Below are 142,730 nucleotides of genomic sequence, written 5' to 3'. Positions count from 1 at the left end.
AGAAATTATCCCTAATATCCAACATAAACCTCCCAGCAGCTGTGCCTTCCAACCTCAGTTGTCTCCAGCACTTTTGGATACCTTTTTCCCTAGAAAAACAACATTACAATGAATCTATAGGAACTCATCTGCTTCAGAAACCAGACCCCTCCAGAACTCACAGCCTGTGGATTGAAAACCAGCTCTTTAAAGAAAATACTCCTTGAAATCCCTCCCTGCGCCCGGGGCTCTGCAAACCTCCCCTTCCTCCTGGCATCCTTCTCCAGATTGTGTCACTCCCCAGCTCAGCTAAGAAGTTGATTTGAATATTGTTTTATCACACTGTGCCTTGCAGACAGCATTGAGTCAGCTTAAAACCAGCGCAGTGTGTACTGGCTCCCAGTTAATTATAGGCATAAAACATCATTTACTCTGCTGAAAGGAAATACTTGGAATCCAGAGGGCTCTTTGCTGCAGACACTGGGTTTTGTTTCCTCTATGTTATCTCAGGGACAGTTCTGTGGTTGAGGATTGCAAATCTTTGAGGGTTGTGTTCAGATTTCCCTCAGTGCAGGGGTGAGGGTGTTTTGCTGACAATATTTTTTTCCAAATAGTTTAATGCAGCCCTTGGGGAAAAAAAAGAGGAAATTGCACCCTTGGTAAATAATTGCCTGTGTCTCACTTGGGGTTTCTTCTGTCCTTCCTTCAGCAGGGTCTGGCTTGGTCCCTGAAGAATTCCTTCACTGGGTTCATGTTTCCTCCTGTTCCAGCTCCCCAAGCAGCAGACAGTCACGGTGTTCATGCCCTAAATGAGGATTTATTTTCCTAAAAGTTGTGTGTTTGCACTGTGCCCCCTTCTCAAACCATTCACAAGAGCTGCATCCTGGTCCTTGTTGCCTGAACATTGCAGGAAAGGGAAATTTCCATCACCTCTTAAACCTGTGTAATAAACTCATCTCATTAAATAAATCCATCTCATTAAATAAATCCATCTCATTAAATCCCCTGAGAGCTGAAGGGAGGCAAGGGCTGCTCGGGGCTGTCCTCACCATGGTTGTAGCTCACGGAGAGGGTCCAAGAGCAAGCTCTGAGTTATTCTAGGAGAGTTTGCATGTGTGGAAGTTTCTAGAGAAACTCTGGAGAGGCTTTGTGGCCACTGAGCAGCCCTGAAGGGTTGCCCAGGAGGTTCAGGGCTGCCTTGGATGGTGTCAGGCCATGGGGAAGGAGCGTGGCTGGGGCACACAGTGGAGCTGCAGCATCCCAGCCTCTCCCTCCAGCTGTCAGGAGCTTCAGACTGCTGGAGAAGAGCAGGCACAGCTGGAATATCTCAGGAAGCTCCAAAGGTAGCAGCAGTTGCTGGTGAGCACTGGGAGGGCTGATCTTGGAGGGGGACACTGTTCCCAGCAGCGTTTGAAGGGCAGGAGTGAAGGGGAAAATGTTTTGCTCGTGTGTCTTGGGCTGTAATTCAGGATGTGCCAGCAATGTGTGTTCTGTCCCATCTGCTGACCCGGCTGGGGCAGTGCCCCTGATCTCCTGGCACATATTCTCTGCTAATGGGCCATCTTTAAACCAGCTGGGCAATCATCTTTATCTTCCCACAGCCCATCCTCCCTCCAGCAGATATCTCCTGTTCATGGCCACTGAGTCCCAGGGCATGGCTGATAAAATTCCATCATCCCACTGGGAGATGCTCCAGCCAGGGCAGGAGCCAAGCCTTTCCTACCCAGAGAAAATCTGAGATTTGGAACACCAGAGCAGCCTTTCCACTGGATTCCAGAGGAAAGCCAGACCCTTCCACATCATCCCTGGAGCTTCAGAGGAAACTGCACCTTCTCCAGGAGCACTGCTCCAGCTGAACCACATCTGCCCCTGCAGGAGGATGCAGCACCATGGAATGGGACTGTGCCACCACCCTGACTGACTGACTGTGCCAGCTTGGATTCTGACTCTGGCAGGGTTGGGATTGTTCTGTGTAATACTGAATTCCTATTTTAATTTTCCTGGTAAAGAACTGTTATTCCTAATTCCCATATCTTTGCCAGAAAGCCCCTTAATTTCAAAATTATAATAATTTGGAGGGAGGGGGTTTACATTCTCCATTTCCAAGAGAAGCTTCTGCCTTTATTTGCAGACATCTGTCCTGCAAACCAGGACATTGTGGAGGGGCACTTATCAAATTCTCTGCCCCCAGCTCCTGGTCCTCGCTGCTGAATGAAAAATCAGCTTGTCCATGTGTTCCTTTAGCAGATCTGCTGTGGAATTTAAACATTTTCAGGTTTCTTCCAACCAGAGCATCTGCAGGGAGAGAGGCAAGGGAATGATGTTTTAACTTGTCTGACCCAATGCTCTCCTTGAGATTGGTGAACTCAATCCTGTCTAAACATTTCTCTGGATTTCCTCTCTGGTTTTGCTCCAGCACTGATGCAGAGGGAGAACCAAGCTGATTAGAGGGATGGAGCAGCTCTGCTGGGAGGAAAAGCTGAGACAATTGGCATTGCTCAGCCTGGAAAAGGCTTTGGGGTGAGCTGATTGTGGTCTGCCAGTACCTGAAGGGAGCTACAAAAAAGATGGAGAGAGATTGGAGAATGAGGAATGGCTTCCAGCTGAAGGAGAGTAGGGTTAGGTGAAATACTGGGGGAAAAATTCTTTACTGTGAGGGTGGTGAAGCACTGGAAGGGCATCCAGAGAAGCTGTGGCTGCTCCTGGGTGTCTGGAAGTGTCCAAGGCCAGGTTGGATGAGGCTTGGAGCACCATGGGCTAGTGGAAGATGTGGAATGAGATGATCTTTAAGGTTCCTTCCAAGCCAGGCCATCCCATGATTTTGTGATTCTATAAATAGAACGGCCCAAATCTGGTAAAGGTCAAACTTCCTGGGGAAACTGAGGCACTGGGTGCACAGGGGACATGACCTCAAATCCCAGCAAACCTTTAAGCAGTTCCATAGATAAACCAGCCAAGCATTGCCAGCCACAAACCCTGGATTTATTTGGGATTTATTTAAGTGATGACCAAGCAGAAATAGGGTCCTCTTATTCCTCACCATCTCATCCTGAATCCCACACCATCTCTCAGAGGAATTATCCTGTTCCAGCACTGCTGGAATGTTTTCTGGGTGTTCCCCATCAGCCTGACTGGGGACATGAGCTACAGGACCAGCAGGGAAATAAAAACTCTTAGAAGATCCCATCACATTCTTTATTTTGTCATGATTCCACTTCTCTTTCTTAATGTGCTCTGAGGAGATGGGAAGAAAAAATCCCAAAGGGAAAGAGAAGTTACCCACAAGTCTTGTGAACCAGGGAAAAAAAAAGGCAGAAATAAAGAAACAAACAGAGAAAAAAAATCAAAAACACCCTTAAAATGTTGTTTTGTTTCTCTTGTTTTGCTGCAGAGGAGTTTGAAGTTCTCCATTTCCTGGGTGTGCTACAGGAGCAGCAGAGTTGAGACACTCAGGCTTTTAATGAAGTTTATGTAAATTTGGTGATGTTTATACTTAGCAGAACAGATTTAGGAGTACTAATAAAGCAGCAGATGAGGCGTAGAAAAGAGCTGGTGAAGTTTTCCACCACTGATATTTTTTACCTTCCTCCCACCATTCCCAACAAAAAGAGTCTGTTTCTGTTGCCAGTTTCTCTTCACAACAAGAGCTTCTGAAATGCTGTTTATCCCTCAGATGCTGCTGAAGCCTCTCCCAGTTCAGTTTTGTCCCATTGCTTTTCTCCAGGAGCAACCAAGAGCAACCCAGGCCATGTTTGCTTTCCCTAATTTTTCCCAACTCCACTTTGGCATCTTTGTTCACTGCCAGGATTTTCCCTAGGCTGGAGTTGAAGGAGCTTTTTCCTTTGGGAGGAGGTTTGGAGTTGAGGATGAGCAGGATGAGTTTCATCCCAGAGGAAGAGGAGGCAGAGCTGGCCCTGCCCAGTGTGGGTGGTGATTTCAGATTATTGTGGCTCCAAGGAGAAAAGGAGGGGTGAGCAAAAGAGAAAAGTGACCCAGAAAATCCTCAGAAGAAGGTGCTTGGCAGCCCCACCCCTCCTGCCACACCTCCACAACCTCTTTCACATATTTCCTGGAGTTTTTCTGGGAAGGAATGAAGCAGATTTGGGTCTTGTCAGCATTTCTCCAATGCAGTTCACTCAGGACAATCCCCACTAATTGCCCCCTTGGGATGGGGTTTCCAGGGAGGGTTGGGTGCATCTCAGTGTCCCTTTTGAGCAAACCTGTCTTTATCTGAACAGGGCACAAATCCTTTGCACACTTGAGTTCCCATAGAATAAAACACCCAGGAACACACCCTGGACACAATCCTGAGCCATGTGGAGCAGGGAGGTGGCACCAGGTGACCCCACTGTGTTGGGTTGGTGTGTCCAGCAATGTGTGTTCTGTCCCATCTGCTGACCCAGGTGGGGCAGTGCCCCTGATCTCCTGGCACATATTCTCTGCTAATGGGCCATCTTTAAACCAGCTGGGCAATCATCTTTATCTTTCCACAGCCCATCCTCCCTCCAGGAGATATCTCCTGTTACTGGGTCAGGTGTTGAAAGCCAGCTGGGGCAGTCATCTTTACCTTTCCATGACCCACCCTTCACCCAGCAGGTATCACCTGTTAATGGGCCATTGTTAAAAACTGGGTGTGGCAGTGAATCTTATCACTGTGGGGATATCTCCTGTTCATGGGCCATTGTTAAAAACCAGCTGGGCAATCATCTTTATCTCCCCACAGCCCATCCTCCCTCCAGCAGATATCTCCTGTTCATGGCCACTGAGTCCCAGGGCATGGCTGATAAAATTCCATCATCCCACTGGGAGATGCTCCAGCCAGGGCAGGAGCCAAGCCTTTCCTACCCAGAGAAAAACTGAGATTTGGAACACCAGAGCAGCCTTTCCACTGGATTCCAGAGGAAAGCCAGACCCTTCCACATCATCCCTGCACCTTCAGAGGAAACTGCACCTTCTCCAGGAGCACTGCTCCAGCTGAGCCACATCTGCCCCTGCAGGAGGATGCAGCACCATGGAATGGGACTGTGCCACCACCCTGACTGACTGACTGTGTCAGCTTGGATTCTGACTCTGGCAGGGCTGGGATTGTTCTGTGTAATACTGCATTTCTATTTGAATTTTCCTAGTAAAGAACTGTTATTCCTAATTCCCATATCTTTGCCTGAGAGCCCCATAATTTCAAATTTATATAATAATTTGGAGGGAGAGGGTTTACATTCTCCATTTCAAAGAGAAGCTCCTGCCTTTATTGGCAGACACCTGTCCTTCAAATCAAGACACCCACCCTGGGATTCTGAGATTTACATTGGCTGAATGATGGATCCTGGGGTGATCCAATTTTACCCATCCCTCTTGGTTCTCCTCCTGCCCCTGGCATCCCACAAAACTGCTCCATCTGCTGCAGGAGAGGAATTTTTCATACCAGAGATATTTTGATTCATCAGAGGCCAACATGAAATGGAAAGTTGTGCTAATTATTAAAAGCTACCAGGCACTGCTGCAGAAATAACAAGAAATTTTCCTATTTATGGCACCTTCATGCTTTGCTTTTCATTAAGAAAAGGGACAAGGTCTAAATTTAGGACTGGCATGGTTAAGGCTTAGCTTTGAGATGAAGTTTTACCACACCTTTTCCTATAATAGAAGGAGAGTTCTGAGGAACATGAAACCCCCCTATATTAGCAAGAAATCATGATATTTAATTTCTTTTTATGAGAACTGATAATCTGGTTTTTTTCAACATCCCCCAGTGCTTTGATGCCCCCCAGGGAGAAATCTTGCAGAGGTTTCATGGCAGTAAATCAACACCAGCTGAGCTGAATCATACCTAGATTTTCATGGAATCACAGAATTCCAGGTTGGAAGGGACCTCAAGGAACATCTGGTCCAACCTTTCTTGACAAAAGCCCTGTCCAGACAAGATGGTCCAGCACCATGTCCTGCTGAATATTTTAAGTTGGAAAATCCCCCACTTCCCTGGTAAGATTATTCCAGGGGCTGATTGTTCTGCTTGTGGAATTTTTTCCTGTTTTATCCAATCAGAACCTCCCCAGGAGTGACTTTTGCATTATTTGTCATCTTTTCCATGTGATTCCTCATAAAAGGAAAGTCTCCATCTCCTTTGCAGCCACTCTTTAAGAGTGGAACATGGAGATGAGGTTCCCCAAACCCAATTCTCAGCTTTTCCTCACCTGGCAGCTTCCCAGTCCTTTGATAGTCCTTCTCCAGCCTGTCCACATCTCCTTGGAATATCAGGGACCAAACCTGGAATGCTGCAGGTGTGGTCAGCCAAGTGCTGGGAGGGGTGGAATAATGAATTTCTCATCTCTGCTGGGTCTTTTTTTTGGCACAAAGAGCAAGGAATTGTGATCCACCAAGATCCCTGAATTAGGCAGAGGTGCTGATCAGGGAGTTCTGTTCCTGGCAGGGTTTTTGTAGCTGTTGGGGACATCTGACACCATTCCCTGTAAGGCAGGACTCCAGAGTCCCAGCTCAAAGATGCAGAAGTGGCCCATTCATGGTTTTCCTCCAGCTCATCTGGGAGAAACCAGTAATCCACTGAATCAGCCACTGACATCCAGAAACCTCCATGAGCATCTTCAGGGCATCCTCCTTCCATGGGCACGAACTCGTGGAATTTTCAGGCATCCCAGAATTTCCCTGGGGAAAAAGGGGCAGCACAAAGGGGTTGGGTGGTGAGATCCTTGAAATGGGGATGCTTCTCACACAATCAAAGATTTATTTGGAAAAGATGAGCTTTTCCACATTAGAAGGTGCCTGAGTGATCCTGTTCCATGCAGTGACACAGGGATGGGGAAGGAGAAACCACTGAGGAATGATGGATTCACAGAATTTTCACTGAGTGCTGAACCTCACTTGAATTTTCAGCTGCAGCTTTTTGGCTCTGTTATGATTCTGAGCATCCCTGACTTAAGGTGCTGAAGGAAGAGGACACTTCTAGAAAAACAAAAAAGTGTTCAGTCCAGAAACCAGCAGTGATTGCTAAATCAGGAGATTGAAACACAAGGGGGAAAAAAATTTAAAAAGCAAAATGACTGAAAAGTTAAAAATACAGTCTGAAATGTGGAGCTGCATTTCACCCTGCTTTACTACCAGATCCTGTAAACCAGGGGAAAAGGGGACAGAGCAGGGTTAAAACCTACAGGAGAAATAGGACAGGAGAAGATAAATCAGTCCAAAATTCTCCCTTAATTATCACACAAAAGATTTTACAGAAATACAAATGTGATTTAATCACATGTGGGACAGGTGGTGCTTCCCAGAAAAGAGATGTTTTCCTGCTCTGTTGGTCATCAATTTCAGGAAAAGTTGATGATCCCACTAATTGCTGACCAGATACCAGTGGTGGTGCTGAGCTCCCCAAATTCCTGAAGGTTTTTCCTACAGAAATCCCAGCTGGAATCCTCTTCCAGCCACTTGTGGTGGTCCAGGGGGCAACTGGTGAGCAGGGGATGTGCAGAGGACAGAGCCAGCTCCTGACACGTGGGTGAGTCTCCTTAATCCAAGTTTCCATTTTAAAGGGAAAATAGGAACTTCCAGGCAGGAGGATTTATAGGCAAGGGCTTAACAGTTAAATTTATTCATGGCTAAACTGAGGAGCCCAGAGTCATTAAAGCATGAAATTGTGCCAGTCAATTAAAGTGTCAATCATAGCCAGCCTCATTTAGGAGAGCTGCTTTAATCCCAGCAAAAGAACAATTTTTTTTTTGGCCTGGTGAGAGAGCAGAGAGACTTGAAGTTAGTTTTAGGGAAATAACAGCTCCTCAGTTACTGTTCAGACATTTGCCAGTGGTTGTTTTCTTTTTATGTACACAGATTATTTTCTGCTCTGCTCCCTCCAAGGTGACTCGTGTTTGTGCTCAAGTAGAAACACAGATGCAATTTGAGCTGGAGATGGAGTGACTCGAGTGGGCTACACAGCAAACAAACAAGAGAGCTCATCAAAGAGACATTTAAACCAACAAACAGCAGAATTCTGGGACATCTCTTGCTTTTCTGCAGATGATGGATTTTCCTTTTGTTTTAAAACTCGAGCAATTAGATTATTCTGCCTGCCACTTCACGCAACATGTGTTTATTTTATTGGCTTTTAAAGTGTTTTTTCCTCCCACTCTGGGTGGAATTCCTGGAATATCCATTGGTGGTATTTAATGATGATTGAACAGGTCAGACACCTCATTGTAAGGAAGGAGGAACATCTCAGAGGGTTTTTACTGGGGGCTGACTGGAAGTTTTGGTGTTGGACATGACCTTTTCTTCCTTATCCACCAAAAAATCAGAGAAAAGAAAATCAGAGAGCTGAGGGGACCTTCCCACTCCTTAGCATGGGGGTTTCACCTGCTGCAGGTGTCTGGAGGGATTTTGGAGCTGGGAGCAGCTTTGGGTCTCTCTCCAGCAGTGCAGCTGTGCTGGGAGAGGCAGCAGGGCTGGGCAGGGGAGGAGATGCTGCCTCAGCTGCCTTTGCCCTCTCAGCTCCTTTCCTGCAGAGCTGCACGTCCAGGGACAGCCCTGGCTGTGGTGGGAGCCAGGAGAAAGCTTTGGGTGATTTTTGGGGGAAGTTCAGGCTGCAGGGCAGCTCCAGACCCTTCTCTGGCTGCAGTGGGGCACACAAGCTGTGCTCCAGCACAGCTTCCCCTGGTGAAAGCTCTGCTTGTGGGGGCCCTCTGAACCAAAACCCTCTTTAAAAACCCTAAGGTGTGTGGCTGGCACACTCCTCTCCTGAATTTCTCAGAGTCTGCAGCATTATTTTGTGATTCTGTGCTTTGTGCAGGAAAGAAGGGGGATATTTTATATATTTTTTAAAAATCTCCTGTGGGCTTTGGGAAGTTTTCCTTTTGGAATCTCCCCTGTGCTGGAAGGCAGCATCAACAGCATCTAGGACTAGACACACACACTAAATTCAGGTAGCTTGGCTTGAAATTTGAATTTTTGAGGCCAAGGAGGTGGAGGAAGTTGCTTTGGGATCTGTTGGAGGAGGAGGGTCTGTGGGTGCACCAGTCCCACCCTCCTCCCTTTCCAGTTTGTTCAGTGCCATGGACACCAGTTGCCCACATTAATGTGTCTCACAGGATGGTTTGGGTTTAAAGTGACCTCAAAAATCATCCAGTTCCACCCCTGGAGCAGGGACACCTCTCACCACCCCAGGCTGCTCCAAACCCCAATATCCAGCCTGGCCCTGGACACTGCCAGGGGCAGCCACAGCAAATGTGGGAAATCCATTCCAGGGCTTCACCACCCTCAGAGGGAAAAATTCCTTCCCAATATCCCATCCAACCCTGCCCTCTGGAAGTTTAAAGCCATTCCCCCCTATTCCATCACTACATACCCTTGTAGTGTATTATCACACTAAAGATTTTGCAGAATTACAAATGTGACTTAATCACCTGTAGGACAGGTGGTGCTTCCCAGAAAGGAGATGTTTTCCTGCTCTGCTGGTCACCAATTTCAGGACAAGTTGATGATCCCACTAATTGCTGACCAGATCCCAGTGGTGGTGCTGAGCTCCCCAAATTCCTGAGGGTTTCTCCTAAAGAAATCCCAGCTGGAATCCTCTTCCACCCACCTCTGACCTCATGGGATGACAGCACTCACTTGTGTCCCTGCTCTCCTGTCACCTGTGTCCAGCCAATGGATCCAAACTGCAGCAGCTGAACAGCAGAGAAGCAAAAATTTTTTTCTTGCAAGTAGAGACAAAAAGATTTTTTGCCTCATGCTGCCTTGTCAGTGAAATGTAAGACGTTGTATGATTGCTCTCTATAAATATCCTGAGCAGGGAGTGAAGGAAATCAGTGCTAGAAACAAAAAGCCACCTCATGGAAAGGTCTTGCTGCCAAGCTGGAAACTGCCCAGATTTCACCTCGTGATGAGACAGCCCAGGCTGGGATGGAGAGGGGGCTGAAAAGCTCCTGGAAGGAGAAAAAAAACCAGAGAGGGAGCTGGTTCTTGGTATGCCCAGAAAGGTGTTTTGTAACCAGGTGTCTGTGGGATCCCCCCAGTCCTCCCCCTCCTTTTCCTTCCCCTGGAATGCAGAAAATGGCACTGATAATGCAGATTTCCTGGCAGGGGGAGAGGGACTGGGCACATCAGCGAGGTGTGACAGTGATTGGAGCATTAGCAGCACCTGAGACAGTCACATCTCGCTGTAATTTGTGGAGTTCAAACCAAACCTAGTTAATTACCAGGCTCCAGACTATTTTTTTCTCCTTCCCACCTGCTGTGAGATATTGTGAGGTGGGAAAAAATAGCACAAGTGCAAAGAAAAGCCTTAATAAAAGCTTTGGAGGGATGTAAGTGGGTCTCATCTCTGTAGGTATCAAGGTAACTTTTGTCAGTGCTCAGAAGAAGTTTCCCAAGGTTGGCTGTTTGATTTATTGTCCAGATCCTAAGCTGGAACATTTTTGCCTTGTTCTGGCAGTAAGGAACAGAAGTGCTAAGTGTGAGGTGTCCACATTGTGTTTCATTTTGCTGATGGATGTTTTGACAGCCAAGAGATTTCTCACTATGCTTTCTTCTTTTTTTTTTTTTCTGTTTTTTTCTCTATCACTTATTTTTATAGGACGCTGGGGGGGTGGGGAGAGAACTGAACTTCCCATCAGCTGGTGGCATTGTGTCAGTCAGAGAGATGTTTTCTGGTTAAATCCCAAATAATGTCTTCTCAGCTTTCCAAAAGCTGTGATATTTTTGAAGTGTCACTGGCTCAGTCCTGGTGGCGTGCGAGATCTTGCGAGTGTGTATTTTTATTTTAATCCCTGAATTAAAACAAAGATCTCTCCTCATGACCTTGTTTGAGGTTCTTGGGCCCTCCTAGGTCAGCCTTGACCTTGATCTGTCACATGAGTGAGGCTGAGCAAACTCAATTTGCCAGTAATGAGCCTGAAAGATGAGGAGATGTTTCTTGGGGTCAGTTGAAGGAAGGCTGAGGCTCCCCCAGCCCCTCTGGGGACTTTTCCACGTCCCCATTTGTGCTCTTGTCACACTCAATACCAGGAGAATGCTCTAAAGGCCACTTCAGCCCAAGGAGGAGGGCAGAGGAGTGGAAAACCAAGTGCTGGACAAGTTTATATCCTGCCATGGCCAGACTTTTCTGTGTCAGGAATTGCAAGGTTTCTAACCCATTTTGGGGTCTGATTTTAATGGTGTCACTTACACAGATGACAGCAGTCCTTATCAGTGTGGGATTTGTAGGTTAAAGGCCTTGGCAATCATGCCAAATGTTTGGATTCAGCTTTCCAAGACACATCTCCAGGTGTGGCAGAGATTTGCACAGGAGAGGATCCAGATCAAATTCAGGTACCTCCAGCACTGCCATCTCCCCTAAGCAAATCCCCCAGGACTCCCTTTATTGTGCCTGGAAAGAAACGACTTGTTTAGGGTGAAATTAATCTCATCCCTATCAGACATCTCTGTTTGCTGAAGGAAATATCTTCCCAACTTTATTTTCCCCCAGCAACTGCAATGGGAGCATTGTGCTGTTTCCCTAAGCATCAGCAGAAATCTAAAATTAAACATTTACACCTGTTCCTGTGGTCCATGGAGAATTGTGAATTCCAGTGAAGTTTTTTGGTGACACTGGAAATGAAGTGAGTGGAGATAAGCTGTGTGTCCAACTACTGCAAGAATTTGGGAATGCATAGCTGGCAGGGGCTATGAAAGACAAAAGAAGCTCATTATCTAACCAGTCAGGTCCAAATCCTTTTGAGGTGTTCCCTGAAAGAAACTCAAGGAAACATCTGGCCTTTGATATTGTCCTGATTTGAAGGACAGGTGTCTGCTAAGAAAGGCAGAAACTTCTCTTGGAAATGGAGAATGTAAACCTCCTCCCTCCAAATTATTATTATAATTTTGAAATTAAGGGGCTCTCAGGCAAAGATATGGGAATTAGGAATAACAGTTCTTTACTAGGAAAATTAAAATAGAAATGCAGTATTACACAGAACAATCCCAACCCTGCCAGAGTCAGAATCCAAGCTGGCACAGTCAGTCAGTCAGGGTGGTGGCACAGTCCCATTCCATGGTGCTGCATCCTCCTGCAGGGGCAGATGTGGCTCAGCTGGAGCAGTGCTCCTGGAGAAGGTGCAGTTTCCTCTGAAGCTCCAGGGATGATGTGGAAGGGTCTGGCTTTCCTCTGGAATCCAGTGGAAAGGCTGCTCTGGTGTTCCAAATCTCAGTTTTTCTCTGGGTAGGAAAGGCTTGGCTCCTGCCCTGGCTGGAGCATCTCCCAGTGGGATGATGGAATTTTATCAGTCATGCCCTGGGACTCAGTGGCCATGAACAGGAGATATCTGCTGGAGGGAGGATGGGCTGTGGGAAGATAAAGATGATTGCCCAGCTGGTTTAAAGATGGCCCATTAGCAGAGAATATGTGCCAGGAGATCAGGGGCACTGCCCCAGCCGGGTCAGCAGATGGGACAGAACACACATTGCTGACACATCCTGAATTGCAACCCAAGACAGATGTGCAGACACCATCCCTGTTCAGATGCCAAAGTTCTCCCCTGGCCATGGGCTGTGGTGGAAACAGCTCTGCCGTGCTGTGATGTGACCCAGAGGAAGAAAAGGACTGTGGCCACTCCCCAGGACAGCTGCTGAGTGTTTCAGCTCCTTTTCACTCCCCAAATCCCTGCTGCTGGGCTGACAGAGCCCATTGGGATGGCCTGAACCCCATTCCCAAATTCCTCAATCCAGGGGCTGATCTCTGAGTTGTGGCAGGAGAAAAGTTAATTTTCACCAATTAACACCAATTCCTGTGTGGGGAGGCTGCCAGAATAATATTTCTTCAGGCCTGACATGCTCAAAATATCCCCTGCTTTGGGAATATTTATTCCCAAATATATAAATTTTCCCTGTCTTCAGTGGCAACCACGTACAGCAGTGGCCGTGCCCAAGATTTGCTCACCTCTAGGTCTGACCTTTTCATTCATTGCAAAATACTATTGGAGTTTCTGCTCAAATTGCAGCTCTTTTTGAGGATTTAGGACACTGGATAATAGAATTTAAACCTAAAAATGGGATGGTGTTGATGTATTGGTTTGCTGATGGTCGAAGGGATTTATTCTTTTCTAGGCTCTGGTAGCTCATATTTGCTGATATATTTTCCTTAAGGCTTTTAAAAGAAAATATATCAGTGATTTTGATAAGAAGGATTTGCTGTATTAAAAAAAAAAAAAAAAAAAAGCAGCAGAGGTGGAAACTCTGATTTCAAAAATACATCTGGAATTGCTGGAATTTTCTTCCCCTGATATTTGGTTCTGGTAGCTTTTTCTCACAGGGATATTTTTGCTTTCTCTGTTACATCTCTATTACTCCTGCCATCATTTTTCTAACCACAGACACAGCCCTAGATCCTTTCTCAGAAATATATTGTGGGGTGTTTGCCTGTTAGAAAACAACCTTGCATTGTGAACCAGTGGGAAATAACTGTTGAAGGGTTTGGGGGCTAAAATCTGATGCTGACAGATTTTCTGGTTAGGACTAGTTTTTAGAACTGTATTGGGTGCCCAAGAGAAAAATGCTTTTTTATTATTAAATTACATATTTCTATTACTTCTGTGCAGATTCTAGAGCCCTGGCTTTGTGTTGGCAAGACCTTGAAGCCTCAAAGGCTCTTTCCACCCTTCTCCCAACACTTTCCACCACACCAGGAGGATGCTGTGTCCTGATCTGGCTCTGAGAGCCAAGACTGCTCCTGATTTTAACCCAAGAGCTGATTGAGGTGTTTCCCCATGAGTTGTTTGCCAGGGAGGCCATGCCCGGGTCAGGGGGCAGGGCTGGGTGAGCCTGGGTGGTCCCCAGGGTGCTGAGCCCTGGGGCTGCATCCCAGGAACAAGATTTCTGAGAAACACCCCTCTGTTTCCAGGCAGGATCTGTTCTTGCTCGGGGCTGTTGGCATTTTGATGTATCTTGAAGATACAGCAGAGAAGTGGCTCTTGAGAAGTGACAGCACAAAACTCTGATTAATGTCTCCAAGGAGAGTCAACCAGAACAGTTTCCTTTGAGCTGCCTCCATTTCCATATGTAGCCCAGACTTTGCCTGACAATGCTATAGAAATGTGATGCTTGGAAACAGCACGGCTCGTTATCAGGAATATTTCCCCTCCAGCCTTTAAGGAGAGATGAAAAAAACCCTCCCAAAATTTTCTATAAAATACCCTGGAATGTTAATTCCCTAATTAACAGGGCCAACACTCTCCCATGCTGTCCCTACCTGAGTGTTTAAATTCTCATTTAGGAAGGAGCATGAAAATATGAAGTTAAAAGAGTGGTGGAAAGCACAGGTGATCCTAGGACCACACTCATGACCTTTTATTGCTTCTAATTAACCACAGAATGTCCTGAGCTGGAAGGGACCCACCAGGATCATTGATCCAGCTCCTGTCCCTGCACAGACACCCCAACAATTCCACCCTGAGCATCCCTGGTGTCCAAACCCTCCTGCAGCTCTGGCAGCCTCAGGGCTGTGCCCATTCCCTGGGGAGCCTGGGCAATGCCCAGCACCTCTGGATGAGGAACCTTCCCCTGATATCCAAAATAAACCTCCCCTGACCCAGCTCCAGGTGCTGTCCCTGTCCCAGAGCAGAGACAGAGCTGCCCCTGGGGAGGAGCTGCAGACCCCAATGAGTGTTCCTTGTCTTCTCTTCTCCAGGCTAAACCAACCAAGAGACCTCAACCACTCCTGGGGCCTCCACTTTAAACCTTCCACCATTTCCCAGCCCTCCTTTGGTCACTCTCATACCTTTGCATCCTCCTTTGGTGTGGCACCAGCTCCCAAGAGGCAGCTGCAGTTTTTCTGGCCGCACTCACCCCATGGCAGCAGCTGCTGCCCAAAGCTGTGTCCTGGGAGCAGGATAACCAAGGCATTCCAGAGTCTGGGAGTGCACAAAGACATTCAGATTGTCTGCCCTGAGCAGACAAACCCCAGGCTCTGAGCAGAGCCCCCAGCCACGCTCACCATTTACGAGCTCGCGCCGCGTTGTCACACACTGTCACCAATGTCTGTCACTTGGCCACTCTCTGCCTCCCTCTTCTCCTGATTGCTGTGCTAACAGACCTCTGGTCATGCTCAAAGGGTCAGAAATCTGAAGGAAAAAAGCTGGAAAAGTGGTTCTAAATGAGGATCTCAAATTTTCTCCTCACCCTGAAGGAGTTAATTTTCATTGTCTTGAGCAAGTGCTGGGAGTTTCCAGCTGCCCCCTAGCACAGCACACGCTGCAGCCTGTAAAAATTCTGCTTTTTTTAATTGCTAGAGCAGCTCTTTGCCAAGTGGTGCAGCAGCAAAGTCCTGATGCTGCTGTCCAAGGTGCTTGTGATTGGTGGGAGGAGCAGGAAAACACCGAGCCTGGAAATAGTCTGGGATTAATGGTGGGAAAATGTTGGGAGAAGGGTGAAAAGACCTTTTGAGACTTCAAGACTTTGTCAGCATAAAACCAGAATCTGCACAGCGGCAATAGAAATAAAATATGTCATTTAAATTAAGAGCGATTAGCATGGAGCTTGGGCAACAAAAAAAAAAAAAAATTAAAAATAATAAATAAATAATCTGCCCTACTTGGAGAGGCAGGCTCAGGGTTTGGATTCATCAAATCCAAAAGGTGCTGGAACACAACATCTAGGATCCAGCACAGAAATCCTGGGAGCTTCTCCAGGTATGGTGGTGTGAACATCTCCTGACTCTGACAGGGACCAGCTCCAGGATGGGTTTTCCTGCCCACCCAGGGTGTAGGAAACTCAGAAGCTGTGTGAAAGCAAAACTTAGAATAGAAGAATGCAAGAATACAGATATGCAAGGCCAAGGAACAGTAAGGCTGTGTTTTTAAACTGTCTAGAGATAGGCCTTAGAAAAATATGTTAAGCAAGATAACAGAAAGATGCAAGTTTAATAATGAAGTTTTATCAATTAGTTTTAAACTAACAAGCATTGCTACAAGCAGGGTGTACATGTAATTTTAGTAATTGGCTGAAGCAAATGCCTGTAGGCATTTAACAATACCCTATTGGCTAAAAATCTTTTAAAAAGGACCTTGTAACAAAGAAAATTTTGGGTGTTGTTATGGTGAGAGTTTCACCATCTCCCTGTAATGAGGCTGATGCCCTGAAATAAAAGCTCTTAGATCACCACACCTGCAGCCCCATCCTGTAGAAAAAATCTGATACCAGGTGATGTTTTTGTCCAGCATTCACAGGATGTGGAGCTCACCTGTATATTTTTCATCCTCCCTCAGGCTGGATGTAGAATCCCAGAATGGTTTGGGTGGGAAGGGACCTTAAAGTTCCACACTTGTTTGTGTGGGAGCTCCAGATTAAAGCATTTCTATAATGTAATATTTCAACTCCTGCTTTCTTCTGAAATTGTGTTCTACATGTAAGATTTTGTCATAAAAAAAAAAAAAAAAAAAAAAAAGAAAAAAAAAAAAAAAAAAGAAAAAAAAAAAAAGTGGAATTTCCAGAGCTTCTCTCTGCTTCCTTCCCTGGGTGCCAGTGCTGAGAAGGGCTGGAAAAATTCCTTGGAAGTCCTCAAGGCCAGGTTGGAATAATAATGGAAGGTGTCCCTGCCTGTGGCAGGGATTGGAACTGGGTGATCTTTAAGGTTGTTCCAACCTAAATAATTCTCTAATTTTATAAAATATCCACTTTTTGCCTTAATATAATGATTTAAAGTGGTGACTTGCCCATTCATCTGGTGGTGTAGGGGTTTTGCTTAAACCATCTCAGATTAAAATAGCCAGGCTGCTAAAGATCTGGCATTGAAAACATGAAACATTTCCAGATTAAAATGGCAATAAAATAAAGAATAAGACCAATTTCTTACCTAAGGACCCAGGTGGGAAGTATCTTGTGGCTGCCTTTCAGTTTTATTGACAGGAGACTCAAAATAGCAGGAGCTTTTCCATGTGGCAGGTCAGAGATCTGTAAATCATCTTGCCAAAACAATCTGGATGATAAATCGAGTGGGAAATTAGACAAATCATCCAAATCCTAAAATACTGGAGCTGGAAGGGGAGCCTGGAGGCTTCTGAATCTGTGCCATGCTCAAAGTCAGGTTCAGAAGCAGGTCAGGCTCCTGAAGCTGAGGTTTGAATTTGGCCAAAATCCCCCTCAGTTGCCACCATCAGCCTTCTGCTTGCCAAGCTCAGCAGTGCCCTGGGCACCAGGTCCTGCTCATCCAGGGCTCTAATTTGGGGTTATCCAATCCCAGATGAAAGACTGGACATTCCTTGTGGAAAACCACGGGGTTACATTGAGCCTTGCACAGAAATCATGGATAAACAGGGAATTTCCTGAATTAAATATGGCTTGATACCTTGAACATAAGGAAGGCACATGATCCAGGCTGTCCTTGCCTTAATATTTTTCCCAAAGTATCTCCTACTGTTGAAAAAGGAGCCATGGATTGAACAGATTTTTATTTCAAAAGGAGGAACTTGGAAAAGGGCTGCAAGATCATGACTGGGTGGAGAGGGGGAACAGGGGTGATCACTCCTTCTCCTTCTTGAAGGATCAGCCAGAGCATCAAGAGCTCAGCAGGTGGTTTAAAATAGGGAAGGGAGATACTTCTTCACCTAAAAGTGATTAAATTGTGGAACTCGTTATCTCAGGATGACAGAATGGGGGAAAAAAATTAAATAGAGGGGAAGGAGAGCAGGTGTTGGAGGTTAATAAACATTCCAGGAGTGCTCCTGGCTCAGCAAGCTGCTGAATTTTTAATTGGTGGCACAGGGAAGGATTCCACAAGGTTTTTGTGGGTCTGGCTCTGTCAGAATCCAGCTCTGGTCTGTGTTCCAGGCTGGATCATTTTCCAGGCTGATCTGGTTGAAATTCCTTGTCCCCAGGAGATGGAGGAGGTGGCAGGAGTCCTGTGGAGATGAGGAACAGGGGGATTTGCTGAGCTGCTCCTGCAAATCTCTGTTAGATCCCAAAAACCTGGGATTTTTGAGCTTTCTGTGATTTCTGACACTGACCCCCAGGAGAACACTGCTTTTAGCCCGAGGCCTTGGAGAATAATTCCAAATTTGAGTTAAAATCACAGGTGTGCAGTTAAAAAGAAGTCTGTGATTCCACATCTGAAGAATTAAAAATTTAAGATTTTTATAATAGAGTGATAGGTATGGGACAAGATGGAGGATTCTTGGTGTTATCTCTTTTCAGCAGTAGTTTTTGGTTGGACAGTCAGTGCTGCACTGAGGGTCACAGGAATTATTGGGTTAAAAGTATAAATAATGCAGGTGTTAATTGTCTGTTGGACTGTTTAGCTTTAAGAGACCGTGTAGCAGCTGGATTCATCTCCATTTTACTCACTTTTAGCTGGTAGCTAGAAGTGCTACTGAACTTTCTATACTTTAAATAAGATCTAATAAACAACCAAGCCAGAACATGAGAAAATTATTTTCCTTCATGTCTTTTTTAATCCTAGCTCTAAATAAAGACAAAAAACCCTCCAAACAAACCATTAATTAAGTGGTACAAAACATCACCCCCTTACAATCCCCAGCTCTGCCTGTCAGTCCAAAGAGCTGAGTTCAAACCAGGGAGATTCAGGATTTTTGGGGAGAAACACTGGATTTTACTCCTTGGGCTTTACATCTCTTGCCTGGCTTTGCTCAGTCATTATCAAAACCCTGCAAACCCCCGTGGAGGATTTCTCAAAAAATGCCTTTTCTCCCCAGATCTCCCTTGCTGCTTTCCTGTATTTCCCCTGCACAGGAATGGAATAAAAAGCTGACTGGAGACCTATTCATTTAATGCCTGAATTAGTTCAATTTTCTCTGCCTCAGGCTCCTCATTCTTTTCCACTGTCTTGCTGTTGGCCTGCTGGGAATCTCTCATTGTCCACAAAACTTTCTCTCATCCTCCTAAATTGGTGATTTTCTCCCTGAGCTCACATTTTTGCCTAAATATGGATTCTTTCAGAGCTAATTTCTCTCCATAGTTTGCTTAGGCACACGTGTGTGTGCTAAAATCAGTTTCAAAATGGCTCAGATTTATTTTTAAGCCAGGTTGTTTTTTGGGTTTTTTTTTTACAGATGCCAAAAGCATTGATTCCTGTCTGATTAAAAAAAACCCTACAAAACCCACGGAGTATTTTCAGCATGATTTAGTGGCTCATCTGCAAGGATCTTGACTGGCTTAACTAAATGCTTGGTGCTCATTCGTGTGTGGAAAAGGCCCTGGTGGCTTTGGATGCACATTATTTTATTTAACCCAAACACAATTTAATCTTGGGGAGTTAAAAAAACAGAGTTTAGACTGATATCTCAAAGCTTGAGTCAATAACTATTGAGAAAAACAACCTATTTCATTTTTTGAAACAAAATGCTTTGTTTTGGAGCTGTCATTTTTAAATATTTTTGGATGCAGACGTCCAGAATTGTTTCTGTGAAGAGAGCTTTCTTTTTCAATTTTTTCCTTCATGTTTTTATTTTAAGCTGTAGAAGCATTTATCAGGTAATTATCGAGTGCAACAAAACATTCAATTCCAAGTCAAGGCAAACACTGATTTTTGGGGGTTTTTTTGAGACAAATAAACTGATTTGCTCGATCCTGGGCTTAGAAGAAGTTTAGGGTTTGGATCATATAGAATTCTATTCTTTCCTTTGCTCTTTTAATTCTGGAGGAGCCCTCAAACCAGGAAAAAAACCAGTTATTTATATGATTTCATTTAAAAGGTGAAACACTCATAGCTCTGTTGCAGAATGCTTTCAGAGAGTGTCAGAAATGCAAACAGAATAAGAGTGTTAGGGGGAATTAAACAAAATAATGATTTTTCAAGACTGTTTAAACACAGAAATGAATAAAACTGTGACCTTAGGCGCAGCAATAAATACACTGCAGCAGCAGAAGCAGATCCTGTGAGTGCTGGATGTGGGCTGGGCTGTCTTGGGGCTCTCCAGGCTGCCTGAGCCAGCAGCTGGTCAGTTGGGATGCTGACAGCTCTGTCAGAGGGGCAGGCAAGGAGCTGGAGCAGCGAGGGAGGGAATGGGAGCCTGCAGGAGCTTCGTGTCCTCTGGCAGGACAGGAGCAGTGACAGCTGCTGCTGAGATGTTGTGGCAGAGGAGATGCTGGCCTGGAGTGTTTTCTGGGGGAAAAAGGGGTTGGTTTTGTGAAGCAGGTCCTGAGATGGGCAGTCAGAGCGTGCCTGGCAGACATGGTGTGTGGGACTCCAGTTAAATCCTTTAGGATCATTCCTGATTAGGCTCTCCTTCAAATCTCTGCTCTGTTTTAAAGCATTTCCCTCTGGAGACAGCAGCTACAACCTCACCTGCTCTTCTGTGCAATTCTGACTCCATCTGTGGGGAATATGATCTTGGAGAACATTTGGGCACATCGCTGTGTCCATCCTCACAATTCCTGGGGACATTCCCAGTGGGCTTGAGCTGCTTCCCCAGCTGTGACCCACCAGTCCAAACTGGAAATTGCATTTCTCTAATAAAAGGGCAGGTCTGAAATGAGACAGGATAGAAATGGCTGCTGAGAAGAGGCCAAATGAGAACACAGAACACATCACAGGAGAAATATTGATGGCTAAGCCAAACTCTGCCAGGACATCCTTCACCCAGCTCAGATATGGATGAAGGCCTTGGAGTTCCTGGTGGTGCCAGAGCTGGGACTACACCACTCACACCAGATAAAGCAAATCTGGAGTAAAAAGAGCACTACAAACAACTTTCCCTGAGCCTCTGAGCAGTCTGGCTTTGACAAAAAACCCCAGAGATTTTCAACAAGCTACCCTGGAAGTGTCCCAGGCCTGGTTGGATGGGGCTGGAGCAACCTGGGATAGTGCAAGGTGTCCCTGCCCATGGTTTTTAAGATAATTTTTTAAGGTTCCTTCCAACCCACACTATGCTGGGCTTTTATGATTCTGTGATCAAATGGGCAAAGGTTTGTGGTGCTGCAAGTTTGATACTACAATGCTGATCATGAGAAAAGACAGGAAAACAAGTCCCACCACCACAAAAAAGAGTTAAGAGACGCTTTGAGGTCGGAGAGATCAAAGATTCTACACCAAAATAAGGAAGCCAAACCTTTTTTTTGGTTTTTTTTTGGGTTTTTTTTAGAAAAAGATAACATCATTCAGTGTATTTTTTCAAGCTTGCTGGACATCATACCGAAACACCGTAAAGCTGTCAGGGAAATTATATGTTTTTTCCTGTTGTCAACCAAAGCGTGCTTTTATGGAGTCAATTAGCCACAAATGATGAGCACACGTCACTTGTCTGGGAATGAATTACAGTACAACCCAATAAACACAACTGGCTTCTCTCTCTGATCATTGCCCTGACGAGGAGGAGGAGGCACCGAACTTCCCTATCCAACCATGAAGGAAACTCCGTGTGGGTTTGTGTTTCATCCTGCAAATTCCTCTCCTTCAAGTGCTGCAGTGCTACAGTGTGGGGGGAAACGGGGTCATTGGTATTTCTGCTCTGACGTGCAAACCTGGACATGAGCTCAGGGTGTGAAATGCAATTACATTGAAAAGGGTTCGGATAAGCTGGGGGGGCACGGGGGCTTGGATGTACAACGGAGCTGCTGTCGGATTCCACAGAGAAGTGCAGCCAATGTTGTCTTTACACAGAATTTTGTGTGCCCTCCACAGACCTTAGAGCCCTTTTTGAAGGTGGAGAGCCACAGTTTTATCAAGTTTTTAGGGTTTTTTTTTTTGTTTGGTTGGTTGGCTGGGTGGGTTTCTTTTCCTCTTTTTTTTTTTTAATTTTTTTAATTTTTAAACTTTAATAACAGATGGGTAAACTGAGGCACAGAAAGGTGGTGTGACTTGCCCACAGCCATTGGTACCCCCCAGGTCTTGCTCCCACCTGGAGCAGAGTGAGAAGGAAGGGCTGCTCCCCAAGTTCCCCCCGCTTGCTCCCAGGGTGAGGAGAACAGCAGCTCCTCACGGGGCGTCACTCCCAATGTCTGGACGGTTCCTGGGAGCGAGGGAAGCGAGGAGGAGAGGCAGGAGCCGGGCTCAGGCACTACAGGATGCACTCGTGCCTCTCCGTGGCTTTCAGCGCCTCGTGCATGCTGGCGGCCGAGAGCCTCCTGTTGATGTTCCTGTACCTGCAGCGCAGCAGGTTCCAGAAGGTAGTCCTCAAATCCCGGTTGAAGAAGGCGTAGATGAGGGGGTTGATGAGGGAATTGGTGTAGCCCAGCCAGAGCAGAGTCCTCTCCAGCCTCAGCGGCATGCAGCTGCAGCGGATGCCGCAGATGAACGGCCGCGCCGTGGACATCAGGAAGAAAGGCAGCCAGCAAAACGTGAAGGCCCCCACGATGATCCCGAGGGTCCTGGCTGCCTTCTGCTCCCTCTTGAAGATGGAAATGTTCTTGCGGTCCTGGCGGAGCAGCTTGGAGAGCGTGGCGCACTCCTCGGCGGCCTTGGCGCGCCGGGCGCTGTGGTGGCCGCGGGCCGAGGAGGCCTCGAGGCAGTAGACGCCCTCCTCCTCCTCGTAGTGCTTGGGCAGGTTCATGAAGCGGTGCTTCTCGGCGCTCACCTTGGCCGCCTTGTAGATGCGGCTGTACATCACCAGCATGACGGCCATGGGGATGTAGAAGGCCACGCCGGTGGAGTAGACGGTGTAGCCGAAGTCCTGGCTGATGAGGCACACGCGCTGCACCGTCACGTTCTGGGCCCAGCCGAAGAGAGGCGGCAGCGTGATGGAGGCCGACAGGAGCCACACGATGAAAACCATCTTGGCCATCAGCTTCCCGTTCTGCCTCACCGGGTAGGTGAGCGGCCGCGTGATGCCCAGGTACCTGCGGGGAGGAGAGTTGGCAGGGTTAGGAGCCGGGTGGTTTTCTTCCTTAATCAGCTGTGAGAGGATTTTGGCCCTCAGAGGGGGCAGGAAATTGATTTGCCGAATCAAAGTCTCCCCATGTGTGTGATCTCTTGAGTAAACACCACAATTGATTCCTCACTTTCTTGCAATCACAGAATGATTTGGGTTGCAAAGATCTTAAATCCCATCCCATTCCACCTCTGCCATGAGCAGGGACTCCTTCCACCATCCCAAATTGCTCCAAGCCCTGACCAGCCTGGCCTTGGACATTCCAGGGACAGGGAGTACAGAACACCAAGTGTCATTGAAGTGCTGAGTGCAGTCCAAACACTGCATGTTCTCCTGGGGAATAAAAATGCTTTAAAAAACTTAGTCTTCAGGAATAAAAAATGCTTTAAGGATTTAATTTTTCCACCATAACTATACTATATAGAGAACAGGCAACAGCTTCCTACCATGGCACATAAGTCACTCCAGAGTGTCACCCTGCCCAAGCAGACACCCAGGAGTGGGGTGGGTCATGCTCACCCCTGTGCCACAAGACTGATTCCAGATGAAGGGAATAACTCCCAGCAGTGTTTAATGGGAAGCACAACAGCCTTATCTTATTTGTTGGTGAAGAAACAACCTGCAGCTAAGATAGCCCTGGGAGACCAAGAAATCATCTTGCCTTTGGGAAGACCTGAAGATGTGTCTGGATGAGCCCTGCAAGCAAAGCTGGAGAGTGCATGATGCTGTCTGGGGGCAGTTTTTGAGCCCTTCATGACAAGAAAGCCATTGAGGAGCTGAGGAGTGTCCAGGGAATGGGACTGGAGCCCCAGGAGCAGCTGAGGGAGCTGGAAAGGGGCTCAGCCTGGAGAAAAGGGGGATCAAGGGGAAACCTTGTGGCTCTGAAACTCCCTGAAAGCTGTTGACCTCTGGAAACTCAAACAGGAATGACCCAAGCAGCTGGAACCATCTGTTCACTTGCACAGCCAGTAGCTGCTGAAGTGATGCAGTCCAGCTCTCCCTCAAGAGGAAAATGAGTGGAGTTTGGAGAAAGAGATCCCAAAAACACCTGGTGACCCACAGATTTCCCAGTCCTGATCCCTGGGGTTAGGAGTTACCTTGTTATTTGGCCTGAAAGGAGCTGGAGGCTGCAGCCACCATCAGCTCCTGGTTGTGTAAACATGAACCATCCTGTCTTTTATTGGAGGGGTTTGTGTGATAAAGAAATCATGTCAACTGTTGGTAAATTAGAATTGTAAAGCAATAAATTGGGGGGGAAGCTGGCTGCTGTCAGCCAACATTCCCCCTGGAAAACATCTGCCTGCTACTCAGATCCAATCAATCCAGCAAAAACATCAAGCTGCTCATATGGATTTCTGTTCTGTTACAGATTTTTTGATTCCAGTCTCCTGCTGCCAAGAATTTTTAGGCAGGAACACATCACCTCTTAATTGTTCTTGGATAAGTGGTGTCACTCCAGAGGGGCAGTGAGAACAGCAGTTCTATGAGTACTTTCTGCTGAAAGCTGAACAAAAAAAAGAAAATTTCTGTGGAGAATTTTACCTCTGCTGTATAATTTTTTTTTATTTTTTCTGACAGTCTTACTGTGTTAGGAGATTTTCTCTTCCCTGATTATTTCACTTTTCCAGATCATCCCTCAAGATTAGAAGATGGAAATAAAATATGGAAAAAATTTAATTTCTCCTCCCCTCCTGACTGCTAAATCAATTGAGGCACTAAAGTTTTCTCTCCTGCCTCCCTGATAAAATGGGTTTGAATTAATTCACCAAGTTATTCTTTCCTTATTTTCCTCTATATTCTTTTTTTTTTTTTTTTTTTTTTGAGCTGGCCTTCATCACAAGAACCATTCTGTGTGGCCATCTATGTTTAGAGAATTCCAGGATGGTTTGGGTTGGAATCTTCAAGATTGTCCATTTCCAACCCCTTCCCATATGCAGGGACACCTTCTGCTATCCCAGGTGGCTCCAAGCCCATCCAACCTGGACATTTGCAGGGATGGAGCACCCACAGCTTCTCTGGGCAACTCAATCCCTCCTGATGGCCCTTGGTGAGGCCAGGCTGGGAGAAAACCCTGCTCTGCTGTTGCAATTCCCAAATTAACACCCCAAATATCACCCCTCTATATCCAAACCAAGAACTTTGCCAACAAATCCATGCTGTGCTGTGTGCCCTCCTCTCCTACTTTCTCACTTCCTTTGGAAGCTGATCCACCCAGGATTTGCTGAAACCTCAAGGAATTTATGTGCTAACCAAGGAAAACACTCGGTGACAAGGTTTAACAAGCAGAAAAAGCTGACACATTTCATTGTGCAGCTGCTGGAGGAAATGGGGCCGTTTTGAGGTTTTTGTAATAATTTTGAAGCAAGCAGCAAACCCTCAAAATAGGGCAGCATTTACAGGAGGTGAGATGCCACTGACAGGCAATGCAATTCCAGGGCAATTCTCTCCCTTTGATTTTTTTTTTCAGTTTTTCTCTGTATGTGTGTGTGTGTCAGTGCTGCTAATCAAGTTTAAGGGTAATCAGGTAACAAAGACAATTCCCAGGATTTACAGGCACTTGGTGTGGATTTGCAGGGACTGATGGTGAAGCCACTCATCCCAATAAATTCCTGCCACATCCCTGATCCTGCAGATCCTGGGAGATCTGCCTAGGGGAGATTTGCACCAGCAAAGCTCATGGATGGGCAAATTCAGAGCATTTATTCTACACTCAATGGAAATAATGGAATGGGTTGGGTTGAGTTGGGTTGGGTTGGGTTGGTTGGGTTGGGTTGGGTTGAGTTGGGTTGGTTGGGTTGGGTTGGGTTGGGTTGGGTTGGGTTGGTTGGGTTGGGTTGGATTGGGTTGAGTTGGGTTGAGTTGAGTTGGGTTGGGTTGAGTTGGGAGGGATTTAAATCCCATCCAGTTCCACTCCTGGGGCAGGGACAGCTTCCACTGTCCCAAGTTGCTCCAGCCTGGCCTTGGACACTTTCAGGGATCCAGGGACAGCCACAGCTTCTCTGGACACCCTGTGCCAGGACTCACCATCCTCACATGGAAGAATTCCTTCCAAATATCCCATCTAACCCTGCCCTTGTCCTGTCTTTATATTTCCTGATGAAAAGTCCCTCTCTGGCTTCCTTACATGCCCCCTTCAATTATTGGATAATTATGCCAGGGATTAAATAATAAAAACAACCCAGATCTCTCTGAGGTGCCCCTTTCTCCATCCTGCAGCTCCAAAGATGAATCCCCACTCACACAGGAAGACAAATGAGCCCAGAATTAGGGTTTCCTTCACTCCACAGTTTTACCACAATTCCATCTGCAGCCAAAATAAGCTCTTTCCTTGATTTCCAAGCTGCTGCCATTCCTGCCTCATCCTGCTGAAGGAGAGGAGGGAACAAAAGGCAGCTGGAGGCTGCTACACCTCTGCTAAGTCAGAGTATGGAGCATCCCAGAGATCCATCCCAGATACAGAACAGGGATCTACCCAGCCTGGGAAACATTTGGATGAAGGACACAGGAAAGACAATCCAGCAAAATGCTGTGCAGTTTTCATCCCACTGACTTTTGGGAGGCATCCTTTTACTGAAGGTGACCCTAATTTGAGGCATATAATCTGATTTTGGGTGGAAAATACTTACCAGGGAAAGGGGAGAGCCCCAGCAGAGCTGCCTGGGAAATGGATGGAGAGTTTTTTTCTCCACCAGGAATGGCAGAAGTGATGTGTGGGCTTTGGGGAGCTCCTTTTGTCAGTTCCTTGGCATTTTCATGGAGAGTTTCATCAAAGCTGAGCAGCCAAAAGTGGGGATTTTTTTTTTTTTTTTTTTTTTTTTTTTTTTTTTTTGAGGGGAGGGTTTGTTTTTGGTTTGTGACATTAAAAAATCTGCAACATTGGCAGGCTTTTACATAAGGAAAATATAAGAGGAAGATGGATGTTTCTAGCATTTTTCTTTTCTGATTTCAAAGGAAATCAATCAAATCTCGCTTCAGACAAGATTAGTTCTACCAGCTTCAATCGAGAGGCTTTTAGGAAGCGCTCGGCATTAATAATCAATAACTGCAGCCTACATTTTAATAGTCCTCAACATCCTGGGCAAACCAAGCAGCTTTTCCATCTAAGCTAAGCAAAATATTGAGGACACTTCAGCCATCAATAAAAACAGGGCCTCCTCCTTGGCAGGAACAGGTCTGACAGTGCTGACCAAGTTGGATTTGGGACAGAAGCAGAGGAAATATTTCTATTTCCAGGAAGCACCAGGGATTTTCCTCTTCTTCCTCACAGGGCAGGAGGAAGAGCTGGTCCCCATCACTGGGGGAGGTTTGGGTTGGTGCCTCACTGAGATAATAATTTAATCTCTTTTGGAGCAGGTTTTTTCAGGGACTCTGCAAGCTCAGCTCTCTTTGTGCTTCTGTTTTTCGGTTGTATTAAAAAAAATTGAGAAATTGAGAATTGTGCTTTTGGAGATGTTTCCATCAAGAGTCAAACCAAAAATCCTGCCCATCCCAGGCTGAGGGGGGAAGTGGAGATCCAGGCATGATCCTGGATCCTCAATCCACCTCCACTCACTGCCTGGGAGTGCTGGGTGGATGTGGAGCAGTGATGCTTGAGACTCTGCCCTGGGATGATTCACACAACTCCCAGCCCCTTCCTGGGGATCCTTGAAGGGGAAAGCAGCAGGACTGCACCCCAGTCACCTCCTCCTCTAATGTGCACCAGGGGACATCCCAATCATTCCCATTCCCTCCTAAGCTCCAGCACAGACTGACCCCACAAACCCACTGCATTTGCAGGTTGTCCTTCCTCCCACCCAGAGCTGGGTGGGCACCACTGGAGGAACTGTCCAAGTTCTTCCCTCTGCTCGGTCCTTGCTGTTATTTCTCCTTTCCCAGCTGGAAATATATTCCAGTCAACTTCCATGCAACCACCCACCTTCCCCATCAGGCCTGTGGTGAGGGGAGGACGAAGTTCTGGGAGCAAACTGATCACAGTGCAGTTCCTGTGCCAACACATGAGGGAACAGCCCATGCCAGAAAATTTGGGCTCTTTGACAACCTCCTGGGACACAGCTTTTCCCTCCTTCCTTCCCAGGAAAGACAAAGTGACACCAAACTGCACTGTGTCCTTGGATGTGGATCTGCTCCCCAGAGTGGGGATGGGAGGGATGTGATAGAGGAGTGGAATCCATGGCAAGGATTTTTTGGGAAAGATCTCTCCTATTTGTGTGTGTTTGGAAAAATCCTGCTCCAAGGAGTGGGATGAAATGGGGTGGGATTGGTTGGTTGGGAAAGGAGGGGAAGGAAATAGGAAGAAAAGGGGAAGAGGAAGGAAAGGGGAAGAGGAAAGGAAAGGAAAGGAAAGGAAAGGAAAGGAAAGGAAAGGAAAGGAAAGGAAGGAAAGGAAAGGAAAGGAAAGGAAAGGAAAGGAAAGGAAAGGAAAGGAAAGGAAAGGAAAGGAAAGGAAAGGAAAGGAAAGGAAAGGAAAGGAAAGGAAAAGAAAAGAAAAGAAAAGAAAAGAAAAGAAAAGAAAAGAAAGGAAAGGAAAGGAAAGGAAAGGAAAATAGAAAAAAAAAACCAAGAAAAAAGAAAAGGAAAAGGAAAAGGAAAAGGAAAAGGAAAAGGAAAAGGAAAAGGAAAAGGAAAAGGAAAAGGAAAAGGAAAAGAAAAGGAAAAGGAAAAAGGAAAAAGGAAAAGGAAAAGGAAATTCTCAAGCAAAGCCTCTCTGGTTAGTGTGCAGCCACTTCCCTGCTCCTCACCCACAGGAGGAAGCACTGACACTTTTCATTCCTGCATTTCTTCCCTTCCCTCTCACAGAGTCAGGCTCCTGCCAGCTCTGAGCACACCTGCTTTTTTTCTTCCCCAAACAGGAAAATTATTAAAATAAAGCAAGTTCAGCAGAAGAGCTGAACCTTGCCTGTGCCCTGGCAGGGGTTTTTCTCTCTGCCAGCAGCTCTGAGCTGCCCAGGGCTGTGGATCTGCAGCTGCCAGGGCAGCAGTGGCTGCTGGGGGTGAAGGTTTCAGAGCAGGACTCGCTGCTGGCGTGCCCTGAGGAGGATGTCAAGCAGCACAGCAGGATTTTCTCAGTCCTTTCTGCCTTGTCACCTGCTGTCACACCTGCAGAGGTGACCAGGGAGGTGGCACAGCTGACAGGGCACATCTCAGATGTGTTTTGTGTCCCTTCCCTGAGCTGCTGCTCCCAGCCCAGCCCAGCAGTGCTGGCTCAGCCCAAAGTGACCCCCCGAGATGCCAGCACACGTCAGCCCCGGCCACCAGCTCGGCCCCGATGACGCAGCTGCTAAAATTAGAGACACCAAGGTGCTGACTTGTCCAAGCCTGGACACTTTGCCAGGCAGGCTTAGCCTTTCCCTGCCAGCCCCAGGTGTGGGAGGTGAAGCCAGCAAATCCTCACAAATGTGTTCACTGAGCTAAACCCGTGGGGATGGGATCTTGGGATGGGGTGTGGGGCGCTGCTGACGTCCCTAGCCAGGGAACAGCAGAGAATCCCACAGGATAGGCTCCAGAAGCCCTGGAATGTGAATTTCCAAAGTGCATTTGGGTTTGTTTTTTTTATTTCTTGAATAGTTTCATCTTTCTATGGAGAAGTCAGGTGCTGCTTCTCAGGAACAACCTGAAGCAGCTGCCAAAAGGGGTAAGACTAAGGAAGTGACTTAGGGAAGTTACTTGAGAAAACACCCTGAGCCCCCAGCTCTTCCAAAGGGAGGCACTGAACTCCCACAGAAAACCTTCATCACCTGGAAAAAAACACCTCCAGAAGCACACACACCCCTATGTGCCCCCAACCTCCCAGAGCACCCCGAATATCAGAACCCACCCGAGCTCGGGGCAGCAGCCCAGCCCTGCCTTACCTGTCCACGCTGATGATGCACAAGGTCATGATGGAGGCAGTGCAGCACATCACATCCATGGCGATGAACACGTTGCAGAACACCTTCCCAAAGAGCCACTCGCCCCCCACCAGGTCCGTGATGGTGACAAAGGGCATGACAGCAAAGGCCACCGACAGGTCAGCGGCGGCCAGGGACACCACCAGGTAGTTGGAGGGCTGCCGGAGCTTCTTGACGATGCACACGGAGATGATGACCAGCCCGTTGCCGGCGATGGTGGTGAGGATGATGATGGAGAGCACGGCCCCGATGACGACCTTCTCGGTGTCCCCATAGAGCAGGATCTCCTCGCCGCAGTCCGTGGCGTTGGTCAGGTTGGAGGGCGGCAGCTCGGGCTCGGCTGGGGCGGCGGGTTCCTCAGTCATGAATGGGCTGGGGAGCGCTGCTTCCCGAGCCGGCCGCTGCTGCTCTGTGCTGTCCACCAGCAGAAGGTGCTGCTCCAGAAGCCTCCTGGGTTTCAGCAGCATGCTCCGAGCTCGCCACCAGCGCTCCCCCAGCAGTGACACCTCCAGCGACAAACCAGAGCATCTTGTCACAAACAGGGCGAGGAAAATCCAATATCCTCTCATCCTCTCCCCCGCCGTCACCACTCCCCCTCCACCCCTCTCAGCTCTTGCCTCCCCAAAACTGCGGCTGCATCTCACGTGCTCTTCCCAAGTCTCCTTAAGGACACGCGTTTTGCCGGGGGATGCTTGGAGGGAGCCGCTCTCCACTTGGGAAGGAGCACGGGCTGCCCGCAACAATCTCCCTGCCCGTCCATGTGCTTTTCCAGGAGACAGAACGGGTTGTGGATCGCGTTTCCCTGCCTGACGACTGTGCCTGCGCTGTTGCACTTCTCCTCTGCATCCATACATTTAATCCCTTGCAGAGCCTCCTCTGTGGATGTGGGAGAGGATGCGACAACACGAGCCACAGCACCAGCGCGGGCACAGCCCCCGCCGCCCGCATCCCTGCCCGTGGCGCACGCAAACTTCAAAGCCGGGACCGCAAATCCCTGCTCCTGGCAAGCAGTGGCCACCCACGGGCTGTCGGTAGCCACGGGGCGCGGATCCATGGCATGCAGCAGCCCGGGGTACCACGCACAGCCCGGGCATCCCAGCTGGTTCCCGGAGCCTGAGCATCACCAGCAGCACGGCAGAGATGCTCCCACCCGCGGGATTCCACCCCTGCGAGTATTCCCGGCCATCCACAAGGCAACGTCAGGGCAGGGCTGCATCCCCTGGATGCTCCCAGCATCCCGCACAAACCCATTTCTTTTTTGTTGCTGCCGTTTTGTTTCAACCCCCCATTTTCCCCTTGAAGTTTTGTTGCAATCCAAGCCGGATCGCGGTCCCTTCCTCCCCTCCTGCGGCGATGGGGGTCCCGGAGTTACCTGTGCCGAGGGGGTGAGACATCCTCCAGGCGAGCCCCTGCGAGCTCCGGGCGGGCGAGGAAGCAAAGAGCCACCCCCGGAGCATCCTTCTCCCCTCCCCGCCCGGCCGGTCCCTCCTACCGCCCTCCCCTCGCCTCTGCCGGGCACGGACCCAGATGGTCCCTCGGAGCCCCAGGGAGGGGCAAGAGCGGGTCCGGGCTGGATCCTGCAGCGATGGGAGGCTCTGGAGGGAAAGGCTGGAAGTTGAGGAGATGCTGAGAAACCCGGCAAGTAGGGCAGGCACAGGGAAAGGCGCCCTCACCCTTGATTTTTTTAAAGGATTTTTTTACAGGAGAGGGTTTCTTTTCTGGGTCCGTGCATTTTTTTCCAGCCTTCCTGGCTTGTAGCGGGTCCCGTGTTCCTTCAGCTCCACGCTGAGGAGCAGCGAAAAGCCAGGGTGAGGCAGATCCCTAACGATGAGCCTTTCCTAATCCTGGGAAAACCGAAACGGAGACTATTAAAAAAAAAACGAAAACGAAAAACCTGGGAAAGAACCTGGAGAGATTCACATCTACTTCCCTCCCCACCAAACATTCCATGGGGATTTTGGAGCTGGGATCACTGCGATATTTCAACCCAGACGTCAGTCACAGTTCGCTGGGGTGGAAGATGCGGGGCAGAGGCATCTCCTACACGGGTTGTTCCCAAGGTCATTCCCTCGGGAGTTCAGCGCCTCTGCTGCTTTTCGGGGGATGGACAGTCCTGCATCCCTCGGGATGGGCAGCTCAGAGTGCGGGAATGTGACTGGGGAGTTTTCCCGACCCTGCCCCGAGCTCAGCGCTTCGGGAGCGAGGTGAGAATGTGACCTCAGAACACACAGGGGACAGAATCTGTGAAAAACACCTTGCGATCTCAGAGGTGACAAGCGCCGCATTACCTCCGGGCAGAGCCGGCACACCGATCCCCAGGGATTTTTGGGGGGCAGATGTTCCCGAAAAAAAAAAAAAAAAAAAAAAAAAAAAAAAAAAATTACAAAAAAAAAGCGCCTCTGCAAGGAAAGCGCCGGTGAGCCAAAGCGGGGCTGTTAAAGCTGTACTTAACGCTGGGGTTCCTCCTTTGCTGCTCGAGCATCGCAGCGTGTGTGGGAGGATGGTGAAAATAGCTTCCTCACCAGGCCAGGACGTGCTGGAGGAGCTCCGGGATTTTTTTTCGGTTTTTTCTTTTTTTTCCTGTGACAGGTGGAGTTTTTTTCCCAGAGCAGTGATGAGCCAGAGTGGGATGGGGCTGATGCACAAACCCTGCACGGCCTGGGGAGTGGGAGCCCACTGAGATTTGCCAAATACCCCAGGAATTTCCAAGGAGGAAAAGGGGATCTGCAACACTCCCAGATTCTATTCTGCAGTCTCCAAACCCAGACAAATTCAGCCAAGGATGAAAACACCCCCTGAGGACCAGCTCAGGCAGACTTTGGCCAGATGCTTGGAGAATTTCAGGAAAACAATCTGATGCCCTGGGAGAGGGGTGAGAGGAAGGATAAGGGGTGGGGGAGAGGCTGGAGGGGTTTTTCCAGCCTGGAGGATTTTTTCCAGTTTCCCTGGAGGGTTTTTCCAGTTTCCCTGGAGCTTCCTTTGGGAGAACACCATGGCCAAGAGCTCCTGTACACTAAGGAGAGACGGGGAAGGATTTTTTCCTCTCCCTGGTTCATGAACAGAGGTTAAGTACAGAGAGAAGAAAAAAAAAAAAAAAAAGGTGATTTTAGAAATGAGGAGCTTCCTGGGCTCTTTGCTCTGGCCTTCCAGGACTTTTGGCAGAGCCTCAAAATCCTTCAAGAGCTGCAGGGAGCAGAATTTACCCCACTCTGTCTCATCCCAGCCCCATTCCTGGAGGATACAACCTGCAGCTTTTCCCTTTCAGACCTCATGCAGGTCTGGGAACTCCACAGGGGAGTTTCCCCCCATTTTTCCAGGGGGTTGAGCTGCTCTCATAACTTGGGGAGCAACAAAATTCCTGTAAAAACAGGACCAGAAAGTCACTCCCAGCAGCCAGAGGGGACATTCTTTGCTTGGCTTGATTTTGGGGAGGACAGAAGGGAAGATGCTGATTTTCATGTGAAGAAATAATTAAAATAATTATTCTTCTTCTGGCTAAAACTCTCAGTGCAGCATTTCTCCAGCCCCAGGCCACAGTGACCTTGCTGAGACACTGCTTCTGGGGCGAGCTGGGAAGCACTAATTGCATTTAATGGCAATTAGGGGAGGAAATGGCCAGTGTGCCTCAGCTCAGCACTCACTGGAGCTTTCTGCCTTTAGCTGAGAGGACAGCACAGGTTTGGAGGAGCAGGGATGGTGCTGGAGCTTTGGGGATGAACCCCAAGGAAGATTAAAAAGCTGGGAAGAAGAAAACACAAAATAAAAAAAAAAAAAAGTTTCCCTGATGACCAAAATCCTCCCAGCACTTCAGGAAGGCACTGCCCAGATCTATTATTCCATTTTCCTGTACAAATGGCCATGAAAGGGCAGTTTTATTAACAATTAATGGTGAATATTACACCCTATTAAGTCTAACAGAGAGGTAACAGGCACACTTATTAATATGCAAATTTGGAGAAATCTCATTAACTCCAAGGTCCTCAACCTGGACCAGCAGCCCGAGGAAATCTTCCCTGCAGCACAGATGTTGACATTTCTCCCTCCTAGCAGGCAGAGCCTGCCCAGATGGATAAAATTCATCCCTTGGGACTCTCAGTTTTGAAGGAGCATCTCTAAGGGTGAATTTTACCTCCAAGGAAATTTGGGATGAGCTGGTTTGGGGTATCCAAACTTTCTCTGCAGCTGCCACGGTGCTGCTGCCATGGCTGTGATCCAGAATAATAAAAATTGAGGTTTTAGTGGCTCTGATCCCATCCCCTTCTCTCCATGGGCATCTCCTGAGCCTCCAAAAACAGCCACAGAATCACCCAGCAAACAAACAAAAAAAAAGTGGTGGGAATGTGGTACCCAAGAGAAGGTTGGATCTCCCAGAAATTGGGATGTAATTTAATGATTTACCTGTGATTTCAAACTCCTAGATAGGATTTTGGGGTGGTTTTTTCTTATAAGTCCTGCCTAAAATGTGAAAAAAAAATTAAAAGGAAACTTTTCAATTGTTTTTAAAGGCTCCCAATGCATTTTTGCTGTTTGAGCACATGGGGAATAATTGGAAATGTCACTGGAAAACGCCATCCAAAGGAGACATCCTAATAATTCATCTCCAAAAGGTGAATTTGCTGAAGAGAGGAGAGTTTTATTCCTGTTCATGCAGCACACTCCCTCTGCTGGAGCCTGCCCAGACAACAGGCAGCTTTCAGTCACCAAATTTACAGATTCTGGTCACCTGGAGGGCTCCCAGGAGCTGTCCCTGTTCTCCATCAGATGTGGCCACAGCTGGGGCTGCCCTGGCAGATGGGGATGAGTGGGAGGGACATTTGGGGATGAGGTGGTGGAAGAAAAGCCCCTGACTGCAAAGTTTTGGCTGCAGCCCCTCCTGTCCACCCTGAAGCTGCTCGTGGTGGGTGCCAAAAGGATTTCCAGGGGGGTTGGTGAAGTTAGGGAAAACCCCAAGAACCTGAAATAGGAGAAAGAGAAATAAAAAAGTGATTTATGAAGACTCCAACAGCCCTGCAGCTCTGGCTCGAGGCTGTACTTACCCATTTGTCAGATTCTTATTGGGGATTTTATTTATCCTCCTTAGTGCTGATGATTTATTCAGAGTGATGGGAGTTCAGTTTTTCCACTACTCTCCCATCCACCTTTTCCAAAGGTTTGGGAAGAGTCTGGTTTTGGGTGTGTGCAGTAAGATGAGAGATTTGTTTGGGGAGCTCAGACAGAGTTATCCAGAAGAGAGAGAACCCCCTTTGGTGCCAGGGGAAAAACCTGGAGAAAAGGGGGATCAGGGGGGACCTTGTGGCTCTGCACAAGTCCCTGACAGGAGGGGACAGCAGAGGGGATTTGGGATCTTATTCTAGGGAACAGGGACAGGAGAAGAGGGAACAGCTTCAGGCTGGGCCAGGGGAGGGTTAGATTGGATATTTGGGAAAAATTCTTAATGGAAAGGGGTGTCCAGCCCTGGCACAGCTGCCCAGGGTGAGTCCCCATCCCTGGAGGGATTTAAAAGCTGTGTGGATGTGGAATTTGGGGACATGGGTCAGTGCTGGGGAATGGTTGGACTGGATGATCTTAGAGGGGTTTTTTCCACCCTAAATCATTCAGTGATCCTGTCTGGGCCCTCCCCAAGCTCCTGGGCAAACCTTTCCTGCAGGACAGTCCCTGTGGAGAGCACAGGAGGAGGGAGGGAATTCACAGGGCTCTGTCCCCCTTGGAGCAAACCACCCCATAAAACCCTCTCTGCCAGCATTTTTGGGGGATCCCTGCTTTGGTCAGAAGGTGCTGCTCGAAGGGAACACCCTGGAAATGTCCAAGGCCAGGCTGGACAGGGCTTGGAGCAACCTGGGCCAGTGGAAAATGTCCCTGCCTGTGGCATCAGAGAGCTCAAGCTCCTTCCAAACCAAAACCATTCCATGATTTCTGCTTTCCACGCAGGATTTGGGGCTGGTTGAGCTTGAGTCCAGCACTAAATTCCCATTCTGAGGCTCTGCAGAGGTTGGAGCAGATTTTGGAGGTTTGGGAGTGAGACCCATCCCGATGCTCTGCTCGCTGTCCCTGTTCTCTCTGTCCCCTAGGTGGCACCGGCTCTCAGCACATCTCACCCCGCTGAAAACCAGCACGTTGTGGTGCCCGGGAAGGCTCAGAAATAAACACAAAATCCACCACGAACATTTAAAAGGAAAAAAAAAAAAACAAAACCCCTACAATTAATTGCTTTGTTGGCTCATACACTGAAAAAATGAGATTTTTGACCCTTGGGTGGCTGCAGGGTTTCTGCTGCTCTCTCTTCTGGTCCATCTCTGGGTTCTGCATCTCCCCAAAATTCAGGGGACAGGGCAGAACTGGGTCCCTCTCCCCAGCTTTGCTGTAGTGGCTCGTGGGTATCTGAGGGCTGGGACAGACCCTGTCCCACCTGGATCACTCCAGGAGGAGATTTCAGTTCTTTATAGGGCTGGGAAGTGCAGGGAGAAATATTCCAGCTCCCTTTTTAGTTTAAAGCAAAGCAGGAGTTTGAGGAGGGACAATTGCTGACAAAATCATCAATTTGAAGATGCAGCCACCCTAAATAATCCCTTTTTCCATGCCCTCCAGGCACAGGGCAATCCCACACATCACACCCCTGGGGCCTGGCTCTTCCTTGGACACTTTATCCATGAAATTTTTGTTCATCTCACATTCCAAGCCTCCTGCAAAGCTGCAGGCAGAGCAGCAGGTGTGTCCTGGTGGGGAGGGAAGGGCAAAGTGAGGGAAACACATCCCCACCTGACCCTGACCATCCCCAGCTCTGCACCAACATTTTAACCAAAATAATTATAAAATCTGCTCTGAACAGGGGCTCATCCAAAAGAAATTCACACAGTGACATCCAGAAGGAGCCAAACACGTCCCTCCCCTCTCCCTCCTGCTGCTCAGCATCCTTCCCCAGGGATCTGCAGGATCCCCACATCTCCCAGAGGGCTCTGTCTGGGCACAAACACTTCTCACCAATTTTTCTGTCCTGTTTTGGGGCTTTCCAGGCTGTGCAGGAAGGAGGGAGCAGCCCTGGGCTGGGACAGGTTCAGTGCTCTGCTCCTGGCACATCCCAACAGCCCCCAGGGCAGAGCAGGGAGCTTCTCCCATCCCAAAATCAGAGGCAGCTCCTCAAATTAACACCATCCAAACTGTTCCCCCCTTTTTCTGGGATTGTGTCCATTTATAAATTGGGATTTACATATATATATATTTATATATATATTTATCTGATGGTCACCAGCCTGGAGACCAGGGATGAATTCACTCTGGATTGTCCCAGATCCTGCTCTGAGCCATTCCCAGCCTCACCTCAATCTCCTCGAGTTAAAGGAAGTTGGAGGATGTTGATCCAAGCCTGGGTCCTGTGGCAGATAATAAATTCACTCCTTGGAGAGGTGGCTCATTCCCAGGCTCCTCAGTGACAATATTCACCAGGATTTGAGTTCATCTCTGGTTTGGGTGATACCAAGGAAGTCAAAGCCACCTCAGATGCCCCCAGTGCACCAAATCAAGTAAAAGGTGCAGTTATTCCCCATTAAATGAGGAAATAATCCAATTTTGGCTCCCCAGACTCTCATGTGTCAGACAAGTGTTCTCAGTCACAGCTGAGATGCTCCAATCCTCAATGTGCTGGGATTGCACAAATATCCCCAGAGAAACACCCTCAGCACTGGGGGAGAAACCCAGACTGTGCCAGGAACTTCAGATTAAATAAAAAACAGGGATTGGGCAAAAAGTAGAAATATATAAACAGCGTATTTCCTTTTTTTGTTTCCATTTTAAATACAGAGCTTCCTTATACAACCAAGGAATTCCCTCTCCCTCTCCTCCCCTAGTAACTCTTACCAAAAGAAATCCTTCAGTGGAAAATCAACACCAGGTCAGGCTGGGAGAGCAAGTGCAATGTTTATGGGGCAGAAATCCCTGAACAGGGATTAAAATCCTTCCTCAGAATCCTGGGACAAACCTCCTGGTCTCCCAGTGGAGAGATTTAACCAGTTCACATCATGGGGGAAACAAACCCAGAACTGCTCCAGATCAGTGGAAAGGGAAAGGGGAATGAGCTGGATCTGCCCCTGGAAGGTTTCTCCTCTTGTCCTGCATTTACACTGCCTCCAAAGAAAACAGAAGGGGAAAATTTAAGATATTGATGTGTTTAGGATATGCCTTTCTCAGGTGGGATCATGGGGAAGGGGTTGCATTAATTTGTGGGTGCACTTTGGATAAAGTTTGGGGGGTTTTAGCAGCTGAGTTGCTGAAGTTTTTAGTAAGAGAATTTCTGTTTTGTGGGGTGACATCTCATAGGATCATGGAATGTCCTGACTTTGAAGGGACCCCCGAGGATCATTGAGTGCAAACACCAACAGAGAGAACAGGGGAAGGAGGGGATAGACAGCCCCAAAAATCAGAGCCCTCAGTCACTGACTGAGCCCGTGTGGCCCCAGCAGACACCACAGGCTAAACCCTGCCAGGGTCAACCAGCAGCTCCTGCCTCCCTCCCCAGAGGCTGCTGTGCTCTGCAGCTGGAACATTCCTTCTCCCATGGGAACAGACCCACTGGGACCTGCTGGGCACCCCAGGGCTCAGCCCAGCTCCACATGGACACATCCAGCACATCCCAGGGGCTGCAGCTGCCAGACTCACCCACTAAATGCCAGAGTCACAATTACTCATTAATATCAGAACTGGTGGAGATGGGAGGGAGCTGCCAATACCTGGGCAGGCAAGGGAAGCTCTGCAGTGGAATGCTGGAGGGACAGGACACAGGGAATGGCTTTAATCTGCCAGAGGGCAGCAATAGGTGGGATATTGGGGGGGGGAATCCTTCCCTGGGAGGGTGGGGAGCCCCAGAGCAGCTGTGGCTGCTCCTGGATCCCTGGAAATGTCTGAGGCCAGGTTGGATTGGGGTTGGAGCAGCCTGGGGAAGTGGAAGGTGTTCCTGCCCTGAAGGGGGTGGAATGAGATGAGCTTTAGGGTCCCTTCCAACCCAACCCATTCCTGAATCCCATAAATCCTGCTCAAGCAGGCTGGCACTCCCCTGGAGGTGCAGCTTGAAATCAGTGGCACTGGTCCCAAATTTGAGAAATGGGAAGCTTTGAACACCAGAGGTGCCAGCAGAACTCCCAGGAGAAGCAGCTCCAGCCTGAGCTCTGTCACTGCCACCAAAAACTCACCCCCAGCTCTGGGGATGCTCAGGGCACCCAGGGCTGCACCTTCTGCTCCAGCCACCTCTGCTCTCCCTCCCAAACTCTGCAGAACCACCCAGCTCATCCACTCATGGAAAACTCACTAAAACAAACACTCCAAGACACCAATCATTGCTGCTGGGCAGATAATTGCTCCCAGCCCTCCCAAAAGCCTCCCCAGCATTGAAATCAACTCCCCAATGTTGAATTTGATAAGAGGATTCCCTGATCACATCACAAACACCTCCCTGCTGCACAGCTCCTGGTTCTCCCCACCTGCATCACTCAGATCAGGAGGGACAGACTTTATTTCAAGCAGTTTTCCCCAACTCTTTGCATTTTGCTGCCCTTCTGTGGCTGAGGAAGGGGCACTGCTCGTGCAGCAGCAGGGATTTGTCTGATGACTCTCCAAGTGAGCAGCTCCTTGCAGGAGAGGCAGATGGGGAGCAGAAGGCAGCAGCTCCCCCAGGACAGGCTCTTCAATATTTAATGTGACATCAGAGCAGAGCCAAGCAACCCGAGCTCGTGCAGGGTTGTGTACAAGGCAAAGACAGACACAGCCAGGGAAGTGTGAAAGGAAAACACCCAAAAGCCAAAGAGGAAAGTGCTAATTTGTGATTTTGAAGCTTGTACTGCAGCAACTCCCTGTTGATGGTTTGCTCTTTGTAGCCATGAGTGGAAGGGTCAGGGTTTGGTCCTTCAGTGCTTTAATTAGACAGGAAAACAATTAGAGATTATTCTCTTCTAACATTCACAGGGCTCAAGAGAGAAAACAACCCAACTCCATCCTGTTCTGTCTATTTAGGTTGTTTTGGAAGCTTGGCAGATGAAAGGAACAGGGGTAAAAAAGGAGATTTCTGAAGGGATGGGGAAGTGCAGCTGCTGGACAGTTATAAACCCTTTATCACTGCTTATGTGGGGAAGGAGCCCCAAGGAGCAGCCACTGCCAGACACAGGCACAGGGTCTCCAGGAAAAATTCCCTCTCAGCATTTCCACAGTGGAAATTCCAGAGGCAGCTTCCAGAACAGGCTGGGGAAGCAGAGAGCTGGGTGAGGAGATGCCAGCAAACATCTTGCACTGAGTTTTGGGGGAACAGACACAACAGAAATGTTTGAGTCACCTCTGGCTCTGCCCATCAGCGTTCTAGACAGGTAAAAACCTGCAAAGGGAAGATTCAGAATGCAAGAAACAATAAAAAAGGTTGGAAAGGAGCAACATGAACGTGTGACAGTGATGGTGTCAATGCCTGGTGGGACACACTGGGAAACAGGAGCTGCTTTTGGGGATGTGACATCTCAGGTCCCTTTCTTGTTGCACAAAAAAAAAACCCCAAACCAACCCCTTCCCTCCCACTCCAAACATTCCCCAGCTCTGTCCAACCCTGGGGGAGGTTCCTGTTCCTGCCAGGAGTGTCCACAGGGCACAGTCCAGCAGCAGCTCCTGCAGCAGCCAAAATCCACGAGCAGAATTTGCAAAGTCTCAGTGTCTGGGTGCAGCTGGGGATGTGGAATTTTGGGGAAGAACCTACAACAAAAGGAGTGTGAGCATCTACCCTGTTTCCTTCCAGAGCATCCCAGCTCCCTGGGCCATCAGGAAGCTCGTGCTGTGTCCCACAGTCCTGGGCTCATCTTGGACACTCCCCAGCAGCAGCTCTGAGCCAAACAGCTGAACCCCTTTGCTCCATCCCCATCCTTTCACAGCACTGATGCAGAGCTTGACATTCATTAAATAACTTCAGATGTTGGTGCCAGGGACTTTGGGGTTGTTGCAGTGCAGTTCTCAGCTGCATTTCCTAAGCAATCCCAAAAGTTCTGCACTGCTTTTTCAGCAAGCTCCACCTTTTCACCAGCTTCCCTTCATTTGCATGGACAAACACATCAAATCCCACACACAGCACATCAAGGACATCTTCAAAAGCAACAAAATAAAACCTCAGACCAACAAAACCAGTCAGGTACAAATCCAATTTTAATTGTCAAGCTCACTTCTAGCTCCTACATTCAACACAAGGATCAAAAACCACGAGTTTGAGAGTAGAATTTTATTCTATCCCCAGTTTCTGATCGTTGTGGCAGCTGTCAAACAGGAACTTCCAAAATCCACTGGTTTCAGAAGCTTCTCCCTGCCTTGCAATGCCAGGTGAACCCCAGGGACTCTCCCAACAGCTCTTGACACCTTTCAGACTCAGTTCTTTGGCAACAGTTATACAGAGCATTGTGCGTATATAAAGAGCTTATAATAAAACTTCTTTTACATTCTAATTGTCTTAAACCTTCACAGAAGTATTAAAGTGCTCAATCAACTCTGAACAAACTCTCCTTCCCTAGTCAGCTACTTCCTGGAAACGCCTGCACTTAAGTCAGCAAAACCAGAAGCAAACAAGAAGAGAAAAGGCATGGAAAAATAAAATAATAAATCCTCTGCAGGATCATGAAAACCCCTTTTGAGACAAGAGGCCTCGAGTCTCACATCTCCCTCCTACCCAAATATTGAGACATTGTCCAAATGTTCAACCAGTCCAAGCCAGCACAGCCTTTTTTCCCCCCCATCAAGCTGTGCTGATTTCCCATCAGTTTATTCTCTGGCCCCTGTAAGAACAAAAACCCTGCAGAACAGAATCCTACTGATGCTACAAAGAAAATACAAACACTGAAGTCACACCAGTGAAAGAAAATAAAAGATACAAACAAGAGATGTGGTGGATATTTAACCCTCCCTGCTGCCTGGATTTTAAATTCTCCCTGCAACATCTGACACTATCTGAAGATTGATCATTCAAAAAGGATTTAAATGGGGACATTTTTGGCCCTTCTAAGTGAGGGGTGGAGGGTGCATCTCAAAACTTTTTTGCCTGGCAAGACCTGCAGGCCAGTCCACCCCACTACAGCTGTGTGCCTGAGGAAATCCCACCCAGAGCCTCAAAGAGGACCAAAGCCACGTTCCCTTGGCCACATCCTGTCCTTCCTGCAGCCACAGCACCCAAAACACCGCTTAAACCACCCCCACAAGGTGACTTTTCCCTGTGGAAACACCAGGAATTCACCCACAGGACACGTGTGTGTTACAGCTTCACTCAGCCAGAGGATGACAGCTCTGATTGCAGCTTTGCTTAAATCTTTTGACATCTGTGGGAAAAACATGTTATTTCAGCCTCAGCAGCCCTCTGCACTCCCTGGCTTCCAGCAGGTCCTGAACTGCTGCCTGTCACCTGCCCTTTTGCTGTTGACTGAAGATCAGACAGAGCTGGGCCACCTCTGAAATCCTGCCTGCCCTGCTCCTTGCTAAGAGCTCCGAGTGATCCTGGCCCAGAAATTACTCAAAAACCAGGAAAAGTGCCCAGAAACCAGGCTCAGGTTTGGAGCTGCTCTTGTCAGACAGGGCCCTGCTGCTCCTGGGGCTGCTGAAATCCCAATTCCCTGTCCTGATGCTCTGGGGTGGTCACCCTGACCCTGAGCCTCCTCAGACCAGCTTGGTGCCATGTGAAGGTTGTGGTTTTGCTATCTGGGACATTGTTTTGCTGTCTGTGACATTATTCTGCTATCTGGGACACTGTTTTCTATCTGAGACACTGTTTTGTCTGCTAAGCTGAGTGAGGGGTTTCCCCTCCAGTTCCCTCAGGGATATAAAACCATGGCTAGAGGAACTCTGGCTGCTCTCCTCCCTCGAGTCTCAGTACAAAGGGTTTGGTAAGAAAATGAAAAAAATCAGTTCTGCACACGTGTTTGAGAGCCATGGGCAGCTCCACAAGGATTAAATACCCTCTGATCTTTAGTGCAAATACACCAAATCTGCAGTGGCTTGAGCCTGGCTTAGCATCAGCACAGGAGCTTTGCACCCAAAGCCTTCCTCCCTCATGGCTGGGCTGGTCTCCCTCACCAAGCTGGGGTGGGAGGAAAAATCTCTGCACCATTTACTGGGCAAGCAACTGGTAAGAAACACTTCTCTGTGCTGATAAATTCATCTTTTATATTCCTCTTCTTCCCTCATTTCTACTCTTTTGAAAGTTCATCACCAGGGTTCACAATTTTTCTGAACATTTTTCAGCTGTGACCTGTGATGTGCCAAGCACTGAACTAAAGGGCAGCTTGTTTCACAGTACTCCAAATAAGAAAACTGACCATAGTACAAGCAAAATTAAATAAACTGAAATATAAAAGACAGCAGAAGTTAAGATTCATCCAGAAATATAATATAACATCTGGGAGTGGGGGGGGAAACTGGAAATCAGCTACACAACAGAAACAATGAAATGACCAACAAGTATTGATTAGGCAAAAAGAGGAAAATTTTCATTGCATTCTGTACATCAAAATTAAATGGAAAATTCACATGTTGGAGCCTCGAGACAGAATGATGAAGGTCTCAAGCCACAGGAAGGAGAAAGCAAAGAAAACACCTTGAATAAAGCAACACGTGAACAAAACCAGTAACTGAGCAGCTTCCAAAGGAATAAAAGTGACCATATCTCAAATGAGAAAAAGCAGCACTGAAGCAGAGAACAAGTATATGATCAGGACATGGTGGGTAACACTGACTGCACAGAACACTTGTGAATTTGGAAAGAACCAGGCCTATTTGTATATCTATGCAAAATATATACACAACTCCATATGTATATATGTACACATAGGCACTACTGTACATATGTATATGCAACCTCGACACAACTGCCCTCTGGGAGCAAGCAAAAAATGCTGCAGTTGTGCAAAACCTACAATTCTGTGTTTGATTACCCAGGAGAAATGGGAGAAAGATCCAAACTAATGCCCAAACAGCTCAAACCCAGAAGGGGTTTCACCCACAGGGCTGTGTGAGCCCAGCCTCTGAATGTTCCCAGCTCGTTTGCAGAAATTCACAATTCATCCAAAGCTGTGGGTTGTAGCAGTGCACACTGCAAGTGTTTCCAAACCCATTAATATGAGACAACAGCCACCCTCTCTCCTGACATCAGTGGTTCAGTACGAGGCCATCCCATCCAGAACACCAATTTGGGAATACTGAGTGCAAAGGGAATTGGATTCAAAGGCCAGGACAGGGCTGTCATTCTATAAAACAAAGGTCAGTTGCTGTTCTTAGTGTTGGGGAAAGAGAAGGATGTGGTGCATTACAAAAGCTCCCCCCACCCTCCAAGAAGGGAACACAGGACAACTCTGGATGCTCCAACCGTGCAGGCAGGCTGGTCTTTGGGGTTTGTGGGGTGGGGATGTGGAAAGGAGCATTTCCCATAAAGCCTGTTTGCCTCACAGCTCCAGAGAGCATCGTCCTCTCAATCCAGGGCTCCCTTGGTCTGGCACAGGCCCCGTGGAGCTGTGCCAGGAGTGCATTGCCAACGTCAGAGCACAAAGCAAGTGGTGAAAGAAATCTGCAGGAGATGGTCCCAGGCCTTCTGTGGCCCCAGAGGAGCTGTCCCTGCTGTCTTCAGTAGTACTCTGCATCCATGGCATCCAGGTACTTGGCCTCGATGATCCTGGGGAGCAGGTTGTACCTAAGGCACAGCAGAGAGGGGAGTCAGCCCTGGATTAAACCATGAACCAGTCCTGGATTAAACCACAAACCAGCCCTGGATTAAACCACAAACCAGTCCTGGATTAAACCACAAACCAGTCCTGGATTAAACCACAAACCAGTCCTGGATTAAACCACAAACCAGTCCTGGCTTCTGCAGCATTTTTCTCTCTGCCCCAAAGCTCCCAGGTGAGTTTGGCCAAGCTGAGGGGGGACAGCAAAACCAACCAATCCTGCAAGCAAAGAGTGTTTAAAGGAACAGCAGTGCCAGGCTCCCTCTGGAAGAGTTTTCTTTCAGCTGGAAAAGAGAGAGAACATCCTCATCCTCACAGGAGGAACATCACCTTCCTGAAGCTCTGCCACCACAAGACCATCCCAACCTGGTGTCTGGTTGTTCACGTGGAGACAGAGATTCCCTTACTTAAAAAAAATATAATAATTTGATTTTCTATAAGAACATCCTCACAAATTAATGTATTTGGGTTAGAAAGGCACTGGGAAGTTGCTCTTGTAAATCCCAGTGCACATTCACGTGGCATTTTCCCTTGTTTAACAAGGGAGAGACTCTTCAGCTGTTCAAATAACTCATAAAGCACCAAAAAATCAGTTTCAGGTTTCAACAGCTGTGCAGGAGAGCCCAAACATCACTTATTAATGAGAAATAGCAGGATCTCCTTAAATAGACTCAGCATAGAAGAAAATGCTTGAGAGTCACAGAAGGCACATAAGAGACAACTTGGAGAGAAGATTCTTCTTCAACCAAAAACTCACCATCCCAAAGCTCTGAATCTAAGCCAGGAGCTGGGAATACCCAAAGAGATCAAGTTTTCTTCCAGCAGGCTGCTTTCCACTGCAGTAATGGATTTCAGTGGCTTCTCAGTATCTGTCTGAGACCACAGCAGTGATCCCTCACTAATGACAACACAAATCATGTTTCTAAAGCTGTTGGATGGATGGAAATGTGGTTTTGGGACCTGGCTGGTGCTCTGGATGGGACACCAAGCCATGCCTCACTCATCTGTGTTCCATTCTTGAATTTGCCCCTTGGCTACTGTCCCATCTCCTCTTTCTCCCTTCACTTCTTAAAAAAAAAAATAGGGAGAAAATATATTAAATTTCTTCAACTGCCTCACCTATTTAGAGTGCCAAATCTTTGGGAAAAAATCATTAACTACAGGGCTCATGGATCATGGTGCTGCCTTCTTGGCTGGAGGCCACAGAAACTACATGAAGGCAAAAGAAATCAGAGGAAGGAAAGCCAAGGGCAGATTTCCATGCTGTGCCAGGCAGCAGCATCTTCCCCTTGGCAGCAGGGCTGATTCTCCAGCTGCTGGGAAAAAACTGCCCTGGAAAGAGAAATGAGTGAGCAACACAGAAGGTATAAAGTGACAGCACCTTATTTACTGAAAAGAAGATATATTTGCATATTAGTATCTAGCTCTTAGTACAAGATCAGGTTTTTGGACTGCATTCTCTCCACACTAATTGAGTTTTCTGTACCATGCCCAGCACCTCAATTTGGCTGAGTGCACTGAGCTGTGATTCCTGCAAGAGCCACTCATGCAGCACAGCTCAGAGTTGGAATATTTACCAGCCACTCATCCAGGCACCCCAAGTGCCACCAGTGTGAAGGGCAGGTGAGGCATTACTGCCACAGGAACAATAATTTCTGTGTTTTCCAAACCTGTTTATCTTGTGAAATCCAGTCCAAATGGCTCTGACATGATCCTGTTGAAAGCCACAGTAGCTCTGACATTTGCTTTTGTTTCAGGAAGGACCCATCTTTATCAGCCAAATAAAACACCAGAGCAGGTGATGCAGATTAGCAAATTGGCAGTTCTGAATTTTGGGATCAGAGGGAAAAGCTCTGGGACTGCAAGCTCAAAGTCAAGCAGATATCACTGGTACCATGCTGGCCTAAAAATAATCAAGTGGACTGGAAATTTGATTTGCTCCTTCCAAGATCTTATTATGGCCTCTCATTATATCCCAAGCACTCAGAGCATGAATGATTTAACTGGAGAATGATGGGTAGTGGCTGCTAATGAACCCCAAGGAAGAAATTAGCTGAATTTCTTAACGATTCCCTCTCAAGACTGTAGGATATTTTGAGGTCCTCCCAGCTTTAAACATATATTTTAAGTGTAAATGTGGCCAGTTTCACCCAAGTGATCATTGACAGGGGCACCCAGCAGTGCAGGAGGTGTGAGTTCACCACAGCATAGGCTAAGAGACAAGAATTCCTCTTAGGAAAAGTTTCCAGCTCTGCTGTGAGCACTGGCCTGAGGAAATCAAATTGCAAAGTGTTAAGGAATATTAACAAATATCACCTAGAGGTTTGGACTATCAAGGAAGAAACATCAGGCATCTCACAGGAACTAAAAAACAAGAGTTTTTGCCTCCTGGGAAGCTGGAAGAAGAGCACTTGCCAGCCCAGAACCCTCTGCACAACTCCCAGCAGCAGTGAAATAAGTTCTTCTTCATGTTGAGGTGAAACTTAATGTATTTTAGTTTGTGGGCATTAGTCCTTGTCCTGTTGTTGGGCACCACTGGAAAGAGTCTGGCACTATCCTGAGATATTTATATGGATTGGTGAGATCTCCTCTCCTCCTTTTCCTCTTTTCTCCAGACTAAACCAGACCAGCTCCCAGTTTCTCCTCTTCTCTGACTTCCAGTAACCCAAGCCTGATGGATTGGATTACAAAAAAAACCCAAAAAACCAAAAAAACAAAGCATGGGAGACAGGCAAAAAAAGACAGCCAAGCTTCCTACCTGATGGGGATCATCCCTATCATGATGAGGGGAAAGATCATCTTCATGTAAGGCAGGGGTGACATGCCAAAGCCACAGAGGATGAGGAGCTGCAGCACCTGCAGGCCAGTGAAATAGTGGATCTTCCTCTGGGGAACTCTGCGGATGTAATGGGTCGGAGGATAAGCAGTCTGGGAAGAGAAGAAGCAGAGTTAGACATGCAGGGACCTGTGACAGCAGAATGGGGCTGTGGGACACCAGGGTTTGAGGGAAGTCATCAATTTGGACAAGCAATGCAGCAACATCAGGGTCTTTAAAAGGTTCAGCAGCTGAACGTGGGATTTGTAGGGTTCATTCCAGTGCCTGAAACCACAGCACTGGCAGTGAGACCCAGAGGATGAGGGGCACTGGGAGCTGGGGAGAAGCCAGGACACCCCTCAGGGCCAGGAGTGCCTCTGGGAACATCTGGAGAGCAATGTAAGATCTTGGGAAGTGCAGTAATGAGACTCCCTGAGGAGCACTGGGATTGTCAGGGCTCCACAGCCAGAGGTGCCTGTGGGGGTGTGCAGGGGGAAGGGCAGCAGATGCATCCAGATGTTGTTCCTGTTGATGCTTCCTCCACCTGACACCCAGCTCCTCATTATTTTAGAGCCTTCCAAGGCTCCAGCCTGGCCCTGCTGCTCCCAGGTCCTGGCTGAATCCCATTAGGGGAAGACCAGGAGATGAGGGAAGTGCAGGAAGAGGCTGTGCTCAGACTGCAGGGATTTTCTCAGCTCTTATCAGCCACCCATTTTTGAGAAATAAGGTGGAAAAAAATGACATTAATAGGCTAAATATGGTGGTTTCTTTTGACAGTTCCTTGCTCATGTCTGAGCACAGGCTTTGACTCACTGTCTATACATCAATGAAGAGGATGAGCGACTGTCTGCTGGCACCAGCACAGCCTCAGTGGCTTTCAGATTGTGCCATGACTCATTAAAAGGCTTCCACAAAAGGGAGTTTTCCATATTTGAGAATACTTTTTAATTTTCCACACCAAAACCTGGAAAATTCCACAGATAATTCCTACTGAAACCAGAAATAATAAGCCACATAGATGAGTAGCTCTTCAACCCTCATTCAAAAATTGACATGACAAATGTAATCTTTACCCAAATTTCAGTTTTAACCTCTGGGATGTAATAGTGGAGATCAAGACAGATTAGCAGAGATGCAGAGCCAAATGCTGGGCTTATTAAACCCTTGTTACATAAGAGAAGGTGAGCTGGAGATTGCTCCAGGTACCACCTACACTGCCAAAAAACACCTTTTTAGCACCTCTGAAGAGAAACAGATTAAAAAAAAACATCTCCCAAGTTTATTTTCAGCCCACATCACAGAGGTTTCAATAACACAAGTAATTTCATTTTGAGTTTAAAATCCCATCTTGTGGGTATTTCACACAGAATGAAAGTACAAAACAGCACCAAAACAAACAAACAAACAAAAAAACCCCTGCCTGATTATTACTTTTTAAAATGTGTGTGCTCTGCAGATGACACGACAGTGCGGGGTGGGCGGGCGGGTGGGGGGGGGCGTGTTAAAACTTCGGGGGGGAAAAAAAAAAAAAATCTCACAAAAAAAAAAAGTGAAAGTTTGAAGAGTGCAGTACCTGCTCCTTGAGCAGCAGAGCCACCCTCTCAAAGAGCTGGTTGCCATCGATGGAGGTGAGGGCGATGTAGAGGAAGAGGCCGAAGAGCACCGGCTTGGGGATCCACTGCAGGGGGAAGGGCAGCAGCAGCAGCGACAGCCCCACCAGGAAATTCGCCACCAGACTCGTCAGCCGGGTCTCCTTGACACTCACAATCCTGCAAGCAGGGAAAGAAGGGTTAGGAGATGAGGTAACAGCCCCGAATCCATCATTTATCCCAGTGGCTTTTCCACAGGGAAAGGGAAACTCATCCCCAGCGCTGCAATCAGCACTGGCTGCAGGAGGCAGAGCCTGGCTGGAGCCAGGCCAGGCACTTAATCCAACAAAACAGCTGGAAAAGTGCCAGATTCCCCTTCTGCAGAACTCTACAGATCCTATCCTGAACTAAATTGCCCTCAAAACTCATTCTGTTTAGCACTATGCAGAAAAAAACCAAACAAACAAAAAAAACAAACCAGCCAAGAATCCTCCTTCTGGAGAGTAATCCTTCCCTTGATTTACCCTGGGCACATGCAACTGGCTTCTGTCCCAAAAACTCATTGCCTTCTCCAGGAACTAAGGAACCTCTTGAAAAAACAAAAAAACAAAAAAACAAAAAAACAAAAAAACAAAAAACACAACAGCAAGTCAGCAGTCTGACAGAGTCAGCATTTCTGATGGATATGAGGATCTCCCTGTTTACATGGAAGGGAATGCTGAGAGCACCACACAGGGATTCAGTCCTGCTGTGGGCAATTGCCTATTACCATGCAAAACATGTCATTAATTAATGCAAATTTTCCAGAGCTGACAGGCCACAAATTGAGCTTTTTTAAGGGAAGACTGACAGGAAAGCAGGCAGCAGCTTTAGCAACCTACTTGAGGGGAGGCTGCTGTGTTTTCTTTGCACTGCAGCTAAACCTGTGAGCATCTCCTCCCAGTCTGAAAAAAATCACCAGAAACAATGGGAGGAAAGAAAATCCACATCTGTCAAGACTACTTACAAAGAGAGAAAAAGAGTGTTCCTAATTTTTTTTTTTTTTTTTTTTTTTTTTTGCAAGATAAGTCCAACAATTGAGTGGATAAGCCAGTGAATAAATCCTCCTATTATGAGGGAAAATTTTTGTCCATAGGCTGTTTTGGTATCATGTAGTGAGTGACCTCATTCCCTGGATGAGACCCCTCAAATTCTGAATTAACCCTAGACACAAATTTCTCTAAGGATTAACATCAAAGATCTATCAAAACACACTTCCCTCCTTTGCACATGCACTGCTGGGATTCCCCAACTCCTTCTGCCCTAAAGAAGACTGAATTATTGCAATATTAAGTTGGAGTGTTTTTCTTAGAAGTAAGGTCAGGATGAACTTCAAATCTGTTTATCCCCTCAAGGAGCAAAATGAAGCTGAGGGAATGAAGGAACCTTCCACACCTGCATTTGGAGAGGGAGGGAAAGGGTGCCAGCCCAAAACTTGCTCTGAGAATTTGGACAACAAGGCAGAATTAACACCAGCAGTCATGAGGAATAACAGGTACCACTAACAGCACCAGGATTACCAGGACAGGATGCACAGAAGTGTTAACCTTTAAGTAACCTTCCAACAGTTTAACCCACAGCTTTCCTCCTTCCAAACAGATTTTGTTGGATCCTCTTGCAAGTCTCCTACATCCAAGGGGTCCCTGCCAGTGCCTAGAGAAGTTGAGGGAGGGCAGAACTCTTCACTCTTGCCAGTTCTGGTAGAACTGGGACATCTAAATGGGTCTGGATCACCACAGAAATCCTGGAGATGAACAGAGCCAAGCAGCTTCAAGTGCAACTGGAAGTGCTGGGCAAGAATAAATCCAAAGTCTGGCCACTCCAGAGCTGCCAGAACCATGATGAGCCTCTGTGGTGGCTCAGAGAAGCAGGAGTTTAATGATTTAACCTCACCCAGGTACAGCAAGAGCTGCTCCAGCACCAGGTCAGCACAGAGGAAGAATTTCTGCTATTTCAGACAGAAATCTCCCCTCCTGCTGGGGAGGCTCCTGCCCTGCAAGCACACACAAGTCTGCAAGGGAAGTCATGCAAATGGAACAGCTCAGGACAAAAACCCACGAATTTCAATCAAATTTTCATAACCACATTTCAGTCAGATGCAAGGCTGCAAGTACAAGCTCAGAGTGGCAGCCCTTTGCAAAGAGATTTCTGAAGTTTCATGGAATTTTCTACAGCCATCTCCTAGGGATGCAGCAATCCCAGCACTGTGTTTGATCACACACAAGATGTACTGCAACTGCTGCCAGCTCCTGCAAATGCCACTTATTAGTTTGGAATATTTTATCAGAACATAGCTAAAATTATTTCATAATTGGCCAAACATGGTGTTTTTAAAACTGATGTTCCCAGCTTTAGATTGGTCTTCTGCTAATTCTAGCACCTCATTTCCAGAATAAGAACATCACAGTCACAGTAAATCAAGAGAGGAATCCTTGATTTCAGTGTGTTCAGAATCTGGTTTGGCATTGAGGATACAGCTCCAGAAAGTCTGTACTGTGATGGAAATAAAGTAATTAATGGAGATTAAAGAGCATAATCCAGGCTCATTTTCCCAAAATCCTCTAAATATGGCTAGCATGGGATTAGCCATTCCTGAACTTCTCCAAGTAAGCAACAAGAGCCTGTTTGCAGATTGCCACAGGAAACTTAAATTATTTCTCTACAGGGGAGAAGAAAATTTTGCTTTCACTGTGACAGATCTTTATCCTTGTTTATATCATCATCCTGTGGGAGCTTTGATTTGAGTGCAGGGAAGGAGCCTGCCAAGGGAGACAGAGCTGATTTTCTAATTGAGCTTCATTTCTTTTTCAGCAGAGCTGGCTAAGAGGGAAAAAAAGAAAAAAAAAAAAAAAAAAAAAAAAAAAAAAAAAAAAAAAAAAAAAAAGATGACTATTGCTTGGAGCCTCCTGTTCTAGCCTCAGTGCTTTGCAGAGAACAAAAAGCTTTGGTCTCAAAGGGAGTTCAAAGCTCTAGAAAACCCTCATTCCCTTTTTCACTCCCAATATCCAGTTCCCAGCACCAATTTGCTTCCAGCAGAGCAGAGCTTTGCTGTGAAGGAACAAACTCAGGGAGACCAGGGCAGCCCCCAGCCCTTCCAGGATAATCACTGGAGCTGTCTCTAGGACAGAGTGGCCAAAAAGGCCTCTCTGGTGCTTTTTTTGGGGGGCAGCTGGGTGAAGGAGGAGAGGACAAGTGCAGGAATTAGTCCTTAGTTCAGGCAGGGGAGTTGACTTTGTCAAGGCAAAGCCAGAATACAGAATCATGACAGTGGAAAAGCAGGAAAAAGAGGCACTTGGATATTAGAAGTGACAACAGGAGACACAGGAGGGAGGTTTGGCACGTGGGTTTCAAAGTGTGAGTTCATGTCTCAAGGAAACAGAGTGGAGGCATCCCAGAGCACATCATGGACACGAGGAGCAAGTCATGGATTAAAACCCTACAGAACTCAAATTTCAAAGCTGATTTTTTCTTTAAATAGGGTTTAGTGTTTATTCAAGAGAGATATAGCTGTGGAAACAACTGATGGCAACATATCCTAATGGGAATACAAACCCAAGGGACTGATCTCCCAGGAAAGGATCCACAGAAGAGTTACAGGGAGCAGCAGAACTCAGCAATTCCCAGATGTGGAAGGGGAAATCTGTCCATCCCTGACCCAAAAATCAGCTGTGCCTGGCTGGGCTGGGCCATCTGGCACTAAAACAAGCCTGAAGACAGATTCACTCCATCCCCCAAAGTCAATGATCACTTAGCCTCACTTTTGATAAGTGGCAACTCAGAAAATGGAAACCAAGGCAGGATAATTAAAACTAATGGTGAGTGGAAATTACCACTTCTGTGGTAAAAGCACTCAGCTGCAAGAGACTGAGATCCAATGGGCCAGATCTGCTCTAGAGTAGAGATTATTTCATGAGAAAAAGGTTTCTAATTTTTTTTTAATAGATCTGTGATGAGAATGTGTTGCTTAACTCAGAGCAGCAGAAGAGTTGGTCTTAAATAGAAACCCCTGACCCAGCCATGGCTTCACACTTATTTCTGTTTAAAACCCAGAAAATTGAAGCATCTCCTTCCCAAAATGTGGTGGGAGATGTTATGGGAGCTCTGAAATAATGGTGCATTTTTCCTCTCCTTAGTAATAGCCACCAGACAGGTTTCAGGCAGTGAATCAGCTTTGGATTCTTTCTGGGGAAAGCATCCGGAGAGATCCAGCCAAAGCATCTCTTCAGCTTCCCACAAGGCTGAAACTGAGAATGGCCTTGGCTGACTCTTCCAGAGAATTTGCAATGGGGTGGGTGGGATCCCTGCAGGATGCTGCCACTGGCCAGAGCATGAGTTTGATGCTTGAGTGAAGCCAAATCAAGGCTCACCAGGTGCATCTTTCCAACACTTGCAGATCTGGACTACAACAGCCAACACCCCAACCACACAACCCACGGCTCCCAAAGGGTTGGGAAGGCCCAGAGGAATGCAGAGGGATCCACTCACGTCTCGTAGATGTGTCCACTCTCCACCCTCTCCTCCACGTAGGCCAGGGCCCGGACGTGCATGGGGGAGTGCGGGAAGGCAGCGTGGATCCAGGGCAGCCCGAACACCGACAGCCCCGTGTTGATGAGAGCCACCAGCAGCAGGTCCCAGTGATAGGCTGTGCCCTTCACCAGCCTGGAAAAGGGTTGGGGACAGCAGTTACAGCTGGTGCAAACCATGCAGGCTGCCTTTGTTGAATACTCAAGTGATTTCATACACACACACACACACAGATTTCACACCTCTGGATTTATTGTCGGCATGGTGTGGACACTAAAGGTGGGAAATGTGATGGTTTGCTCCCAAAGCTGTTGTCATCTGCAAAGAACAACTCTGAGCAGAAAGGCAGCCCACCAAAGTGACATTTTATCAGTGAACATTTATCACAGAGCCTACAAAAAATTCATGTGTGTGTTTGCTCACAGAGTCTACACAGAGAGCTGATAAAATCCTGAGCATCTGCTGTCAAAGCACTGACTCTGAAGTTTCTTGTTTGTAACCCTGATCTCTCTCCTTCCCCACGAGCAGAACATGTGCTTGGTATGCTGCAGTAATCCCCTAATTATATAATTGCTACTGCATGATAAGAAAATGGGACAGGAATTCATTAAACTTCAGCTCCTCCTTGGTAGTCACAGAATCATGGAATGGATCACAGAATGGTTTGGGTTGGAAGGAACCATAAAGATCATCCAGTTCCAACCCCCTGCCATGGGCAGGGACACCTTTCACTATGCCAGGTTTCTCCAAACCTCATCCTACCCTTGGACACTTCCAGGAATGGGACAGCCACAGCTTCTCTGAGCACACATTGCAAAAGGTTGGTAGCCAGCCAAGGAGATTTGCTCCTAAGCTCATCAAATGCTGCAGAGCCTCCCTGTTTTGATTTTTAGAGGATGGGAAAGCTAACAGCCTTCACTGAGGAATCTGAGCACACTCACTTTGCCAGGACTGTGCAGAAACCAGCACCAAGAACTCACCTCTATCTACTTCAACCTTGCCATTTTTTCCCAGGTCTGCCCCTTTCTTGACTATTCCCATCTTGTACCAACTGCTGAGCTAATATGAGGAAAGTTTAGAAAACAGGCTGGGGAAGGATTCAGCTCTCAGACTTTAAACCATCACTGAAAGGTCCAGGGCTGCCACTGTAGTACCTGACATCCTCACACAATGCAGGGATCAGCTGAATTCTCTCTGGGCACCACCAGAAAGGGAAGCATCATTTAGATGTGTCAATGCCACCCAAACAGGCTCCACTGAACACCTCAGCACAGACTTGGAACCATCCAAGATATTCCTGGACACGAGGCACATGGAGCTGGTGGAGTTGACCCAGCACACGAAGATCAAAGCCATTGTTTGGGCAGCAGAAATCTTGGGTGGGGCTCACTTTTGGGACAAAAGCCTGGTCCCACTGGGAGTGTCCCCTTCCACTGACTGAGGAGGCTGTGGGGTGAGTGGGTCAGGTAGGTGTCTACCCTGCAAAGCCTCTGGAAGGTGCTGGCAGGAAGGGTGGGATTGCAAACGCGTTTCCTGCGTTGGCTCACGCTTTGGAAACACAGCCCCTGCTCACGTGCTGCTTTCTCTGAGCAAAGGCACCTTCAGCACCCTCAGGGTCATTGTTTGTTGTCCCCCCCATTCTTTTCAGAAGGCTTTAAGGATATCAACCTGTTGGAATGAATCCAGAGGAGGCCACCAAGATTATCAGAGGGATGAAGCACCTCTGCCGTGAGACAATCGGGATTGTTCTGCCTGGATAAAAAGGGTCTGGGGTGACCTAATTCCGGCCTTCCAGGACCTGAATGATGGGGAGGGACTCTGCAAGGGCCTGGAGTGACAGGACAAGAAAGAATGGACTCAAATGGACAAAGATTTAAATGAGATATTAGAAAATATTCCTTCCCTATGAGGGTGGGGAGGCCCTGAAACAGCGTGCCCAGAGAAGCTGTGGCTGCCCCTGGATCCCTGGAAGTGTCCAAGGCCAGGCTGGATGGGACTTGGAGCAACCTGGAATAGTGTAAGGTGTCTGTGATGGCACCACAAACAGATGGTGTCAAGTCCTAGTTTTTCCATCTCTAAAAATCCCTGCCCCAACACCTGATCAGCATCAGCTCAGCCCTGTACCCAAGAACTCTGAAAAACTCCAAAGAACATTTTACATTCCTTAAAGATATTCTAGTGGAAAATACCAAAAGTTTAAAAGAAATTCATATTAGCCAAGAGATGACCCACTTACATACAGATTTATGCAACACTTAAAGGGATATAATAGAGATAAGAGGTGGTCAAAGGAAACTAAATTAGTGGAGCTGAATTTGAGCTTGTCTCCTCTCTCCTAATTCTGTGTCACTCCAGCTACAACATGGAGAATGCTAATGGGTATTATGCAAGGAGAGAACCCTCCCACGCATCACATTAGCAAAAAATCCTCGGAGACGTGGTAGTTTCCCTGGAAAAATGTATCCATGTTCATTCTTGACATCCTATCTGATTGCAGTTGGCACAAAAACATCAGAGGGAATATTTTAATAGTGCAAAATATCGAGTTTGCACTTAAGTGAGACTTATCAGACATTGCACATATTGTTTTATTGCACTTTCACCTTTCTTTAGTTGGAATTTACCAGCTCCAAATGCTCCTGATGCTCAGCTGCAGCACTTTGTGCTACAACATTTATGTAGGTCATTGACTTCTCATTTTCAACAAATTCTCTGTACTGCAAGAGCAGTGCAAGTGTCCACATGTGCCAGACACTCCCTAAATATCTTGAGGTGCATCCAAAGACCTCAAACTGTACAAAATATCCACTTCACATTCACTATACCACCTCTTGGTTCCCAAAACTCTTCCTGAAAAATGCCTTGAGAGTTTTAAGGGTCAAACAATGATGTTGAGCAGAGAGAGAAGAAGGAACAGGTTGAGGTGATGATATTGTTGAGGATTTGAGGTTTTGGCTCACTGCCACAACACTGGGCTCTGGGGATGGTGAGGAGCTAAGCAGCAGAGTTACTTTCACCTGTGACAACAGGAATTCTTAAAAACACATCCTGAACACATTTTCTGATGCCCAGCCAAGCTCTGGGCTTGGTGGTGGTGGCAGAGCAGCACGGAAGGCATTACCTGTTCTCCGGGGCGTTGGCGAGGGACGCGACGATGTTCTGCTCGATGAAGAAGAGCATGGAGAGGAGAAATCCCAGACCCATGGCACTCATCACTGACCCTATGGACAGGGACTGCACAGGGGCCAGCACAAACAAGCTGTCAGAGGCGTTGTAGTTAAATTTGGACACTGCAAAGAGGAGGGGAAGGATGTTAGGAGGAACCTTCTTGTCCAACCATCAGTGTTTTACCCACACCAAGAAGCACTGGGAAGCAAGCAGGAAAGCAGGAGTGATGCTCTGGCATGTGGGAGCCTGGAGGCCATGGGAGATGGGTCCATCTGGCTGGTTTGGTTTATTTTTTATCTCCATCCACTCAGGACTTGGCTGCCATCCTGATGGGAAGACTACTGCTAGTCCTAGCAGGCATTACAGATATTGGAGCAAAACAAAAGAGGGGAACTTGTTTTGATGCAAGGTGTTTTTAGAAGAGGAAGCCTTATTTCTAATCAGCACCATAATGCTCAGCTCATCTACCCACAGAGGCATTTGGAAACTTCCTCATCTCCAAAAAGCTGTGCAAGGCATTTTAGTATAAAATCTAAATCAAAACTCTGCTGCCATTGGAAGCAATCCATGGCTAGGGACAAATCACACATGGCCACTCATCATTTTGCAATCCAACTGGATGGAATGGCCATCATAATAAAAAAAAAATAAAAAAAAAATAAAAAAAAAAGCCATTTCTTATTTGTTTCCATACATTTCCTCACATCACCCACTCACGTCACTGCAGGACAATGCAATTCCTGTCCCCATTATCACTTCCTGATATGGAAAAGTTGATCTATCTGGCCAATGAATGGTGTCTCATTTTTAGATTTCCTTATGTAACTTAGGGCTGCCCAGATGCTCTGCACCATTTCACCTAAATTAGGAAAACAAACTGGACACAAAGAGGACAAACTGGGATGACCAACTCCATGTTGATATGACTGGCAACAACCCTTCCTGCCTGCTGATTACTCTGCCCTTTGTTCTTTGCCAGAATTGTTCATCTCCCTTATTGTGACACGCACCTCAAACTCATTGGAAGGACTTCTGGATAATTTTTCTTGCCCCAACCTCATTTAATCAGGGTTTTGAATGACATAAATCTAATGGTGAGGAAATCTGAGCTCTTGGTGGGAGGTACACACAGTATTTGTGAAATTATATGGAAGAACTTTATTTTTTAGCTGAACTTTTCTAGGATTTCACTTCTCTCTTTCATAAACCCCCACTATTTCTGAGATCAAAATCAGAACTTACTTTCAATTTCCTTGAAGATGTAGGAACCCACAATAGAGAAGGTCAGGACTGAAATGGGTAAGGCACAGTCGGACAGAATTTCACGTACCCTCGCGTGCAAATATGGGCTGCAAAAGAGACAAAGAATTCCCATCAACACCCCACTGTCAGGACAATCACTCAATCCAGACAACATTTAATGCTTTAGAAGTGAAAATTCAGTCCCATCTTACAATTCTGAAGAGATACTTGGAGTGGCCAATTTGTCTTTCACTCAGCCCTAAATCTTCTGGAAACTACAGCCTTTGAAGGTTGATGAATGCAGAAGCAAAACACAAAGAATCAACAAAATAAGATGCAAGCTAGGGAAAAAAAAAGGCCTTCAAGCACAAATTTGTGTCTCATTTCCACTTTACTTTAATTGCTTCCTGCATTTCAAATAAAGAGTTTTAAGAGCAATAGGAGCAAACCCCAAATTAGAGCTGGTGTTTGGACTCCCAAGAGCACGCTGAAGGTACATTCCCAGCAGACTTTCTTGCACCATCAGGAATTTTTGCCCAGCAAAATGGTTCAATGTCTGTTTAGAGGGAGATACAGGGATCCCAATGTGAATTGGGAACCCAAATCTTTTTTAGAGACTAATTTGTGAGGCAAAACTGAAGACAGAAGGACATCATCCACTGAGCGAACATTTCCTTGCGCTGGGAATATTTTCCAGGTGTCCCTGCCAAATCCATCTCTGCCTTTGGCTTCCACCTGATTTTCCTGGGTTGCAGAATTAAGATCTAAGCTGTAAATGACTCTCTCAGAGAGAACATGAAATAATCAGCACCATGAGCTCTGAATGACTCACCTTTTCTTGAACTGATAGAGCGTGTGGCCGAGCCAAAGGGTTCCCAACATGAGCATGAGGCTGAGCACGGCGGTCTCGCGCCCGTAGTGCCCATCCTGAGTGCAGGTCTGGTTCTCACTCACTGACGAGTTCATCAAGAAGGTGGTGTTGATGCCCAGGTCTGGGATGGCATCAGCCCGTGGCTTTACACCTCCTGTGTGCCCGTGGTGGTAATATTTCTTAAAAACTGCACAAACAGCCAACAGAAAAGCATTAGAAGAGTAGTGTGACAATCAAAGTAAAATAAAGTGATTTTCTAGCTTGATCATGAACTATTAATGTTTTGCTTCACCAGCTCTGCCTCTCTCAAGCAGAAAGAAATCAGAGTTGCTGCTCTTAGGAAGCCAGTGCTTCACTAATTGATTTTTTCACTTCTTTTAACAGGTAAGAGTTAAATTAATCCATAAAGCAACTCTGTAAGGACTTCCAGTGGTAATTATGTGGCTTTGTTCCCAATATTGGAAGCACTGCTGTTAGATATACATATAAATATTTCTATCTAGACACCTGCTTTCAGCAGTCTGGCAAACAAATCCCATTGGGATTCTCTGGAGACACCAAGAGCAGCCAGGCTGCACAGATCCTTAAGTGGATTACACAGTGTACAGCAATTACTTTTCTTCCCAGGCTAGTCCAGATTGTAGAGATAAGGTTGATGATATGCAAAACCTGGGAGAACATCTAAATTTACAATGCACATTAGAGCTACAGGGCACCTGAAGTAAACCTGCACAAACAGAACACCCAGTAAAGCCCCTGGAACTGTCCATAAATGTTTTAAACCAACTCAAAGTCATTTATATAAGGAATGGACAGATCCTCTTGCTCTTCAACATTCACTGTGTTCCCATTTCTATGTCACTGGCTGGCTCCAAATGTATAAATATGGGATCATTCAACCTCTTTGGGGAAGAAGAGCCTGAAGGAGCAAGTGAAACAAGAAGATGGGAATTGAGTTTTGCAGCCTCAGAGTTCCCACAATATCTGCTCAAATGGCAACATGCAGCATCCACTCTTCTTGTGCCCATAGGAAATACAGGAGCATGGAAACCACTGTGCCAGAGCTTTGCAGTCCCACTACCTTTATTCATTCTAGTCAAACACCCCTTCAAACTTTGCCCAGAGAACTTCAGGGCAAGACCATCCTCTCTAGGCAAAAACACAACCACCTGAAGCTTAGGCTAAAATGCACCTCCTAACATTTCCCTCACCCTCAAATTATAATCCAGGTTCTGAAAGCCCCAAACATTTCAGCTTTTCCGTCTGCAGCAGCAACAGGGAAAGCAGAGAAAACAAACTAATTCTGAATATTTGAAAAGAAACTTTGAACGTTCTTGTGCAGCACAACCAATATTTGCAACCACCTTGAATCTGGCTGAAACCCAGGTTATGTTACTGCTGGTTTGAAGCTCACCCCAGTGTAAAATGCCCTGAGTTCAGCCAAGGAGCCATTTGAAATGCAGCAATGATCTTTCTTGTACCATCTTTAGTAGGATTTAAAGGTGTTTTAAAAGAAGTCTGGCATTCACAAGGGGATGAGGTCAGCGCAGCTCGTAGGCCATGAGAGACAAGACTGCTTCACATTTAATACATCTGTACATAAATTTAAACATCACAGAAGGTTTACAGTTCAAAATTCAACCTCTCAAACTGCACCAAGAGCAGCCAGGAGAGAGAAGATGACCTTAAAGCTGCAGAAAGGTTCCCCCAGTGAGGAGCAGTCCCATCCCAACCTGGTCAGTGCAGCGCATTTCCCATCGCGTGCTATGGATGATCTGCTCTCCTTTTTTTCCTTCCTCCACACTCCAGCTGCCTCAGCCCTGGCAGGACACACACACACACACCTGTCCTCTGCAAACAGGTAAAACTGGGGCCCAGGGAACTGTCATGATCCACAGCCTGGCACAGAACAGGTCATTAGAAGATTTGCACTTTCACACCAAAGGATGCTTTTGGCCCGACAAAAATGATTCTGGCAGCATTTCCTGGGAATGCACAGCTGGCAGGGAGAAAAGCCTGCTCACCCCAAGTGCTCCTGAGTCCTAGAGACACATCTGAGCATCAGAGAAACCAGCAGCACAAACAACCCAGCAACTACAGAGAATGTATTTGAATTCCCCTGGATTAAGATTTGGACTGGAATGAGTAACAAACAAGTGATTGTTTTGGGTCCTGGAGATTTTCTCCAGCTCCCACAAATGGCTATATTGCAATAATATGTTTGGGGCTGATCTTTGGTGCCCTGTGCTCAGCTTGACTACATCACTCCATGCTCCATCTCTGAAACTAAAATTCAATTTCTATGCACCAACCCAGGCAGGATTGCTCCAGTCCCTCCTGGATAGAGAAAAAAAAACTTGCTTTACTCTTGTATTTTAATTAATGCAACAAGAACACACCAAGATAGAGAGTGGAGGCTTTCATCCTGTACCCCCTTGCTAGGAAGGATTTGATTCCTGAGCATTTTTAGTTTGTTTCCACAGCGGAGCTCAGTGAACCTCGCTGCCAACATCCAGGGAGAGCAGCGGTGCCCTGGCTGAGGCTGAGCCCTTCTCCAGCCTCCAACAACACGAGCTGGCTTTGTTTTCCTCTGCCTGCTCACCACCATTTCCTGCCCAGTGCAGATGTCAAGATCAAACAAACACAGCCTCGGTGGCTGGGCCAGGCAGCAAAAACAAAGTGTCACCGGCACCGCGTGAGCGCTCAGGGCTTTGGCTCCTCTGCCCTTCCCCTCCTTTCCTGCAGGTGTACCTTGCAAAATAGCAAGGCTATGAAAACATCTGGGAAGAGGTGGCATTGTCCCCTGGCACTCAGGAAGCCCAGAGTTGATGCCAGCTGGGTAAGGTACTACCAGGACATGTTTAAACAGCATGGGGAAAACAACAGCTTTCACTTCCTACTGAACTGCTCAACCAAAATTCTGAGTGGGAGGAGGAGGTGGCAGCAGTGAACCATCACCTCCTCGAAAACAGGAGGGGAAGAACAAAGATGAGTCTGTAGCCATGAGGTGCACTGGTGTCCTGCTGGTATTCTGTTTTTAATTCTGGGCTTTAAGAGGGTTAAGGACACAGTGTGTGCCTGCCACAGCTGGTGCCCTTCATGTCTGGAAACAGCTCTGCTCCCACTTGTGGGTGCCCCAAACACTCCCAGGTGCAGCTGAAGCCAACATGAGCTGGCAAAGATTGGTGTGACTTTATTACCATCATTCCTATAAATCCATTCCTTCACAAGTACAAAGAGAATTCAACAGGGTCACCAATCACACATAAAATCACAGAATGTGTTGGGTTGGAAAGAACTTTTCAAATCATCTTGTTCCATCTCCTGCCATGGACAGGGACACTTTCCACTATCCCAGTTTGCTCCAAACCCTGTCCAATTTTGGACACTCCCAGGGATCCAGGGGCAGCCACAGCTTCTCTGGGCACCCTGTGCCAGGGAGTCAGCATCCTCACAGGGAAGAATTTCTCTCCAACACCCAATCTAAACCTGGTTTCTGTCAGTAAGGCCACTGCCCCTTGTCTTACATGATCTTCTCCTGCTCCTACTGCAATACTCCAAGGATTTACTTGAATATTCCTCAAAGTCTGGCAGACAAGACCAGTGGATGTTCCTGCACTATTAACCACCACTCCACACCTCTGCTATGGGAGATCAGCTCTGGGCTACAGAAACTTTGTGAATATTTGCTGATTTTTAGAGAGCAACAGAATGTTCCATTGAGGACCACCTGGAGACTGTCCCAAGCCTCCAGGACAGGGCACTGACAGCACACACTCAGCAGAGCTCACAGAGTCAACAACTATCCCAGAAAAATTTCTCCCTCACCACCTCTAAGCAGGATATTTAAAAGATGCAGGTGTTCTGTAGAGAAAAAAAAAACAAAACAACAAACCTCTGATTGCACAATCAAAGCACACAAGGCAAATTAAGGATTCCCAGTGAAGCGAGAAAGTATCTCACTTCAAATTGCTCTGCAGTGTCAAATCTCTTGGAAAGCACTGCAAGCCTGGGTGTCTTAAAAACAAGGAGTGTGCTTGGGTGTATCCTGAAGGATAGCCCAAAGTGTGGGATGTTGGACAACAGGTCATAAAAATCAAGGGATGGGGCATTGTCCAGTTCCTCACTGGGATGAACAGAAATGCTGCCACTCCCAAGGGATTTCTGCTAGTGTGATTCATCTTCTCAAATACCCATGGGGAGGGAGAGGAGTGTGAGAGGAATCTGTTGAACCCCAAAGCTCTCCATGGAGACTCAGAATTTAACCCAGAAATGGGAAGAGCAAGAGGCTGGGAAGGGCAGAGAGCTTCAGAACGTGCTGGAGGCACTGCAGTCCTTGTGCTGCCATTAAAAAAGGGTCTCAGAGCTCAGGGAAAACCAGGAAATCTCAACCCATCTTTCAACTCTCCTCCACAGAGTCTGAACAGTGTATTAAGGAATAAGGACTCCATACATTGCATTTAAATTGGACCTTTTTTTTTTTTTTTTTTTTTTTTTTGCCAGGACCATTCAAAACAAATCTGGAATCAGGAGAAGGCTCTCACATCAATAACATCACGGTTTCTCCATTTGGTGAAAGTTTAGAAACCAATTCTGTCTCAACCAACTGAAATTAGAGCTGCTAAAAATTCTGCACACCCAGCTAAACTGCTGACAAAAGGCTGCTTCCATCTCACACACTCTGATTTTCTTTTTCTCCCTGAAGACTTTGAATGAACACAGAACAAGCAAACATGACACGTTTTTGCAGCCTTGTGCTTGCCTTTGACAAGGTAGCAAAGCAGATATCTGCTCTGAAAAACACTGTTGCAAGACTTACCTTTAACAATGCCTTTGATGGCATCAAGCACGAATGTGATGGATATAAAAAGTGCAATTATTTCTTCTGTTGACCTGTGGAAAAATCCCAGGAATTAATAAAACTGCATTCAACTCTGTTCAAAGAAAAATTAGCATATTCATCAATTTACATGAAAATATACCAATTTGAGTTAGGCTCCAACTTAGAAACAAACCCCAGTAAATTAGAGAACTTCTTTCAAGCTGGAACAATAAGCCAAAATGATACTTTCCTCATCTGACAAAATACATTTTGCAGCGGCTTCATAATTAAGGAGCTCGTGGAATGTGTAATTTTTCCATTTGAAGAATAATCTGATCAAAATATGACTTCTTGAAAAGAGCTACCTTTTAAAGAGCTTCATCAGGAGGCTGACATTAAAGAGGGAGTAGATCACAAGGAAAAAGCTGTTCCAGAGTCCAATCCAGGCATAGAAAGCGCTGAAATCCAACTGATAATCGTCACAGATTCCTCGGATGACTGCAAAAGTGAAGCATTCTTGTGTCACAATCAACTCCTGTCACTGCCACCCAGTGATTCCCATCTGCTCTAGGCCAAAAAGAATTAATTTCAGACTTCACCCCAATGCATTTATTACAGACACCATTAAATTCATATTCCTGCACTTCCAAAGGGACACTGGATCAACACAAACTGTTCTCCCCTTCCATCACGAGAAATTGGGGAAATATTGGCAAAATATTTCCCCTTCCCCAACTGCTCAAAGCAGGAATTGAGGGCACAAAAGCAGTTGGAATTTGCTCTCACTGACATTTTGGGATGCTATTGAGCAAGGGGTCTTCCCAGCTGGTCATAGCCCATCCTCTGATTATCCCCACAGATACTGAGCTTCTTCCTTTGGTTAATCTCTGGTTCATTGAGATCAGCTTGCAGTACCTGGAATGCTCCTAATCATACTTTGAAACATTATTAAATAAAAACAAAAACAAAAACTCAACAAACCCAAAAAACTTTGTCTCAAGCTGGTAAAAGTAGCCACAGGAGAAAACCATTGCTGAAACAGATTTCCTCACTGAAACTAAAGAAATGCTTATTTTAATGAAGCTTTTTCTCTGCAAAATGATTTCTATAAAGAGAAAAACAATTTGAACTAAACCAGGAGTTGGTCTTGATGATCCCTGTGGGTCCCTTCCAACTTAGGATATTCTGATTCTGATGGTGATGGAAAGGGGAGGAATTTCATTCAGGTTTCGCAGAATCCCAGAACATCCTGAGCTGGAAAGGTCCACCACCCAGGAACATCAATCCAACTCCTGGCATGACACAGGACACCCCAAAAATCCCATGAAGTGCCTGAGAGCCTTGTCCAAGCAAGACTTTGTGCCCTGTAACTTCCCAGGAGAGTTTGTTCCTGTGCCCCATAACCTTCTGGGGGAGAACCTTTCTCTGATAACAGTCATTAAACATCAATTTATCAAACACAACTCAAGCTCTGCAGAGCCCTCAGCCAAAGTTCCAGCCCCTCAATCCCCTGGTGCAGACCTGGAGCAGACTCACCATTGATGTAGAGGGCCAAGGGGGCTGTGGTCAGCAGCACAACCAGGGGCTGCCCTGAGAACAGGGCGTAGAGCAGCCCTCCAATGCACTGCCCGAAAATTGTCTTCCGCACATCTGGAATTGGGGAGGATGGAATCAAAAACAGGGATTTGGGTCAGTCCTTCTGTGTTGGGTTGTTGTGTCCAGCAATGTGTGTTCTGTCCCCATCTGCTGACCCGGCTGGGGCAGTGCCCCTGATCTCCTGGCACATATTCTCTGCTCATGGGCCATCTTTAAACCAGCTGGGCAATCATCTTTATCTCCCCACAGCCCATCCTCCCTCCAGCAGATATCTCCTGTTCATGGCCACTCAGTCCCAGGGTATGGCTGATAAAATTCCATCATCCCACTGGGAGATGCTCCAGCCAGGGCAGGAGCCAAGCCTTTCCTACCCAGAGAAAAACTGAGATTTGGAACACCAGAGCAGCCTTTCCACTGGATCCCAGAGGAAAGCCAGACCCTTCCACATCATCCCTGGAGCTTCAGAGGAAACTGCACCTTCTCCAGGAGCACTGCTCCAGCTGAGCCACATCTGCCCCTGCAGGAGGATGCAGCACCATGGAATGGGACTGTGCCACCACCCTGACTGACTGACTGTGCCAGCTTGGATTCTGACTCTGGCAGGGTTGGGATTGTTCTGTGTAATACTGCATTTCTATTTTAATTTTCCTAGTGAAGAACTGTTATTCCTAATTCCCATATCTTTGCCTGAGAGCCCCTTAATTTCAAAATTATAATAGTATTTTGGAGGGAGGGGCTTTACATTCTCCATTTCAAAGAGAAACTTCTGCCTTTATTGGTAGACACCTGTCCTGCAAATCAAGACACCTTCCCTCATGCTCCCTCAGGAGCATTCACAGGGCAGAGAAACCAACCACTAGCCAGCAGAAGAAATGTTCAGAGTGCAGAGGTAACACACTCATGAATCAAGAAGTGACACTTTCTTCATGCCCAGAATTTAGGCTTCCAGATGTTCAGCTAATTGCTGGACTCTGTGATTTTTTCTGTGTACTGTTGCATTTTATATATACTTTTTGAATATAATTATTTTAACACTATAAAACATAACCAGTGCCTGTTTGAACTGTGACTGCAGCACGAACTGCTTCTACAGCTGGGATAAAGGATGATGTTTAGCTCTGTCCTAGGGATTTTAATAATGGCAATCAAATGCACAGGAGCTTGTACCAAGAACAATGTGCAAATAATTACATTAAGTCAGTATAATTCAAAAATATAGCAGCACACATGCATCAGACCAAGTCAGATGATAACACCCAAAGCAGTGTTCAATTTCTCTAGTTTTCTACAAAAGTCATTAACTTAATTAGGAAAAAATCCTTCAGTTGTGGCTTTGAGTTTGTTTTCCTCCTGTCAATAAAAACTATCAGAACATTCTGTAACCAGAATGACATTTTGAGTACATGGAACTAATGCACAAAAGTGATTAATTTAAGAAATACAAAACTGATGAACTCACCAATAGCTCCTCGGGTATTTTCATCATTGAGGGACCCAAAAGCAATGGCTGGAAGGAGGCAAGCAAAGTACAGAAAGATCATGGTGGTGATGTATTTTCCAATAGCTTTGTTGTTCCCAATAATACCTGAGGCAAACCACAAGAAAATCATATTGGTAAAGCACTGAAAACCTCACATCATCCACAGGCACCATTAATGCATCTTGAGAAGCAGAAATTGAAACATGTAACCAAATTGTTAATATGTGATTCTGCACAACCCACACTTTTCTGTTCATCTGGGACCAGAAGTAGCACCAAAATTGCCACCACATATTTGACATCATCAAAACAGGAAAACCAAGAAGCCTTTTGCTCAGTTTTGCCAGTCCCCGAAGCCTGGAAGAGGATCAAGGCAGAAACTCTAAGTTTAGGGATCATAAACTAGCACCCCCTGCTTTTTAATTCAAATGTTTCAGGCATTCTGGACTCTGTCCCTAATGAGCTTCATGACAATCTCTTCTCTTCCCTACTCTTGTCTTGGGCAGGAAAATATGAAGCATTTCATTTTTCCCTAGACAGAAGTCTAAGGCTGTAGGTTTGAATCAATAATATGTTACCCTGAGCCAAAAAAGTGACAGCAGGACACAAAACCAAACAGCCCCAGAGGTCAGGAGTGGCTACACTGAGATCTGCTTTAACAGGCCCTGCTGAAAGAACAGCCTCCCTCTTTTCCATCCGCTCATCCCTCTCATCTCCATCGGAAAAAACACACCAGGCCAAAACACAAAGCAGCCAGAAAGAGAATTAAAGTGTCAGAATATGAATTTAAGAGCCTCTGAAGTAGCTTCCCTTCCCCTTCCTGTTTTCAGGCTGATGTTGATATGAGCTCACTGGGGATGCACAGGAGAAAGGATGAGATGACAGCAGCTGATATTGCTCCAGGAGAACACAAGATTTTCCATAGAATAGAGAGGATGCACTGCAGAAAGTTTCCTCAGCCTCCAGCCTGCCTGTGCCAACATCCTTGATGGGGCTCCTCCTCTGAGACAGCTGGAAGAGCTTGGAGCTGCCCAATTCCCCTTTCTGGAAAGCTCCAGAGCAGAGGATTCCCACACAGGAACCTGCCCTGAGCTCCCAAATGCTCACCTAAGCTTTTGCAGCATCAATTCCTTGCTAAGAGAGGTAAAATCCAATTAGTTGGATCAGATAAAGGAAGGCTTGGCTTTAGAGGTTATTGGTGCCACTCTGAAAATCTTTATCACCAGAATTAAAAGAACAAAAATGTCTCAATGACTCTGGGATCTTATCTAACATCTGCTTTCTGCACCATTTGCAGGGCAGAGATAAGGATGGGAGGAGGATGTAAAAACCCAAAAATCATATGTGATGTGTAATGAGCAGGCAGCCACAGGAATAAAGGACACCTTGTGAGGTGCCTGCTTGCAGGCAGGGGAGGAACAGACACAAACAGCACTTCTGATGCTCAGCATCCCCAAATTCCAGGCTAAAACTTGAGAGGAGACACCTCAAGCATGCAAATATGAGCTTGACCTTTTGGGAGTCATCAGACCAGCTGCTCCCAGGCAAATTCTTTTCCATTTATTGGGAAGATCCAGAAACCACAGGTCACATTCCTGACCACTCCTGGCAATCCAAAGGGCCTGGAATTCAATTCTCACAGATGGAGACTTCCCATGGTCCTGAGTCCAGCAGCTGCAGGCTCCACCTCACACTCCAAACTGCTCGAGATTTTCAGAGGAAAGGAAGGATTTGGCAAGACAAACAGGACTGAGGGGTGGTTCCATGAGTAGACACGGTCACACCCTGGTTCAGAGGATTCTCTGCCACTCCAAAATATTGCTTTTTGGACAAGGGAGTCTTTCCAATATGAAAGGGGGCAACAATGCCTGGAAGCTTTGAAATAATTTCTGAAAGGACAACCAGGTTCAGAGAAGTAAGTTATAACTTTTTTAAAAGATTCAGGTAGTTAAATCCTACTATGAGAGGGCAGAAGGAAGAAACCTTGAAGAAAAGGCTCATTTTCAGTTTCAATCCTGGCAAAGGAGCCCTTGCTGGTCATGGAGGTCCTTATGCATAAGGACATGGCCTCCAGCTGCACCAAGGGAGGTTCAGGAGGAATTCAGGAGTAATTTCCTGGTGGAAAGGGTTAAACACTGGAATGGGCTGTCCAGGGAGGCACTGAGTGCCCATCCCTGGGGCTGCCCAAGGAAGGACTGGAGGTGGCACTCAGTGCTCTGGGCTGGTGCCAAGGTGGGGATTGGGCACAGCTTGGACTCAACCTTGGAGGCTTTTTTCCAACTTCTTTGATTCATCCTGGCTGGATCAAAGACTTCCAGCACTTTCTTTAATTCATAATCAGCCAGATAAGATTCCAGGATCAAGAATCCTTCTGGTGGGTAGCAAAATTCACTTTGTAATGCAGACAATAACTCCACCAGATTAAACAAACTCCTCCCCAAAACTGATTGCTCACTCTGTAATTGCAGTCACAACCAAACATTGCCTCTCCTTGTACAGATCCAGCTGCCACAGGCACTGAAATCCAGAATTAACCACAATTTACCAACATTTGGTGAAACATTTTCAGGATGTTCTGCAGCCCATGGGCTGCCATGGCTTATGATGGCATTTCATCAATGACAGGCTCATAAAGCCACTGAAAAAGTGTCACTCCACCTGCACCATGGAAATCTAGAGCAGAAAAATCAACTCCTGGTCCAGCTGTGGAATTTGAGTAGTTGATTATCACAGGAGCTTTCCCCTGAAATTAAGGTACAGCTACACACTGCAATGGGGAGAAATTATGTTCATCAACGTGACAGTTCCATTTTACCTGCCTGGGTTTCTGAAATGTCACACTTTGTGGAGACAAGGTTACAATTTCAGGGGAAACTGCAGCAATTCTGGCATCTCTTTGCTTGGGATTCCACAGCAGTAAGTGACCAGCAGTCCTAAAAACTGAGTTTTACAGCTCCTGAAGATTGTACATTTACTAAATCAAAATCACAACTGATGGACATTCTCTTAACTATAAAAGTTTCTTCCCAATTCTCTGAAATATCCCATGCAAAGAAAGTTTAATTACAGTGATCTGCAGCACAGCAGTAAGGATGTGTTTATTAAAGCTCTATTTTTTTTTTTAATGGCTTTTTAATATTAAAAATCCTGTAAAAATTCAGAATTAAAAACTTCTTCCAATGCCCTCAGGCTGGGCTTTCATTTATTTGATAACTGCTGGACTCTGCCCCATGTTGTGAAGATGAATCTTCCCTGAAGATTCTGTGAAGAGTAAATCACAGAACAAGTGGGACTAAGAACTCAACTGGAAAAGGAAATCCACTCAGGGAGTTTGGAGCAGAAGCCAAGCACATGCTGAGAGCAGAGAGCCATGAAAAATCAGATCAAGGCTCAGACCTTTCCCTTTCCAGCTCACTTCCTCCAGCCCATTTTCCAGGAAGTCTCCTGGAAGGAAACATCCATAGACCAAACATGAGGAGTTTAAGCATCTTTAGAACATTTCCATCCACTACTGACACAGAGACTCCAGAGCAATCCAGGTTGGATGTTTTGGGGAATGATGCCAAGTTCAGGATGTTAAACTTTGGTACCCAGGTGATGTTTAGGGTTGAAGAGCTGCAGAGTGATGCAGGAGCTCCCTCGTGTCTGATCTAGGACAGGAGAAGAATGGATGAGGAGAAAAACCTCTCTGCAATCCTTTTATTTCCCCTCCTTCCTCAAGAATGGAATCCTGACAGACAAGCTGGCCAAGGCAGGAAAGTTGATGAGGATTTAGCAAATGTCATAGCCAGTGCATGGTCAACATTTCAGTTCTGGATTCAGATCAAGGTTTAAGTTCTGAGCTACTTCAGACAGCAGCAAAACAAAAATTCTCTTTCAAATCTCATTTCTCCAATGTTTTCAAGCTTTTCATCTAAGCAGGCTCACATTTCAGGGAGCTTTGGAGATTTCCCTCTTGTAAAACACCACAGCAAATCCCAAGGATGCTGCCAGCACACCCCAGGAGCTGGTTAGGGACCTTCTGCAGGACCAAGGACAGGGAGAAATCCACATTTCCAGCAAAACTCTCCACCCATCACAGCCAGGTATCAAAGACACAGGCCCAGAAAAAAAATTGAGAGAAAGAGAATAAACCTCAATTCTCCTCTTCTTCCTTCATTTTCCCTCCCCAGGAAGTGAAGGGATAGGGATATGCAAGAACAGAGAATCAAAGCTCACCATAAAAACCTCAGGCACCTCAAATTTCCCACTGGGCACTTCAGGCACTGCAATTGTGTTTGTTCCTCTGTGGTGCACCAGAAAATAACACTGAAGAATGAGGACAGCAGCTTTCAGGAGTTTCAGAAATCTTGTATCCGAGTCCAGGCACAATCCCCTTTCACTCAAACCAGCCTCAATCTAAAGAAATTTCTGGAAGCTCCTACAGTTTGAGGCTTAAAGAGTAATAAAATTGATACACAGGTGCTTTGGGCCAATTTACCAGGATCAGGATGAAGTTCAGTCACACACAATCCTACACACAAAGGTTCCAGGCATATACCAAATGGAGTAAATTCCAGTTTAAAGGAAAACTACAGCAGTTTCAGGTTCAGCTGAACCCAATTGTTCATTTTCAGATGCTCCTGCTGGAAGACATCTATTACAAGCCATCTTTATCACCAAAATCCTGCAGCAAAAGTTTAGAAAACTCTTCCTTGATCCTTTGACCCATTTCAGTAAAATGCACAAGGCTTTGCCACAAAAGAAAATTGATGAGTTCCTAATCTGGAGTAAAAGGGGAAAAAAAAAAAAGACTTTTCCTTTAAGAATAATTTGTGCAGTGTGTGAAAAGGACCAGTCCCACAAAACTCCAACTGGCCAAAGATTTGCTAGTCTTACAAAAACCTCATTATTTATCACCCTGCCCCTGATAGATTTATCTGTCTAACCCCAAACCCCAGATGCTTCTCAGATTGAGGATTTAGAGTCTCCAACCACTCAAAACCAGCATCTTTGTAATTCAGAGCTCTTTGATGGTGCACATGTGGCTGTCTGAAGTGCAGATACTTGGACAGTTCAAATCCCTGATGTTCTGATGCACCACTGCTCTGAGATGCTCCAGGAATTCCACATTCCTGATCACCTTCAGTCTCAGTGGTTTATGGCAGATGCTTCATGCTCCATCTGCTTTTCATTTCAAGCAGTTCCTTAAAGAATTCATCCTAATTTCTGGTTTCTGGGAAGAAATGACCATACTAATACCCAGAGAGTTTTAGAAAATCCCCTTTTCCCCAATTCCTATTGAAAGGGCACAACTGCTCCTAAGGTGAGAACTTCTCATTTGAGCTGAAGCAGTTCTGGAGTTTCACTGGGCTCTTTTCCACTCTCTGGAAGTTAAATAACAAAACACTGATACTTTTTAACCTGTGTTGTATTTTATCCCAATTTTATGCCCATTCTGTACATGAGTGCATGCAAAGCTTGCAGAGCTTACAGCCAAGAGCCTGGAGCTGAGGCAGCACCCACAGGGACATCTGGATGCTGTCAGAGCCCCAGTATGGACCCTGAAGGGGGTTTCCAAATCTGCTGACAGCCAGAATTGGCTGCAGGACCAAAATCTGCTGCTTTTGTGCCTGCTGTGCTCAGACAGGCACAGCAGACACTGCTCTTGAGGACAACATGGGCCCCACAAGGTGCTTCTGCAGCACTTCCCTTCTCAAGTGCTTCAATATCCCTTTATAATGAAAAATGAGCCTTTGACAGCTCTAGAAGGGATGAAGTGTCCAGATCAGGAGATGAAGTCCCCTGCCAGGCCTGATGCCAGCGATGCACATCTCAAAAATCAATGTTTCTGTTCTATCCAAATCCTTGCTGTTCCCCTGAAAATCATTTTATATCCCCCATCCTCCTCAAAACACCCTCAAACCCCCAGATAAATCAGCATTAGCCTTCCCATCACACCAAGTCTCCTGAAAATCCTTTCATCCCAGCAGTGCCAAAGCAGCTGGAAAAAGCAGCCAGCACTCAAGCCCTGAACCAAGCCAACATCTCACCCAGGTTCCTCTGCTGGCTGGAGGGAGTGAGGACACACATCCACAGCCTTGGCTGATGAAGCTTAAGCTGCCTGTGGAAGGTGGTTTTGCAGGAGAAGACTCTGAAAATGAGGGTTTGGATGGGCATCTTGGGTTTTTTGTGCCTAATCCAAGGAAGACCAACCTCATGTCATGAGTTTTCACAGCACTTGTGCACTGAGCAAGGCAGGGGCACACGCTTGAGCTGAGGTGGGTTTAACAGCAGCAAGGGATAAATTCCTGATTTATCTGAAAAATCTTCAGGGTTCTCCCTGCCTACACTTGAATCCTCTGTTTTATCTGGACTTTCTGGGTATGATATTGAATCTATTAACCAGCTCCCCAACAAACAAAACATATCTTGCTGTCAGGCTCTGTAACCATGCCTTGCCCTGAACGTTCCTCCCAGCCTTCAAGAAAGTGAAAGTCTGCGAGTGAAAAGGGAGAAAACAACTCATAAAAAGCCCAAGGCCACAGTGGGAGCTGCAGGCTCACTGCAAACACTGAGTGCTGCTCCTGTGATCCTGTGGCAGCGGACGAGTCGTATCCTGTTTTTCACAACACCGGGCTGAAGTTACTGCAGCTCACATTTTGTTGAAGCGTTCTCAACTCCCACAGCATCACTATAATTAGTGTGGAGCCGGCTTGCAGAGGCAGCAGAAAGGGCCTATCAGGCCAGTGCTGAGTAATTAGATTGCAAAGGAGTTGATCTGAGTCTACACACGGCCATAATCGATCCATTTAATCACTGCTTAATAAAAATTAAAATCCGTCTGAGCACAGGCAGCACCTTCATTAAGGAAACGCTGCAGGAGCCTCATCTCCAGTGCTCCACGCTGCCCATTCACAGGCTTTTGCCAAAACACCCTTTTTAAACAAGAGAGCTGTTACACATATCAAAGCACACACTGAATGCACGCTGTAAACAGGACATCACATCACCAAAAAAAAAAAAAAAAAAATATCCCGACTCGGGGCAGCGCTTCCATAAACATTGGCCAACGTACCGTCGGTGAAATCCAGCGCGTACACTGGGAATCTTCGTGCAATGTCATCAGAAATCCCCTTGCCAATATTGAGAAAGTCGTGCAGCTGAAGAAAGGAAGGAAGTGCTGTGTCAGTGTAAAGGCTCGTGCATTGTTAAAGAGATTAAGCTCCTTATTCAGCCCTGATAGGAGTGAGAGGGCTCGTTTTGAATAGGGCATTCAAATCCCGTCTTGTCATGGTAATAAAAATAAACTCGCCGGGGTTCAATTTATATCATCATAGCATTGTAAAAGAGAAAATCTCCCAGACCACCTTCTTTTCCTCCCTTCCTTCCCTTTTTCCCCCTCCCATTCCTATCTGCATCTCTGTTTTGCAGGTGAGGGAGCTGAAGATTCCCTGGAAGGATCAAAGACTGGGTTCCCTGAGGTGCCTTCCCCACCCCTCCACACAACTTTTCCCTTAGCTGCCAGCACAAATATTCCCCTAAATCCACGTGAAACTTCTGGAAGAGGATCCCCAGCAAGTGCTTCTTCCTTGGCATTGCCAGGGCAAAAGGAGACCTCAAAGAGATGTGAGGGAATTCAGGCTGTCTGCACCTCAAACTCCATCAGCAGGGAAAAGCTTGAATAAACCCACACAACCAACCCATCATTTCTGCCCATCAAAATACAACAAAAACACTGGGAAAGGATTCCAAAAATCCAACATGTTGCCTTTTATTCCTGGTTTGGGGGCCTGCAAGGTGCAGAGGGATTGCTGATAGGATCTGCTGCTCACCACAGGCAATGAGGAGCTTGTCAGGAATATGTGACAGCTGCTATTGACTCTCAGCCTCCCAATCCTCACAACTCCTTCCTTATGGAAAGCATCAGGGTAGGCAACACTTACAAATGAAGCACCTGTCAGATTTTTTTCCTGTTATTCTCAGAGCACACAAACCACTCTGAAAATCAAATGCACCTTTAAGCAGTGATAACAACCTCAGCTGCCTCAGCTAAAACATTTCATGCATTTGTTGCAGAACCAGGCACAGAAGACTTATAACCTCTGCTAGGGAGTGTAAGGGGGGAAATAAAAATCACAGACACAAAATTTACACCCACAGATCATCTCAATGCAGCAGGGAGCTCTTCCTTTGGCTGCTTCATGTGGAAACTGATAAAAATGACTGCTTTAGAAAGGACTTGACACTACTCATTTAATGGACTACACACAGCTTTGCCTTCTCTCCAGGGACTCACCTGTTGGCAGCACCTGGGAAATCAGAACCACAAAGAAAGAAGGGAATCTTCTCCTTTAGAGAAGGAGACCAGCAACCACTGGGTTTGAGGTGAAAAAGAAGAGCAGTTCCTTTATCAGTGACTGTATCATCTCAGATTTCAGTCATTTAATTCTGCTGCAATTTGCCAATACACCTGTAGGACTTTTCAAACTTTAGGACAGTTTCAACTCTAATCTGAACCAGGATGAGCAGACAGACGTCTTGCCAGCAGACACCAGAAAAACATCTGCATTTTAAGCATTTCCGAAAAATCTCTGCGCTTCAGCCATATTTGGTGGCAGAGTTGGACATCAAAGCCAGATGCACTCAAAAAGCAATTTAATTTTTCCCCCCAGAAGGAGATTCCTGAAGGCATGAGTCAGCCAGAGAATCACAATGGCCTCAGACTGGGATGTTTACTTCTCATGCTGCAGTGAGAGGGGGAAAGGATGCTCGGGGTGTCTCAACTTCAGGGAAGGAGGAGCGTGGCTGCTCCTGGCCTGGGGCAGCAGGGAGGAGGCTCTGGGGCACAAAGCCCATTCCAGGCAGCTGGGAGTGTGCAGAGCAGGAAATCACTGCCTAACTCATCCCACAAGACACCAGGGTTATGGTTAAGACCCCCCTGATTCCTTCATGCTCTGTTTTATTGTGTGTGTGAGTGTGAAACGAGGGTATGGGGTGTCAGTGGAACCTCCCCAGCAGGAAAAGCTGTTCCTTCTGTTGGGCTGATCCTCATGTGAGCTTTCCTCTCTGCTCTCCTACCCTCAGACTCAACCTGGGCTGCAGCAGAGATATCACAGAATCACAGAATGGTTTGGGCTGGAAGGGATCTCAAAGCCCACCCAGCTTCACCCCTGCCATGGGCAGGGAAAACTTCACTGTCCCAGCCTGTTCCAGTGTCCAGCCTGGCCCTGGACACTTCCAGGGATCCAGGGGCAGCCACAGCAAATCTGGGGAACTTGTGCCATGGCCTCAGGACCCTCAGAGGGAAGAATTTCTTCCCAATATCCCATCTAAATCTACCTCTTTGAGCTCAATGCCATTCCCCCTTCTCCTGTCACTCCATGTCCCTCTCCACACATCCTTCCAGTAGAAGGCTGCTAAAATACTGAGCTACAAAGATTAAAAAATTGCAAAATGTAAAAGACTAAGTTTACTGGCCTCCAAAGTTACAGCCCTTTTTGGTTTCACTTTTATCCCCCCAACCTATCCAAATAGATGAAGTTCATGAATTTTTTTCATTTTCCATTCTACAAATCCCTCCAAGCTTCTTGCCATTATTTGGGTTAGAGGAAGAGGCTAAGCCAGCACATAGAAGCTACAAAGCCAAACAGAAAAAATGCTGCTCCAACAACTGTGACTCTTCCTCAGCACTCTCCAAAAGTGCTGGGGGGCTGCAGGAGTATTTTACAGAGCTCAGAGACACGAGTCTGTGCAAAAATCCTCCATTCTCTGTATCCTCCCTCCTGCTGATGCTGAGCACACACAGCCCCCTTAGCAAATCCACACAGGACACAAAATCACAGCCAGAAAAACATCACAGCTGTTAGGGGCTCCTCCATGAACAAATTCACAATTAGATGCCTCAGTAAACAAGAGGATTGCAGGCTGACTTAATTATGATTGAGTACATAGCCTTGCCTAAATAATCCTCTGAGATGAGCCAAGGCAAAGTGATGGTGCTGTAGGCACAGCAGGGAATGTGACTGTCACATCCCCCTCAGTATTGCAGCAGAGGCAGAAACAAGCACTTGCAAAAATCCCACTCACACACAGAATTTAAAGCCTGCTTCCTCTCCCATCACTGCAGGACCCAAGAGGGCAGATTTTCATGTCACCCAGAGATTTTACACCTTGCTGAGAGCTCACTTGTCATAGTCCAGGGGCTGCACTGAGGGTGTTTATTTCCCTGGGGGTGGCTGACAGGTTGAAATTCCACTCCTGGTTTCATGTGGCTTTGTGCTTGTATTAAATGCTTCCTCTCCACAAGGTGGGGAGATGCAGGAGATGGCTCTCAGGAGCTGAGGAATCCAGCCCAGGGGCTCATATCAACCTCACTTCTCCAGGCAAACCTTGGCTTGCCAGGAAATCTCCTTTCCCTGCTCTTTGTGCTGGCAGGGTGAGGTGGGGATACAGAGGCTGCATCTCCCAAGAGCTCAAAGATAAAATGGCTTTAAAAAACAACAGTTCAACAAATCCAGGCACACAACTGGATGCCAAAAGCAAGAGCTGAAAGAATAAATGTCACTCTCTACAGCACTGGTTTGGAGAAATCAGGATTCTGCCTGGCCAAGGCCAGCAGGAATCACCAGTCTCAGGGCCAAAATCTACAAGCTCAGTGTGTTATCCAGCCCTCCTTACCAAATGACAGAGAAGAAAACTCTCTGGAGACATTTTTTGGCTATTTTAGCAAAAGATGAAGCCAGACACTTCAACTGCTCTAACAAAAACCCCTTTGAAAGGCCAGGTGTAAAGGGTTAAACCTACTTTAGGTAAATTACTACTCCAAATATCCCTGCCTTGCACAACCTGGGTTTAAAGAGGGTTTCAGGACTTGTTCTGCAAAGTAAAGAGCAGGTATGGGGTCTAGCAAAGTTCAAAGCACTACCTATAAGCAAGGGGATTCCACAGGAAAAACATGAGCTTTGCTCATTTCCAGATGTGCAGATCAAACCCCTTAAATCTATTCCAGGGGAAAAAAAACAAAAAAAAGTGCTAAGTGAAGCAGCTCCTGCACTATAAGCAACCCAAAGCTTTGGGGTTATTTGTAATGTAGGGACAGGAGCAGCATGCTGGAGATGGCAGAGTTTGTTTTTCAGGTGTGCTGTCTGCTTAAAGAATGGATTTGTGAACGGAAAAACAAAGCAATGACCAACACACAGGAAATTCCAGAAAAGAAAGCTGAGTTGCAGCACTTCCCTCGAACTTTAAAGTACAAAGCAAGTAATGTTTTACAGAGCTGCAGATCAAACAGGGAGAATTCAGGCCAAATACTGACAGGCAACTTTTAAGTGAAATTACCGTGCAGGGATGGCCAAGAAACCTTTTGGCTGCAGGAAAGACAAGCAGCAGCTCCTGATTGTGAGGATTAAGTACCTTGGCCTGACAAGGAGCAGGGATCCATTAATCCCACCCTTCACTAAGCATCTGGAATCAAAGTCCTGTAACCATTTCAACCCCCAAGAGCTCTGCATCCCTTCAGCACCTGCCTCTTCCAAGTGGCTTTTTGGAGATTTACAGCAGAATCTGAGCAAGGTGGGTGTGCACACAGCAGAAGTTTGGGGAAGCCTCAGTGCTGGGAATGCTGCTGCATCCACTGGCCTCAATGTTCACCTCCTGACCCTAAATCCCCTTGGATTGATGGATTTGGCCAGCAGGGAAGCAGGGGCATGGCAGAGGTGCTGGCCAAGCCTTACCTTGAGTTGTTTGCTACCGTGTGACTTGTGCCCATCCTTCATCCCTGAGGGTCTCTGATTTGCCACTGTCAGCAAGTGGCGTTGGTGCACCAAGGCCTCCTTGAACTCCTCCTCAGTTTTGGTTTCCAGGAGCTTCTGCCTGAAGGTTATGTCAGAAAACATCGTGGCAAAGGTCCTGCCCACTTCTGTGGCTGTTTTGGTGCTTTTCTAAGCAGGAAAAAAAAAAAAAAAAAAAAAAAAAAAAGACAGAAAAAGTGGTTGTAAAAGCATTTAATTTCGTTTCTGAAAGGTAAACGCCATAATTTATCCCTCTCAAAAGGAACTTCCCAACTCCCAGGATCCCAGAGAGACCTGAGGGAGGAGGGCACATGTGGAAGCTGCTGCAGATGAACAAATATCCACAGCAGAATCCTGTGGTGGCACCAACACAGGTCCTGATCTGAAGCCCTGATTGATCTTTACTTGATCAACTTCCCAGAAACCAATCCAAAGCTGAATCATGCTGAGCATGCATTTTATCCCTGGTTTCCTTGCTACCTCACAGCACCTCAGCACTGCTGCTCCTGGGGTAGAAAGGTGCTGCAGTCAAGGTTTCTACAGGTACTGATGTCTGATCTGAAAGACTGAGATTATTGTTCTTATCTGATTCCTATTTTCTGGGCATTCAAACTCAATTCATGTGGCCACTCTGGGGCAATTCTGGCAGCACAAGTGGAGATTGGGAGCTCTCAGCTCAAGTAACCACTGGCACAGAGGAAAGGATGGGAAAAAACAGCTGAGCACACACAGGGGGCTCCTGTCTGTCTTCACTACATGTTCAGAAGGGACAGGAGTCTTGCAGACATGAAAAGAAAGTGTTTATTTTTAGGATTTAATAATTCTGTGAGACATACACCTGATCTTTGGGGGTCCAGCTTCCAAGAGAATCCAAGCTGCCTTCCTAGTGCAGGAAATTCAATGCAAAGGGAAGAGCAAAGCAGGCTCCCCATCCCTGCACAAACCCAGCAGATCTAAACTCTCAATCCTGACTGCTCACCTGCTCCTGCTGTGGCCAGGACAGGTAAAATACTTTCCAGGGCCAAATCACACAGGATCACAGCTCATTAAAATCACAGCTCCTTCTGATGCCAAGTTCTAACCCACCCACTTCTTCTACACTCCACACTCATCACGCAGCAGCTACCAGAGACACCCAAACACTCCCCAGCCCTGGAGAACCTCCAAGCTCCTCTCACTGCTGTGAAAAGAAGAGTGAGCATCTGTGATTGATCCCAATTGCTTCTCATGATTCACAACTGAACAGATGAACAATTTCTCCATGAACACAATCAAATAATTCAGGGTGGGTGACGCAGAGGGGCAGGTGTGGGTGGCACTGAGCTGGTCCCAGAGTCATTGCTAACGCTGCCCTTCCTCCATCACTGACATCACCCTCTTCTCTTCCATTTGCTCAGAAAAATTGTGGCTGCCCCATCCCTGAAATGTTCAAGGCTGGGTTGGATGGGGCTTTGAGTAACATGGGATAGGGGAAGGTGTCCCTGCACATGGCAGAGGGCTGGAATGAGATTGTCTTAAATGTCCCTCCCAGCCCAAACAATTCTGGGATTCCATCACCAGGAATCAAACACTCACTAGGCCACACTCAATTCAAATTTCTAAGGAGAGGTTTGGATTTAAGTGAAGGGCTTTCCCTGGGATTTGCTTTTAGAGTTTGTGAACCAGCCTGGATTTGCCATCACAGAGGAGGCTCCACCTTTCACCTCTAAGCAGCAGCAACCCTTAGGCTGGATGCTGCAAGGATTGCTTCAACATTCCCAATGTTCTTCCCATTCTTCCTGCACTGAGGAGGTGAACAGTTTAGAGAGGACACATATTTGCAGGAAAACTCCATTTTTTTCCTTCCTCCATATCAGCAAGGCCAAGGATCTGGATTCTCAGCACAACAAATGCCCATTTTGTGGATTCTGCACCCCCCTCCCCCCCAGCAAGGCCCGTTGAATGCGTTGCTGTCAGCAGGTTAATTATTTTAACTGCTGCACCAGAAATGCGCACTTGGGGCTGGCTCCACCAAGCCATTTAAAATAAAAAAAGCAGATTGGCAACGTGTGAGCTCTGCTGGCCTCCACTCCCTTCCCTTCATTTGCTGCTGACCATTGGAATTGCAAACTCTGGGGATGGGAGCGGATGCGGAGCCGCTCGCCGGGCGCTCTGCACGTAGCTGAGCCCAGATAACAATGAGGGACAGATCCATGGACTGCACACAGCTCCAGCTGCTCTCCCTCCTGCTTTTCACAAGGAACATCAATATGTTTTCAGCCTGTTGGCTTCGAGGTGGATGCCAAAAGCATTGGTTGGGAAAGACCTGCCAGAAATGCTGGGAAAGAAGGAAACACCAGTATTCCCATTTCAACGAGGGTGGTGGTGAAGGGAGGGAGACAGGCCAGACCAGCAGGTGCCAAGGTCACACAGATAGAATTGAAGAGCAGGAAATTGAATCAGGACATATCCTGTCCCAGAAAAGGTCCCCAGCCTCTCCAGCACCTCCCAGGAGCACAGACCCAGCAGCTCCAAGGTGTAAACAGCCAGCTGGAGTGTGAAAAGGTCCTGAGCTTTGACCCACTCAGCCATCAGCTGCAGAACCACCTTGGTCAGGCCAGTGCTTTCTAGGAAGACAGGATGGTGATCCCCAATTAACCTTGATGCACCCCATGATATCAGACTTGGATGATCCTTGTGGTTCCCTTCCAGCTCAGGATATTCTGAGTGCAGTAAATGTGTTCTACTGTGCCATTCTTGTCTACACCAAAGAACCAGCACTTGAGCAAGCTTTAACCTTGCTGTTTCAAGTGCTAAAAGCTCTCTAAACACATCAGGAACAGGCTGACCTTAGAAGCACTGCAGCTCCCACAGAGTCTCACCCTCACTGCTCCAGAGCTCAAAAAAGAATCATCTTCCTCTTGGCTACATCACCTGCAGCTGCTGCAGCCACATGTGCAGGGTAAATGTCAGTCCCATCAGGGAAGTTTGTTGGGAAGCAACCCAGACCTTTGCAGTGCAGCAGCAGCTGTAGGCTCACAAGGCCCTTTCCAAAGCTTGGCTTTAGCAAGGAACTGAATTTCTTACTCCTAAAAATAGCAGCTACAGCTGGAGAGGGAAATCCATGGAGTGTTAAGGGCATCCCAGGTGTGTAGGGGGCTACACAGTGTTCTCCTGCCCATCAGGATACAGGCCATGAGACAAGGACACAGCCCACTAACCCACCCCTAACCAACAGGATAAATCATCTTGACAGCTGCTGAGAAGACCTCAGGCCTTTTCATATCCCTTTGTGGTTTAAAAACAACATTTATTAACCCTTGGAGGAAACCAAGGAAAAGCAAACTCAGGAGAAGACCCCAAAGCTGTGGAGCAAGAAGATAAAAACTCACCATCTTGGGAGGAGCCAGGACCAGGATCACAAATCTGACCTCACAGGAGTTCTCACCCCAGTTCTGGGGCCTCTCCAGGCGGCTGATGCAAACGTGACGTCGCTGAAGGGACTTTATAGTGCAACTGTCAGGGAAAATGGGATTGTTAGACCGAGCCCCACAACACCAGGAATGATCCCCCCTGCTGCACAAATTTCAGCTTTGAGAAATACATTATTTTGTGGTTTAAGACTGCTGAAGTGTCTGAAACAATGACTTTTAGTTACTCTTAGCCCAATTTTGCTCCCTTTTGTACAATTGGACACTTGTGTTTTTATGGGAAATACCTTTCAACATTTCAAGGTGTATTCTGCCTTTTCCTCCAGCTGCTTTTTAACAGCCAAGAAAACAAATGACAGAGAGCACAACACACTGAGTGCTTGCAGAGCTACAGAAGCTTCTACACACACACACAAAAAAAAAAAAGCCTCTTATTAAAAAAACACCTGCATTATTGGAAAGCAGATTTCACTTCATTTCACCTCATCTCCCAAAGTGCTTCTGGAAACACAGAGGCAAAATGCCAAGCCAATATATTCCCACTTCTGCCTCAGGCAGACCTCTCTGTTGTAATATCTTTCCCCATTTGCTCCCAGCTGTTGTTTTCCCCTTTCAGGCTCCCAAGTGTTAAAGAAAGCAGGCTGACCTCCCTACTCAAGATGCAGAGACAGGATTAGTGCTTGGAGGGAAATCCTTGGCTGGGATCCAGGGAATGGGATGGATGTTTGACTCCCAGAACCAAGACTAGCAAAAAAAGTTGTGTGGAATAAGCAGAGGGATCATCTCCAGAGGCTGTGGAAAACCAGGTCTGTCTCCACCCTGGGATATTAAAACAGAGCTGGATCCTGCTTAGCTGCCACTTTTCCTGCTGGGAAATTTGGGGGCTTGGTGCAGGGGCAGCAGGTGGGTAATGCCAGCCTGGCATGCAGCTCTCCTGCTCCCTTTAGAGCCACCAACCACTTCCCAACCCTTCTGTAAAACCACTGGTGAAAAATGCACATGGACACCTGGAAGAGGTATGGAAGTGTTTTCCTACCTCACAGTGATTTTCCCCTCCTTTTACCTGGTTTAAAGTTATTTCAGCTGCTTGCTCCCTTTTGTTCATTGAACAAGCACCTTCACAGTCCTCCAATAGGAGGATTTATTTCTCTAATGTCTCTTCCACAATCCCATCCTATTTCCTTCCTTTTAAGATGTATTCTCACCCCCATGCACCCTGAGGGCTGTTCCATTAACAAGGTCTTTGGCTGGAGATGTCCTAGCCAGCATCACGTTGTATTTTCTATCAAGTTCTTCACTATTTGCATTTAAAAAATAAAAATAAAAATCACACCATGAAGTATTTTCTTACTGAGTCTGACTTCCTGATCTCAGACTGAAAGCAGCCTGCTTCTATAAATTAATCTCAAAGAGGCACTCTGAGAGCAACCAACCAGTTTAATTAGAACAATACAGGGCATGAGAAAGATGACACTGTTTCATTCATTTCCTAACTTCCCTTCCCCACAGCCTCTTGTTCTTTTTGTACTTGAATCAGCTTTGAAAGAGAGACAGAGATCAAGGCAGGTCCAAAGGTGAGGAATAAACATCTTTTGAAGTAATTGAAAATAGAGTGCAAGCTACACTTGTTTTCACAACCAAAGCCAAGCTCCTGCTTGCAGTCCAGCTGTGGCTGGACAGCAGACAAGTCTCCTTGTGTTACAGCTCAACAAGCCAGAGGGGACATGAACTCTGGGATTTGGACCAACTGGAGAACCTTCAAGTGGCCCAACACCTTCAGTTCTCTCACCTTCACCCACCTGCTCAGCAGCAGTGAATGATTACTGCAGCATCAGCATTAATTCTGAGCTCAGCTCTCAGCATTTCCATACCTCAGCTGCTGAGCCCATCGAGTCATCTGCTTTAAAAGGAAGATTTGCTGGACATTTTGGACATCATTTCTATCCCAGGCATGGCCAGAAGAAGGTATCAGCTACCTGCAGCTCACAGAGCTGTACCAACATCTCCCAGACATCACCCCTGCCCTGCCACGAGCTCCAGGCAGGACCTGACCAAGCAAGAAACCACTGAAGTACAAAGCAATTTGGAAAAGACCATTATAAAGCACAATCATGAAGCAAGCCACATGTTCTGGAGTTTTCTTTCTCCCTGGAGCCACAGGGTTATGTTTCAGCTCCATGAATTGTCTCCAGGGCTGTGTTTTCCAGAGACAGGAGTCCTGCCAGCAGTGCCACAATCCCATTTCTGCTCAAGAGTTCTGGAGGGGAAAACAGGATTGTAAAAAAGTGAGCTCTGCTATTGGGTCTCTCTCCTGGCAGCCACCAAAAATTTGTGTTTCTCTTAGTCAGGAGTTCACTGTTTCCTTGAGCTGAGGGACTGGGCAAAAAGAGGATCCTGAAAGATTCTGGAAGATTTCACATGGAGCACATTTACAAGACACCAAGAAATTCATTGTCATTATCAACCCTTTTTATCTGAAATACTTTTATCCAAGTCTGAGGTTTCTCACACTTCTGAGAGTCTCCTCCAGCTCCTCTGTAAAGAGTTCTGTGGACACTGACACATGGATCTAAATCCCAATATCACACCAATAAAATTAAGAATTTCCAACACTTAGATCAATGGACAAATAACTTAGATCAATAACATTTTTACCAATCAGGCTGGAGCTGATTTAGTGAGGACAAACCTGATTAAAACCAGATTTCAACAGGTGCCACAGAGAGGATGGATGGGATGTACCTGAGCCTGGCTGCATGCAGGGGAGAAACAGAATGCAGCCTCATCTGAGTCTGTTCTCCCTCTGTTATATCCATTCATTTGGGGAAAAAAAATGATGTTTCAATACTCCAGTGCAAGGCCAAGTCACTCCTGCCCATGCATCATTCAGCAGCTCAAGCTTTTCTTCAAATTTAAGCCATTATTCAGCTGACTCAAATCCTATTCCCTGGTGTAGCACTTACAGCTCTCACTTTTGTTTTAATTCCAGAATCCAGATACAAATACAATACAAACCAAAACTGCAGTCCCAACTAGACTTGTGCAAATATTTCTAGAAGACACACAAAAAAAAGTTCTTTGGTTCACATGGAGAAACCCCAAGTCAAGCAAGACCCCAGGTAAAAGTCAACATGGCTCAAGCCAAGAAGAAACTCATTTTCCAAATGAAACAACTTTTTTTTTTTTTTTAAGCAGCACTTAAACAAATTCCCACTAAGGAAAAAAAAAAAAAAAAAGCAAAAAAAGCTGGAGGATAAATACCCAAAGCCCTAAAAAACTGAGAATTAGCAAGACATTTTCAGCTGACTCTAAATCAAGTCTGGTTTGGTCAAAGCTTTCAAGTTCCTTTTTGGTTTGAGCTGAGCTACATTTGATTCTCCCTTGGTTTGGCTAGAAAGCTGAAAAATCTATTTTCACCCAGTATTAGTCACCCCAGGAAATGCTGGACTATGATATAATGAGATGCCAGGTTGTGTTCTCAGCAGTTTTATCTTGATCCCCCAATAATTGAGCTGGTAAAAAAGGGCATTTAAATTACAGCACAAATTCTGCTTCCCTGGGCTCCTCTCTGCCTCTGGTGGTGCTGAGGGTGGCACTGGGATGGTGAGAACTGGCAGTGCTCCACCAAAATCCCAGATCCACAGAATCCCACGTGCCCCAGGTCTGCCCCACACCCAAGATGTTATCAGAGTAATAACACATTGCTCAACCAAATGATAAAAAGGGTCAAATTATGGAGACCTAAGAGAAACAGAAACCCTCTTTTAAAAGGGCAAGAAAGGAAGTTAATTCAGAAACAAATTATCCCTTGCAGTATGAAAAAGTGCCCAGCAGAGGTAATCAGCCAGCCAGCCTTTTCCTGTCCCCACACAGAACAACAAGGACACTTCTTGTTCCCAACCACTGCCAATAAATCTTCCTTTGCTGAGCAGCTCCAGGCAGCAGCTTTGAGAAAGGAGGATCTGCAAGTGAGGAATGAAGCTGTGGCCAGGCCAGGCAGCTCACCCAGAGCTTGGCACTTGCCTCAGCCACAACATCCCCACTCCAGGCTGGAAGTCCCTCTGGCTTGGGAATTGCACCTTGCTGGGCTCCAGGAAGACTCACACCCTCCAGGGGAAGGATTTCCTCCAGGCCAGTGCATCTTGAGAACTCCTTTCCATCACACAGCACCTGCAGGGGCCCTCCAGCACCACCTGGGATGGCCAGCACACTTTTTTCTTAAAAGAAAATTCATTGGTTTTCTGAATTCACAGCACACTTGCCAGATTTTGGCTGTGGCACTTGGGAGATGGTTTAGGGGTGAACACAATGGTGCTGCATTAATGGTTGGACTTTCCCAACCTTCATGATTCTGTAAGGAGACATCCCATCCCTGTACAGACCCTGCAGGGAGCAAAACAAGCCATCTTTCTTTTTCAGCATGCAAATTCCTAATGCAGAGCTTGAATCTGAGGTTTTCTTTTCATAAATCAGCACCTGCAAGAGCTTCAGCTCTCCAGCATAATCTGAGAAAACCCAAGAAGGGTGGAGAGACCCTTAAAAAATTATATAGTTCTCTGAGCCCAAAGAACTCTTGAGAGATGATGATTGTAAATTCTGGAGAAGAGGCTCTTGCTTACAAGGCTCCAAATCTTGTAATCATTCTGCTAAATGAAAATATTTGTTTTAAGCAGTCCAAGTGTTTTAATTTTCCTACTCTGAGGAAGAGACAGCAACTGAAGCATCTCTATTTGAAATCTATTCAACAGCTGAATCAGAGACAATGTGACTTTTCTAGAAACCCACAGATCTCTGGGTCTGGAAAAATCCTTGAACACACAAAACGGACTTGGATCACTTCTGTTGGGAGTGACATCAGTCACATCTTTCACACAGTAATATATTAAATTTGGGATCTTCCTCCTCAAATCTGGATTATCTCAACAGGTTATCCACTATCATCTCACAATACCTATTTCTGAGAGGCCACTTGGGTTTTTCTGAGTTAGACTCCTCCACAGGAGTCACTGCCACGACAGGTTACATCAAAAGCAGAAATTCTACAGCAACACAGAGCACACAAACCACTGAATCACTCTTTGCTTGCAGAGAGACTTTTTTCCCCTCTGCCTGCCTGTTAAAACAGCTCTAGGAAATCAGTTTAATGCCCAGTCCACATGTTTTAGAAGAAACAGCTCTAGAACTACTCCATGCAGACTTGATTTCATGTTTTTCTAAGGATTCAGCTCTGGAAATCAGCAGCTGTATCAATCTGCTGGCAAGGAGAATACAGCCTGGAAGCTGGGATGCCTGGGGAGCCCCATCAGCTCAGGGGTATTTATTCCATAACCCACCCAGCTGATATTTCTCCTAGCAGGACATGAGGGAGAAAATTCCACCAGCACCCAGTTAAGCCATTTAAAAATCATATATCCTTCATTCCAAGAGGGGAAAATTAAAAACCAGGCATTTTCATCTTCATTTGCAGGCAAGAAATAAGGAATGGGGTGTGATAAGACTTGTGATAGAGTCACTTTTTCATGGGGTAAGGAGGAGTTTTTTGGCCTTTTTGAGGCACAAAACTGCAACACCAAAACCAGCAGCTCCCACTGGAGCTTCTTGGCCATTTTTTCCAGTGCAGACATGGAAAGCACCCAGTTTACCCCTCTGTGCTGGGATCATGGCAGGTCTGGGTGGGTCAGGGGAGCTCCAAACACCCTCCTGGCAGCACCTCTGCCTGTTTCAGCTCCTGCCAGCAGCTGAGCTTCCCCACTTAAATAACTGAGGAAAACTGTCCAGCACTCCCCATTCTGGGACAGGACCATCCCTCATCCCAGGTTCTCCAAGGAAACAACCAGGGAAGCAGCAGGAGATCTCTGAGCCAGTTTGGGTCTTCCTGTAGGAGGAAAAAAGAGTTGTGGCCATGGTTTCAAAGGTATGAGATCTTGTGCTGGGCTGATAAAGCTCATCTGTAAATCTCAAGATTTGCTTTCTAGTTAGGAAATGACTGTGCACACAAATAAAAACCTTTATTCTTCCAGAGCTGGACCCTGCTGGTCACTGGGCCGTGAAAGGCTTTAATACTCTCAGCTCTCATTTTAACAGAAGAATCCCAAGTTTTCCATAAGCTGATGGATCCTGGTGTGGCCTCAGCAAGATCAGGTTTTGGTCACTCCTGACAAAACCAGCCCCAAAGCCTGCAGTGACTCAAATTTCAGTTGTTTTCCTGAACTTCACTGGAACACTGAAACCTTGAGATCTTCAATCCTTCAAGGGTTTGTTCTGCCCTGTGGCTGAAGGCCAGATCCATATGGGATGTCTGACCTTGCTGGAGCGTCCCTAGACCTGAAATCATCAGGAGAGCACCAAATCCAACAGAAGCAGAACATCTATTTCAATCCCAGACTTTCCCCACTGCTCTACTGACTGAGAGAAATCAGGTAAGAAATCAGAGCCTTTCATCCAGAACAAAGGAGAGGGAAACACATATTTGTCTCCATTAGAAACATTCTTTTGCAGCCAGGCTCTGCACAACTCAGTGAATATCCCACAAAATTCCTTCCTTTCTCACCCCAAAGTAATTTCAGTTGTTAATATTTCCCCTCATCATCTATGCAACAGCAACACCACCAAAACATCATCTCTGAGCTGTTCTTCCTCATTAATATCATCTTGTCATGATACTCAATTCTCATCTACCAGCTATTAAAAGTTGGTTAAGGTACATCAACCCAGCAATTTTGCTAATTTAAAATTTAGCAAAGAGTATAGACCAAATGCAAGGAAAAAGAATAGCAGATATCTTAAAGGTTCTTCCCACTCATATGGAAAATTTTTTCATCAACAAATTCCTTTTACTTCAGAGGTTTGGAAGCTGTTTTGCAATCTGACTTCAAGAAAAATGTAAGATCTAAAAATATGGTTCACAATCTGTTGCACAATAAATCCAGCAGAAATACAGTGCAATAATTAGATAATTATAGTTAATAACTCATCATTGCTTTCCCACCACTTTCTTCTCCCTCTTCAGAGCAACAAAAGGAAGAAACAAGGAAAGTTTTGCACAAGACACCTTCAGGCTGTGAGCTTATTTTTCAAATCATCTTTTGTCATGGAAGCCAGGATTACTCACATGGATGCATTTAAAGCTCTGGCTCACTTTCCTAACAGGCTGAACCCACCCTTTCCAGCCTCATGTATGTAATCACAGCATTTGTATCATGACCTTTAAAATGCTTTGGTGTTAAGGCAACACTCCCCAAAACCCTCCACAGAGCTGCCTCATCCCACAGGAGAAACTTCCATCTCTGCATCACCTACAAATCCTTACTGCTGTTACCCTTCCTGTGGCATCCAAAGTGGAGAAAACTGCCCATTTGGTTGACACCATTTTACTTCATAAACTCATTTTCTTCTTTGTGGTCCTGCTTTGTATGTGCCAGGTGTAAAAACACAGCAGACAAAGCACAAAATACCATCCAGCTCTCTTTCTTTCTCAGGCCACAGCCCTGCTATGCAATCAATTCTTTTTCACATTGAGATCACATCCTTTTCTTTCATAAGAGATTAAAAACAAGTGGGAGATTTTTCCTTGTTTGTTGTTGTTGAATCCTTTTTAATTTTTTTTTTTTAAAGTCCTCTATTTCTCTCCATTTTCTCCAGCCATAAGCAGAGGGCAGGAGCAGAAGTGCAAGCAGAAGGAAAACTATTGTGACAGTTGTCCCAGCAAACTGGCTGTGAAGGCTAAAATATGTGCATGCCTTTAGGCACCTATCCCACATATCCCAGTCATTTCTCTGAGAATTAACATATTTCTTGACAACTCGACTTCCAGACTGCACAGGAATAAAGCAACAGAGTCAAAAAGGCAAATAAAGCAACAGAGTCAAAAAGGCACTGCTTTGGTTGGCTCAGGGACTCAGGTTCTGGCCTGTCCCCTGTGAAGGGACAGCCTGGCTCACCCCACAGGCCTGACTGGGAGACAATGACTTCAAACCCCAGTTCTGGTCAAGTGCAAGCTGGGGTGAAGCCACCACATCTCATAAATCCCAGGTGACAGAGTTCTTAGTGTCTTAAGGGCCTGCTCCTCCAATTTTTAACAGTGTTGACAATTAATCAGTGTCCAAATTAATTGCCAGACAAAGTAATCAGTGTCTAAATGGCGTGGAATGTCTGACTTCAATTTTCAGCTACAAAGTTTGGATGGTTCCATCAAAGGACCTAAGAAATCTTTTGGTCCAGGCTCCCAGACTTTGGCAGCCAAAGCAGTCCATGAACCAGTTTGCTTGTCCCTTTGAGAAGTTCCTTTATTAGCATTTCTCAGTAATTAGCATTTTCTGGCTCATTTTTTCAGCATTCTTAGCTTGTTAACAGCAGATTTCTGTAACATCCAAGAGCTGGATGCCCTGGAGTGGCTGTGGTCACCTACTGCATGTGTTTGCAAAGAGGAGCAGCCCAGAGAGAGACAGATCCCACAGGATGGACAGAACAAACAGCACCATCTTAACTCAAAAGGGCACATTCTGAACCTCTGTTCCTCCCAGCAGCAGGAAAAGGTTGGGGGGTCAGTGATTTTGCTCATCCAACCCAGGTACTTACATGATACAGAGCCAGGACTGCTGATACTGCACCCCTGTGACTGTGGCTGTGACCCCTTGAATTGTGTCTGATAAGAGGTGAACTGGGAAGAGAAGAGAGGGAAACATCACAGGCTGTCCTCATTTCTTCTGCAGCTGTAAATAACATTTCCTTCTAAATGGAAGCTGACTACTGATCCCAAGCATTCCTATCTGCCCAGTGGACTGATGCAGGGGTGGGGGCTGACAGACAGAGATGGAAACATTTGTCCTGCTGCTTTTGAACTGTGTCCTTAAACTATTCACAGCTTAGAAAGGCAGCTGCTTTCTCCTCCCAACATCATCCTACTGCAGTACTGGGTTATTAGATTAGCATTATCCACCACACACACATAGACAGGGCTGGGAGGGCTGTCACCTTCCCAATCCCCTGCCCTCTCTCCCCCTCTTCCCAGCTACTGCTCTCACACTATTTTATGGCACTACTTACTTTTTGCTCTTTATTGGCAGAAAGCCTAAATTAAAGGGGTTACAAATGCGAAGCTCTAAGACAGGTAGCAAGAAGTAACCAAAGCATGAACATGCTTACTACATGCTCAGGACTTGACATATCTGTTAAACAAATTCACTCAGGCTGTGACAGTTACATTTGAGGTGCGATGGACCTGTTTGTACATTCATTCCTGTTGACTCTGAAACATCATGGGTGCCTACAGAGAAACAATGCTCAGTTAAGCTTCTTCACATCTTGGGCTACAAGGCAGTGGTTTTAGACTACACTACAACATTTGTTGATAGCTTAAGGTGACACCAGAGCCAACAACCTTGGCTAGGGCTGCCCTGGTTGAGCTTCTGGAGGAAAATCAAGTGTCTCCCATCTCCCTCCAGTGAGTTGGGAGTGACAAAAAGAATTAACCCTCCCCAATTATTCATCCAAAGCAGGCAAAATTACCCAGCCTGTGTGAATTCAAGTGGAGAATCACAAGGCAAAGGAGCCATTGCTAACGAGACACCAGCAAGAGTCTCTTGGCTGAAAAGCATTGTCTGAGGACAAGCAAAACAAAAGGGTCCAAGCAGACAAGACACCCCAGTGCTGCTGACTCCTCACCCCAAAGCACCAAACAGGTGATTTTAATGAAACAAGGGCAAGACTCCACCAAAACACAAAAACCCTGGAGAAATGAGGCCCTTCAATCTGAATGACACGGAAATTAAAAAAAAACAAATCAACCCACGGTGTCACATGCAACGTGCAAGCCTGGGGACCACACAGTGAGTGTCCAGCACCCCACCACAGCAAGGATGGCAAATGAAGAGCAGCCCAGCAGGCAGAGCAAACCAAGAGCTGATTACCATTCCCTTCCCGTGGCGTCCCTGAATCTGTGAATAAAGTGTTCATGATTTTTTCGAAGTTGCAGCTGGGCTCCATGTTCTCGGGATCCTCGGCAAAGTGCTTCAGCATCTCCCGCAGAACATCGTCCAGGGACGTGGCTGTTTCATCCAGGATGATGCTGGCTCTGGCCAAGAAACCATCCAGGTCTCGTTGGGCTCTGACTTCCTCCTCAAAATTCTTTAATTTCAGGTACTGTGGTGAGAAAAGGTGACAGCATGAGAGAGTTGTACACAGTACCAGCAAAGGAGAATCCGAGTCCTTCACAAGAGGTTTTGCTGAGGTTATCAACCCATTAAAGATTTTATTGGTCATTCAGATATCAGGAGAAAAGGCATTTTATGCATTAAGGCATTGAAGGTTTATATTTTCAAGGCTTATCCTAACAGTGTGCCCACAGGTGAATGCCCAGGTACCATTTATACCCTGATATAGAAAGCAGAGTAAATTTTTAAAAAGGCTTTTTTGTGGTTGGCTGTTGGCATTTTTTCAGCTTAGAAAAAAGTAGGATAAGTTGGTCTAAAAGCAAAAATACATAAGGTAGCATTTTAAATCTTCTTTAGGTTCAAGTAGTTCAGGAAGATTGAAAAAATATGGGAAAGTTATTTGGGAGAAGTGGACACTGAGCTCAGCAGTACAAAAAATTACCAGTATGAATCTCAGTGCCAAGTTACCCCAGTTTTCCTCAAAGTGGGAACCATCTGTCCCCAGTGCTCCCAGTTGGGGAGCCTGAAGTGGGAGGTGGGGAATGCCATGCAGCCCATCACCTTTTCTGACATTTGCTAAATTTCTGTTCTTTCCACTTCCATGGAAGTTTTCTTCCTTTGTGGATTTAGCTTTGAGGCAATCATGAATAAAACAGAGCAGAGGCTGAAACTATCCCAGTTCTCTGCTGGTTCCTTCTGCTGTCCCAGACTTACAGGCTCTGAGATGGAAGAGAGAGCCCCAGTGTGCTCCAGGACCTTAGCTCCTTTCTGCAGCTGCCAGCTGGGAAGGTGATGAATTGAGTGACCAAACTACAAATGCCTCTTTCCCATTGCACAGTCCTTGCAAATCCACACACAGAGCCCTGGACAAGGAGGGCTGGCAGTCCTGGCCCTCTCCTCAACAGCCTAAAACTGAGGGAGGAAGGGCAACTGAGCTGCTCTGTGGCTCTTCCTTCTGATGGGAAAGCTGCCAGGCTGAATTTGTGATGCTGAGAACCAGATTGTCAAGAGACATTGAAACCCTCTCAGCTCCCCTCGAGCTCAGGAAGAAACAAACTGAATTGCTTTGGCAATTCTGATCCCCAGCTGCCTCCACAGCCAGGACCATTCCACTTTTCCCCCAGGATACAGGGCCACCCCAGAGCCTGACTCATGGGTCCTCTCCTTCCATGCACACTCTCTCTTACCTTTTCCATTTATAGACACAGGCAAAAAAATGCTAACATCTCCCTAATTACTGTAATTATCACAGCAACTATCAAGTTGTCAGTACACATCCATTGCAATTAGCACTGTTTTACTTTGCATCAATCACTCTTTCCACAGCATCCCTGAGAGGGAGGATTCTCTGAAGTGTTTCAGCTCCCACCCCCAAGGCTTTGGAACCATCTGCTCGTAGGAGAGGAGATGGTGACACAGCTCCAACTCCACCTCAGAAGTGCAAACAGTGAGTCTGCCTCAAATTGAGAGCAGATCAACACACACCTGCAACAAGATAGCAAAGGGGGCTTTGTGTCACCAACTTCTGCACGAGAGAAACAACCAGAAGCAGAAGAGCAGAAGGAGAAAGTTGAGGCACAGTCAAAAAATAATCGAAGATATTCATGTGGGTTATCAGCCCAGGTCACAGAATCATGGAATGGTTTGGGTTGAAGGGACCTGAAAGGTTATTCTGTTTCAACCCCCTGCATGGGCATGGGACACCTTCTACTAGCCCAGGCTGCACCATCCAACCTGGCCTTGGACACTTGCAGGGTGGGGCAGAGCCTCACCATCTTCATGATAAAAAATTTCTTCTTAATATCCAGTCTAAACCTACCCTCTTTCAGTCTGAAGCCATTTCCCCTTGTCCTGTCACTCCAGACTATTGTAAATAATCTCTCCCCATCTTTCCTGTAGCTCCCTTGGGGTACTGGAAGGCCCCAGTTCATCTCCATCAACGCTGATCCTGAGCTAAGCCTGACAGCACCAGCAGCAGCTCCCTGCAAGGCAGGAGGATTCAGCTCCAGCTGAGCCACAGGCTTCAAGCAATGCCTTGGGAAAATAACTTTGCATTCCTCACTGCTGTTTCATTTCCCTGGTCCTTTATAGGAAATAGGGGGAAGACTCATATTTCTCATACATTTATCATTATTATCACTTTCCAAGATTAAGGAAGGCATTTAAGAGTCATGAAATGGTTTGTGCTGGAAAGGAACTCAAAGCTCATCCTGCCATGGGCAGGGACACCTGCCACTAGCCCAGGATGTTCCAAGCCCTGTCCAGCCTGGCTTTGAACACTTCCAGGGATCCAGGGGCAGCCACAGCTTCTCTGAGCAGCCTCTGCCAGGGCCTCCCCACCTTCACAAGGGAGCATCTCAAACACCCAATCTAAATCTACTCTCTGAGCTTAAGGAGGATTTATGCACATTAAACATCACAAGGCAAGCAGCCACCATGAAAGGAGAGAAATCCATCACTCCCTGAGACACACCAAAATCAAATTACTGGAAGCACTGGCACAGCAAAGCCTCAGCAACAGCTCAGGCACAACTGTTCCAGCCAGGACCCCTGTTGGGTTCAGGGGAGATTAATGAATGCTGCCTCACTAATATTTTTAGCTGGATAGTCAAGTCACACCAGGAAACTTGATGCTGGAAACTTGATGCTGGAAACTGCTTAGGAAGAAACCCAAGCCAGCTACCCAAGAGCCATTTGAACAGCTCTGGGCATCCTTGATTGCAAAGCTCCACGTTGCAGTGTGACAGGAGCCGAGGCTGTTGTGCCAAAAAAGAGGGAAAACACTGAAACAGCCTCTCCTGACTTCAGGCAGGCCAAAATCACACATTTTAATTCATCAATAAGGCTCAAAATGCAAGTTCTCTCTCCTGGCTGGCTGCTCCACTTGGAGTCACCAGCAAAATTTTTGTGGTGTCCAAAAAACCCCCAAAAAATCCCATTCTCTTGAGCAGAGCTCTGCCTTGGGCTACTGGTCCTTTGGGCCAATTCCCTCAGAACCACTCTGTGATGGAGATTGAAAAGCTCCATCTGTGTGAAGATTTTTATTCCTGCCCACCAAGTGCCCTGCTAGATATCAACTTGCCTGAGACACAAACTGCCCTTCCAGAACCAGAGTCAGACACAACCTACAGAGAAACTTCTCCAGACCAAGATTCTCACTTCTCTGCTGCTGATTCCCCCTTCCAGACACTTGGAGCCATCTCCTCCATGAGTCAGGTCCCAATTTCCTTTGCATCTGAAGCACAAAATTTCCACTCATCCTCCCCGGAGGGAAAAACTGGCAAAAGTATCTTTTTCTCAAGCCCTGCTAAAACTCTCTGGTATTTGTGGCTCCACAGCACTAAAATGCTCAAGCATGAACTGTAGGCCAGAAAAAGCAAGAATCCTACAGCCCTGAAAAGGAAAAACAAAACAGAAGAGACACTTATGAGTTAGCAGTTTCCAACTATTTCTTATCAGAGGCAGATCCTGCATTTGGGCTTAGAATTTGCACTTTTAAGTGATTAAGTTCTCAGGTTACTTTCAGTCAAGTGTGTATGACTGAGAACCTTGGCACTGGGATTAGACAAGACAAATTAGGGATAAAGACATTTTCATTCCTGAGCATGGAATTGCTTATTTTAACTTTCCATGATTCTATACCAAACCATGTTTAAATTTTTTTGGTGGTGGTGGCTTTTTTTTGGGTAGTGTTTTCTTTGGTGTATTTTTGCTTTGGGGATTTTTTGTTAACTTGAGGAAAAGGTTTCTAAAGCTATCACACATTTTCCTCCCACTACTAATTCAGCCTTCTGAGATATCTTTTCAGGATTTGAGCTGCCTTAGAGGCCTAAAGCAAAGTAGAATTAAAGAACTCTCTGGGATTCCCTAAAAAGCCCCCAAAGCTTACAAGGCTACACAAACTAAAATCTCAAGTTACAACCTGCAACAAAGCCTGAAATCCAAGATCTCAGGCACTGGCACAGCTGCCCAGGGCTGTGGTGGAGTGCCCATCCCTGGGGGGATTTAAAAGCTGTGTGGATGTGGCACTTGGGGACCTGTCAGTGGTGGCCTTGGGCTGGGGAATGGTTGGATTTGGTGACCTTTTGAGGGTTTTTCCAACCTAAATGATGCTGTGATTTACCAGGATCAGTGATGCTACAAGCTCCCATGACAACAGCCACTCCTTCCACAAGCCTCACAACCCTAAAGACAAAAGTTCACGTGGTACTAAATATAGAATCAAAGTGTGAGTTGGGTTGGAAAGGACATCAAAGATCACCCAGTGCCACCCCTGCCACAGGCAGGGGCACCTTCACCAGCCCAGGGTGTTCCAAGCCCCATCCAACCTGGCCTTGAGCATTTCCAGGGGTCCAGGGGCAGCCACAGCTCCTCTGGGAAGCCTCAGCATCCTCACAGGGAAGTTATCAAAATACCAACCCAATTCCTCCCCGAGTACTTTCTGTGCCCTTCCACAGCTGAAGGTTTGCAATAACAAAGCCTGTACAAGTTATTTTACACTTTCACCTTATCATTAGTGAGTTACAGTCTCAGGATCAAGTGTAAACTAAGTGTGAGCACCTAAACCTCCTCCCAGCCTGCTTGTTTCCAGGAATTTCACTCCTGCTGAACCTCGTGAAGGACAAATGATTAACTGGAATAAAGAAGGAACCAAATCCCAGCCATCTCTGCTGGGTGTCTCTGCTTCCAGCTCCAGAGGAGCTCAGCAGCCAGGATCTCTACAGCACTTGGATCCCTGTGGAGGCAGCTGCAGAAGAGAAAGTGATGAATTAATATGTCAAGGAATTGTCTGGGACAAAAAGCAGTGGAACAATCAGAATTACAGAGAAATTGTTTGGAGAATGAGCAGCACGAAGCTTTTTAGGTTTAAACAAAGGGAGAGGAATTCAAGAGAAGAAGCATTTAAATGCCTTTTGCTCAGGGCAGTGACAAGCAGCCCCTCAGTGTGTTTCATGAGCCTTTTCTGTACTTCTGGATGATGGAAAAAGCAAATTGGTCACACACACAGCAGCTCTACTTACCTTCCTTGATGTGTGCAGTAACACGCAGCCAGCACCTTCGCTTTCAGCTGGAAAGAGGGAAAAAGAAAAAAAACACATCAGAAAAGTGCTACTATCAGAGGTACCTGACAGGCAGCAGGAGCCAAACAGGAGGCTCAGAAGAGGTGAAGCATCAGTCTCTTGGCAGGGGATGATCTCTAGAGAAAAGCAGAGGTTCAATTTTTACAACATCTCCCATTTTGGAAGCGTGAACCCAGCGCAGGATTGGCATTATCTGATCACTAAGGGATTGTGTCTTGCTGCTTTTTCTGGCCAGGTTTTTGTAACTCTGATGTATTTTTACTCTTCCCTTCTCTCCCTCCCTCTCCACCTCCCCAAAAATCTAACTGCTAATCCTTGAAGTAATCATTTAATCCAATGCATCGTTGTTTGATAGATTGAGGCTACGGTTTCATGAGTCACCCTCGTTTGGAAACCCTCCTTGTCCTCGTTAAGGAGTCAACAATAACAGCCAGGCAGTTCCAAGGGATTGCAGGCAGCAACTCCAAGATGAGCACATTAATGTTCTGTCAACTCACCACGCTGCCTCCATAAATCTGAGGAGAAAGCAACACAGCTCTTGGGAAAGAAAACTGCTGTTTAGGGACTAGTAAATGTCACTGAGTACACAGGATGGGGGAACCCGGGAAATTCCCACTTCAAACCTCCAAGTGCCAACAATAACATTTTCTTAGAGTATCTATGAAGCTTTTTTTGGGTATCAGCTACAAAACAAAACCAAACCAAGCTGTATTTGCCAAAATCCCACTCCTTGCAGCTGAGGCAGCCTCTCCATGGCATTATTTGTCCCACAGGTACTTTTTGTGCAGAGAATGGTGGAATGGTTTGGGTTGGAAGGGACCTTAAAGACCATCGAGGTCATCTTCCACTTGACCAGGCTGCTCCAAGCCCCAACCAACCTGGCCTTGAAAACTTCCAGCCTGGCATCCTTCTCCTTAAGTTCTCCAAAAACCCCCCCAGCCTGAGCTGCTACCTAAATGAAACACATGAACAGCTTTAATTCGAACTATCACAGCAGCAGCATGGAAAAAACCCACTGAAGACCAAAACTTTTCCAGAGGTCAAGCTGTGGAAAACTACAGAGATGTAAGAAGAAGTTACAGTTGCTCAGATGAGGGTTTTGCTTCCTTTCCAGATCTCTCCTTCCAAATCCTAACCTGTAAGAGCTGCTGCAATCCCATGACTTGGCCACACACCTTCAATCCAAGCCCTGCCACTCTCCCAAAAATAAGTTGAGGGTGCAACTCACGTTCAGCTCCAGAAAAAAAAAACAATTATCCTTTGCATGAAGAAAACCGCTTTAAACAAAATCATAGCTGATCAAACAGAAATTTGAGTTGGGGTTCAAAGGCTCCAACTCAAAGTGGGAGCAGAGCTGTAGAAATGAGGAAAGGATTGACTTCATCTCCCCCTAAACAAAATGAGGTGGTTCAGAAGCTTTGGTTACATCACCCAACTTCTCCCAGATTTCACTTGGATGCTGCACATGTGATTAAAAGCATCACTTAACCAGACAAGTCTGCTGCTGCAACAGCTCCAATTATTCCTGCTTTTGACATGCCTTTTGGAAAACACAAGCTGTTTCATCTAAAAGTGCAATTTATTATTAAAAAGCAAGCACCCAAATAAACCAGAAACATCAAGCATTTTCCTCAGGCTCTCACATTTGTACTTCTCCAACGCTCACTTACCCAACTTCCAGCCTAATTACACATGCAGAAGTATGTGGGGAGATTTGGAAGCCCATAAATATTCATTGAGGACAAAACATGTTTTGGTTTATCTGCTGTTGCAAGAAATAGTTTAGGAGAGACAAAAAACACCCAAAATCCTGAACAATAGCAGGCACATGCTGAAGGGAGAGCTGCAGCCTGTCTTCATGGATACATGGAAATGGAATAGAAATTCTTGTTGTGCTTTTATCAGGCAGTAACTCTTGGTTCCTCTTATCATTCTCAAGGTGTATCAATCTTTGCTGACAGCTCTCTCACGTACCCAGCTGGAGGAGCACCAAGTGTTGCTTTATCAACACAAGCAAAAACATCTCATTACATCTGTTGGAGCAGGATCTTTCAGACTTCTCAAAAAAAGCTGTTCTGGGTATGGAGGTGGCACTTTGGAAAGCCCAGAGCCTCATTCATCATTCATCCCAACAACACATGGCTCAGATTTAATCCAGGCAGGGAGATGGATGGATATGGCCATCCCAGTTCTGGGCTGGTACCTTAAATGCTCACTGGAGTGCTACAACATCACTCAGGGATAGCAGCAAATCCACTGGAACATGACAAAGGGAAGGGAAAAATAATCAGAGACTTCTCAAGTGCTCTTCTGCCTTGCTCACATTAGAGATCCTTTTATTTCCTGCCAGGCAATATGGGATCAAACCCTGCAGGTTGCCCATGACACATCCAAAGCTCAAGACCAACCACCACCAGCCTGCCACTCATTTCCTCCTCTTCCACAGCACCATCCCTGCCTTCCTCCAGCCAGGGAGGGGGTAAAAAAAGCCAACACCCTCAGCCTTGCACCTCCACAGAGAATCCCTTAATGGGAATGACATGGATATAGAAACCCCTGGATTCACCCTGCAAGAAACTCCCCATCAGTCTCCTCAGCCGAGTCTTACCACCAAGAGCAGTAACTTGAAAATCTCAGTAATGTGAGATTTCACACCTGAACATCACAATCAAGCACAACGAAACTCTATGAGGAGGTTGGGACCACGTGAAATTTTCCTGTCTATTTTCGTGCCCTCCTTGCCGGACAGAACAGGCAGCAAAAGCCTATTTTAGGCAAGCGAGCGAGCGAGCGAGGGGCACCATTGTGTGTCCTCACACACAGCTGAGGGAGAGCTGCCAGGGGTGGCCGAGCTTATCTGTTGGGCTCTGCTCCAGGTCCTGCCCAAGGGAAAAGCCAGAAAGGCAGCGAGGCATCCCTGCCATGCCCTGGCAGGCACATCAAGGCGGCCGGTGCGTGCGCGCAGGCACGGAGCGCTCCCGGCACCGCCAGCCGCTGTCAACACCGCTGCTCGTGGCACACTCAGGGCCTGCCCCTCCTTTTCACTTCCCACCATTCTCCAAACAGACCCTGGGCACACTGCTGAAGGGCCTAGGCATATTTTACTAGGCGTTTTTCTCAAGTTCTAAGTATTTTTCTCAGGTCATGAAATCAGGATTTTTCCCAGGCTGGAGGCTTTTTCTCTATTGTAAACAGAAGACAAGGAATCGTAACAGAGATGAACACCTGCAAGATCCCTGAGAAAGACAGAGAGAAGAAGTGTCTCCTTCTCTGACCAATGATCTGTATTTTGTTTTGCACAAATTGCCTTATTTAAGGCTTCTTTCAATAAATTGCTCTTTCTTGCTCTTTTCTGCACCAAGCAAGAGTGTCTTGTTGGTATTTTTTTCTCCACTCCATAATCCTTCTCACCCCAACAAGACCCCATCTAACTTCAACCTGCACGAGGAGATTTAATGCTTGCAAGTTTATTTGCTCAGTTGCATCCCAGCTGCCCTAATAATATCCCTGAGAGCAGCCCAGAGAAACAAAATCCTCCTCGCTTCCCCCCTCCACCCCCTGCTTAGGTAACAACATCTGCCATGCAAGCCTGAAAACAAACCTCTAAAAGTCAAATATCAAAGTTTATGGCTTTTCACCTTTTGTCTTAAGAGATCTCCTTTCACCCAGGATCCCTTTCCATCCTTTTCCTTATCCAGGTCCCCAGTGCTGCCCTGAACACCTGAGAAGATCCAAAAGCCTTTGGAGCAAAGCCACCACTGGATGTCTGCAGCATCTTAAGACAGTATTTTATTTTGGGATAAAAGGAGTGGAAATTAAGAGAGAAAGAGCTTTTTGGCTGTGCACATTTCTTTAGATCTACAAACACTCCCTGGTGCATCTTCACGGTAAATATAGATAAGCACAGTAAAATAAATCAGAGCAGAATACTCTATTAGCACTTCCATGTTCACCCCTGAAAAATATCAAGGATCTGGTGTGAGTGAAAGCATTTAAGGTTTGGAGGCTTATCATTAATTAAAAAAAAAAAATCTATTTTATCTTTGTTTTTCATCAGGGGTCTGCCTAAATCTAAGACTCAGCCATTTGTGTTGAACCCCAGTGCAAGCAGTAAAGTTGTTCTGGTTTTCAAATCTGCCTTAAAAATATTTAAATAAAACCCCAACACCACAGGAGTTTGTCAGAAGCAGTGGTGACACCTCTAACACACCACTGGCAGTAAGGGACTGTACAAACAGGATATCAGGGGGATTCTTTGCTTTGCTGTCCTGAGCCTGGACTAATCACCATCAGATTTGAGTAATTCTGGTTAAATACTGTTAGATAAATAACTGTGCCTTCATTATCCACATTCCCACAATAGGCGAGACAAAGGGTTTGAAGTCAACTGGGTTCATCCCACAAATTCCCAGGTTAAAGTCAGGTGGGAATAAGGATTCTGGTACAGCAAAAATAGCAGGGCAGGTGAAGAACCACCCCTCACACTCCTGGGTGGGGAATTGGGAAGAGAGGGGACAGCACAGAGAGTGACCAGGGACAAGGTGTCACTTGTCACACCCACATGCTGTAAAAGCAGAATATTTCACCAAAAAACCCACCTGCAGTAGGTTCTGCCAACCAATTTGGGGCAGGGGGAAAATCTGCATTTTTTTTTTTCATGCACCCCAAACCCCAGGAGAAGCTGCTCTGAAGGACCAAGGTGAAGCACAGAGAAGTGAGGCAGCTGCCTCCGTGCAGAACCACCCGTGCTCCCCCTACACCTCCCTCGGCTTCCTAAGCAGCGCTTTGAAAACACCCTGGCCAGGAAATTCGGAGCGAGGCCGTCCCCTCCCCGGCACACAATCAGTATATCCACTTTCCATTAGAGGGTAGGAAGCCTCAGGAGCCCAACATCCCACTCTGACATCAAACTGCTAAAACAGGAGTTATCAGATGGAACGCGTGGGTCAGCATTGTGCCTCGAGACATAAAAAGGACCTTGGTATTAATGTGAGGAAATGTGACTATTGTGTGCAGAGTGATACCCATTCAAGCCCAGACCACTTGTCTCTGGACGCTACTCTCCCTGGAATATCCTTGGCGCCAGCATCCAGCTTTTCTCCTCGTCCCCTTGAAGAAAAAAAAAAAAAAAAGTCACTTGGGCAGGAGCTGGGCCAATTTGGATGCTGTGTTTAGCCGGGAGCAGCGGGCGTGCACGTGTGTGCCTCTGGAGCGGGATACAGGAAACTGTTGATTCTCTGTATCTAGGAATGATCAATTGTGCACAGGGTGGAACAGCTTTTAATTTCTCCTGAAGCGTAATTGGTGTTCCGCTGATCCCCCCCCCACACCCCGGCAGAGCCACATCCTGCTCTCCTATGAGTTTTTTGCTGCTCTCAGGAGTTTGTCCTGTTCTCCCCAAAACTGCTGGAGGCACCTCGAAAACTGCCAGTCTGAGCATCAGCTGCAAGGGGAGGAAGGCAGGCAGCTACAGCTCCACAAATCCTTGATAAATTGTGCCTAAATTTAAGAAAACACTGTGCAAACCCCTCTTGCAGTGTGGGTAAGGAGAAGGTGAATTGTTTCAGAACCTCAAACTACAAAACCAACATGCAAAGAACTGTTTTAAAACCCCAAACTACAAGAACAAGACCCAAACGATTGTTTCAAAACCTAAAACTGAAAAAACCCCAGGATCCAAATGATGAAAATATGTGCCTGGCTGATTTAAGAGACAAGGATGTGTCCCCTTGTATCCCAAAGACTCACTTGCATCACCTGTCCATTAAATTTTAAGCTCAGCCTAAACCAAATTGCTGTATTTACTTGCAGGGATTTAATTCCAGGTGTGCTGCAGATAAAGCTTTCCTGGACCAAAGCCTGGAGTGCCAGGATAAGGGGGAATGGCTTCCTACTGACACAGAGGATATTTAGATTAGACCTGAAAAAAAATTTTTTTACAATGAGGGTGGTGAGGCCCAGCTTGCCCAGAGAAGCTGTGGCTGCCCCTGGATCCCTGGAAGTGTTGAAGGCTAGGCTGGATGGGGCTTAGAGCAAACTGGTGTGGTGGAAAACATTCCAGCTTTCTGCAGGGGAGTTGGACTAGATGACCTTTAAAGGTCACTTCCCACCCAAACAATTCTGTGATTTTACTTGCAAACATTTATTGTGACTTCAGAAAAAAACCTCAGCCTAAAAACCACCCCAGATCTTCCCCCAAAAATGCAGATCCCAGATCCAAAAGCCTCCAGCTTCAGATAAACATCCACCTTCGTCTTAGAGCCACCAACATTTGCTGAAAACAAATGCTACCACCAAAATCCAAGTAACAAAGATAACAAGCAGAAGAGAATTTAAAAATAAAATAAAATAAAATAAAATAAAATAAAATAAAATAAAATAAAATAAAATAAAATAAAATAAAATCTTTCATCAGTTAATGCAGGAAAGCACTGAAACACCCAGGAGAAATGACCCAAATGTCACTTCTGAGGAGCATTTTAGTGCTCAGGCATCTGCACTGCTTTGGGCTCAGCATTCCCTGCAAAGGCAGCCAGTATTAATTAAAAACAAGACAGGCCAGACCTTGAACCCCAGATTTCTTCAAACCATCCTGTTTTACACACAAAGCCCAATATTTTATGTCAATGGTCAATTGTTGGAATTTTATGGGTCGTGCTGTGTTTTGTTGGCTCAAAGCTTAAGCCCACACAGTGATCTTTTAAAAAGAGAATTAGAGTGGAGAGCATCCAATTATGCTCATGGAGAGCTGCACACACATCACACAGAGAGGAACAGCTCAACAGGATGATGCAGAGCTGTCACTGCATCTGTAATTCCACCTTCACTGCCTGCCAGCACCTGGATTCCAGGGTTCCAACTCATCCCCCCCTCCCTAAATGGGAATTTGGGATTTTTTAGCCCTGTATTAAGGGGGGCAGCAACCTCACAGCAGCTGACCCAAAAAAAGTCTCCAGCAGGATAAAGTTTGGGCACCATATTCAGCCAGGAGAGCACATTTTGACTCAAACATTTCACCCAGCTTGGAGAACACAGGAAAATAAGATGAGGATGCAAAGATTCCATTCCCATGCTTGGTTTTCCTCTGTGTTTTCAGAGCAGCAGAGGATTTTGGAGGATTCTGGTGCTCCCCAGGGGTAGGAAATGAGATGTTTGGGACCTCTGGCATCACCTGGAGAAATCCTATACTTTTATTTCCCCCTTCTTTCCAGCTTGTCTCACTCTGGACAATCCACGGAAAGGTTCAGCTCTAGCTTTGTACTAGGAAATAAAAGCCTGAGTATAAAAACAAACCTCCCAAATCTTCCAAAGAGTAGCAGAGATGGAAGGGAATTTCTGAGCAGGGAACAATTCACTCCCAGATACTGGAGATGGCTCTGGCATAATGAAACCTCAGTTTGGGAATTGGGTATTTTTTCAGAAGTTCTGAGTATTTTTCTTGAAAGAGCTTAAGGGGCTCATCTCAGCCACCCAAAAAATCACCCCTTGAGGAGGATCAGCTGTGCCCTGTGCAGCCACAGACTGATTTGATGTGTGTAAAATCCAACCTGAAAAAACTCCAGTAAAACCATCTCTGTAAAGGAACTCATAGCCCAAATGACTCCAACGCTTGGACTCTTTGCCTAACAGTGAAAAAGCTGGATTTGGGCTACCTGGATCATTTTGATGCTGTAATGGGGAAAAAAAAACCTCAAAAACCAAAAAAATAACCTCTTTTTTTCACATTATTGAAAGTTTGGGCTTTTATTCTGCCTGAAACTCATTTTTAAAATCTCCAGCCTTCCATCTAAAACAGGACCTGAGCACACCAGAAATCAATTTTTCCTTAAAAATCCTGAACATCTCAGCTGAAAAAAAAAAAAAAAAAAAAAAAGGAAAACATTAATAGCACCAGCACAAACAGCAGTGCTTCAGGGAAATAAGGAAGCCTTTTTTGTCCTGTTTTGAATGGAAGGGAAAACAAAAAAAAAAAAACCCAGGAGGACACACAAGGAAAGTGAACTTCTTCAGATGCAGAAGAATCCCCAGCACTCGCATTCCTCATCCCCAAACAATGCACCCCAAGGCATTAAGTCCAGGCTTGTCATAGCAGAGCACAGCTCCCTTAAATCTTTCAATTAGGATGGCATTTGTAAAATTGCAGGCTTGGAAATTGCTGGATATTATTCCTAAGTTCAAGCCATCACTTAGAGTCAAAAAGCAGACTCCAAGATAGTCAAACAGGGGTCCAGGCCGTGCCTAATCTGCATCACCATTCCCAGTAATTGCTCACTGCAGATCAATTGGGGTTTGCATGTAACCTAAAAATAACTTTTAACAAACTTAAAGGACTCTGTGACACTGCAACACCAAGAATAATCCAGAGTCTGTGCATTTAACCTCTAAACTAGCCCGTGCTCCAGCTGCTGGGACAAACCCAGGCTCCTGCAGAGTCTGAGAGTTGTGTTTTCCCAGGCACATCCTAGAAAACCCAGCTATCACAAAAAGGGTGGGAAAGGACCTTAAAGATAATCCATTTCCACCCCCTTTGGGCAGGGACACCTTCCACCAGACCAGGTTGCTCCAAGCCCTGTCCAACCTGGCCTTGAACACTTCTAGGGAGTAAAGAAGGTTAAGTTTTGTCTAACTTCAGAACTATTTATCTTTCTGTAACTGAAAGTATGTTTTAGAAAAAATAAAAGATTGTCGGAGCCACCAGCCACAAAAAAAACCAATTCTTCATCTATATGACTTGATTTCTGTCCTCTCCTAAAATCTCTGTTTCTCAGATCTGGCTTGGCACTACGTGGGATCTCAGTTTAGATCTGTATTTTCTACCTCTTCCAGCTTTACTTCTCAAAGGATTCACTAAACATTGGTTTTTATGGGAAATTATGTGAACGGGATTTCATTTGGTTTTGTGCAGAAGACAAAAAAGTTCAAAATGGCATATGAAATGAAACAAAGAAATGAAAGGAGTTTTTGGTGAAGGGCTCAGCTATCTTCCTCATTTATCACAGGACCGAGGATATTAAAACACTGTGCACAAAGGTTCAAGGACGGGCTGGACAGGGCCTAGTGGAAGGTGTCCCTACCCTTAAAGAAATGACATTTAAAGTCCCTTCTCACCCAACCCAACCAAATCCCACTAGCAGCAGCCTGTTGATTCTCCTCCCATCCCAGTTTTTGGGGCCACTCACCGGCGGCGCTGGGAGGCCCCTCGAGGTTGACGTTGACGAAGAAGCGGATGCTGTCCCCGGACACGATGGTGGAGTTGACGCCGTCGAACAGCTCCTCGCTGGCCGCCTCCTCCTTGGCATCGTCCGTGTCGCACTTGAGGTACCCTGACAACGAGACGGGGGCGCCATGAGAGGCCCGCAGGCCGCCCTTGGCCGCGGTGGAGGACGCGTCGGCGTCCAGCTCCGTGTCCGTGTCCGTGTCCGAGTCCATGGCGTGTGGGGCGGGAGAGGCCGCCGGGCCCGCGGCGCTCGGGGAATGGCGCCTGGCGTGTTTTGGCGGCGCGGCCGCTCTGAGGGTAACGGCAAGGCCCGGCCCCGGCAGCCCTCAGCTGAAACTGCACTGCAGGAGGGAAATGCTGAATAAAAACACCACCAAAAGCAGCAGCTGCGCCCAACCCAGTGATGCTGGATCCCAAAAACACGGCGCTGTCGAGCTCTCGGTGCGTTCTGGCACTGAGGCCTTGGAGAAGGCTCCCAAATTGGAGTGATGATTTGGGTGTGTAGTTAAAAAAGTGTGTGCTTTCACGTGGTAAAAGGTTTAAATTTAAGGGGTTTCTAGTATGGTAATAGGTATAAAACAAGATGTAGAACAAGTAATCGGTATACAACATGATTTTGAGTATGTCTTTTTCAGTGCTCATCTTCCTTCGTCTTCATGAGTTTCAGGTACTAGTGTCTAGTCAGTCAGTCAGTGTCACACTACGAGTTATGAGAACTTCATTATTAGGTTAAAAAAATAAATAATACAAGTGTTAATTCTCTAATAAACTATTTAGCTTTAAGAAGCCTTGTAGCAGTTGGATCTTTCTGCATTTTCCTCGCTTCTAGCAAGTAGGTAGAAGTGCTGCTATCACTCTGTACTTTTTACTAACATTTAATAAACAACCAAGCCCAAACACAAAAAAACCCCATTTCCTTCGTGCATATGTTAATCCTAACTCTGAATAAAAGAAAAAGAAACTGAAAGAAACCACTAATTAAGCAGTGCAAACTCCCCCCTTGTTACACACCCTGAACCCAGTGCCACTCCTGAGTCACGGCCACGCCTCTGCAACACTACAACTTGAAACTACAGGTGGAAAAATTTAAAAAAATAAATAACAATTTCCACCTGATAAGGAGAGAGAGACCCACAGGTCCCCACGGGGCAGAGGAGAAGGTTGCTGGAGGTGGCAGCACTGAGAATGCAAGACAAGTTTTTTAATTACACCAGACAACTCCTTAGCCTTTTGTGAGGCTTTAATTAGAGTTTAACCCAGCCTCATCCAACAGCAAACTGGTCCCTGTAACATCTCATTACGGAGCAGCTGGAGGACTCTTGTAGCACACTCATGCATCATGTTTAATTAGGAGAATTAGGGACATTATAGAATGTCGATTTTTACATTACCAGGATTATTCAGCAGCTTCTCCTCTTCTTCTGACAAGTCTTTTATGCCTAATTCGAAGCAGGAGGGAGATATTTCATTAGCTGGCTCTAGGCACTACAGTGAAATGAAAAGGGGAAGCTTCAAGGCAGAGGCTTGAACGGAAACTAAAATATTGATGGCTTTTTTTAAAGCCTCGTATAAGCAAATGTGGAGGCAGCAGCTGAAAGCAGCACATGCTGCCTCTGAGGGATCAAGCTGACAAGTTCTCCACCACAAAACACAAACCCAGAGGAGTCAGGCCACAAACAGAAACTCAGTGACACAGGACAGGAGCTGCAGCATTTCCTGCCATGAGCTGATGGAGATCAGCATCCCCCCAGAGGGCTCAGAGGGTGCCAAGGGGCTGCAGGAGCTTCAAGCCTCCAGATGATTCCTGAACTGCTTATCAAAGGTGGGAAACCTGATAAAGCCCCTCACATTAACCCCCCTTCTGATCTCTGCCTCCTTCACCTTACAGCTTGACAGGAATAAATGTGCATAAGCCCTAAAGGCTTCAAAAATCATCCATGCTGTCCTCACACAGCAAAGCACACCAAGAATATCACCCTCTGCTGCTGGCAGAGCTGAGGGTGTCTGATCCCTGCACGATGGAAACGTGTCCAGACAGAAAAAAGTGAGGTGAGGAAAGTACAGGAAACACCTGAATGCTGTGGGCACCACCAGCTATGAAATGTCTGCTGGCAGATGTGGCAGGGATGTCCTGGAGGGATGGACAACAGCCAGGCAAGGTGCCTACTGCCATCAGAAGTACTGAAAAGTCCCACACGAGCATCTCAACCCCAAACTAAGTCCCAAAGCTGGGATTTGGTTCCTCCAAAATGCAAGATGGACACCAGAATCTCTCCTCAAAGTTGAGCACCCACAGTGCTGATATTCCCCTCAGTGCCAGAAGAGTTTGGGCAGCCCTGAAAAGGAAAAAAAATCAGCCTGGGGAAGGCTTTTTCCACCTCAACCACATCCAGAATTGCAGCCTCAGGGAAGTTCTGAGCTTCATCTCCAGCCTTCCCACTCACTGGGTCAGATGGGAGAGACACAAGGATAGTTTGAGCACCCAGCTCTGAGAACCTGGCTGAGCTTTTCCTCCCTGTCCCGATGGGATTAGGTGGGTAAATAGGGAAAAGCCAAGCAGGAAGAACGATTTATTCCCCAGCCACTGAGACGGGTTTGATAAGAGGGTGGCAGTGGTGCCTCTGCCAACAGAGAGGGCTGGAGACAGGAGAGAAGCAGCCCAGGAGCTGGAAGAAGGGCAAGGGTGGAGTAGGATCAGAGGGTTGGGCAGAGGTCAGTGAGGACTCTGGCAAGGGAAGCATCCTCAGCTCCTCCCTTTAGGGGAGGAAAGAGCAGAACAAAAGGCAGCCGAGCCTCGTGTCCCCTGGGCAGGGACAGACAAACTCAGCCTGCAAATAATCCCCAACCTGGGCTGGGCAGGAGCTGCATCCCCAGACAGGTGTCTGCCTTGTCACTGAACCCCCTCCAGCCTTTCAGACCACTCCTGTTTGGAACCCTCCAGCCTATTTGGTCTGCCAGGAGTTTGAAATCAGCAGCAATTCACGCCTGTCCCAGGCAGGGTGACCTCGAGGTGACACAGGCTCTGTGTGTGTCCCTCTATGAGTTCCAGCCCTGCCTCCAGCCCTGGCAGCTGCTTCCCATCCCATCCCATCCCATCCCATCCCATCCCATCCCATCCCATCCCATCCCATCCCATCCCATCCCATCCCATCCCATCCCATCCCCTGATGGTCACCCAGTGCCACAAGCAGCAGCAGAGGCTGTTCAGCTCCCCTGGAAGTTTGATGGGTGCTCTGCAGAAGTTCAGAGCAGGATCTGATGTGGCTGCTGCAGAATTTGTGCCAATCAAGTTTCCATACAGAAGTCCCAGTAAAACTTCACAGGCTGTGTCAGGAGCAGTTGCTTCAGAGACAGAGGGCAGAGTTAAACACCTTGTCTTGGTTTGAAAGATAAGTATCTGCTAAAAAAAAGCAGGAGCCTCTCTTGAAGTGGAAAATGCAAACCTCCTCCTCCCAATTATTTTAATTTTGAAATTAAGGGGCTTTCAGGGTAAGATACAGGAATGGGAATAACAGTTCTTTAGTAGGAAAAATTAAAATAGAAGTACAGTAATGCAAAAGAAAAAAAGAACCAAAACACTGACACATCTCTTCATTGGCATCAGATTTCCTGGGGGAGAGTTTAAGATCTCCAAATTGGTGCTGCCCTCATCTTTGTCACTGCAAGTTGGCACCTTCAGAGGAAGGCAGAGCTGGCTGAAGTGCCACCAGCTAGATGAGAGGGCCAGTCAGAGCTCTGAGCACAGAAAGTGCCACTTCAGCCCAAAATATGGTCTGAAAGCACTGGGGAAAAGAGGCTGAGCTGAGGAGGAGCTGGAATACAATTAAAGCTGGCTCAGATCAGAGCAGCCCCACTGTGATCAGGATAATCCCCCTCAGTCCACCTTGCATGAGATGTCATGGCAAAGAAATGGAAAAATTTGGGAAGTGCACAAGAACAAGGAGAGCAAACAGGAACAAAACCCCCTCCTCACCCTCTGCTGGCAGAAGCAGCAGATGCTTTCTCTTAAATCCCCTTTTACCTCCAGGGCTTCCCTCAGTGCACACCATGCAACATGAAAATAAACCAGAAAATAAACCCAATTTTATGCAGGTGGTGGGAAGACAAAAACAAATAAATAATTATGATTTCTCTGGTGATTCCCCTCCAAAGAATCACCCCTTCCTCTGTATTTTATCCCTGGCCCAGACCTGCCATGCTCTAATATCTCAATATCCACCCAAGGCCAGGCTGGATGGGGTTTGGAGCAATCTGGTCTAATGGAAATTGTTCCTGCCCATGGCAAGGGGTGGAACTGGATGATCTTTAAGGTCCCTTCCACCCAAACCATTCCAGGATTCCATGATTCCATCCCCAGTCCTCTCTCACACTCTCAGCTCCACTTCATCTCCTGCTGCTCTCAGCCCTCTCACAGCTCTGACAAGGTGCCTGCCCTGCAGCTATTTTGTTTTGGAGCTGAGTTTTAGTGCCCAGGGCTCTGTAGGGAGTAGCAGTGACTGCAGCTGCTGCCATCAGAGGTGGCATTGAGTGTCCCACTGCTGCTCTGGTGGCACCTGGCAGCTGCACCTGGGGCAATAAAATCAGTGAGCAGGAAGCTCAGCCTCAGCCACATCAGATATATTCCCTGGAAAAGCTGAAGTGGGAGCAGCACTCCCAGCCCAAGAGCTGCAGGCTGCTCCAGCAAAGCCAAAAAACCTCAATCAAGCTCAATTTCCTGGGAGAAAAGCAGCTTTATTACTAAAAACATCCTCTTACACCCCAGGTGATGGAAATGATTCCAGCCACAGCTCCTGCATGACATCTTGGGGTGTCTCAGGTGACAAAACCAATTGTGGAGCTTTAACCAACATCTGCAGGCACAAGCCACTGACTCAGAGCAGTTTTCTGGAAGCAACTGATTTTTACCCTCAATTTCCAAGGCCTGGAAAACTGTTTTCATTTATAGCAGTGCCTATTCCCTCTGTCAAATCCAAGCCCAGGCTTCCAGAATCGTGGAATTGCATCCCCTCCTCTTCTTCTGAAGTTGTAGTTACCCCTCCAAAAAACTCTCCTGAGAAAGCCAGGAACCTCAAGCTACATTAAAAGAGGCTTTTTGAGCTATGATTGGCAATCCAACACCATCAGCTTGTCACCTTAAAAGCCATTTCGGATTTCTCAAGTGAGTTTTTAGGCACAGAAGGCAGCAAAATTGTTTTGGAAGAGCCTGAGAACCATTTTTGCATCCATTTTCTCAGAGAAATTGCAGGTCAAGTACAGAAGGTCAAAGGAATCAATGATAATAATGTATATTCAATAGCTTTTAAAGGTAAAGGAGCATCAACTGGGACGTGGGCATTAGCCTAAAATCCAGTCTGGTTCTTTTGAGCATCCCAGTGCTTGGCTGCAATGGAGTATTAAGGAACTCAAAAGAGACTTATGCCTGGTATCTACCTAAAAACTGGTGATAATACTGGCATTGAGTTAAAAAAAAAGTTATCTTCACCTAATTTTTCTCCTTGTGGATTTTTAACTTGCTCTAGCCAAAGACACTAATTTTCAAGAAAGGCATGAAGTTTTAATTAATCTCAGCTCTCAGAGGGTTTGCTCTGCTCCCTGCAGGCTCCAATTCACTGCATCACTTGGAAAACACCCAAATCCCCAACTTTGGGTGCAAAAGGAAACTCAATTAATAATGGAGCATCCACCTCCATCCTGACCTTTACACTCTGCACAGAAAACACAGATTCCTGGTGCCTCCATAGGTTCCAGTCAGTTAACTCTGGCAGGGAGAGGGAAACTGGAGGGTTCAGGAGAGACCTGGAAGAATTCTGTATGAGTTATCAGTTCTCCAACCTCCAGAGCATTCCAGAAAAAAAGGGTTTAAACAGCACCCTACTCCCACAGGAACCAATCTGATTCCTGCATAATCACCTACTTACCAAAATAATTCTACTTTTTTTTTTTTTCTCCAGATAAAATGAGTGCAATGACATTGATATAACCACATTTTTTAGGTAAATACACACCTAAACTTTACACATCCCTGCTGAGGTTGAACTGCAAAGTTTGAGGTTTGTTTTGCATGACAAGAGTCATGGAAAAACCCCTTCCTTCCTAACAAATTATTGCATTTCAGAGACAAAACCAACTGTGAGGCTGCAGCCAGCTAGCAGCACCCAAAGCTGTCTCCCACCCAACTAAAACTGAAACCACATAAATAAAGCTGGATGCTTGCTAAGATTTGAAACTTTATTAATTTAATTCACAGCTGAGAGGGTCCCTGGCAAGGCTCACAGGGACACTGTGCCAGCCCAGGACACACCTGGGGGGCTGGGGGTGTCCCCAGACCTCATGGCTGCACTTCAGAGGGTTTGCTGCTAAAAATTCATTAGGCAAGAGGATCCAGAGCTTATCTTGAATACCTGGGTTAGAAAAACTCCTTCATTAAGAGAAGTTTGTGGTTGCCTCATCCCTGGAAGTGTCCAAGGCCAGGCTGGACAGAGTTTGGAGCACCCTGGGATAGTGGAATGTGTCCCTGCTCAAGCAGGGGTGGGAGGGATGGGTCTTTAGGGTCCCAACTCAAATAAATCACTCTAGGTTTAATCAAAATAATTTGGGTTGGCACAGGCAGATCTTCAGGTCATGTAAATGGGATTTCAGAAGTGCCCCCCACTGCCAGACCTTCCACAGGTACCTGAAGAGCCAAGGAAGTGCTGGGTGCTGGTTTTGGCTCTGCAGCACTCCCTGGGAGCCCAGCAGACACAGATTTTCTGGAGCAATGACCACCTGCTACAATGATGTCAATCCATTACCTCAACTCAAGAGCACAGATTAAACCACAACCTCCTCTTGGAAAGGAAAAATAAAATAAAATAACAAATCCAAACTAGCAGAGGTAGAAAGTGCAGAGCAGGTGAGTCACCAAGAGCAGCACTGGCTGACCATAACCTCAGCTGCATCTTCCCAACCCAGCTCCAGCCTCCTGGCATGAAGAGCCAGATGGAAACATCAAGCTTCCCCTGCCACTTCAGTGATAATTCATAACAGAACTCCAAGAGCTGATCTGCTGCTGCAAATAAAACCCCTCCAAAACAAAACAAAAACAAAAAAAAAAACCCCAAAACAAACAACACCCAGGCACTTTTGAATTAATTCCAGTATTGTATTTTGCAGCCAGATTTCTAGGAAATGTTGTGAATAATCCAAGTAATTCAGTGGAGTGTTGTTGGGGTTTTTTGGTTTTGTTTTTACGGAACAGAGGAGCACGTGGAGTGTCAGCTTTGCAGCAGAACCCTCAGAAATCAGGGGTGCTCCTGCTCCTTTCATTACTTTATTGCAGGCCTCCTGATAATTCCAGAAATAAAAATGTGCAAGAGACCTGTGAGCCATCCCCTTGTGCTCTCCCACAGGTAGCAGCAGTTCATCTCCTGCTGGCAAACTGGGCATCCACTGGGAAAGGATCTGTTCCACAAAAACATTTAAATTAATCTCCTACTTAAGCAAACAATTCCAAGACAGATAAAGTCAAATATAAAAAAAAAAAAAAAAAGAAAAAAACACCCCCCAGCACACATACCAAGCTGAACTGCAAACTGAAAAACAAAAACAAGCAGATAAAATATATCCAAACATCCCAAGCCAGACTGGGGCCTTGGGGCCCTTCAACACAACTGTGATTTATTGTGCCAGCAAAACCAATTAATAAGTCAGAGGAGACCAAGCAGTGAGGGATTTGCTCTGGAAGACCAGAAAAAAAAAAAAAATTTATGCTGCAGGATCTGTTGAGCCAGCTTTAAAACAATGCAACAATTGAGATATCCCCAGCACTGCCCTGGGATTCCTCCCCTTGGATTTTGCAAGAGGAACCAAAAAACTTCTGGTTTTGTGTCTTATCAGGGAAAGTTCTTGGCTCAGTTAAAAACCTCATGGCAATTTGGGCAGAGTTTAATCACTTGCAGGTAATTCCAGAGCCTTTAGAGCTCATCCACCTCCACCAGGAAGGTGCAGGATGCTCACAAGAGACAATGGGGGGCTTGATGATTTAATTCTGAGCCCTGATTGCTGAGCTGCCTTTCATCAGGGCTCCAATTATCCCCAGGTTTGGACTGGGGCTACACACTCATCTCATTACTCACTCAAATTCGCCAGAAAGAAAACTCATTTGTCAAAACAACCTTCCAGAAGATTTAAGTGACTTTAACACACAGGGAGGGGGACACCAATTACCTCCAAGCCCTGCCAGGTTTGTTTGTGCAAGAGGTTTGTTCCAGAGATTTAAAAAAAAAAAAAAAAAAAAAGGAGTAAAAAACATGAATTTTCATCAGCAAGACAGAGGACAACCATTAAAACTGAAAATACTCCTGGGTTGAAAACAGACTGTGGCCAGCAGATGCCATCAAATTTGCTGCCACCACCCTCAATCAGAAATATCCAACTGGGCAGACACAAATTTATTTCCTTTTTTTTTTTCTCTTAATATTGCCTGTACAGAACAAACTACTCATCCAGCTACATTTTAAGTATTTACCTCATGCAAGGCACAAAAGTGGCTTTCAAGTTCTTCCAGAAATAAGGGAAAACTTGAACTCAAGGCTGAAGATGTGGTCTCCTTGATAAAATTTCCAAATTTTTAGCTAGTTAGGTTGGGAGATGGTTGGGACCATAACAACCTCTGAAATTCCCAAATAGTCACATATTAATTCACTAGAAAATCCTTCCAGGGCTTCCCCCATCTCCTCAGAAATTAACAGAGCTACAAATGACCAAAGACTTGAAGTTTTTATGGTTGTAAACATCCAGGAGGTTCTTCCAAAGCTCTGCTTTGGTGCTGCAGCCAAGATCACCCTCGCTACAGCCCTTTCAACTGAAAAGGAGGTTTCAACTTTTAAATTTGAACATTGCTGAGAACACAAGAAGGGTAAAGGAAAAGTCAGCTGGCAAAAGAGAGACCCAGGCTCCGAACAGAGCCTCAGATATGCTCAGAAACAAAAACATCCTAATTACTAAGAATACAGAAAACCATATGTATAGGCAAGATCCCAGGAGGAGATAAGGAAAAAAGCTCCACTCTACGCAGAGCGAGAGTATCAAAAGATGTTGCTCCGCTGAGAAAAGGGAGGAAATTGTCCAAAAGAACAGAATTAAAGAGTTTTCTTTTTTTTCTTTGCCCTCTCCCAACAGAGCATTAAGGGACTGGGGATTTTTGTTGTTTCAGGGATGGGGCAAGAGCATCTCTTGCCCAGCAGATCCCCACAAGTGGCGCCACGACGCAGTTCGGTGATTTCGCAGCTCTGTTTCAAAACAAGCTGTTTTGAAACCCTGTGGAAAGGTGACATCTTTATCTGTGGCTTCCTGCAGCCCCGATGACGTTTGGGGGTGAAGGTTCTGAGGAGGTGAGAGCACAGAACTCCTGCAGAGAGATTAGAGGGGCAGCACAGCGGGGCGGGAGCGCTCCCACGAGATGCGCCGCCCGTACGCGCCAAGGCCTCGGCTCCAACGAGCAGCAGAAGGTGACTCATCACTCCACAGCAGCTGAACTCTTCCAAAAGGTCAGTTTGTAACGAGGAGAAAGAGTGACAGCAGCCTTGAGAGGGAAATAACCAAGAAATCTGCTGTATTTCCAACAACAGCGCAGCGTGCGGGCCGAGGAGGAACTCGGGAGCGATGTCCTCTGCGTCCCCAAACCACAGAGAAGCACAACAGGAAAGCACCACACAGCTTCTCAAAGCCCTCAGAGGCTGCTCCAAGGTGCTGTCTCCTCCAGACAAAGGAGGAAGATGAGTAATAACACAATTATAGGGCAGACATGCCCATTGCCGTGGCACCAAGTTGGCAAAAGAAGAAGCGTCTCTCCGAGATTTGAACAGAGGATGCCACAACTACAAAAAACATTCAAAAATCTGCTTTTGGGTTTTTTTGTTGTTTGTGGGGATAGTTTGAGGAAGGCAAGACTGAGTCTTGGAAGGGGACATGCAGAGTCACATAAAATGCTAGGACAGATAGCTGGGCTCGTGTTTCCTGTAGCAGAAGGGTTTGGGAAGAAGGAGGTGTCTGTCCTGCCTCCCAAACCAGCAGCATTTCTCCCCAAGCCTTACACTGCTCTCAGGCAGATGCTGGGGGCTCAGTCACCTCCTCAGATCCCACCCTGGGTCACCCTCTCACATTCCCAATCCTCAGGAAAGAACCAAGCACATCCCAAAATCCCACAGGTGAGGTGGGAAGGAGGGAAGGAGCAGGACAACCCAGACCTCACACCCCACATGACCTCAGAAACCCTCCCTGAGGTCAGGAATTATTTTCTGCCCTTCTGCAACTCAAGCCAGCCCCAGGAGAAGGGGAGAGCCAGTGGCAAAGGAAGTGCTGTCACCAGTGGTGCTGGATCAGCTGACATCTGGCAGACTTTCAGCTTCCCCTTCCAGATGTCAACCCCTGCAACAAGAAAGATGAGCCAAGCATCTAAGGGCCTAAACAACCAGAGAATTGTACTCTTTTCTTCTCACCATTTGGAAGTCCTGAATATTTCCAGCTCTTCCAAGGGCAGGAAGCCCCAAGCTCTCTTCCTGAAGAGGCTGGAACTCTCCAGAAGATCTCTCCCTACACACATGCTGTTTTGGGGGAAAACACAGGGCAGGGGGTTGGAACAAGATTATCTTTAACGTCTTTTCCAACCAAAATTAGTCCATGATTCTATTTCTCCAAAATCAGCAGAGAAGATGGGACTCACTGCATTTCAACTGCTCCTTTGTCAGTACAGTATCTCCAAGATCTCAGTCATCTTTGAGGCAGATGATCCAAGTTGAGGCAGATGATCCAAGTTTTCAAATGCCACCATTTAATCTCGCTTCAAAGAAAAATAAAAATCTTTGCAGTAAAAGATGTGTCTGCCAGAGCCATCCAACATTTGCCTGATGCTCTTTGGCAGGATGTCTCCAAAGGGATCCAACACCCACGCACAATTCCCACTCCAGAAAAAGACAAGCAGATACACCTGCCAGGCTGTATGACAGGAAAACAACACCAAAGAACTTGAAAAACAAGGAGCCACCCAGAAGAGTCACTGATGACAATGTGGAGTTGATTATTTACTGCCTGACTATCTCAAACATCTACAGGATTTAAAAACACGGAGCCTGCTCCCAGGACAGGATTACACAACCACCACACCAGACTGTTTTCACATCACACTTCAGTTAAATGGATCCTGTTTCACCCATATCAGGTTTGCAGCTACCTCTGCAGTGCAGCTCCCCCTCCAATAAGGTGTGTATGCAAAAAAGTCAAATAATACTTGCCACTCTCTTCAAAGAAGTATCCATTTCTTGACATCGCTGCTGGTGGAGACTCTGGAGAAGACAGAAAAAAAAATGAAACATGAGAATCATCAAAATGCTGAATGTCTTCATTTTCCAGCACAAAGTCAGTCCCAAAATACTGCAGGCATCAGATTTTCCTGAATGTGGTAAATGTAACTTTTTGCTTATTGATGTTATAGTATTTACCAGAACTTTCCTTTAAAGCCACAGGCAGTACTCAACAAAAAGTCTCAGACATCCTGAGCTGGCACCACAAAAGAACAAAGCTACAGACCAGGATGAGTCTGATCAACTCAGGAATTTACCAAACCTGAACCAGTATGTCAGCAATAATGCAAACTAAACACCTGAAAGGCTTTTATAAAAATACAAGCCATAATGAAACCTAGGTTGTACCTTGTGCTCAGATAAAAAGAACCAATTTAGAAATTAATTTTGATGAAAATGGGAATTCACTTCCCATCCTGCTGCTCCTAATCATTAGGATATCCCCCAAACAGTGCTTGGCACTTGAAGATAAGCCCCAGAACCCTCCAGCCCTCCTTGTCCCACTTCCTGAGCTGGAGTCCTGCAGCCAACACCATCTGCACCAACAGGTTCTGGTGAGGAAGCCACAAACGGGAAATGACAGTGAGCAAGAGCAAAGCCACAGGCACAGCAGCAGCAGGGATGTACCCCCATCATTTATTAGGGAATAGGGGTTCTGGGACTGAGTCACTTCTGCAATTCACTGCTGGCAAAGCAGGTATTGAACATTTCTTGGTGTGGTAACAGAGCACAGGAGCACCTGCTCTCAGGTGTGATCAAAGCCTGCTCAAACCCAGCCTGGCTGTTCTCAATGCTGACAAAAGGGGACAGCTCAGCCTGTGTGGGCACCCTGGACAGGTGCACAGCCCATTTTACAGTGAATAACAGAGCTCTTGATTTCAGTATCTGAGCAAGAGTCACCCAAGCAGCCCCTCAGAAACCTGGGGCTCAATGCTGCCTCTTCACACAATTCCTCCCAGCCAAAAAGCAATCAGAAAGAGGAATAGGTTTGCTCTGTCTTTCCCCACTTCATTAGGCTAATCAAACATTACCTACGCAAGCCTGGGATGAATTTGGGCCAACAAGGAAAGAGGTTTTGCCTGCCTTATTGTTCTACAGATTAGGCTTCCTGCTTTTCCTTTGAGGTATGACACTTGTTTTCCCAAGACCCTTTCTCTGCCCCATAACTTTTGGCTCCCAGGTTGCAGGCTCTTTATTCCCATGTACAGTGAGCCACGTTGTGAGGGCTCACAATTCCTGCAGGTCCCTCAGGAGCCTTTGTGCACATGACAAAGTCACGGCGCTGACGGCAGCACCTCCCAGCCCTGTCACTTGTCACCACTCAGACCTTCCAGTGCCAACAGGTTCCTGAAGGGATACCCTGATGGCCATGAAAAATTTAAAAAAAAAATAAATAAAAAAGAGCCAGCACATAAAGCAGAGGGCAATTCAAGTGTCTGGTCCAAGGGAGAAACACAATGTTCCAAAGTTCATCCCAGAACAATGGGCTGGAGGAACAAACGGCACCAAACTGTGGCCAAGGGGCACCCATTACACGAGTCAATTGTTTCCCTCCACCTGGAAGGGAAGGAGAAGATCCATCCAGACTGATTAGTATGTTAATGATCAAAGGAAAGTTTTTAAAGAGGCTCTCATTGTGCAATGATTGCATTTACGTATTTCAGGGAAACAAACAAAATACGCCTCGGCGGGGCGGATTACCCAAGGAACCCACATTCCCACCAGGATGGTTTATCCATTTCTCACTCCTCTTATGGGTTCTGAGGGAGCCTGAAGCAACATATTCATCCTCCACTGGGCAAAATAAGACACTCTGCTTTTCCTTCAATTGAACACAGCTATTTCTGCAGGCTGATGCTGTCTAACAATCGGGAATTGGTTGGTTTCTTCCTCAGAAATTACTTCCAACTGCAGCATCACTTGGTTTTCATCACACCTTCACTGGAGACTGGTTTGGTCCCTGCTTGGACCAGGCATGAAAAGGGCAAGACTGGGGTGTTACAGCAGGCAGTGCCATTTCATTAGGTGCCACTGGTTCCTCTGAGTCACTAATGAGCCACAGTCCCCCCGGCAACATGCTCAGGTAATTATGGTGGAGGTGCTGGTTTTTTCAGATGAGTCATAAAACAGAGGTCTTAACCTTGTAATTAAAGATGCAATGGCACGTTTGAAGGGGGGAGAAAATAAAAAGGGAAAAAAAAATAGTCAGGCGTTCACCCTACTATGTCCTGGCAAAAACCCAGTCCTGGTAATTTGTCTTCTCCCAACATAATGGTGTCCCACAGCACCAACCCAATTCAGACTTCCAAACAGCCTTGTTGGCGCCTTTGGAAAAGCTGCTGCACCCCCACGGAAGGGGCACATTAACATCAGGAACCTGAGTGTGGCGTGCCCAGGAGGTAAAAGGTGATGGGTGTTTATACAAGCCCAGACACAGGCAGGGAGCCACAGGAGCAGCTGAAAGGTCAGGGATTAGCACAAGTGGAGGCAGGAAGGGCAAATTGGGGACTACAGCATCTGCACCTCTGATGCACTACAGAATTCAACATTCACCTGATTTTTCATACAACAGTTTGTGCTGGAAGGGATTTCTAAAGGTCTAGTCCACCTTCCCTGCCATTGGAAGGGATATCTGCAACTAGATCAGGCTGCTCAGCACACCATCCAGCCTGATCCTAAATATTTCCTAGGATGGGGCATCCACCCAATCTCTGAGCAACCTGGTCATGTATTTCACCACCATCATTGCAAAAAAAATTATTCCTTATGTCTAATCTAACTCTCTTTTAATTTAAAAACATCACCCCAGTATTTTATCACCATCATTGCAAAAAAAAAAATTATTCTTTATGTCCAATCTAAATCTCTTTTTGTTTAAAACCATCACCCCTTGTCTTATCCAAACAAGATTTTCTAAAGTCTGTCCCCACCTTTCTGAAAGGCCCCCTTTACGCTCTAAAACATCACAGTAAGTTCAACCTAGAACTTTCTGTCCCAGTTTTGAATAAATTAGGAGGAAACACCTTGAAATGAACGTGCCCTCTAACAGATGACACCTCTTCTTCAGCTTGAACAACCCCAAGGTTTGAACTGAGCAGAACAAACCCGACCCATCTCAAGGGGAGCCCAATTAACCAATCTCTTTCTTCCTTATCTGCAATCCCTTTCTCCCCGTATTCCCCCATCAGGAGCAAGCACTCTTTATGCTGAGGGATGCTAGCTAAGGACAAGGCCAGCTGCCTGGTGCTGAAGTGCAGGCTCAGGAGCAGCCAGCAAGACAAACACATCAGCAGGCTCCACCTGCTCCCCTCTCCCGGCGCTTACGGGATTTCGCCTCCAAGGTCTCGGCTCCTTGGCCGGGTTTGGCTGAGCTGGGCTCAGGCTGTGCAGAGCTGACAGCAAGGCTGAGCCTGCTCTGCTCCAGCTGACGCACACACCAACCTTGCATTTCCTCTCCCCACCTCACCTCCACTCCTGAAATTAAAAAGAGTTCAAGCAAGGGCCAGTTATGAAACACCGCGGTGATCGATGCAATTGCTGGGCTCAGGGAAGCCTGGGCAGGAGTACAAGTCTCCAGATTCATTAGGCATCAGCATGATAATGCTCCACGGTTTGCCTGAAGTTGCAGAAGTGTTTCCATGAAGGATAAATCTTCCTCCAGCCTGCAAAGTGCAGAGGGGCTCAGGGGTTTCCCCCTCTCCACACCCTCAGATTCGCCCGTTCTTTCACCCAGGTTTTCTTACAAAAGCTGCAAAAGCAAAGAAATTTCAGCGAGAGACAAAGCTGGAAAGCACTACCCCAAGGAGCAAAGATGCACAGCACAACTCCTTCCTGTGCCTCTGGGATCTCTCAGAGAAGTCCTGCCTCTCTCCAGACTCTCTCACCCATCACCTCCAAGGACAACCAGACTCTCCAACTGCTCTCCCTGTCCAAAGGCAGAACAAGGGGCCACCTTCCCCTGGCTGCCCAAAACCACAGGGTGCAGCCCTCTTTTGACAATTCAAGCCATGCTCTTCTTTCCTAAACGTTAATTTACTCCAGGAAATAACTTCTACTGCCACCCCAACCTTATTCCCTGCAGGGATGTGTGTTAGATGAGACTAAATTGGAGAGGCACACGGTGTTACCAACCCTTTCTTTTCTCAAAAGGAAAATTTCTGAGCTGAGTGCTGAATTCAGAGGTGAAGTCCTGTAAAAGAGGAAACAAAGCTGCTTTTTCTAGACTCAGGGATACAGGTGAAGATTTCATGGCTAAGCCACCACCCTTTGAGCTGAGGCAACAGCAGAGAGCCCAAGAACTACCAAGGCAAAGGAATATTAGAGAATCACAGGATGGTTTGAGCTGGGAGCTAACAGACCATCCAGTGCAACACTGCCATGGGCAGGGACACCTTCCACCAGACCTAGGTATGGCATTTATTTTTTAACTTTTGCTGCTGCTGTTTAAAGTGCTTGGTTTTAGGACTGGGATGGAACAGTTGATCTGCCACAGGAAGCACCAGACAAGAATTGGGTATATTTCCTGATTTCTTACATTCTTACCATTTTTACATTTAACAACAAAGCCCTGCCATGGCATCCCCCATTATTAAATCCCTGTGGGCACTGCGTCTCCAATCTAATAACCCATTTTGACTCTCTGGTTTTAAAGTTAGCAATAAGTTCTCTTGAGCCTTGCAATACTGGAGGATTATGAATAAAAACACATTCTCAGGATACTTGGGTAACTCAATTACAATGTTCTGGTGCTGGCATCTTCCAAGTAAACAGCCCTCTGCTGCACAAGCCTTATATTGAAGTCAAACACAGCAAAAGCTTTCTGCAAGTACTGCTACAGCCTTTTATGATTTCTCTCTGGTAAATCTAGAGCAATTCTAGTGCTTTGATAGTTAACTGGAGTTTATTTTACCAGTTTGAACGAGGTACTGGGGAAGAACTTTTTTTATTTACAGGTCCTTTAATATTGGCAGCTCTTGGGTTGTCTCTGAACGTGGGCAGCTCGTACATCTAGAAAATTTAGTTACCCTGAAAGTTCTGATTAGAAAATATCATGTATCTTCATTATCTTTTACTCAGGGTGTGCTTCAATTATCCCAAATTTACAGAATGGTTTGGGCCAGAAGGATCCTTAAAGACCATCTAGTTCCAACCCCATATTCCAGTATTTTCCACCAGACCAGGTTCTCCAACCCCATCCTGGCCTTGGGCACATCCAGGGATGGGGCAGCCACAGATTCTTCAACACCCTCAATTTCCACCACTTTTTGCTGGAGCTCTGAGGACATTTCTCAGACTCATCAGCACTTGCAATGTCCTCCCTCAAAGCTGATAAAGCAAAACACGTCAGACTGTGAGTGAGAAATTACCACAAAAATCACTTGTTTGTGCTGCAAAAGCCTTCAGACTTTGCCCATTTCCTCCCAGGAAGAATTACCAATTATTGCATCATACTGAACTGCCCAGTCAGATAATTGGGCAGAAATGGGATGGGTAACTGGAAAGAAATCCACTTCCCAGAAAACATGCAGGACTTGAGCTCTGCAGCAAAGTTTTGGTCACTTCCAGCTGACTCCAGGAGTTTATCAGTCAATGTCCAGCAGCACCACTGAATGCAAAATGGGGAATGTTACAGTGAAGCTTCACCCCCTCAAACTGATCCATCTTGGACAAATTTATGGTCTCATCCAAGGGTTCAACCTGCTGAAAGATGATGCAGCTTCCCCCACCCAAATCCCTCCAGTCCCAGTGTTCAATATTAAACTCTTATAAAAATCTTATTTTCTGCTCTCTCCACCCCAACATGAATTAACATCCCAGGACAAGAGATTCCTGCACAAGGGATCTGGAAGCTGAATTCAGGTTCCTGCAATTTGGAGCAAGGGGAGAATCACAATTTATGTGTTTTAAATACCCAATAACCAAATGGTGCTGCTCTCCTTCTCCACCCAAAGTCAGCAGAAACCCAGACTTAAGAGAAAAATCAGAGAAAAATCACACACACAGGAAATAATACCTCAGGGGGAACCTGAAGGAGAGGAGGAATTTTTTAATTATGTGGAGCATTGACTGAACTGGAGTTTAAAAATCTCAGTGTGCAGCAAGAGCTCAGCTGGAGGAGGATGAAGAATCCTCAAACTCCTTTGATAACACAACAGCATCACAGCAGAATAGGACAGGAGCTTGACAGGCAGCAAATCTGATCACAGCTGAGAAGATCAGCTCCAAATATGTCAATATTCAAGTTTTTTCTCCAACAGAGCCTCTCTTGTGCTCTTAAAACAAGAGATTCTGGGAGTTTCCATGAAGAACCAAACAGCACAGGCTCTTGGTGGAGACATTCCCTGCAAATCATTTCAAACCACCCAAGTCAGCAAGAATTAATGGATAACAGCAAGCAAAAAGCTTTTCTGCCTCAAGTTGCCACTTCTCATTTCTATCTACACCTTCAGCAGCTGATTCCTTCCCACAGCTCCACCTAATTCAGCTGGAAAAGCCTGGTGAAAGCAAAACTCCTGCTGGCACAGAGATTGGAATATGTCCCTGTGCTGCTGGTCTGGGAAATCACAAGTGGCAGACAGGACAAGAGCTCAAGGAGATTTGACTTGTTTTTCCTCCATGCCTAGAGTGGTGTGATTAAAAAAAAAAAAAAAAAAAAAAAAAAAAAAAGAAAAATCACAGGGTTTCCAAACTGATCACTGTAATTCAAGAAGTGTAAGATCAGTAAGGGATGCTTGCTAACACCTGGGCAGGGAAGTGCCTGGTAAATGGTGTCTGTGAAACACAGACCTTTCTCCAAAAAGCATCCATAAAGGCAAAGGAAAACATCAAAGACAAAACTCAGGAGGGGCCAAAAAACCTTTTGTAAGTCATTAACTGGGGAATATCTGCACTGGGAGTCCCAGGGAGTTTTTTCTTGAAGCGCCCAGTCAAGATCAGCTGAAGGATTCTCTTTGGGCACAGCTTTAGAGCTTGGCTCTCTTTTTTCAGTGCAGACACACATCCATCCCCAGCAGAGCCAGAGGGGGATAATCCCTGTCCCTCCCAGCTCATCCCTCCCCAGCTCAGTGCCAGGGCTGCAGGGAAAGGCTCTGCAAGGAGAGACCCAGCTCCACAGGCACAGCTGTGACCCTGCTCCCCCCTTCCACCCACCACAGATGGCAAAACATCTTCCCAAAAGCAGCTCCCTGCAGCACCAGAAGAGCAGGGAGAGGGCAAAGCCCCACGGTGCAGCAGGGAGGGCTCTGCCTGCATCTGCTGCCCCTCACCTTCCTCAGCTCATCCTCCTCCTCCTCAGGAGGAAAACACAGTCCCTGAAGGGAAAAAAGCACAGCACACCTGGAGATTTAACACAGGCAGCAGGGGCTGGCATCGCTGGGCAACAAGAGGGATACTTAACAAAGGATGTTTACTGGAAAGTAAACATTTTACCTAAATGGGTTGATTAACATGCAAACACCTACAAGAAATCAACTCAGGAGGTCCTGAAAACATTTCAGGAGACAGCCATGCCCCAGAAAGATTTAAATCTACTCCAAAGCTCTTCACCCCACTAAACTTTTCAAAGTGCTGCTCAGAGCATCACTGAGGAGGAAGGTGCTTTTAAGTAGCCCAATTTGATGGTAAATTATTGCCCCAGGCCAGAGACTCAGACCTGCAGGGACACAAGTTTTGCCCTCCATGGATAAACATGTCCTCTAGCAAACTTTACTGCAGAGAATGTTTCTGTTAAATAATTCTTTAAAACTCCCTTTAACACGTTCCTCTTGCCACAGGATTGCACTGATGTGTTGCTTATTCCCCTATCCCCAAAGAATTTTCACCATCTCTTTGCTTCCCAGAAGGGTTTCATTCCCCCACATCCCTGTTTTTAGGACTCAGAGGTCTGGATTATCCAAACTATAATCACACCCCTTTGAAATGTCCCATTTCTGTCGTTTTTGGAGATCACAAACCAGTCCTCTGACATTTCCAGGGCTATCCTGAGTCACTTGGAAATGAAGTTTTGCTCCGTGGATCTATCTGAACAGTGTCCTCCAACAGAGTGGGGTGACATCCCAGTCCTGCTCCTGGCAGAAAACACAACTCTGGCTTTGAGGCTGAAATCATGGATTATATGCAAGGAGCTGGATACCCTGCTGAGGATGGGAATGGTGTGGGGAGGTTTTTAAGTTATGCCACGGGTCACCGTGGTAAATGAAACCCCAGAACTCATTTTCACAGTGGCTGGCTGGGAAAATAAAGCATCATATTGAAGGGATAAAGCAGGAAGCATCCTCCTGCCTGCTCCCTGCCAGGCAAACACACACCCACACACAGGCTCAGGGATCAGACGTGCCTGTTTTCAAAGCCTTCCTCCTCACTGCATTGAACAATTCCCCTCCTCAGCTTCCTCCAGCTCACCCATTGCAATAAAACCAGCTAAGAAAGAGTCACTGGGTGCAGCAGTGACAGCTCCCAGAGACCTCCCCCCACCCCAAAAAAAAAAAAAAATTAAAAAAAAAAAAAAATAAAGCTGTTTGGATTTAGCAGGAGCACCACGTTCTCCAGGTTGAGTCATCACAATTTAGCCCACCCAAACAATTAATATCCGAGGCTGCCTCCCAGAGGTGAGCTGCAGGAGGAAGGCACCCTGCACATCCAGAGTCCTGCAGCTGCTTTCCCAACAGGACATCCACTCCTCATCCTCTGCACTTCACAGCTGAGCAGGACAATTTCAGCACCAAGGCACCAACAACACTTTTGGATTTGGCTGTTGGATTATTTTATCTATTCTCTCCACCCCATCCCCTCCATTTTTTTTTTTTAACAGGTTGAAGGGGAAGATTTTGTTTTGTTGGACCCTGTAAAAAAGTGATTTAAGACTTGCAGAATTTCTTGTTTAAGCACTACATGGAGAGACAGCAAATACCTCCAGAGATCCCACAAGCTGGCAAAGGCCCAAGATCAGGCCAGTTGAGGCTCTTCAGTAGACTTTTCCTGAAACATTTAAATAATTTAGAAAGCATTAACTCTTACTGACAGCTTCTCAGGCAGCTCTTTCCCTTGCAGGGCTCTATCAGAAGCCTCATCACTCTTATTCCAAAAGAAAAAGAAATACTGCAAACAGCCCCAAATCTTGCTCAGGGTTGAGGATGGATTTTAAAAGATCCCTGAGATATTTTTCTCTGCTGAAATTCATTCTTTGTACAGGCAGGTCTTCCAGAGGCCACCACCTGCCACTTATCTGCAGTGGCATTGTGTAAACCATGTAAAAATGGTTAAGAGACAGTCTGACAACATTTCACTGACTTGGGGCTATTCAGAGGGTGGGAGCTGCTCCCTGTAGGGATTTAAATGTGTAAATACTGTAAAAATTGAGCAGCAGGGAGGAGTAAACTGATGGGAATAAGCCTTTCTTGGGGGTTTTGTAGAAGAGATGCTGCAGCAGCAGCAGTCTCACTCTGGAGCATCCCTCCCTCCTCCAGGGTACCAGGGTCATGTTTTGGAACAAAGTGGATTTCTAGAAAGTTTTTTTTCTCCCCACTATCTTATCACCTCCAGAAATGAAAACAGCTGCTGAAAAGGCAGCAGTGGCTGAGCCAAGCTTTTACAGCAAAGTTGCTCCTGCACCCCTTCCCACCAGCAGCCCCCAAAAAATCACTGTGTGGTACAAATCTAACCCACAGAAAACCAGAACTCTGCCCAAACCCAAGGTCTGTACTGGAAACAGAAGCAGAGCACTGGACCCAGCCACCTGATCACCACACACATTTTCAGCTGTGCTTCTCATCAAGACAGAGAGAAAAAAAAAAACACCTCCCTCTGCCACAAAAAAAAGCCCAAAGCATCCCCAAATGGCCACAGAGCTGCACTCTGCAGCCTCATCCACCCCCCAGAAACAGGGTCTGCAATTCCCACCAGCTTCAGCAGGACAACACAAACCTCCCCATGCAGCTCCCCATGTTTAGGAGCCATAAAACAACATCAGTGACAACAACAACAACACAGGTGGGGGGAGAGGCAGCAGCACCAGATCCCATTTTCCTGTCCATCACCAATCCAAAATTAAAATGCCCCAGTCCAGTGATGAAATAACTGCAGACTGACACGCTGGCAGATAATGTTATTCATTAGGATGTTGTTTATGGTTCATCTACAATGCTCCAGCACCAGGGAGCATTTCAGACACACTACATGCATGATTTTGTCTCCACTCAGCACTGCACTTCCCCCAAGTGAAACAGCTCTAGGTAAAGCTGACTGACAGGCTGGGAGGATGTTTTGCCATTAATTAAGAGAAAAACCAGAACAGAGAAGCTCTTCAGTGCTCATCTCCCCATGCATACCTTGAAACTAAATTCAAACCCCGAAAGCCGGTGCTCTGGTTAATTTAAATGGAATTTAAAAGGCATTCTCCATCCTTAAACACAGAGACATCCAGCACAGGCAATAGATATCATCACTGAGCAGAGCAAAGCCCATAGAAAATACATCAAGCACTGCCTTACTTTAGTGAATTAAATAATTCAAGAGCTGGCAGAGCTGCTTTTTCAGATTTCCTGACCAAATGCATCACCCAGCAACAGCAGTGCTTCAGTTCTGGGGAGGAGGTTTTAAGACCACAACTTACCTGCACTACTTCTTCAAGAGAGAGATGCCTCTGCTGCACCCAGGGCTGCTCCCCCAGAGCCACCAGCACTTGTCCCCAAAGGCCACTCGCTCAGGTGGCCGAGGCAGAGCCAGCTCCTGCTTTTTCACTGGCTCCAGTGTGAATCCATCCAGAGCATCTTTGTCCCTCACTTCCAATTGGCGAGCGGCGGATGGGTGGAGTGAGACCCATTAGCTCCCAGATGGACACGGCCAGCCCAGCCCTGCCAGCCCCACACCTGGGCAGCACCTCTGCACATGCCACCCTGCCCCAGCCAAGGGTTTGGGCTGTCTCCTCCTCCAGCCACCCAGACCCCTCTCAGAGCTGTTTGCCTCCAAGAGCAAAAAAAAAAAATAAAATTGAGGAGTTAAAGTGACCCAGCGCTCCGGAGCCGGAGAGTTTTGCTGGATGCAGGATGGAGAAAGCTCCTGTGCCTCCTTAAAAAAGAAAAAAAGCTCTCTGCCAGGCAGAGCTGAAGTGAGAAGATGCTGTACCTTACAGAGAGAAGTACAGAGAAAGCCAGAGGATGAAAAGAAAAAAGGAGGAGGGGGGGAAAAACCTGCTGCTGAGAGGGAGATAGAGCAAATTCCTTAAAGATACAGCTGCCGTGCCTGCCAGGCTCTGGTGCTTCATCCAGCTCAGCTGCACGGCAGCAGCACTGCAAGGGTTAATGCATGCATGCAGTGGAATGAGAAACAGGGCAGCAAGTCTGTGCTCCAGCAGCAAGTTGCAGAATTTAGAGCTGAAGGACCTCACCTCATCCGAGGGGACTTAAATCCCAGCCTGTGTGCCCAGTGCTGGACCACGAGGTGCCTAAAAAGCTTCGGAGGGAAGATGCCACATCCCCTCCTCCTGCTCCAGCCTATTCTACACTGCTTCACTTTCCTTACAATTCCAGATTTTCAGCACAATAAGCCAAGTCTCCCCCAGCTGGATATTTAAAGCCCAGAGGAATGGTCTAAGCTGGCCAAACAAACAAAACAAAAAAAAAAAAAGAGGGGGAAAAAGAAACAAAAAAACAAACTCCCCAAAGCAACATCAACTCAGCCTTAGTAAAGGCAGAACCCTAAAAGAACAAGACAGAAATAAACAATGAATTACCCAAATGCTGGCAAGGCTGGGTTCACTCCCCTACTACAGAAACTCTGACAATCGCTGCGACTTCAGTAAAAAAAATCCCCAGTGATGATATTTGACAGGAGGCAGCAAACACTTCCCAGAGCAAGGCAAGGGGAGGCAGCACCCAGCTGGGGCTGGGGCATCCCCTTTAGCAGAGGGAGCCACAATCCCCCATGCCAGGCCCTGCCACAGGCTGGTTTCCACTGCACAGAACCACAGGCAATTCGTGTTTTTAAACACCTCCCACGCGTTTTCTCTGCCGAGACTGCTCAGCCAGTCTCCTCCATTTTTTTTTTTAATTTTTTTTTTCTTGCCATGCCACCTGACGAGCTTTTCCAGGTAAAGCACATCACAGACTGGCAATAAGATGCTAAGGAGGTAAAGCATGGTTCAAGAAGGGTTTGAGACCCCTGGAGGTCTCCAGTCCCACTCCTTGCTCCACCTTTAAAGAAAAATCAGGACAACACCTCACCAAGCCAGACACCTTCCCCCAAAAAAAAAGTTTTGTAAGAAGTTGAGACTGCCATCCTAACAGAGCTCAGCTCCTAAACCAGCAGGACTCACCAAGCTCCCCACATTACATTAATGCAAGATTTGAACCAAGCTGGAATTTTTAAGGTAATTCCTCATAGTGAGACAAACCTGCGTTAGAACATCTTCAAACCTTCCTCTATCTCCACACCTGATACCTTCACCAACAGTTTAGAGGACACCTGACAGCATCACAACCCTGAAGGTGAACTGAGCCCGCTGAGCCTCCAGCAGGTATTTCAGGTTTCACACGGTGCCGGATTCATTTCAGCAAGTGAACAAGCTCAGGAAACAAAAGACTGCCTCAGATCAGTTTCTATTTTTAATTTTTTTCCACGCTGAGGCTGTTTATCAGCTCTCCCTGGGTACAGCAGGGACCAGAGCTCCTTGATGGAGATGCTGCGGGACCAGCAGAGATCACACCAAAATCCCACCAGCGCTGCCACCACCTCCAAAACCTCCCCAAAACCCCTCTGCTGTCCCATCCCAACGCTGCTCACGCACCATCCACCGGCCTGCTCCACCTCTGGGGCACCAAACGCTGCGGCCACGGGGCCAAATCCTGGGAAGAGGCAGCGCTGGCCCCGAACTGGCCGTAGGGCGAGCGCAGGAAGGTGAGCTGGGGGTAGCAGAAGGACGCGGGCTCCATCAGCACGGAGAAGAGAGGAGAGCCAGGTACGAAGCAAACCGCGTCTGCCTTCGCCTCCTGCAGAGCGTACTGTTGGGACATGCAGTCTCAGAGCCTTCTCCCAGGAAAGTTCCTTTTTTTTCCCAAAGGATTTAGTGCAAAAAAAAAAAAAAAAAAAAAAAAAATCGGAATAAAAGGAGCCCCAAAGACGGCGGAGCAGCCCCGCTGCTGCTGTCAGAGCCCGGCAGAGCACACTGGCAAGGCAGCGTCTCCAGCCTGTATTTAAACGCCCCTCTCAGAAAGCAGAGATGCAGCACAGGAAGAGACAAATTCCAGCTCTGCGTCGGGCTGATAAGCCAGGTTTATAATATTCAAGAAGTATTGGCATTACTACAGTTCCTCCCCCCCCACCCCCAACCTCCTCCCGCAACGAATATCTTGTTGTGCACAATAAGCAAAAAAAAAAAAAAAAAAAAAAAAAAAGAGTCCAATCACTAAAAAAAAAAAAAAAAAAGAAAAATCAGCGTGTTCCGGTGGGAACAGCCAACACGTTGAATAAAACAAACACACGCGTGTTAAACCCTGGGGACGCAATTAGGCTCGGAGCAAAGGGAAGAGGCTTTAACTCCTGCAAAAGGGGACGGCAGCAGGCAGAGGGAAAGGAGAATAAACCTGACGCCTCACACCGAGTCCCGTGGGGTGGCTTGTCCCCCCGGGGGGGAGCCCAGGTGGCCACTGCAGGGTGCACCAGCACCAGGAGGCGAGGAAGGGCACTTCACCCTCCTCCCAAATTGCCCTGTCCTCCTCATTTCCACTCCTGAGCCCCTCTCAGCAGGTAACACCCAGCAATAACTCACCCACCTCAACACCTTGAGACAAAGGCTGCCCAGTTCTGAGCTCTGACCAGCTGAGATCTCTCCACCAGCTTCAAATCTTGGTTTTTCCATCAGCACTGCTGGCATCCATCCCATCACAGCACAGCCCCACCAGCCTTGCTCCTGCCATTTCCATCAGGTCCTGCAAACTGGGGAACCCCAAAGGACACCTGGGGAAGAAAAGTCCTCACCCAACACCAGCATAAAGTGTAACCCACTCCACTGCCTTGGTTTTCATGTTTTTCTCCCCATGTCCTCGCACTTTATTGGCAAATTTCTGAGTGCTGACACTACTCTTACCTCTGTTCCCAAATCACAGCCTCACTGGCTCATCAGAGCTCACAGAACCTCCTTCAGCAGCAGAGATAGAGCAAAACTCTCAGTCCTGCTGGTTTTAATTGGGAGTCAGAGCCAAGGATGAATTTAGAAAGAGGGAGTAGAAGAAGCCATGGAGTTATGAGTGACAGCAGAGCCCTTTGATATCCCAGCCAGCACTGACAGATGCAGGAGCCTGCAGAGTGAGCTCTGGGCCAGCATGTCACCCTGCTCTGCACAGAGCCTCTGTGGGCAGCTCAGCCCAGATCACAGCTAGGAACTTGTATTTCTGCTAAAAAAGAGGCAAAAAACCCCCCCAAAAACCCAAGACTTTCAGCAGTGCCAGGTCCCAGCACAAACTCCTAAAGGAGCTGCCCTGCAAACTTCACCATCACACAACGCTGCTCACACTTGAGACAGGATGAACTTTGAGGAATTGCCTCAACATTCCCAGTTTTCAACCACTCTGCATCCTTCCCAACAGCCTCCCCACCCAGCTTGGATGGTAATAGCAAAGGTAGCTGGGATTTAACCTGTGCTGGATTTTAACCTGGCAAGGATTTGCATATTTAGAGGGTAGGTAACAGCTCCACGATGATGATGATGATGAGTTATTAAAGTGTCCCAGGGCAATCCTACAGAAGGAACCAGGACTTCTCCAGAAGTGGGTTCATGTTAGGAGGAGGTAACTCAAGTGCCACCCAGCCTGATGCAACAGAAAGGCTCTGGGAAGCCACAGGGTTCTCAGACACCTGAATCACAGCACAGTATTAGAATTACTAAAAAAACCCCAAACTAGCAGCTTTCCCCACATAATGTGATTTAACACCTGTCCTTAAGCATAAAGTACCTATGCAGAACATCAGTGCAGTTCTGCCAGGTCAGAATCGGAGATTTTACTCTTATACAGGCAAATAAAACAGCACCAGGGCTAAGCTGGGTAATTCCAGACTAAAATCCAACTAAAGCCTGACCTTGAGCCTAACTCGTATCTCAGCTGCCTCCTGCAAGACCAAACCAACCAAGCAAACAGGCAAATTGAACAGCACCAGGCTAAGTCTGATAATTCTGGATTAAATTCCAACTCTGAAACAAAAATCTGACCCTAACTCTTACCTCAGCTCCCTTCTGCTGAAATATCCAACTTCTCACTGACACTTTCCTTTAAGCCAAAGCAGAAAGCTTCCCTTGTGGATCCTTTCCCTTTGAAACCCAAGACATCTTTGTTTTCACACTGACTCAACACAAAAATAAAGCTTGTTTTAATAAATGTTTACAGCCTCAAATGATTTACTACAGCTTTACTAGAAGTCAAGCCACTCTGAGCTTACACACAGATATCTTATGCCACCGGGTGGGTCAAGCAAGGGCTCCAGTTAAAACCCCAACCCTTTCTTTTTATCTGCATTTATTTAAACAAGCTGAAGCATTCAAACTGCCAAGGAACAACAGGAGAGCCGGAGGGGAACTTCCTCTGCGGTCCATCATTCTTACGGAGCACCAACTGTACAAAAGCCACAGATATTTCAAAAACTGGAGGGCTCTGGCTGAGATGGATTAGCCAACAAATCCTCATTATAGCTGGGAAGTGGCAGGGGTAGCAATGACTGAGGTTGCTGTGCAGACAGGACTCAAAGTGTTGTCCCAAAAAAAACCCCAAAAAAGCAGCCACAAACCCAACAAGTAACCCAGGTGAGGCACAGCTGGATTTACTCAGGGTCGAGTGGTTTAGCCCGTGGGGCAGGAATTTGGCAGAGGAGGGACAAGGCTGTGCTCACACCTCTCCAGGAGAAATCCTGCAAACGCTGGGACAGCTATGGGGAAAGGGGGAAATTCCCTGTGGATTCTCCACGTGCAAGTCCATACAGAGCAGCTGTGGCTGCCCCTGGATCCCTGGAAATGTCCAAGGCCAGGCTGGACAGGGCTTGGAATGACCTGTGGAAGGTGTCCTTGCTCATGGCAGGGGTGGAATTAAATGAATTAAATTATCTTAAAGCTCTTTCCAACCCAAATCACTCCATGATTTTCTATTCCTGCAGGCACCAGAACAACAGCACGGGACACGAAAAAGCAGGAGAGCAAAGCTCTAAGGAAGAACATCAGCTCTAAGTACAAACTTTTCCCATTAAACCGGAGTGGGGAGAGCTCCGGAGGCACAAACCCTTCCCGAGCATTGATCCGGGGGACAGCACGGGTGACAAAGCTGCTGTGCCACCTACAGTCACTTGTGGTCCAGCACAAAGAGCCGTGCCCCGGTCCCTGTCCGGTCCTTGTCACTGTCCTGGTCTCTGTCCCCATTCCCGGTCCGTGTCCCCGTCCGGTTCCTGTCCCGGTCCCCATATCCCTGTCCCAGTCCTGGTCCCGGTCTGTGTCCCCATATCCCTATCCCTGTCCCCATTCCCTGTCCCGGTCCGTGTCCCCATATTCCTGTCCCTATCCCGGTCCCTGTCCCCATATCCCTGTCCCTCTCCTGTCCCTGTCACCGTATCCCCGTCCCGGTCCGTGTCCCCATATCCCTATCCCTCTCCTGTCCCGTCCCCATATCCCTGTCCCTGTCCCCATATCCCTGTCCCGTCCCTGTCCCTGTCCCCCAGCGCTGTCGCGGCCATGCCGCCGAAGGAAGCGCTTCCTCTGCCAGCACACACCGCGCTAAATAACTTTAAAAGCTCACCCCAGATCAAAACACCGATTCCCAAAGGTGTTCAAACCCCTCCTCTCCCCGCATTTCAAACAAACTCCGTGCCGGGGGGTCTTTCCCGGCGTGCACAACCCCCCAAATCTTCACGTTAAAGTTTCACTTTTTCTACTTTGCTTTTTTTTTCCTCCCCCCGCGTTTTTATTGCGGTTTTTGAACCAACGCGAAGTCAGGCAACCTCATCCGCAAGCAGCAGAGCGGAGCTGAGCACCACACCGGCTGCAAACAAGTAAAATAAAACATCCCAAAAAGCTGCCAGACCCCAAATTTCCACTGCTCTTTTTTCTCCCCGCATCCCCGGAGCTGGAACATCCCGCTCTGCCCAAGGAGCTCAACTTTGAGGGTTGTAAGTAATATAAATAAATAAATAAATAAAACCTCTAGCAGCGATGCAAAGCGATTTTCTCCCCCCCGATCATCCAAAGAGGGAAAATCAGGACACGCATCCCCGTCCCGCATCGCGCCGCGACCACTGCGCTGATGCAACAAGCACAAACCGGGCGGCAAGTGGGGTGACAAGGGGACACCCCCGTCCCTCCTGAACCCCAAAAAGCCCCCCTGAGCCCCCCAAAGCCGCCGGTGTCCCTCACCGCAGGGCTGGAGGTGGAAGAGCCGCCGGGCTGCCATGGCCGCGCCGCTCACCCCGTCCGCACCATCGCTGCCGCGCCTTCGTGAGGCGGCCGGGAGGGATGGGGGGGGGGGGTGTTCTTTATTTATTTCCCCCAGCCAAAATAAATAAATAATTTTAAAAATAAAAGAGAGAGAGAGAGGCTATTAGGTTTTCAACCCCCCCTCCCGCGCGCGCCGATTTAAAAGAAATAATGATAATTGGGGAAAAAAAAATTAATAAAAAAAAGGTGGAGAAAGTCCCGAGTGAGGAGCGCGGCTGGGAGGGGAAGGGACAGGCGGTGTCACAACCGGGTCCTAAAGCCCGACCGCGGGGACAGCGACACGGCAGAGGCAGATCTGTCCCGCACACTGCTCCTCGGGGTTTTTTTAGGATATATTTTGGAAGGGGCCTCACCAGTGCCACCGACTGCCATGGAAGGACAGCTTCCACCATCGCAGCTGGCTCCCAGCCACGCCCAGCCCGCCCCGGGACACCTCAGGGATCCACACTCGGGTATTTGGAATGAGGGGGGAAGAACGCTTAAAAAAAATCTTTAAATGCAAGGTGTCAGGCCCTCCCCACCCTCTTTCTTATTGAAAAAAATCTTCCTAATACTGATTCATATCTATGTAGACATATATCCTTCTGGTTTAAACCATCCTGCCTTGCTCCAGCACAACAGGTCCTGGATCGAGGTTTTGCCTTCAATTAAAAATTTAAAAAATTAAATCTCTGTTCACTTTTCCAGGAGTGCAGGCTGCTGGAAGCATTAGCAGGGGAGATGATGTTCATAAACTCAGAGCAAGGGAAAAACACAGCACTGACAAATCTTGATTTTCCCATCATCCATGGACACCATGGGGTCCCATCATCCAAGACTGGTTTGCTTTGCCGCTTCAAAATTCCTCTGAAATAACCTGGCACAGGCATTTTTGAGTCAAAACCAACCAGCGGGGGGTCAAAATAAATCCCTGGGGCACAGCACAGCGAGCTTGAGGTTCTTTACTTTTGTTGCAGCAGCAACAAAGTTTGAAAAGCAAGTGCAGAAAAAAACAACCTGCAGCTTTTGCTTTAGGAAAAAAAAAAAAAAAAACAGCTACATTTTAGTTCTTATACCATAAAGTTTGGACTGGGATTGGTTTGTTTCTCAATTTCCTGATTGTCTTTCCTTCAGAAGGTCTCAGCTGATCCAGTTACAGCAATTTGGGAATCCTGGAATGGTTTGGAAATGAAAACTATTCCAGGATTCCCAAATTGCTGTAGTGCCACCAATGCCACCCCATGTGACACAGACAGGGACACATTCCACAATCCCAGCTTGCTCCAAGCCCCATCCAACCTGGCCTTGGACACTTCCAGGGATCCAGGGACAGCCACAAAATTTGGATATTTGGAAATGAGGAGTGAAGAAGGTTTAAAGAAATCTGGTTGATATCTTGGCTTTTGAATGGTACAGATCTTGGTATAGAGGCAGCATATCCTGAGTGAGCCTTCCCCAAAATGAACAAACCACATCCAGGGGGAAAAACCCAACCACCCAGGAAAGCATTTGACATCATTTTAACTGAGGTGGGAAACTCCCTGTTAAAAGTTGAAGGTTAAAGCTGTTACTCCAACATTATTCTCATACTGAATCCAAAACACAGCACATTACCAGCTCCTGAGGAAGAAAAAAATCAACCCTATCCCAGTCAAAACAAGAAAAAAGAGGGAAAAAGTGGGGAGGTTTGGTTTTAATCCAGTTATGTTGGCTTGGAAGATGCATTTATTGTGGAAGTGAATCCTTGTTTGAATGGCTGAAACTTTAATGCTGAATACAACATTTAATTCTGTGCACATGCTGAGCTGCACCAGGTGGGTGTCCCCAGTGTCCTCTTGCCAGCTCCTCCTGGAAGAGGACAGCCAGGAAGGATTGTGGAACACACAAGGGCATGCAGGGACAACTTCATAGGGCCAGGAGTTTTGAGATCCCTTCCAGCCCTACATCCCACAGGCTCTCAGTGCATGGCAGAAAACTTGGCCCCATATTAACTCCCTTTGAATGCACCAAACCCTATTTCCCCACGATGATAAATTATCATTATAGCAGTGCCTGTCCCATGCTGGAAATCAGCAGCATTTTCTGGAGGGTATCAGCTTATGTGACAGGATGCCAGGCACCAGAGGGGACATCAGATACTCCAGTGTCTGGCCTGCCTGGTCTGTCCCAGCGTCTCCAGACCTGATCTTTGCAGACACTCTCCACTGCCACAGCCAAGCACAGTCACCCAGGGGCAGCTGGATGCAAGGAGCAGCAGTTCCACCCTTCCCCAAGCCCATCAGCCTCATCCCAACATTCCCCTCCAGCAGGTTCTTAACTTTATGCACAAAGCCAACCTCCCTCCCAGGCAGAAGTTCATTTTCCTCTCTCGTTGACTGACTGGTTGGCATTAAGCAGCTCTTTGTAGCCAGGCTGGTTTGTGGCTGGAAACCAGCTGGAAGTGGATTTTTGCTTCACAACCAGATCATACAGGACCTGCTTGCCTGGTCCAGCAGGATCAGCTGAGTATCCCAGCAGAAGATTCTTGGGTTCCCTCCAAGCCAGGGACAGATGCCAGGTGTATTTGCTTTTTAGCAGGATGCTTTTCCAAGACTCTTGATTGATTTTTTTTTTTTTTAATTTTCTTTCTGGTGGCCTCCCATTGGAGGCTGCAAGAGCCTGGACACAGAAAGTAACACTAGGTGGACCCAAGCATTGCAGAGAAACCCTTATCCCATCCTCATGAAGCAGCTCTGGGATTCCCAAGCTGTGACACAGCCAAGACTTGAAACAAAAGCAAAGCAGTTGCTTAGGGGACCTAAATAAAAAAAAATTAAGTACCACCATACCTGAATCCTGGGTTGTTTTATTCTGTTTAAATCATGATCTCCTTCAATCCCACCCCACCTCCTGCTGCTTTGACTGCAACTCAAGGGAAAGCTGAGTTCTCTTCCCAGCTCCTGCTGCACATCCTGTTCATCCCATCACCTGCATAATAAAAATAAATAAAAAAGCACAGCAGAGGGAGCAGAGACCTGCTGGGAACTCCCAGGTAGCTCCTGCCTTGGAGTCCTTGTCATTTGGGATGGGTTTTAAGTGTTTATCCCACCACTGTTTCCTTCAGGGCTCTCTGGCTTCATCCCTGGAGCTCAACCCCTCAAGAGCACCTCTGGGGATCCCATTTCAGGCTCTGAGGCTGGTTTGAGGCACCAGGTTTGCTTTCAGGAATCAAAGAAATTAAATTTAGGGGCCAAGGGAGCCAGTGATCTGCAGTTTGAGCTGGTTTTGAGACTCTGAGGTGAGTTTAGCCACTGCCATCTTCTTTTTGGTGCCTTTTCAGCTCACAAAAGCACAAATAAATATTAGACAGAACAGCACCAGCTCCCCCAGGTGAAAGGGAGCAGAGCCTTCTTTAAGGGTCAAATATTTTAAGGTTGCCTCTACCTGAGAAAGTCATCCAAATAAGAGAGAGAAGAGCATGAAATTCACAAAACAACTGCAGGAAAAGGCACAACAATTCCTTTTAGAACAAGGGGCATTAGGAGAGTTTAGGAGGAGCAGACCCAGAAATGTGAAGCTTTAAGTCAAGTCAATATTCTGCTGCTCCTTGCTCATGCTCCCAGCCAGAAGGTGAGAACCATTTCCCACAAAAGAAGAAATCAGCTATATTTGATTAAAATGTGCACAAACACCCACTCCTTTGTCTCCTCCCTGGACAATCTTTTTCCCTGGCGAGGAAAGGAGCCCAGTGAGGGCCAGAGCTGGTGCTCAACCCAGAGCTGCTGGGAAGGTCAGACTGCTTGAGCTGCAGATTGCACCCAGATGGTGATTTCCTCCTGGCAGTGGCAGGAGCTGGGGAAGGCAGCCAGTCTCCAGCAGGCTCTGCCAGAGCTGGAGGCAGAAACTGCCTGGCCAAAGCCATGCCAACATGCAGATCTCATTAGGGCAGACCTGCAGCCAACTCGTGCTGGAGCAGGGAGGTGAGAGCAGGACCCAGAGCTCAGACATCAGCACTGTGGTCACTGCTCTGCCCTGAACACAGCCCCTTCTCATGCCCCAAAACAGGATTCATTTCTCTGTAAAGATCTCCCACACCCAGGAGGGGTTAAAGGGGATGAAAAGGGAGCAACTCCCACCCAACCATCACCTGGAAAGGAGCCACGGGATGGAACTGCAGCTTGGAGAGGATCATGGAATGGTTTGGGTTGGAAAGGACCTTAAAAACCACCCAGTGCCACCCCCTGACATGGGCAGGGACACGTTCCATGATCCCAGGGTGCTCCAAGCCCCAGTGTCCAGCCTTGCCTTGGACACTTCCAGGGATCCAGGGGCAGCCACAGCTGCTCTGGGCACCCTGTGCCGGGGCTCAGCATCCTCACAGGGAACTATTTTCTCCCAATATCCCATCCATCCCTGCCCTCTGGCAGTGGGAACCATTCCCTGTGTCCTGTCCCTCCATCTCTTGTCCCCAGTCCCTCTCCAGTTCTCCTGGAGCCCCTTTAGGCTCTGAGCTCTCCCTGGAGCCTTCTCTTCCCCAGGTGAGCACCCCCAGCTCTCCCAGCCTGGCTCCAGCCCCTGGAGCATCTCCTGGACTCCTCTGGATTTTCTCCAGCTGCTCCACATCCTCCTGATGCTGGGGGATAGAGGAGCAGCAGCCCATGGACTCGGTTGCTCTTGCAGCCACAGTCTGTCCTCAGCCTCCTGAGCACAGCCAGTCCATCCCAGGGCAGAATATGAAATAACAATGATTGTGGTCAATTTTGGTATCAAGGAAAAAGTTATTTCCTAGGGAGTGTGGGATTGAAATCCATCTCCCAAGCAGCAGCTAAAGCTCTGCTCTGGCCCTTCAGTACCTGGCTGACAGAATTCCCTCCTGGAGCAATCAGAGATCTCTGTGGAGTTGCCAGAGCACATCCCCATTTCCTGGCTGGTTAACAGCAGGGCTCAGGGTCTCTGTGTCACACAGGGGCTGTCACACACATGGACCCTGCAGGAGAGCCCAGGCTGCATCTCCCTGCTGCCAGAGACCCAGCACAGCCTTGCAAACACAAGGGAGGATATGGAAAATCCTGAGCTGGAAAGGACACACCAGGATCACTGATCCAACTCCTGGTCCTGCACAGACACCCCAACAATCCCACCCTGAGCATCCCTGGCAGTGCTGTCCAAACCCTCCTGGAGCTTTGTGGAGCTGCACCCATTCCCTGGGGAGCCTGGGCAGTGCCCAGCACCCTCTGGATAAGGAACCTTTCCCTGATTTCCAACCTAAACCTCCCCTGACCCAGCTCCAGCCATTCCCTGGGTGCTGTCCCTGTCCCAGAGCTGCCCCTCCTCTCCAGCACAGTGGGACTGCTGAGGCTCAGCCATGCCACTAAGGAAGAGAGGACATTCAGCAGAAGATGGTTTTCCACTGCTCTGATTTCTTTGTGGGTAAAATCTTGGGAAAATCCTACCCTTAAAACCATGTTCCAGCCACACAAAGAGTCCTGCTGCCTAATGAGAACGTCTGGGGCAGAGATAAACACAATAGAGTTGCACAGAGCCACAGCTGAATAGCTGACTTCAGCTTAGTTTAGCCTCAGAGCATTAGGAGATTGTTGATTCCAGTAGAGAACACACTTGCCAACCTTTTTTTTTCTTTTTTTTTTCTTTTTTTTTTTTGTGCAAGAGCACAATTTGAAGGCAAAAACCCTCAGTCACTCCAGGCACTGGCAACCCCAGCCCCGACTCAATGTGAATATTTTCACTGCTGCTGGAGGCAAAGTGCTGGTGATAAGGAATTCAGCATGGTGTTTATTTATTTTCAGAACTCTAATGGATTTAGTAATAATTTCTGCTCCTTGCCCAAGACTCAGCTGAACATGTTCTGAAGGCCAGAGCAGCAGATCCAGATGATGTCATGTAACAGCTCAATGAAGAATTACACAACGGAAAGCAGCAGATAAAAAACAGGGACAATCAGCAGCTTCTCGAGATGTAATGAGGAACAACCTTAAATCCCAGCTCTGCAGAGCCCCTTGACTAATTAATCCAGTTAAATCACACATATCCACAGGCATAAATGTTTACCTGAAACCTTCATGGTGAGGAAGAGGAGGGCACCAGGCAGCAGTGCAGCTTCACACCAGGCAAAAACACAGGGGAAGCAGCAGAAACAAAAACAAGCCTAATGAAGATCATTTTCTAGGCAAAAAAAAAAAAAAAAAAAAAAAAAAAAAAAAGCAGATTTTAACTGACTCAGCAGCAGGTTCATGAGGACTTGAAGCACAGAGAAGTTGTGAGCAACTGGAACAGCTTCCAGACAAGCTAAAACTCCCACTTTTAACACAAAAATGGATTGGGTTATGGGATGTGGTTGTGAAGATTCTTCACACTTGGGCATGGTGACTTTCATCTCACTGAGCACATACAATTGCTGGCAGCAATCTCATAAAAACACACACACAAAAAAAAAAAAAGAAAAAAAAAAGAAAAAAAATGAAAAAAAAAATGCCCCTCAAGTTCCACAAGCAGCTTCAAAGCCCAACAGGGTTTTCCTCACTGCTGGAGTGGATTCAGAGCTCACTGTGCTCGTGGAACTCAAGTTGGGCTGCAGGAAAAGCCTCCAGGTTCTCTGTCCTCGAGATGCCACCCTCCCCCAGCAATGGGACAGAGGGGACACAAGGGACACAGAGCATCCCAATGAAGCCACTGCAGCTTCACACCTCGAGGCTGGACCAGGATGGGATATTTGGTGGCACAAGAGGCATTTCAAGGGATGTGTCTAGCACAGGTATCAAAGGGCTGGGTGGGAGAAATGCAGCAGCTCCTTGTGGAGAAGGAGGATTCACCACATCCTCAATGGATTCACCAAGAGCACAGAGTCTCTCATCCCTTCAAAACAGCAGCAACTTAAAGGAATTTTCTTACTCTGAAATGATAAAGCAACAACTAATGAAAACCAATGCAACAGCACAACCCAACAGTGGGACTGAGTTACTCTCCCCACTGCCACATTTACCAAAACTGAGCTCTTTTAATGCTAATAGCCCAGCACAAGTTCTTCAAATTAATTTGCATCAGCTGCATTCCCACCACCTGCAGAAGGGGATAAATAAAGCCCTCAATGGCTTTAGGAAGCAGCTCAGTATCTTTATAATGTTATTTTTGCAGACTACTGATGCCAGCAGGGATTTAGTAGCTCTCACTGAACAGTGGCAGAGGAAGGAGTCTGAAAACAGAGAGGTTTTTTTCCTCCAGCCTAAGACCTTCCTTTTCCATGAGAGGGAAGAAAGAATAACCAGGTGGACAAGCCATTCTGAGGTAGAGAATTTCCATCCTACAGTGACTATCCAGTCCAGCTGAGAGGTTAGATTTGCCTTCTGCAACCCTTTCTGGACAGGAAAAACTGTCCCAGAGGGATCTGGAGGGTTGTAGATTCCTTTTCATTCTTTACAAAGCAGAAAGGGAAACTGTTAAGGATTTATAGCCAAAGTAAGAAGCCTGAAATTACCTAGAAGTTTACTAAGAAAACCATTCCATGAAAAAATTCCAAGTAGACCACAAGTTTTTGCCATGTTTTACTGCCATGAGGCAAAGGAACAGGAAAGGACCAGTGCAAGATAATTTTGACTCACTGGCAGGGATTTTTTCCAACATTAAACCTGTTAAACACCAGTCTGGTCATCATCTCCTAGGAGATCATTCTTCCTGCACAAACCAGAAAACCCCAAAGGTTGTCATATAAAAAACAAGGGGGGGGTTTACTCCTTTATAATAGAGTTGGAAGAAAAACAAGTGATTCTTATCTCTGAATTCAATGTTTCACTCTCAGTCCTGTGCCAGAA

The 142,730-nt window shown here is 46.7% G+C and overlaps 2 protein-coding genes and 1 long non-coding RNA gene across 16 annotated transcripts; 1 reads left to right on the top strand and 2 right to left on the bottom strand.

Annotated features, from left to right (window-relative positions):
- Positions 1-21,045: 21,045 nt before the first annotated feature.
- On the bottom strand, positions 21,046-31,154 carry LOC306802767 (5-hydroxytryptamine receptor 7-like). 2 transcript variants are annotated; one of them, XM_079307311.1, is made up of 3 exons: positions 31,032-31,154; positions 29,621-30,165; positions 21,046-22,740 (listed from the first exon to the last, which is right to left on the bottom strand). In XM_079307311.1, exons 2-3 carry the CDS (start codon positions 30,124-30,126, stop codon positions 21,963-21,965), a joined length of 1,284 nt encoding a protein of 427 aa, XP_079163437.1. In that variant the 5' UTR covers positions 30,127-30,165; positions 31,032-31,154; the 3' UTR covers positions 21,046-21,962. The 2 variants fall into 2 exon arrangements, with proteins under 2 accessions (XP_079163437.1, XP_079163438.1); XM_079307312.1 differs by lacking the exon at positions 31,032-31,154 and having other exon boundaries at positions 21,080-22,740; positions 29,621-30,183.
- A 9,647-nt stretch (positions 31,155-40,801) lies between these two features.
- Positions 40,802-135,190, bottom strand: SLC4A11 (solute carrier family 4 member 11). 13 transcript variants are annotated; one of them, XM_079307284.1, is made up of 22 exons: positions 130,267-130,700; positions 117,417-117,467; positions 106,109-106,252; positions 96,870-96,916; positions 91,606-91,837; positions 90,900-90,962; positions 90,275-90,356; positions 81,659-81,782; positions 78,231-78,437; positions 73,574-73,658; positions 66,496-66,621; positions 64,977-65,090; positions 63,806-63,938; positions 63,438-63,511; positions 58,580-58,805; positions 57,748-57,854; positions 56,459-56,627; positions 53,299-53,472; positions 49,253-49,363; positions 48,759-48,954; positions 47,129-47,298; positions 40,802-44,336 (listed from the first exon to the last, which is right to left on the bottom strand). In XM_079307284.1, the coding sequence occupies exons 1-22, from the start codon at positions 130,490-130,492 to the stop codon at positions 44,270-44,272; spliced, it is 2,928 nt and encodes a 975-aa protein (XP_079163410.1). In that variant the 5' UTR covers positions 130,493-130,700; the 3' UTR covers positions 40,802-44,269. The 13 variants fall into 13 exon arrangements, 7 of the variants coding, with proteins under 7 accessions (XP_079163410.1, XP_079163415.1, XP_079163413.1 ...); XM_079307289.1 differs by lacking the exon at positions 130,267-130,700 and adding an exon at positions 128,095-128,262; XR_013774460.1 differs by lacking the exons at positions 49,253-49,363; positions 90,900-90,962; positions 130,267-130,700 and adding an exon at positions 134,866-135,190 and having other exon boundaries at positions 40,802-42,385; positions 42,421-44,336.
- LOC306802730 lies at positions 100,370-100,747 on the top strand. The gene is made up of 2 exons (XR_013774446.1): positions 100,370-100,495; positions 100,628-100,747. It is a non-coding gene; the product is annotated as an uncharacterized lncRNA (long non-coding RNA).
- Positions 135,191-142,730: the final 7,540 nt, after the last annotated feature.

The sequence above is a fragment of the Erithacus rubecula genome (genome assembly GCF_903797595.1).
Source record: "Erithacus rubecula genome assembly, chromosome: 5".
In the NCBI taxonomy this organism is placed as follows: Eukaryota; Metazoa; Chordata; class Aves; order Passeriformes; family Muscicapidae; genus Erithacus; species Erithacus rubecula.
The sequence above is the reverse complement of the archived record's forward strand: the minus strand, read 5'-3'. Positions and strand labels throughout refer to the sequence as shown.

What these genes read in the sequence shown, in the direction of transcription:
- SLC4A11 (XM_079307284.1), bottom strand. Translation starts at nt 130,492, where the DNA reads ATGTCCCAACAGTACGCTCTGCAGGAGGCGAAGGCAGACGCGGTTTGC. An exon ending in AGGTCCATCGCACCTCAAAT is followed by an intron (nt 90,357 to 90,899) that starts GTAACTGTCACA and finishes TTCTCTTCCCAG; the next exon opens with TTCACCTCTTATCAGACACA. An exon ending in TCCTGGCTCCTCCCAAGATG is followed by an intron (nt 78,438 to 81,658) that starts GTGAGTTTTTAT and finishes TTTCCTGCTTAG; the next exon opens with AAAAGCACCAAAACAGCCAC.
- LOC306802767 (XM_079307311.1), bottom strand. Translation starts at nt 30,126, where the DNA reads ATGCTGCTGAAACCCAGGAGGCTTCTGGAGCAGCACCTTCTGCTGGTG. An exon ending in TGCATCATCAGCGTGGACAG is followed by an intron (nt 22,741 to 29,620) that starts GTAAGGCAGGGC and finishes TCCTCCCCGCAG; the next exon opens with GTACCTGGGCATCACGCGGC.